Raw genomic sequence first — 144,179 nt, forward strand, 5'->3', positions numbered from 1 at the left:
GAACAGAGGGCACACAGGGGCAGGGCACCAACAGGAGGGGATAAAAGGCTGGGACAAAGAGCAAGAAAGGCAGTTTGCAGCCTCCTGAAGTGATCTGATGTTGCTCTGTATGGGCAAATGCCTGAAGCCTTCTGATGAGGTAAGGGTGTTACTCTGTAATGAGGTGAAGCTTTCTGAACTTGTTTGATGTTACTCTGTGTTTTGGCTGCCTGAACTGTGACATAGGCTCTGGTGTGTGCTGGGACACGTAACCATCCCATGCTGCAGGCGGTTGGTGATTGCTGGAGCTGCCAGCACTGTAACTGGCCTGGGCCTGGGCTCCAGCTGCATGTTTTCTGAGAACTGACGGCCAGTTCTCTGCCTGTTGTGTCCTTGAACTCAGTTTCTTCTGTTCCAGTTGTCAGCTCTTGCTATGACGTCCTATTGTGAGATGTATTCATGAGGCAGAAGGGGAGCACGGCTGTGTTCATCAGGAAAAGGTTTTAGATACTCTTTCAGGCCTTCTACTCTGGTCTGTTGTCACTGGCTGTGTTGAACATTTGGAAGGTTACTCTAGTTTAAGTACGAGAGTTTAATTCTGAACAAAAGTTTGCACCCAGAGGTTTTATTTGATTCTAACTAATCCACAGCAAATCTCTAGCTAATTCAGATAAACTGTCCTGAATTGTCTCTTGTGTGGCCAAGTCCCAAGCTTTCTCTTTTTTTCCCCAGAGTAGGTCTGCTGTTTTAGAATCTTCCCCTAGTGAGTACAGCCAGAACAGTGTGCAGCAGTCAGCTTCCTAAAGAATTACTGAATCCATCCTTTAAAATGGAGATGTACAAGCCCCAGTAAGAGCTTGGGTCCCCAAACCCAAATTCTTGGCATCAGTGATCTCATCTGACAATGTTCACAGCAAAATAAATAAACAAAAATAAGAAACCAAATCCTTTTTCTGACAAACTTCTTCCTACATACCAAAATTAAACCTAAATACATATGTTCTGCAAGTACAGGGAACTTGTAGTCTTGGTGGTAATCTTTAATGCTACCAAGCTGTAACTAACCTTAAGCTGTGAATTCCTAGGATTGCTCTGAAGTAGGCAAATAATCCTAAAAAAAGGGAGTGAACATGTCTACAACTGTAAAAGAAAGACTGGAGGGGATCATATTTCTATATTTTTGAAATATGTTTTCTTCACAGTAGAAGAAAAATGCTACTTTTTGTCTGCTGTTTCGGCTAAGAAATCATCTGCTGTTCATGTTCTTTTGCTACTGTTGCTTAAGGAAATGCAGCTACTGTTCCTTCCTTAGCAACCTCTATTTATAAAGTAGCAACTGACAAAGATATTCTAGTCAAATATTCTAAAAATAAGTCTGATGTGATGAGAATAAAGTGCTTATTTAGCAAAACAAAATAAAATGCCCATTTCTTCTTTAGCTAATCTTAGCAGACAACATAGGGAAGAAGATAGACCCTTGTCTTTTGGCTACAGTTTACAGTGTTACCAAGACAAGGTGATAGATCTTCTTTGACTTCTTTGATTAATACTTTTTTTTTGTCCTCTGAGAATTTAGAGAAAACATTTTTAGGATGTTGCCTTGAATCATATAATCTTACAAAGCAAAATGTAGAATGCCTTTGATTTTGTTTTATGTGTATTTTGTGGAGTCTGTCTCAAAGCCAGTGAACACCAGCCCAGTAGAGGAGGAATAGAAAGACTAAACAAACTATTTCTTGTCAGTTAGAGGGTGAGAGATTTCCCACGCTGTGTCTTTTCAGGAAAGAAACCAAACGAGTCGGGAGACTTGCTATCAGCTGATTATGTGACAGAATTCTGTCATCCTGGGTCTCCTGTGGGAACGCTGCCTGCTTATAGTGCATATGTTTCATTCAGTTAACATTTTGCTTAGAGGAACAGATAATTGTGAGATGTTTGAACCTTAGTTTTTTGTCAGATTAAGAGAAGTTGATATTCCCGTGGCATTGGACATTATGCTGCTGCCTTTTATTTTCTGCCTGGTGACCTGGCTTCCCTCCATATTGGGGGTAAAAAGCTGTATACTGCATTTTAATAAAATGAATAAAACAGAATTTTTCTTCAGGAATCTGGTTACCTGTATATAGATCTTAAGAAAATCTCTCTCATGGATGCAATTTCTTTTGAAATTTGGCATTGTAAACTCACTTCTACCTGTATGTTGCTATAGACATGACAGTAAAGGCTTTTTATAGTTGAGAGGAAGAGTCACCTCTGTGGGCTCAGTGGAAGAGCTACAGATCTTAAGCAGTGTGGTGGAAGAGATCACAGACATATGCTCACCTAGGAGTCTCTTTCTGGCTCTCTTGATCACAAGTGTTTTGATTTTCGGATGTCCCACTCTCTGCACTGTGGCTGTGGTTTCAATTGGAAGGAAGGTTGTTGAGAAGCATACACATTAACACAAAAGAGAACAGTACTGTGGCTTTCTTCTTCATCCTCATTAGCTTTTAACATACCTGCATTACTGCCTTTTGCTACATGGCTCTGTGCCCAGTGTTCACTTCCTGAGTCTGCTTCTGGCATTTTTATTTCTCAGTAGATGTCACATACTCCTGTGTCACATTGTGTAATAACCAACAAGCGTATTGGACTTAGGCCTTTGCCAACATAAAATTGCTTTTTCAGATGCAGGTATGAATATAAAAATAGAAAAATGTGGTGTGGTACCAATTATTTTAATGGGAGTAAAGCAACAGCAGAAAATGAGATGGTTTCAGAAGAAGAATAAAGGGTGGTGATGAAAATTTGATAATAAATGTGAGATAATTTCAGCTGAAGAGAACTCTGAATACAAGTGAGATTTCAAAGGATACAACTGGCAATGACTTTATAGACAGTGAATAAGAATTCCCTACACAGCTGCTAAAGCAAATAGATCATACTAAATTAATTCCTGACACTGCATATTCCAGCAGGAGTGGTCTGACAGTCATCTTGATAGGCAAAAATATGGCCTGAATTTGTGACTAGTCAAAAACTCATAGGAAAGCCAAGATGTTCAGGACTGTGTGAATCATATCTTCAGCTATATAACAGGAAAGAAAAGTGATCAAGAAAGAGCACTGTCTAGGCCTTGTTGATTCTGGTTTGTTTAACTCCAGGTGGGAGTTGGAGGTGGGGGATGCTGGTTTTGTATCTTTCTGTTGTGTGCAATTTGGACAGCCACATTGTATCGTCCTGCTTTGAAAAGCAACCCGTACCCCACCCTGATGTGGTTTGAATTGGACCTCAGGTGCCGGCCACCTGCTGCACATCCAGCTGTACCTCCTCTCCTGTGCACCTCTCCTGCACATCTCTGCTCTTGCCACAACTCCAGCCTGTGCTTACAGACCATCAGCAGATCTTTGACATTAGCTTTGAGGAGGACATGGGAGAGCTGCATCTTCCCCTCTCACTGCTGATCTGTATCCAGAGTTGAGATACACAGCCCTGCTTCCTCCTCCTGGGGTAAAAGGATAGAAGTGGCCTCAGCAGGACAGCGTGCTGTGGGAAGCCATGGCGTGGTGTCAGCCGCTGTTGAGTGTGCATTTGTATTATTACACTGGTATTCCTCTTCCTTACATGCTTGGTTATTGAAGAGGCTGCAAGCTCACATAGGGGTTAGCCCTGGAGTGTGGAAAGACTCTTTCACTTGCCAGATGGAGACTAGAATTATAATGAGAATTTATCAGCTGTAGCTCCCAGAAACTTCCAGATGTCCTGGCATAGCCCTTTTCCAGGACAGTATGTTATCAGAATAGGCTTTCAGTTTTCCTTACTTCTGGAGTATGAGATAGATGTGATTTCTATTCATTCTCTGTAACAGATGACATCTTGTTTTTCATATGCCAGTTTCTTGTTCTTGATTAGTTTTTGAACTTGCTCACTCTTCCATGTTGTGTTTTTATTGCTGTTATTTCCAGATGGCAGCAAACAATAACCTGACATAAAAAAATTTCCATTTCCTTTCAATGCCATTTCTCTCTGCTGAGCTTTACACTTCACCAGTGTTTAAGCATTTCATCTTTGTCATTTTTTGATGTTGGCTTGCAGTTTATAATTTCTTAAAATATATCAGAGACAAATACATATCTTTGTTTTGTGCTTTTCAATGCCTGGGCTCCCTGCAGCAGTGGTGGAACCGAAGTTCTGCCAGGTGCTGTGTTGTTGGTTGAAAGTGCTGGTTTCAGTGCAGAGGTACAGGCAAGGACAAATGTGACACTTCCCAGCCGCAGGGAGAGACCTTCTGGCCTGGGCAGCAGTGTCCTCTTGGGTCTCATTGCTGAGCACAGTATGTGCAACCTGGAACAGTGGCTGTAGCACAGGATGCTCCAGCGAGTGTGTGAACTTGAAGGAGCAGCCAGGATGTATGCATGTCTTTTATTCTGCTGAAGGCTTGAAATTGAGACTTCTGTGGAAGGGAGAAGGCATTAAAATTAAATTAATTAAATAAGTTAAAAAGGAGCAAGAAATTTATCTAAATATTTAAAGAGATATTTAGATATTAAGATTCTGAAGGGGGAAAGTTGCTTGCTGAATACTGGTTCCAGGTGGGAGAATGTTAATTTTCTGCCTACTAACTGTGTTTTAGATTTAGTATGAGAATACTGCTGCTGACACACTGGTGTTTAGTTAGTTGTGTTAGAAGCACAGCTGGTACAGCTGACCCCAGCTGGCCAGAGGGACATTCACTCCATGGAGTGTCATGGTCAGTAAATAAACTGGTGAGAGTTGGCCAAGAGCTGCTGATCACTGCCTGGGGATGGGCTGGGCATGTCACACAGTGGTAAACAGTTATATGTGCATCACTTGTGTTTCTTTTGGTTTAGTCCTCTCTTTTTTCATCTCCATTCTTCTTTTTGTTGTTATTATGTATTTGGGGTGTTTTGAGGTGGGGGATGTTTTTGGGCTTTTAATTAATTAAAATCAATTTTAATTATTAAGTTCTTATCTCAGCCCACAGTTTTTACCTTCTTCTGATTCCCCTCCCCAGCTCACTGGGGAAGACAGAGTGAATGAGTGGGTTGAGAGTACTCAGTTGATAGCTGGGTTAAACCATGATAAGCATAGCAGATGAAAAATTACCAAAAAAATCTCTGCCAAAAAGGGAGTTTTCCAACTGTTTTACTGATGAAACAATGTAAACTCAGAAAAATGCAAATAGGTTTCTGCCTTTTCTGTGAGACTGAGCTTTTTGCTGTGCCATCCTATGCAGGAAATTGCAGTATATGATCAGTACACAAAAGTATAAATTGACTGTATTTATAGATTATAGTTATGTAACAAGGGTTTGTTTTCTGACCCGCTGTTCCCTGAATGGAGCTCATCATGATCACTATGAGCAATCAAGTGGAGTTTTGCTGAATGTGGTTTTGCAGGCAGGACCTCCTGATGCCAGCTAGATAAAAACCAGCTTAGCAGCTGGGAGTGATGACTACTGAATCCATCATTCCCTGATTCCCTTATCATGTACCCATGCTCCTACAAAAAGTTATAACCAAATCACTCAGTTTATGACCTGACCAATAGGAATTTTGACTGTTGATAATAGCATTAGAGTTTCTAGTTACAGCAGTGGTTGGAGGCTACTAGACAATCGGACTGACAATTTGTGTGCAGTTTGACTTTAGCTGTCAGAGTCCTGATGCTTCTTGCTGCTCATTTATTTCTGGAGAGGTCTAGAAGAAAGATCTGTCAGGCAGAGAATAAGGGGACATCAGGAAAAAGTTCACCAGCCATGTGAGTGCATTTTAAGTAGTAACATAGGGCTCCATTTACTGGATAAGGTACTCAGCTTTAAGGGACTCTGTAGCTATGAGAAGGTTTCACAGGAGGATTCACACTCATCATCTGTTGAGGCATTTGTTCGCTGTGGAATGTAAAAGCAACATCATGGTTTTATTTTCATCCTAGCATAGTCATCTGCTTCTTGCCACACCTGCCCAGCCCACAGATACTTCTGAAGCACTTTGGAGACTCCAGGGAAGGAAAAGTTCTATTTGAAGGAACTGAGGAATTTTTTTCTCTCTGCAATAGTTGTCTTCTGCATCTTTTAGTAGCTGCCCTCAGTTAGCCTAATGAACCCAAGACTGAGAAGTGGGAATGAAAGATCCTGCCAATGGAAAATCTTGGCTTGAGTTGGCAGATAAGTAAACCATTAAGAGTTGGAGGCAGACAGTAAAATTACAGGATATACATTGAATTTTCCTGAAAATTTTAAAATAATGCATTTCACCTTTCTGTTGATATACTGGATACTCTTATGACAAAGACTAAACATAGAACACATAAAGCTGTATTTCCTCAAAACAAAAATACCATTTAAGAGTTGTTTTATTTTCCTGTGTTCTGATTTCTTTCACCTAACACAATCCTAAAGCAATTGAAAAAAACCTGAAATATGTGCTTGCTTATGATGCTTAAACAGATGTTTACAATGAACAGGGGATTTTGGTTAGTCAGATATGGACCCAGGTAAGCAGAACACATTACAGTTTGACTTGTTTCTCAACAAAACCAGCCAGTTTGATCCTTATGCATTAGTTCTGATAGCAAAGGACCTGGTCCTTTGGCTGGTCTTCCCTGACTCTCATTAAAACTGCTTGTTGCCTTGGGGACTATACTCTGTAAACTTGCCCTTTTCAGCAGCAAAGAAGCAGCTGTTAGAAATGAGCACTGCTCTTGTTTCTGTTTCTCTCTTCTGCTCTCCACGTCCCCCCAGCTAGTAACAAAGAAGCAGGATGCTGCAGACAACAGTGAAAAGGTCTGAGCCCATCTCTCTCCTCCCCTTTTTTTTCAAAAATTGTGTTTTAAAGGTCACCTTAGTTGCATATATGTTTGTAGCTGTCTTATTCCTTTGCTGAATGGAGATGAGCCTGATTTGTCATCCAAGATCTTAGTCATTTGGATGGGAAAATTTGTAGTACATTTTGTATTCTGGATAAGCTCCAGGTATATTCTGCCTGGCTTATTTACTCAGTGCCATCAACAGACTGATAGTTTTGGCTTCCTGTACTTCAGTTTGGTATGGTGGTGTTGTCCACCACTAAACCCACCAATTCTGGGTGGTCCCTGGGAGAATGGTAGTGGCTGGAAAGGCAGGCCCTTGGCCAGTCCCACAGCACCCAGCAGCACAGTGCTGCCTCGTGGTCTGGCCTCACTAGCTTAGGGGGGATAGTGTTGCCGAGGTCCCCAGCAAGCTTTCACAAGGATGACAGGTGCGTACAATGTGTCCAGACTGGTTTTTGAACGTGCAGTTTGCCTCATGTTTACCTTGTTTGGAAAGAGTTTCATAAAGCAGGAAGAAGAACTGTAAGAGAAATATTATAAGGAAAGCTCCGTCTATGGGCAGGAAAATATGGAAGCTAATTTTGAAAGGCATCAATATTCTACTAGGTTTCATGTTTGCATATTCTGTAGCCCATTCAGTGATGCTTCTCAGGGTTTGGCTGAAGTCTGTGGCAGAGATTCGTGGCTGAGATTTCTCACACCTTGGTATCTGTCTTACTGTAGAAAATAGAATGAACTGAAGAACAGTGAGGTGAATACATGAAATGTTATTATAAAGTGTGAAAGAACAAGGGGATAGATGGAGAATTCAGAGTTGGAAATACAGAAAATGTGTTTAAAGCAGGACATTTAGTCTGGAAAACAGTGCATATAAGAATGAGATGCCTTTGGATGATGTACTTTAAAAGTCCTTCACAGAAAAATCACGTTCTGATTGGTGTTTTGTATGGAGTTGTTTTTTATTATTTTGTAAACTCCAGAAGGTGCTCCAAGTGCTTATAAGAAGTTATGTTACTTCTAAAAGTGCTTTATTTTATTTCTATAGCTATTTTTGTACCGATAGATCTCTTTTTGATTACTGTAAGCTTGAATTTAGGCCTGAACAGATGGTAGTAGAGCTAGCTTAGGTGAGTTACAGCTGACTGTTGGTAACAATTTTCATTTTTTCTGTCTTTGGACCAAAGTTTTCAAATGCATTTTAACTTTCAAAAGTTAGTCTTTTTTTTGAAGGTATTAACTGCCTGTATCTACTTGAATGTGCTTATGTCTGGTTGAAGCAGTCTAATATTAGGCTAAAAACTTGGATTGGGGCTTAATGTGCTGGCAGTTATGAGGTGAGGCTTGAATGATCCTACAAAGGTCAGCTTGAAAAGCTTCATTTTTTTGGCTTTATGCAGTGAAGTATGATTGCATAGAATGCTAAGCTGTGGAAATACATTACTATGGGAGAGGCACAGTGAAGGGCTTCCAGACATGCTGAGGAGCTCAGCTTGAGGTTTTGGATTTCTCTCAAGCTCTTGATGAGCTCATTGGCCACAGCCAGCAGGAACTGAAAGCAGTGAGTGCCTCATCACTTAGCTAGGAGGGGAGAGGTGACCCAAACAATGCATGCAGAACAGATTAGCCTGGAAAGATTCCCAGGAATGGAAAGTATAAAAGCAGAGATTATACCTCCTTCCAGCAGGGTGGTGGAGAAGGCAGGCCTTGAATGCCCCTTTCTAGCATGTGCTCCAAGAACAGACATGGCAAGAAGTGCTCTCCTGCATGGAGTGGCCTTGCTTCTCCATCTAAGGGGTTTGTCCTGGCCAGTGTCAAGACTACCCAGCCAGCCCCTGCTAGGCCATAAAATTGTCTCTGTAGGGGGATGTTTCTTTAGGCCAGGAACAGGTGCTTATATACCATAGCTGAGGAATTTGCTAAAGAGGCTGTAAAAATCAAATGTCAAATGCTTTTGTTTGGGGAGTTCAGAAGATTTTGTGTGCCTATTGTGAAAGCACAGTCTGTGCTATTCATTTGAGAATTTGAAGTGACAGATTCACGGGTTCTGAAGAGCCCTTTCTTGAAGTCATAGTCCATGGATTTTTAAAAGCTCTTATATTCCATATTGGAATATTGCTTAAAGGAAAGAAATCTTTGTTTTGACTCTGGTGTGCATTAGGAGATTTCCCATGCTTACAGGAAAGAGCTTTGCAATGTTCTTTTTGGGAAACCTAGTTCTGCTGCACTTAGCACAAGCAATTTAGTAGTATTTCTGCCCCTGCTTGGCTTTGAATAAACCAGAATGAAGAAAACACAAGGGCTAATTTTTCAGTATCTCTGATGTTGACTTCAAACTTCCAGTTTAGATGAATATCTTCTGGAAGGAGAAGAGGAGAAGAAAAAGTTTGGGGAGCTGAGTTGTTTTTTGTTATGTAGGCTGGAGGTTGAAGGTTTGGAGTTTTTAACCTCTGGGCAAGTCACTGGGAAAACAGAAGGCTGTGACTTATTCCACAGCTACTGAGCAGGCATCTAAGAGGAGCTGCTGGAGGATGGCTGACCCATCAGGGGATAGAGAAACCTTTCTGCTTTGATTGCTCGCATGTCACAGCATGGATTTTCTCATTCACATTTTCCCAGTGTCAGTTGTTTCTCTTGGTGGTCACACAAAGCAATGGCTCCTACAGGCAGGCATGGTGATTTTCAGGGCCAGGTTGGTAACCCTTGTGAAGCTGCAGAAAAGGAAGTATTTAACCTGCTCTGTGGCTGTTGACCATCCCTATCAGTTTCCTTTGCATCCTCAGTGGTTATCACAAGCTATTAGGATCCAGTCACTGAAAATGTTTTTCCACTATTTAAAATATATATACTTAAATGTATTTTGTTAAATGAGGTCCATACCAGTGGTTCTTGAGAACCATGTTTTGGTCCAGGGCAAATTAATCAAAGTACCAACTACAGAATAAACGAATTTGAAATAAAAATGCAATGAAGTATTAACTTTGAAAGCACCAATGGTTCTGCTGTAATAAGTTTATCTTGTGCCTGCAAGCAGTCCTCTAATGGAAAAAAAGTATTAAATTGCATTTATGACATATTATGGCATTTCCAGCATTTCATTGCATAATAATATTCCCATGTTAGAGAAAAATCTGTGTCCTTGCATTTAAGCATGAGAATGTTTCTCTGATGTTCAAGAGTTCATTTTAAAATGAAATTTTACAGACCTTACCACCATTAATTTATAGAGCCTAGCAGGATTTTATTAAAAATACTTTCTAATGTATTTTTGATAATTTATGCTGCTTTGTCCAAACAATTGAACATGCAATTTAATTTAGAGAAGCCTGTGATGATTAAAATATAAAAAAAACCAAATCATGCAAAAGCTGAGTTTCTTCTGTAATGAAATTAATATAATGGAATTTGTTCTGAGATTAAGGGTAGATCCTGTATCTATATCTCATTTTTATAATTTTTTCAGGTAATGAGTTAAACTTGATAAACTTTATTAAAATATTTTAACTTCATAGAGTTTTTCTGGTTATAATTTTCTTGATTTTATGCAACCTCCCCACAGTGTTGTAATACAATGTTAATAATACATGATATTTTCATTTCATTTGGTAATGTGTACACATTTAAATTAATGGAAGAACAGTTCTCCAGGACTCATCTATGATTCACTGAAGTGCTGCACAGTGTACTTGCAATTCATTTCTAATATCATCTGCAGCTGTTAAAATGGTGCATTGTACATTTGCAGGCTGAGATCACTTGGAAATAAAAACAAGATTTAAAATATTTCCAAGTAGTAAATAAGCAAAGAATTATGTTTGTCATGCGCTTTACTGCAGATGCTTTTACAGTTACTTCAAAACACCTCAGGAGCTACCTGGTAGTTTATAGGTAATAATATCCAATTAAACTGTATAATTTTCCTCCACACATCACCTCCCTGAAATATTCTTGTGGATGGGGAACCAAACAGAGCATGCAGAGGTTTTTTGTTAATTCTGTGTGGTGCTGGATTGCTGCCAACTGAGTAATTTTTTTTTTCCTTTTTCTTCCTTTTCCCCTTCAGGAATTGGAAAAAAAAAAATTTTTAAGGGGACTGGGAGTACAAATAGCTCTATATGCTAGCAATGATATAGGAAAATTGCCCTTACTCAATCATGCAGCTTGCACAATTCTTACAGGTATTTCCAACATATTAGTGAGTATTTATTTTAATGGTGATTGCTGACACTTGCAAGAACTGTTCATAACCACTTGCAATTCTGTCCACAGTACACCTTCTGTGCGTGTGGGTGTTACCACAGCCTTATTTTTAATTCTACAAATGTCATTGTGGGCTTCTGAGAGCTAATTTTTCCACCCTGGTGATTTGCTGTGCCTCCTGTCTGCTCCTGCTGGGTTTGGAAGCAGACATGAGCCACGACTCAAGCTGTCACCCATCCGCTGTCCCCTTGTCCTGCCGCAGCAGTGCAGGGAGTGCCCGCCGTTCAAGGGACACCCTCCTGCTGCTCCTCGGGGCTTGGCGCGCTCCTGGCACTTCCCAAGGAGAAGTTATTGTTTCAGCAGCACCTTTGGCCCCCACAGTGTTCATTAGACATTGTATTGGGAAGATCTAAAATACTCTATTGCAGGAATCACCTGCTGTTGTGGGTAAGAATGGTTCAGAAAAGTTTCTGATTGCAAGTTAAGGTTTCTGGACTTGAAACTGGGCTCTTTGTAGCTGCCAATCTCTGATGTCCACATTTTGGGACAAAAGTCTTTGTGCTCTGAGGCTTTTCTCACTAGGGACTTACCTTGATGTTTAGCAGTATTTACAGTTTAAACTGTCCTGATTGGAAGTGAGAAAATCAGGAATGTGGCATTGTTTCTGCTTTCTGCCTGACTAAATATACAGACACTTTATTAAAGCAGACCTGTGGTGTAAACTGTTTTGTTAAAGTGGATTTTGTCAGTAATAAAATCCAAGGTGAAGTCACTTCAATAGAGGCAATAATACTGCAAGTTTGGCAAAGATGATTTGTGCAGACAGAAAACAGAGTGTGGATCATAAACAGCTAAGGAAAATAACATAAGTCAAGGTAGGGCATAATGTAATGCGCTGCAATTTCTTACATGTTGTTTTCTTCACCTGCCAGAATGCCTTCTAATATTAAAAGCTATGGGAAACCTTTTTTTCCAAGAGTAGTTTGAACAGCATGGAATAATAAAGACATGATAATACAGAGAAGACATTATTTATTGCAGTGCTAAATAAAGATAAATTAATCATTGTGCAGATTACGAGAACATGAATGACTGAAAAGCAGCATATAGAGACTGTGGTGCACTTATTGCAAGTGTGGTTTCAGGGCTAGAGCTGTTCAGCTGTAGCCAGAAATAAGGTATAATATTAAAGTTTTGGGGTGTTTTACTTTAAGTTGTATAGCATTTACATTTGCTTCATTTGCACTTGTGGAAAGAGCCTGGATTGATTTTTATATTGATTAGCAGTTTACTCAGGGGTTTTGACTGTACCAGGCTGATGTTTTTCCAATATTTCCTACATTAAAAGTAATAAACTGCAGTAAATCTGATTGCCTCCAAACTTAGCTCTCTGAGAATCAGTAGTATTTTAATAAATTAAATATATTTTTATCTCTTCCACTGGGGTTTTTTGTTTGAGAAGACACAGCTGTCTGAACACACTGTGAACTGAGCGGATCTGACTGTTAGATTTTAAGCTTATTGTATATCATATAGTTTGCCCCAGTATGTGATGATGTTTTGGGGCAGACTATTGAATTCCTGTGGGTTATCATTTGGATGTGGTTAATCACATACACAGTTGTAAGCTTAAGATATTCTGTTCCATTTGGCAAAGATTCATCAGTCCATGAAATTCCAGAGAGCACCCTGGATTTTCTTACATGAAATTTCCTTCCTTATTTACTGCATTTCAAAAAACCTTCTTCACTTGTATTTCCTTTTGTAATTCTCTTTGCCATAGGAATAGTAGTGTGTTCAGAGGCAGTCATTTAATTGTGATAACATGACAACTGTAATATTTTTTTCTTGGGAGCAGATCAGTCTGTTTCTCTTAGGTTTTCAAAGAAGTACCTTCCTGTAACAAATGCCACAGGCTGCAGAATCCTTAATGTTAGATGGTGCTTCAAGAGGTGGGCAGCCAGTGAATTTTAACAGTGATAACAATGTGAAAAAATCAGTAGTATTCTGAACAAAATATAAATTCACAAGAGGCCTATTTTACAGTTTGATTTTCATCCTTAACTGCTTGATTTACTGTCTATTTAATAGGAATTCCATCATGTTCTCAAAGAGCAAGGACTGTAAATTTTGTGACAGGATAAAAAAAGGAAACTACCTCATCCAGAGAAATAATGAACGTGAACCCCTGCTTTAAATTTGAAGCTTAATTCAGCTGAAACTATAGAGCTGCAGCTGGCACCTTGTAATGCTTAAGCAGTCAGTTCAGTTTATCCTCAGTGTCCACAATGCAGTTATAAACTTTCTTTAGAGCTTCATTTCTCTTCAGTGCCTGCCCCTGGGTTTAGCCCTTTTGCAGACTTCCCAGTACCCTGTTTCCCTGGGTGTGTGGAAAGTTCAGTAGCAAACCTGCAAACATCCCGTGTATTCAGCGCTCTGCAGCTGTGCAAACAGCACAATGAATTTCCAATACTCTGCTTTAAACATGCTCATGGATAATTGAACTTCAAAGCAACAGCTCTGCTAATTCTTTTATGAAGATGCAAATTACTAGTGTGACTTCTCACCAGACTGGGGACTTACTGGAACAATCAGTCTGATCTAAATCCTCCCCAAGGCATGAGAACAGTGGGGATATTTCTGCAAGTCTAAGCCATACTTTGCTCACTGGCAGGGTGCAAAACTAATAGTAGCCTGGAGAAAGCAAAGTTTTCATGTTTAAATCCCAATCCTTGAGTTACCTCCTCTAATAATCTACATTATTCAGCTATTATGTGCAGGGATCAGGCATCAAGATAAAAGTTTAAACACGAAAAAGAAACCAAGGTCTTTACAAAGATTTAGTATGGAAAGATGGAGTATTTAATAAATTCAATTTTTTCTTTCAGCAAAACTGTGCTTAATGGTTGCTAAAATATGTGACATATTTGGTTCCAGTATATGTATTTTCTGGTATATTTTTTAAAATTATCCTTAACTTGATAAATGCTTGGCATCTTCTTCTCTGACCATTACCATTGTACTGCCAGCTTTTAAAGGAAAGGCTGAAAAATACATTATGTTCCTCAAAGGCAGCCAGTGCAATTTACCATCTTGCTTTCCAGTTCACCAATATGAAAGTTTAACTTCTAGCAATTGGGAAGTCCAAGTCTAATTAATTTAATATAGAAAATTAGGTCCCAAGAGGAATAAATAGCTTTGGTTATGTCTTCACAATTATGCCTGTCTCCATACATGCACCTAAAAACAGCTGAAGTAATGCTTTTTTTCAAAGCAAGTTATTATGAATACTTGTAAATGAGTGTAAATTTTAACTTCAAAATGCAATTTGAATTTCTCTGGAAGATCACCTGAAAACTTATTGCCTAGATTTCCAAGTAGCTGCTTATTTGTGATATGAGAAGAGAATCTTTTCTTTCAGTCAATGGTAAGGATCTGTGGGCTGAAATTTTGCACCTTTCAAGGTCTTTCCATCTGAAATGCACATGCGTGTGTAGAGGGAGCTGTCTGTTCTCCAGTCTGAAACATGGCTGGGTTTTTTACATGCTTTGACAAGATGGGAATTTCTCAAAAGAATTACATACAGAACAGCTGTGCTGGTTTTGGGCAGGGTAGAGTTAGTGTCCTTCCCACTAACTGCTCTGGGGCTGTGTTTTGGATTTGTGCTGAAGACAGTGTTGATAACACAGGGATGTTTTAGCTATTGCTGAGCAGCACTTACTCAGCATTCAAGGCCATTTCTGTTCCTCACCGCACCCCACACCACCAGTGAGGAGACTGGGGGTACACAAGGAGTTGGGAGAGGACACAGTTGGGAGAGGACACAGCCTGGACAGGTGACTCCAGCTGACCCAAGGGATATCCCAGACCATATGGAGTCATGCTCAGCACATGAAGCTTGGGGAAAGAGAAGGAAGGAGGGGACATTCAGGGTCATGATGTTTTGTCTTCCCAACTCACCATTATGTGAGTGATGGAGCACTGCTTACCTGGAGATGGCTGTATACCTGCCTGCCCATGGGAAGTACTGAATGAATTCCTTGTTTTGCTTTGCTCGCCTGCATGTGTGGCTTTTAGTTTATTTATAAAGCTGTTTTTATCTCAACCCCATGAATTTTCTCACTTTTACTCTTCTGATCTTCTACCCCATCCACCAGGGAGTAGTGAGTGCCCGTCTGTGGAGTGCTTAGTTATCATCTAGGGTAAAACTACAGCAGCCCTTTTTGGTGCTCATTGTGGGGCTCAAAAGGTTTAAAATCATGGCAGGTTTGATTGGAATGTGCTAGATGGAATTTACAGCTGTTACTGCAGTTTGGCCAATAATTGACAGGCTGCTGTGCTTGCCATGGGGCTCACTGGCCTCACTGTGCATTAGAGTCGAGGGCTCATCAGCGGCTGCTCTGTGCTTGGGCTGCAGCTGCAGCCTGTGCTGCTGATCCCCTGACCCTGGGGCATTCTGATCCCAGCCCTGGCCATGGCCTGGGCTGGCACCTGAGGGACTGCAGGGTCTGGCTAAGTCTAGGCCAGAGCAGGGGGAAGGGGAGGAATTCATTGCAACATTAAACATGATGCTCTAGTCCAAAGGAACTGGGAGTGGACATTGTACTGGAAATACCTTTAACTTGTTGAATTGCATTTTATGGAACTACTGTAGCCACCTGAAGCAAAGGAGGACAAGCCTTACATGAAGCAGCCCAAGTGCTTAGTTGCCATCTGAGGTTAAGCCATGAAAATCTTGAAGGGTAAAGAATGGAATGCGAATTTTGTTTCATGAGGTGGATGTGGCAACAGAGGTACTGCTGGCACTTCATTGGTTTGTACATTATTTTCACTAATACTGGGGCAGTAACAGATTCTCCTGTATAGCACCGTTGTCCCCCTTGTAAGTCAGTCAGATTTTACCAAGGAGAAAAAACCTCTTCTCCCTGTGCAGTGCCAGTTCTGTGCATTAGAGCTGGAATGCCACTGAGCAGGCACAGAGAGCAGGAATTGGACAAGTAGTATGTACCATTTACTTATTTATTTGTTATCTTTTTTTTTTCCTCCTCAATACTCTGTGACTTGAGACTCTTTACATTTTTTATTTTGCCTCCTTGTGCTCCATTTCCCAATCTTTTTTTCTCTTAATGTTATTTCCTCTGGGAATTATTTTTCCTGTTCATTTTTTTTCACATTTTTGAAGCAAAAAATACATAGGAGATGCTTTGAGTTTGAAGAGAACTTTAAAACACAGTCTTTAAGGGACTTCTGGGGTGATGTGGATTTACTTCTTTCTTTGGTGAGGAGGATGGGATGGGCCCCGAGCATCTGGCTGACCAGACAACCTTGGCAAGCAGGGCAGGAGCTGTCCCCAGCAAAAATTAGAATGAAGTTAGAGCAGCCTGGTGGGAGCTGCTCACTGGAGCTAAAAAAGGCACCCCAACATCGTAACTAACCACTGCCACCATTCTTCTGCCTCACTGATGGAAACAGAAATACTTAAAACATAATCTGAAATTCTCCCAAGCCTGGATAGTTGGTAGGTGAACAAGAGAAATCTGAGTGATGGAAAGGCCAGTAAGAGACATGTTCTTGTAGATTCTTACTAGCAAGCAGCATGGAGGTGAGCGATGGTGACCTTCCAAAGCTGTATGGCAACCATGGTGCAGCTTCCCTGGTAAGGCAGTGCCATGGAAACCAGTCATGTGAGCTAGGGAGAGGGAAATCAAGATGTGGTGATTCCCAGTGCACTCCCCAGGAGCTGGCACAGGGGCAGGAACATGCAAACACACGTGTTCTTGCACCCGTCTAGGAGTTTGCCATGCCACCAAATTATCCTCTTAATAGAAGAGAAATGCTAAAAGTGAGTGCAGCCATGTGCAAGCATCCCTGAAAGACATGGCCTGCTGGCACTTCTTTAAATCTGGCATTTAAAATTGCTCAGACAGATGGAATGAAAGTATGTAATAAAATGTGACATTTTATTTTATCATCTACATTTGTTAAGTGAATACTTCTGATCTTTCCCACTTCCAGCAGCACTAACTGTGAGTCAGATTCTGACAATTTGCAGTTTGCAAAAACCAACCCCAGGGGTCAGACAGAAAAACAATAAGTAATAATCAATTAAAGGATTCACATTCATCCACAGAATCTGGGTTATGGTGTGTGACAGCTCAGCCTAACAGAAAAAAGACACGATTCCAAAAAGTCACAGCTTTTTAGGCAATGATTTCCAGAATACTTCTCAGTGCCATTTGTCTACTTTTTGGTCTTCCTTGTATATATATTTCTAAGTATCAAGGTTTTACTAGGAATTTAGAAGAAAAAAAATATTTGTTTTCCTCTGTCTTCTAAGTTATTTGTTTGCTTTGGTGTGTAACACAGTGCCTTCCCCTGCTCCTCTTCAAAGCACAGCTCCCTTAGATCCACGTTCTCTCTCTCTTGGTGCATCTCTCACTGCTGCCCTGGATGCACTCCCAGAGCCTCTGCAGAGCACAGGTACAGCTGGCAGCTCTCAGACTGCAGCAGATTGCCACACACATTTCACTTCCAATTTTGTTGCTCAAGAGGAGCAAACCCTGAGGGTCAGCACTTTCAGCTTAGCATTGCTAATGAAAGCAGGAGGTGGAAAACTGACATGAGCATAGACCGAGCGCTGATGCTTGGAAAGATTGCCCCCATCCCTCCTTTTATGATTTGGTCAGGGACCTCAGCTGCCATTAGGTCACTTAATGTTCGTTTACTGCTACATTGGGAATATTAAGCAGCAAATGATTGAAATTTAATTTGCGATTAAATTAAAAACAGCCTTCTTTCTCACTGCAAGAGAAATGTCATTTAGAACTAACTTAGTATCTGACAGTATTTTGCAAACAGCTTTACTGTAGCTTATAGGTAACACTTTTATAGGGCCTAACCCTGACTTTGCAAAGACTTGCTTCTGCTACAAATGCAAATAGCCTGCACCCTAGGACATAGCAAAAATACCTGTGCAGAGGTAAATATTAATTCCACTGTAGCACCAAGTAGGAGTTCCAACTTCAGGGCAGAAGCTGCTGTGTTCATGCTTTCTCAACAAAACTAAAACATATGTAGGTCATGAAAGGTGACAGTCTAAGGATTGCAGTATTTACATAGGTGCTTACACAAATGCCTGGAAACACCCATAAACTACTAAAACTTGTTGTCACTTTTTTATTTCTGGCACCAATTTTTCCATTAAGAAGCCAAGAAAATACTGTCACCTGCTTATGAGTTGTAGAAATGTGACCTCCTGATCCCACCAGGTTTCAAACTCCTGGAAGCTCAGCTCCTCACTCCCTCATCCATGTAAACAGAGAGAGGTCAGAACACCCAGGCTGCCACTGGTGGCTGAAAAGTACATGGCTGAATATAAAGGAAGCCTCTGGTGTGCATGTCTTCAGTCCAAGGACAGTGCTGCAAGGGAAGCCCCAGCGCTGTTGTTGCCCTTGGTATCAGTGCTGTCTCTGGCTATGCAGAATCATAGAGCCATAGAATGGTTTGGGTTGGAAGAAACCTTAGAGATCATCTAGTTCCAGTTCCCCTGCACAGACAGGGGCACCTTCCTCCAGACAATGGTTCACATCCAACCTGGCCTGGAACACTTCCAGGAATGGGGCATCCACAACTTCTTTGGGCAGCCTGTTCAGGGCCTCACCACCCTCACAGAGGAGACTGTAAATCGTATGTACTTTTAAGAAACTTGTAACTTGTGCTGTTGGATGGTGCTGAGGAGCAAAGGCAGTAAGTGAATGAAGCATGACAACCCACTGACTCTCATGTCCTTCCTTTCCAAGCAGTCTAAAAAATGTTCACTTATTTGGTGGGTATTTTATTCTGTATCAGAACTTGTGAAGTGAATGTTGAGGAGCATTTTCAAGAAGCCAGTTGTGAGTGGGGACATTTTCAGCAAGTGCACCAAACGCCACATAGGAAGGAGATCTTCCATCAGGGGATGGTTGGATGAAAGTTGAGATTTTGCTGCTTGGGTTTTTGGTTGCACCTCTGAACAATACACAAACCAAGAATTATTTGCAAAAATTATTCAGTGACACATTTCAAATAATGAATATTTCAAGTGAATTATTATGGGCCATACTTGAATAGGAAAAGAAGCAAAATAGTTTAAGAATTATTCATGCAGCTTTAGCACTGATGTAATAAATATTACATGGTGTCAGAGGGAAATGAAGAATGTTGAAATGAAGAAAGAAATTCACTATGAAGAAAAAGTACCTGAAAATTGGAGAAGGTGATTACAAAGATTTGAAATACGTGACTAATAATGAAGAGACTTAAGAGGGGGAAATAAAAAGGGTGACAACTCTGAGTCACTTCAAGAGGCAAAATACTCTTCCTCTTTAGTTGTTTACAGAGAACATACAAACTTCCCAAATCTCCTTAAACTCTGTCTAAAAACAAAATGAGGGAAACAAAAGAAGACCCCCTAGAGTCAGCCACGTGGGAACATATCTAGATCTGGCTAAGGGAGTTACATGATCAGAGGTACTGATTTACAAAAGGGCTGTAATGCAGAAAAATGCCATTTTTAATATCAAACAATGTCTTTTTTATTTTGCAAAGTGACTTCTCAACAGCTTAATACTGAAGTAGGAGAACAGCACTGTATGTTTCTTAAGGACAGAGTCCATAAGGCTTTTATTGTGCTTTGGGTACACATTCAGCAGCTTTAGCTGCTGTGCCACTGATCACGTCTGAATGGTCACTCAAATCTGCTTTGACATACTGTGTCAAGGAGCAACAGCGTTAATTCCAGGTCTGCTCTTCTGCTCAGATGTAGTGTGTACAGATTCTCATTAGTCTTATCAGTTGACTCTTCATTTCAATATTAAAAGAATCCCCATTTTTAAAATCCTACTTTTATGTGAGAGAGGAATTTAACCTTCTATTTCTTCCAAATGCGTTCCTATTGACCTCTCTTTTACAACAATAAATCGAACATAGGAGAGAAGAAAAGCTTTAAAAACCCATCATATTCCAAACAGATTTTGAAACAAACTTTCTCTCTAAAGTAGAAATGGGGACACATTACACATTTTTTCCCTATTGACAATGGACTTGGTCTTCTTTTAACCTCAGGAGTAACATATTAAGATGAAGTGTTTTACGTTCACCATTTCCGTAAATGTCTCATTTACAAAATCTGTCATGGGCACACCAGTCGCCTCCTCATTGGACATTTACCAGCCTTGGCATATCAATCCATCTCTTGCACATCTGCTCAGAAAATGTAATTAGTTATACCCATATGCTGCAGAAGTACATGATCAAACTTAGGAAACAGAAAAGGCCGAGAGACTTGACAGCCTTTCTCCTTCCTACTATGTGTATTTTGTTGAAGACTTAGGAAACTGAGGAGCTTTTCTTGCCCTCTGCCACAGGGTGGGGATATCACTCTGGAAGCAACTTCCAGAGTTAAGGCAAAGCAATGTTTTGTTTTTTTTTTTTTTTTCTAGTAGTGATCACTTTGAAACAATAATTTATGGTTTAAAAATACATAGTATTCTCCAAACAGGCACACCTTCTTTCCCTGGTCATTAAAATATTATGAACATATCCTTGCAAGGAAATGTTAGATAAGATGGACAGGGAGCTTCATCAGACGTTCTGACATGGGAGTCCAAGATGAGAGGCTTTTGCTACAGCAAATGACGCTCTTATGTAGCGAGTATGGGAACTCTCAGCTTGCTGATCAGCTTTTTGTCAGCTCTGCTCAAGCTTGCTGGCAAGTGCCAAAGGAGAGAGGGACTTAAAATCAAAAATGGAGCTCTGCCTCAGCAACCAAAAATTGATTCAATGGCAACTTTGTGCTACTGGCTTGTGGGTAGAACTATTCCATGTTCACCAGTGCTCAGCCCCTACATACACTGGACATGTCCCTGCAAAGGGGACGAGCAGAGGGCTGGTGTAACTCCCTTGGTCTCATTCAGGTTCCTTTTTTTCACTAGTCAATAGCAATTATCTTGCTACAGATACTGAACAGAGCTGTTACAACTGTGATTATCCATTTATCCATTGATCCCACCTTCTTTGAAGTTCACCTCAAAAAATGAAATATACTCTGGATAGTTCCATCTCCATGACATGTGATTTGCAGCTTTTCTCAAAATCTCTTGTAATGAAGCATTAGTTAAGTTTTTCACTGATGGTGCATTATCAGCCTTAGTTGGTGTCATGTTTAAAACCCAAGATTACACTTCAATTCTCAAGAGATCTGAGCTTTCAACAGGACCTCACAGTGTGGATCAGAAGCCACTGTCCACTAGTTAAATAATACAGAAAAAACCAAATTTTGTAAAGGTTGAATTCTGTAAACTCTGTTGTCATGTTTCTTACTGAAATCCAAAACAATGTCACTGTTCACTACATTAACAAAGTCATGGTGATGTGGCATTACAGAAACAACATTTTATGTTCATCTCTGACATACTATATTTAGCTGTGTGTATTGTTTCATGGCTCTACATTTTTCTTAAAAAAAAAACCAAAAAAAACACCCCACTTTCAAATTATTAGCATTCTTTTACTTCAGTAGGGGGTTCAAAACCAAAGCTGTTGCACCTCCAGCCTCCACCTTTTCTTTTAGGATTAACTGTGAAAAAAGAAAAGCTTTCATAATTACAGAGATTTAGCTTTCTTTATAAACTTGCTATTTTAAGATCTGTTTACAAGATGAAAATATGAAACATCATTCAAAAACAGTGTGAATTGATTACATTCTTCTGAAGAACATGTAGCAGTAGAATATGCATTTGTAGCTGTTTTGTACAGCCCTATAATTAAGATTTTATTGCTTGCTTTCTAAACATGTTGCCACTGCTGGAGAACAGCTGAGATAATTTAAATGAAACAATGGAAAATGCTGCCCCCTCCCCAAAAAAATCACCTTCCAACCTTTTAAAAAAAGGTGGCAGAAAGACTGTGATCATTGCCAAATATAGGAGTAAGTCAAGATAGTGATTCTAGTTTTCTGCTCCTGCTTCTTTTCAATGAGCAAATTCTCCCCAAATACTATTAATAATTTGAATGCCGATCAGTTGGGAGACAGTCTTTGGTCTCTTCATTAATTTCCATGTATCCTGGATCACAGCATGGTGATGGTGTGGTCAGCAATCATATTGGGAATGTTCAGGTATCTCAGAACGAATGAACAAACCCAAAACTCCAAGGAGCACCATATAAATACATTTGAATGCTTAGAATTACTCAAAGATTCATTTCTGCTCTGATCTTACATTTTTAAACTAAAATTAATACCAATAAATTTGTAAAATAGCTGTACTGCAAATAATGAATTAGAACAATCTAACATCTGGATCCGTGTTATTGGACAGGGACTCCAAAGAATAATCTTCAAAACCCTGCTGTGTATTTGTTCTGAATAAATACTTTTGATAAATGAGATGACATATTACGAAGCAAAGAAGAAAAAGTACTTTTGTCCATAAAGGTCTTTCAGAAGACAAATGTTTCTGAGGGCAAATGAACATATATAGCAATAGCATTGATGAGCTTTGTCAAATTGCAGATGATTTTCCAGGCATGGAAGCCAGAATTCCCATGGCAACCCTCACAAACTTCATATACACATTCAGTGTAGGTAGCAACCCATATATTGTAGGAACATTTCAAGTTAAGTGTTAAAAACTAAGCTAAATATAATTTAAACCTTGAAAGCAAATATCCTTCTAATTGTATCCAAGTTATTCTTTTCCTTCTGTCCTATTTTCTGATTTTCTGTATTCTGAAATCTGTGTCTAGATTGCAATCCAAGTGACTGCTGCCAGTTATCTTTGTACCACTCCCAGAATGTGAGTAAGAGACAAAGTGCAGTTCCTCCTTTTGCCCCTCAGCATCTCCTGGCAGTGGGGTGGCCTGGAGAAAGGGATTGTCCTGCCCAGTGTGTGCCTGGCTGCCAGCCCTGCACACCCCTCTCTGTGCCACCTCCTCAGTCTGGGTCCTGTGCACTCTGTCCTAGCATGGCTGTAAAAGTCATTATTAAACTGGGGCCAGAAGGGGCTTTATGGAAAAAGGGGAAAAGGGGATGTCTTCTATTGGCATCTCTGCATTTTAACCATAGGTCTTTTCAGTTTGGTTATAAGAACCTGGCTGAGACTGGCCAGGTTGACCCAGTACTGCCATTCTGTATTAGATATTCTGGATGGGGATGATGATCGTCTGTACTGAGAGTCTCTCTGCTTCAGCAGCAAGTCCCACATGAAGAAAAGGCTAATAGAAATAAAAGGTTCTAGGTGCAGCTTGTAGCAGGAGGGTATTTTTCATTTGCTGTAACTGTATGTGACAAAATGAGGCACAACTGTATTTGTATAATATTTTAAAATTCTTTTAACATTTATGTGTCACAGTGTACAGTCATCATCACAGATTAAAAATGAGTTGATTTTTCTGCTTTAGTGCCTCCCCTTTTATACTTCTCCATTTATTTTCTTTCCTACAACGAGATGGTAACAAAACAGGTGCAATCATAGGAATAAAGGAACATCTGCAATGCACCAATAAATATTGAACAACTTACTCTACAGTGTTAAGCTGTCACAATTAATTCATTTATAAAATTTGTCCTGTCCTGTCAGTGAATGAACACATACTCTCTGATGAGCTATTGTCATTTAGGTATTTTCTCTCAAACCAAATTACAAATCTTCTTTTGACCTTGCTTTAGATTTACTTTTACCTCAGCTGAGTATCTGCCAGGTTGTTTTGTTTATTGCAAAAGGTATTGCTGGTGGACAAAAGCAGGAGAGGATGTACTGAATTCTTGTAATAATTTTTCTCTTAATAATATAATTACTGTCAATTTCCACTCTATTTCATAGACTCTCATAATATTTTCTAGGTTCAAAAGGACTCTCACACATTTCCCTCTTTAACCTTTTATTAGATACAAATTTTGGACTCTTGTGTTATTGAGGAATCAAGCAGTGAAAGGAGATGAAAAAGGAGTGATTCTGAAACTTCAGTGAGCTGCTGGTCCTTTACAGGCCCTGCCAGCCTTAAGGGCTCAGGGCCAGCTTTGTGGGGCCCAAACAATTTTTATAGGCTCATGGGCAGGAGGTCCTGATGTTCACAGCAGCTCTGGGTTGTCTTCTAACCTGACAAATAATGCAGTGCCTGAGTGAAAAAACATTTCTCCACTTAGAAGTGAGGAGCTTTGTGACAGTTGTACATGTGCAGAGCAGATTGCTCAGCTCTTATTTTACATATTATTTCTTTACTTCCTGGTGAAAGCTTTATTTATTATTTAAATTAACAAACTCCAGAGTAAAAATTAAAAAAAAAATAAACATCTTATTTGTTTTCATTTGGAAAAAGAGCCTGGTGAGATGCTTCACTTAAAAAAAAAAAAAAAAAAAGAAAAAAGAAAAAATCATATTGTAACATTGCAACTACTTTCTTTTTTTTTTTTTTTTTTTTTTTAATTAAGGAAGTTAATTCAAAAAAGCAGTTCAGTTGCTCTTTAAGCTGCCATGGTGTTAAAAAATTATTTAAAGAACAGTCAATCTTCCCCACATCACATATTTACCGTTACTTTAATTCCAAAGAAACTTTTTAGTTTGGTTTTAAAAGTTAATGGCTTTCTGGTAACTCTTGGTTAAATATTAATGCAGACATAATAATGCTTATTCCTTAAGTAAACTTTTAAGCAATACAGCTTTCAAATTAATTATTCCTGCTGAACACTTACTGTCATGTCCCAATCTAGGTAAAAAATTTTAAACCTCACATATGACTTTCTGCCTGCAGGAAAATGAATACAATGATTTTGCTATATTTTTTCCAACTAGGTTTTGGACAAGGACATCCTCTTACTGTTCTTCATTTCTTCAGATGTGTGTGTACCTCACCTAAACCAGGATGTACCCTCATTTTCCAGGTCTCCAGAACCTCCCAAGTCTGCTGGAAGTTTGTGTCCATCCCTTTCAGGTTCAGATGAGTTGTTGCCTCTGTTCCTCCCAGTGAGGCAGTGGCACCAACACTGGGGGCTGCATCCAAACACTGGTGCAGCTTGAAAATTGTAGCACAGGGGGTTTTGTGAAGGAGTTCCTGGTTCATGCTGTTGGCCAGCACTTTCAATCACTCTGTATTCAATAAGGAGCCTCTGGGGATTGCATAGATAAGGCTTCTCTCTCTTCATGATGATTGCAGGACTACAGTAAAGATGCTGCCTGCATGACACACAGCAGTTAACAGCAGGTCCACACAGCAAGAGCTGCAGAGCTGGCAAGTGCTTTATGAATACTTTGCTGTCCAGGTGCTTTCTGCAAAGCTTTTACAATCTCATCCTCTTCTCACTCAAGTCAGTTGCACAGCTGGCAGGTAGGAGCTCCTCCATTTGTTAGAAACAGGGTTATTTAGCAATTTTCTTTGAGTAAATTTAAAACATATCAGAGTAGCTAATTTTACACACCTCTACCTTCATCTGTTCTTCATGAAGTTGTAAGGGACTGTTTGTCTAAAGTAGTGGGCAGTGCTGATGTGTGATATTAAAATATGATTTAGATATATGAAACAAAACCACTTGATACTCCTCATGGCCTTCAAAGCTCCTGCTCAAAGGTTGATTTCATGATTAATTTATGCCAGCATTATCCTAATTTTAGTGATACTAGAAGTGAAATCCTGTCCACAGCTATCAGGTAAATGAATAGAATTCAATACATATTGCACAAACCTTTTTGAATGATCATTATTTTAGGCATAGGCTGACAGCAGCAGGGGCCAGAAGAACCTGTATTTATTTCTTCTTTCTCCAGACATGCATGTTACCATAGATCAGTTGTGAAGAGTTGGTATCAGGCAACACTTTAAAATCATTCAGCTTAGGGCCGCTGATTTTTTACACACATCCTTGTTTCACCTTTACTGCCAGCAATTTGCTCTGGTGACAGGTCCCCTGTTAGGTACCAGAGAAGGCTTTTGTTCTTTTCTTTGTATGTGTTTTCAGTCTAATGAGAGGGAGGTGCATTGTTTACAGGTCCTAGATATGAACCACTGAAATACACAGAGCATGAAAATCCAGTAAGGGGCAGACTGATTTTCAGTAATCAAATAGCTTAAGCACTTTCCAATCATAAATCTAAGGAAGGCTCCACAAAAGAAGAATCTTTGGAAATAAGTCTAAATAGGCAATAGATTTTCTAAAATTCTAAGTTTCAGAAGTATTTCCATGACAAAAAGGACAATGTTTGATCTCAACAATAGACCTTATTATTACATGATGATAGAGCTACTAAAAAATCAGGAATTTATGGTCACAAGGCCTCTATAAAACTGACTGCTAAAGTCTTTCCCACATAAGTTACGGCCTAGCTAAGAGAAAAAGAAATGAAAAATACATCATGAACATAATGAACATTTTTACCTAGAATGCAAAATGTCCATTGGTGCTTCTGATTTCCAAATGTCTCAGGTAATAATGTTCTAGTCATATATATACAGATAAAATCAATGTAACACGCATTGGCACTCCCCATCTCAGCTAACCAGACATTGTATGTCCTTAGAGGTGCCTAAATTAGCAGCATGGTCGTAATTTTTGGTTACACTCAATAATTTCTAGCCTTCCACTAAGCCTCTTCAAGCTCAATTCCTTGAACCTCCGCTTATCTGGTATTCAGAGTGTTACTGCTGTCTGTCTTGTTGCAATCCTGTTTATAGAACTGCACATTACAGAGAAATTAGGAGCTAAAAACAGCAGGCTAAATTGAGTATTAATAAATGCAAATAAATGCTCACTGGGGAAAAGCCAATTCTCCTATATATACACACTGATGGATATTAAATTATTCAGTAACCTTCAGAATAGCTCTGTGGACAGTTCTGTGGAATGGCAGCTCAGCATTCAGTGGTACTTCAAAAAATAAATTAGGAATATGATGACAAAAATCAAAGCATAATTATGACAACATGTCCATTTCTGGTGTGTCTGCATTTTGATCACTGGTTGCAGCGGAACTAGAAAATACAGAGAAAAGCAGTAACAATGAGCACTGATGTGAAGTGCCTTTTGTACTATATGGTATTGAGCTATGGCTTTTCCTCTGGGAATACAGACAGTACTTGGAAAACATGCTAGAGCTCTGTAAATTCTTGAGTGGCACAGGGAAAACAAATAGGAAAGAGTTGTTCATCTCTTCTCACAATTAAACAGGCAGGAAGTGTTACCGAAAGTTGTTGGGCAACTGGTTTAGATCACAAAATTGATTGATTTTTCCTACATATTAAGTTGTGGAATTCATTGATATTCATCATGGTAAATCCTATGAATTTAGGAAAAAAAAAAAAAAGAAAGGGAAAGCCATTAAGCATATTGAAAGAAGCTCTGGTGTTAAAAAAATCCTCAGGAAGGTACAGTGGGTAAAGAGCACAGTCCAGCCATGTTGTTCTTCCCTTCCTCCTGCAAGGATCCACTGCCAGCATGGCTGGAGAAGAGCCTGTGAGGCACAGCCCTCCAGCACTGCACTGCCCTGAGCACAGGCTCACCTCTGCACAGCGAGTTGTCCACTTTGGGAGAGATTGATGCTCCCTGCAGGATTTCAGGAGCACCTTAACTGACACTTCATAGATGAAAAAAAAGAGCTGAGCTTTCACTACCACTTCATGGGGGGGCAGCATGAGAGCACTATTCCTAGCATTGCTGAAAAGGTCATGCTGGTAGTCAAGGTCTTACTTGCAATATGCATTTTTTAAGATGAAAGCCACAAAACCCTTGCTCAGCTTAGACAGCTCCACAGCCACCCAGGAGCAGCAGCCATGTGCTCTGGAATTGTCCCTTGCAGCCATTAGGAGACTGACCAGAGCAAGCTCACAAAATGCCACCACAAAAGGTGCAGGTGATGGCTGAAGCCCTGCTCTTCTGCAAGGCCAGAGCCCTGGTTAGGCTGTCTCTGATCCCTGGACCTCGTTCTTTCCATATAAAGCCTGTGGCTTGCTCAGACCTTAACCACCAGGGAGAACTGCAGAAACTACAGCTGCAGACTGGAGGACCTTCTGGGTGGAATAATTCAGTGACTGGAAGACTTTAATGCATATTGCATGAGTGAATCAGCTGATCATTTTAATGCAAACCTCTTATTTTCTTAACCCCTCCTCTTCCACACTGACTGTCTAAAGAGGAAAGAAGTTGATGATTACAGGAATGTGAGCCATGGGAGCAGGTTTCACCCTGCAAACTCCAAATGGAAGTTCTTGTGTTGGCAGGATCAGTGCTATGACTAATGGTATCACTGTACATACAGTGTTTCATGAACTGTCACTTTTTTCTTTATCCTTTAAAAATGTCAAATTGAAGATGTCTAACAAACATGTAAATAATGCAAACTGAAAACTAAATTATCAACACTTTAAAGCAGCATTAATCTCACAGGACATGTTTGGCATCTTTATGTCCTATGTTGCCATTGGGCAACTAGAAAGATCTATTAAAATAATACTAAAGTACTAGTCCTTGAGGACTACATAGCATAATTCTGTAAGTACAAGAAATTACTCAAGAAAGAGAATCTAAAGAAGCATGCTAAAATACCAAAATACTTCTAAAAAGACAAGGATACAGACTGATGACAAACTTTCCTTAGTCAACTTTTTATTAAAATGGAGCTATTTTTACATATTTAAAATACTTTATATCAAAATTACACAATATTTATGAAAAAAATTGTATGCAAATGCATAAAAATATGTAAAATCAGAGCTAAGCAATATAAAGCAATATATAGCATGTTTCAAAATGTATTTCAGGACTAGAATACCTGAGTGTACAATAAGCTGGTTTCTTGCATTTCACTGATTTTAACAGTTAAATTTAATAATATATCTGATCTCATATAAAGCACTTTGGTTGGGAGAAACTGCATGGAAAAGGCAGAGATCAAGCAGAAATATTTCTCAAGGCTTGTCTTCAGAATCTTCATCCACGTGAAGATCCACTGTTTGAGATGCTAGGAAGGACTCCCACGTAGCAAGGCACTGAAAAAACCAAAGACATACATGTGAGTGCAGCAGAGAGATTTCTGTGAACTGTTAGCCAAGGAGAAAGAGAATGAAAAAAATAGCAGAATACACACACATTGTCACAAGCTGCTTTTGCAGGATCATGGTAAGAGCAAAATACGGTTTCCTAGGCAGCTCAAAATGCAAAACGTTAGCTAACATGCTGAGTGAGCTGTAAAGGTCAATTTTACATAATGACAGGCACACACTGTGAGCACTGTAATTGTATGTTGTAGCATGGAAGATGCTATCATTAATTATGCTCTTCTTTAATCTCTTCCTTTAGTTACAGGCAAAGATCTCTTCCAAATAGAAAGCACATTGTCAGGCACTGTTCTCTTGTAATCTCTGTGGATTCCTAATGTATACCCAATTTTCCTTCCAAGTTAAATTAAACCATTTTTTTTTTCTAAATAAGGAGAGAATTCATTTTCCCCCAGAGTAATGGGAAAGAAATAGAACCAGAAAGACAGAGGCTGGGAGTAGGGAAATTGTTATCCTTAAGTGGTATTTCTCGGCTTATGGAAAAATGTATTTACAATTGTAAAAACTATTTTTTTTATCTGAAGCATCCTGCAGGCAGTAAAATGAAAAAACCAGAAAACCAACAAAACCCCCCAATTACTTTGGTTCAATTTAGCTTAAATGAGTCTTGGCAGCTTGGCATGCCATTCTAAATCAGAAATTATTGTTGAGAGCCATGGCAAGGCTGTCACAAGGTAACCTGCAGTGAGTTGATGCTTGTTACCCAAAGCACCAGGTTTCTACTATTTCAAGTCTGTCAGTAGAACAGGACAGGCAAATTGCTGCAGTAATTTCCTTGTTCTGATGCTATTGAAAAAAAGCCTTGAAATGGAAATGTTCTTAAAAAAATTTGACTTATACATTCATACCTATTGTTCTTGACAATGCAGCTGATTTACTACTTCCTCTACACAGTTTGTTTTCCATGAAGAATCTTTATTATGCACCATAAATAAGTCTATTGAAATTTCCCAGGAAATATATACTAAAACCTGGACAGCACACTCCATTTACCTGAACTTTGAATTAAATCAGTACCCTGAAAACAGTGTTATTTCCTAACTGAAATCTTTTGTCAACAACTATTCAAGCCACAGCAACCTGCTAAGCCCAGCTCATGGAAGCACCTTGTATCCATCTGTCATTGCTTAGGAGACATGAAAATGACCCTGCTTGAACTTGCAGCCACCTAACTCCATTAGACATTTCTTGTGAATGACTTCCAAACTCTGCCATGAAATATGGAGATTTAATCATTCTGCACTGAAGAGCCAGGTCCTGGTATAACTGCATGTCTGTGTGTAAGCAGATGAGTGGGAGGATCTGATAATGTTAAATATAAGCTTGAAGAGAAAAACAAAGAATACAAACAGGATGACTGGAGCTGGGGGAATCCATGATGATTCAAGGATACAGAACCAGGGATACCCAGAAAATTAAAGGTGACAAAAGTAATAAGAAAAAAAAAAAAAAAGCAGTAGCTTTGTCTCTAAAGACATAAGAAAGTAGAACAAGTGGGTCTTCAGGAAAAGGAGAGCAGTTAAAACCCCAAGCCAACTGAACTAAAAGATCACAAAGAATAAGCATGAGCTTACTATTGCACGGGTTTTTGGCTGTTATCAGGCACGAGATCATTCCTGCTATTCACATTTAAATTCATGGATACCATGAATTTACTGCCCCAGTCTTTCTCTTCAGATCTTGCTGACAAAAGCCCCAAGTAACTTCTGCTGCTCATGCACACAACAACATTATGCTACTGTTCAGAGTGTATCTAAGGTCTGAATTACTGTGAAAAGAGAGGACTAACAGGATAAGATTCATGTGGAGATCTACTTTCTTCATTGACTTTTTGGAGAAATGTTATTTAGAAATGGTACACCAGGGGGAAACAGTGACGATACTGCCAGCCTGAACAGTGAAATACAAGTGTTGAAAACTGACTTCTAAATTAGAAGGTCTTTTTGACCTTTTGTATAAAGCCTTAAAGTTTGATCATTAGATTCTCCCCTACTTCACTGTGGCATCTGAGTCTATCTGAGAGGCTTGAGCTGGAATGTGGCCTCTTGGTTTTGAAATGTCAGTGAGGCAGCTACTAGCAATGTGTCTTCACTGTGGCTCTCAAACTCCTCAATTTCTGTTTGTTAGAGCCCAGCCTGGATCACCATCCTAGAAAGCTGCAAGGCACGGCTGTTTTTCAAAGCTTTTTCTAGGTGTGGTACAAGAAAACATTACTTTTTCTTGAAGAGTCTTTCATTGGAAATGACAGATTTTTTTTCTGAACCACAGTTTAACTGAATTACCACGTAAGTCCAAGTTTTGTTATTCCATAATTTCAGTAATGTGAATTAAAATACATGTATTGTCATTGGCTGCAATGTAAAAATGGCTTTGTGTTATCTTTGCAACACTGAGCCAAGCTGCACATGTTAAAATGCAATAATAATACATTGCTTGACCAGATAGATATGATCTACTCAAGTCTGTCCAGACAAAGATGCAAAGCATTTTTTTCACACAAGTTATTCAGCTTATAATTTATCCCTCTTTATGGAACTAACACACATTTTTAAAAATGTAAGAGCAATGGTGGCTCATTTCACTGTCAGACATCACAGTGCTCCTACAGCTGACAAATTTTATAATTAACCACACCAAAACAAAACTAGATCCCTGTGCCTTAGGGCCAAGCTTTTCACATTGTGAAGCATGAACTTCATAAACAACATTTTGTTAGTGATGTATACTTCAACATTATTACCAAATGATTTTACTCCATTCTCCTGGGAGGTTGAAAATGGAGATCAAAATAGAGGATCAGCCAGTTTTCACAAAGGAGACAGAAATGAAAAAAACTCCAGAAAATCCAAACAGAGGAAATTAAATGTGTTTGCACAGGATTGAAATTCATAATCCAATTACTCGTAAAAGCCCAATGGAAAACATAAAAAAAAGCCTAAATACACAAAATGAAATAGGAAGAACTTAAATAAGGCTACTTTACCTGAAATATTCTGATTACTACTGGAGGACACATATCTATTCTGCAACATCATTCTTAGAAAAAGCAGCAAAAAGTTTTTCATATAGTACAATTGCATATATAATGAAAAAGGAGATATAAAATTTGAATATGTAGTAAGGATGCTAGCAGAAGCAGTGTGTCACATGCCATGTGTGTTTCTGTTCCAGTTCCCAGTTATCCATGGCTGATACCTTAAAACCAGCAATTATGATGGAGTTTTTTGGAGTAGAATCTGAAAATGAAGTCTTGTTTGTGTCTGAAGGTATTTTCATTATTTCTGTGTGCAGGGGAACAAAAACTAGACCACACAGAAATAGTAATTCTCACTCCAAAAAAATCTTCCTGAAATTATTTAAAAAAAAAAATTTAAAGGCTGAAGTGAATGAGGATTCGAAGATGGATCTGCCTTTGAAGCAACAGGGACAAAGAGGCTCAGATAGGGGAGCTTTGAAAATCTCATGAAGTTTGGTAGCTGAACTCCCAGGCATGGCTAAGGTAGGATGTGATCAACACACAGGAGCAGCCAACTTTCTGCTACACGACCAAATGACTGCTTAAATGCATCACTACATAGGCCTATAGGGCAAATAAAAAATCTCATCTATTTTTCTGTAGCTTTTACAAGACTGAGAGGTTCATAAGGGCTTTGGAGTTAGAGGGAAGTTGCTGTAATGGGGAACAAGTATTGCTCTGCCCTAATGAATCTTTTGGATCCATTTATGCCTGTACAACAAATTGTGCTTGAAACACTTAAGAAAATCAGGAAATTATTTATTTTTTTGAAAAATAGTAAGATGTGCCAATACTAACAAGAATCTGACTATATCAAAGGTAACTAATTATCTGATTAAGATGCGGGGATTAATTACCCATGCAATAACTAAAATCAAATTATATGCCTTAAAACAAAGGTTCATCCATGCTCAAGAGAAAACAAATTCTTTCAATGCCAAAACTATCATCCCATTTTAGGAAAAACCACCAATCTGTCTGCATTTCCTGGAGTACCCAACAAGCAGTGGAAACCCAAACTCTGGTATATTTGCTGGATTTGCAATCTATAACGAGTCTTTGGGTTGGACTGTAACCTAGCCACTTATTCTGGTGGTTTTCCTAAAAAAAATAGGTTGTCAAAATTCATTGGCTGCATATGTACTAGCTATACTAAACACATGAGAAAAAAAAAGAAAAATTTAGCACATGTTGAATTGCTTCTATTTTTTGAAGCCAGAGTTCAACAGGGCCTGGTTTGGTTCTGCTAGTCTGCAGCAGCAACACTTCAAACCTGCCAGCTAAGTAACACTGCCAGCACCACCACTAACTCTGCATCCTGCTTTGGATTTAGTGATGCTCCATCTTTAGAATATCTATTTCTAAATTTAACAAAATATTCATGGTGACACTCAGTTTCTCAGATGAAAGCTCCACCCTGTGGACAGTTTGTGATTCCAGCTGCTTGGCAGATACCTCTTCTGGACTAAGCTGTCAGACCATGGTGTCATGCCTAAGACCTCATGAAAAGGAACAAAATAAATGGTGTGGTGTTAACACATGCTGAATCAATGCCATTTATTTCAGAAATAGAAGTAAATTGATGAACTTTTAAAACCTAAAACCTTTTCATTTTGTTTCAGAAAATCCTCCTTATTCTAGCAACGCATTTACTGTCATTGTAAGTACAATATTATTTTGGATTTAAGACTTTGTGGAATACAGAGAGACTTAAGGATGTTTTCAACTCTTTTCCAGAGCAAAGAAAGTACAGAACTGTATGAAGCACTGAGACCAGCTACAGGAATACCAAATGATTGGTCAGTCATGGTAATTCTTGTCTCCTAAATGATTTTAAATATATTATAACAAACCTTGCACATTATCAATTGAAAGCTTTCATTTTCACAGTCCTGCACAGGAGCACCCTGTAAATCTGCAACACTGGGATTTTATTCATGTCTTTGTTACCACAGTATTGAGAGACACAAAACTGTAGAAACAAAGGAACACTTCCTATTCAAGTTTAATAAATGCAGATAGCCAGTGAACTGGAAGACTACAGGAATAACTTCTAAATTGTAAATCTGGAGAAACATAATTACAGGTAACACTTTGGAGTAACATTTAATTAATGTGAACATTAATTCAGCTTAAGGAAGAGATACTCTTTTGTGCTAGCTAAGTGATCCTTGACAAGTTGACAGCAGAATCCTTAGGAGGCAACTACAATTAAGCCAAAACCCAAACAAATGTAAGGTCATATTCTTTGCCCATTGTGACAAAGATGAAATAATATTTTGGAAATTCTTTGACACGCTGCTGTGTTGTGTTTGACCACACTGGCTTGGGTTTATAGTTTTGAAGGGCTGCATTCAGCCATCAGAAAGTACAAGATGCCTGTCTCTCAGTACTTTGTGGTTCCCAAAATCTAAGGGCTGCAGAGAATCACTGTGAACAGAAATGTCTCCTTCTTTAGTTGTGTGCCTGGTAAATGCACTCAGCAAGGGAAGTAATGAGAAGCACAGTGAAATGCTGCTGTAGAGAAGAGAATGGGACACTGCTCGTGGAGAGGCACAGACAGTTTAACTGAGGGTAGGGGGAAGTTGTGGAAAGGATGAGAAGCAGGTAGTGACTAAGTTAGAAAGCAGGAGATGATTTCTTATAGGAGCTGGACAGAAGAACTGGGTGACTGAATCACATTCATAGCATCCATGGTGCCTGGGAAAATGCACAGATCATGCTTTGGGGAAGAGAAAAGGCAGGAAATAACATGTGGGATGTTACAGCAAGAAAAGGCTTAGTAAGCATCAAATGGTGCATCAAAAGTCTGAATGAGTAACTTCAGACATGTGAAAGAATGCTAATGAAGCAAGTAATAACTGAACAAGTGAAAAACACTGTAACAGACACTGTGTTTGTGCACATGAGTTTAATGAGTCAGACTCTAACTATTACATTTAAGGCTGGATTCTCTTTCCTACTGAAAGCATAAAAACAATATTCCCCTTCTCAGGTTTCTGAGATTCCTGTCCTGAAGTTTCAGTCTCAAACAGCAGGAGCAGATGCCAGAACTGCTTTTCCTGCTGCTTTCTGAAGTATACACTCTTGTAGTTTAAATACACAGGCCTCTGACAGTAATCAGTAATCACTTCTCTAATAATTAACCACCACTGTTAACCATGGGTCTCAAATAAACAAATTTTAGGTGAAAACTCCCAATCAAAATATTAACTTCATCAAGTTCTTTTGAATATCATGATTGTGATGGTGATTTTCTGATAAAACAAGAAAGAGATTGGTAAGCTCTTACTTTGCAAACAAGGAGTGATAGAGTTAGCACAATTGTTACTTATTATTGCAACTGCTGTAGTAAGATAAGGTGCTTTTTCTAAAATGTAGATCTACAAAGATGTAACAGCAAAACCACTCAATGAAGATTTCATTATTCAAGAAAAGCACCAATAAAAGATTGTGCCTCAGTATAAACCAACTTGTCTGGTATTTCAGAGGCTATTTAAGAACCTCTGGCAGTTACAGAGAGAGCTGAATAATTTTCTACAGTTTGTGGCTTAAGAACAGTAATTTAATGTGCAATATGTGCTTTAGTGCTCTGGATTAAACTTCTAATTCAGCAAAACAACATTTCTAGACAGGAAAAAGAGCCAAATAATTATTTTTATATTTTAGTTAATCATTCACAAAGAAAATATTCTAATATATTCAGCATTGTTTTAACATACATATTGCTGCTATAGAAGTCAGAGACCATCAATAAACGAAGACAATGTAAGAGGATGCCAAAAGCTTGCTGCCCGATTTCTGAAAATATTTTGATCTTAATATGTAACAACAGATTGTCAATGTCCATGCATCTCACAGACTGCATGTTAATTAATTAGACTTGATAATCAAGAGCTCTGTCTTTTCAATTATGTTTTAACAAAATGATTTGTAAAATCAGAGCACTGCCATTGGCTAATGTGCAATCCATAAAAGGCTCAGACTACAGGACTGAAGTTACACATACCAAAATATATCTGTGAAAATGACTAATTTATGATTAATATATAGCTCAGTGCATTCCATTTTTTCCCCCAAAAGTAAGGAGAAATTATTTTAAAACCTTCAAGACATGTGGGATATTTTCAAAATGCGCATTTCAATCAACATGGTGTTCCCCATGAGGAAACTTCACAGAATGCTTAATGTATTTTGTTATATGTTTTCAAATTCTCCTTCCTAGCATATATTCTTGGAAATTCTTACCAAGAATATTACCTGAGGCGTTTGAGCTGAAAATAAAAATCTGATGGAATCACACTTAAATGTTTTCCTCATACAGGTCTGAGCCTTTCAGAGGGCTTCTTCTGAAATGCAGCAAAATGTTTCCAAACTGAAATATAGCAGCTGACACTGAACCAAAAATCATGTTCCAAGTTGTTGTGGTTAGTAAAACAAGAGTGCCCTCTGTCGATGATGAACTCAGGATCAACGACTTGGGCACAATAAAATATATTCTGCTTGAAATCTGTCAAATTAAGCATAACTGCCCCACTATTCCCACAGAAACTGATTCCAAAGTTATCAAATATTTGAACTAAAATGGAAAAATTCCTCTTTACCATGGACTTCTTCACTGAAATAATAAAAAAATAACATTTTTGTGAGAAAGAGTTTTACCTCTTCATAGTAACGGAGATTATTCTCAGCCACATTTGTGAATGTTGATCTCATATCCCACTGCATGTTCTGCTTCCATCTGTCCCAATCCGCTTTCAGAGCATTATTGGCACGTTCAACTTTGTCTTCAAGTTTCCCAATCTCTTCTGAGAACTAAATATTAATTTTAAACATTAAAAAATATTAGGAAAATCACCATTTCCAAAATTATTTAAACCAATTGACTGTAGTGGAGATGAAGAGAACTGCAGAACCAAGGCTAGTATTTAACTTAGCAAAAAAAGTCTTTTCCCAGGGATAAATTTAAAATTAATTCTTAATTAATAACTCACTACAATTTTTGAAATATTAATAAGAGAAAATATAGATCAGAATGAAAGTATTACTGGAGATATATATTTTATTACTGAGAGAATTACAGACTCTGGCACCTCTTTACTAGCACTTGACATTAATGCATTAAAACAGAAATATATAGAGGGCTTTACTGAAGCAGAATCAATTGTACAAATTAGATTTGGCGAGGAAAACTGAGAAAATCCTGTCAGAATCTTTGATAACAGGAGAAAACAGAATGGGGAGAAGACAGCAGAAATCAAAATCACAAGCTTTCTGATTTCTTGCCTGTCACATTACCATCTTTTCTTGTGGAACGGTGTGTGACCATATGAGGGAAAATGAATACAGAAGCAGAGAAAGAAATTAAATGAAAGGACATCTACAGAGAAGAAACTCTTTCACAGCAATTCAGGACCCAAAACTTTGAGGGCTACTCTTCAGACATTACTTGCTTCTCATTACTGTAGATGCACAAGCTGACTTGCCAGCTAATGGGAGTAAGTGGACAGCAGCCCTGTCTTTAATGAGTTTTTCTGGTCTTCTCAGTAATTTGGTTACCTATTGTCATTTACTCATCAGCTGCGTCTGTTCTGGCTGGCACCAGGTCACAGAACATCTCCTGTCACATCTCCTGTGGCTACAGTGCAAAATCCCCTGCTGGGACTGCAGAGCCACTGTCTGCAGCAGGAGGGAAGGCAGGCACAAACACCACCAAAATAAGGAACATCAAGCAGGAAAACTCAATTCCTTGGATTGCTTCCATTGCAACTCAGGTTCATACATTTCTTCTTCATCCTTATATTCTGCCATAAAGCAAATTGTTTCCTCCTCATACCACACCCGTGTGAAGTTGGATAGCTACTTTTACTTTCTGCAGAGCTAGTGTTTTCATTGATAGGAAGTTCAGGATTCCAGGACTAACTTCCAGGATTTTAAAAGAATGCTTATGCTCCTGGTAGAACACAGAAACCTCAGAACTCAGAGCAAGACATGGAAAGCCTGGGTGCAGAGCCTCAGCTTGGACCATGCAGGGGAGAACAGTGATCGAGCGCAACAGCAGTGATGCTGCCATCAGACACAAACTGAATCATCAAACACTGCCTGAAAGGGTCACAGAACCTGGATCCCATTCTGCTCTTAAAGAAGCCAAGAACTCCTTAGGTAGTAAAACTGAAAATTTCACCTGAATCAATGTTATCCACAGTCAATAACAAACATTTTTAGTTAGATTTGATTTCCACACTGATTTTCTTTGCCACACTTCTAGGTTAATGACATACTGGTTATTAATGAGGAAGAAAATGAAAAAAAAAAAAATTTCTACTTTACTGAAAAGCCCAAGTTTAGTTATCTGGCCAAACCACTAATCAAGCTACAGACTATTAACACTGCATTCAAAATGAAAAGGCTAATCCAAAGCTTAAATGTGGGGGGATTACCTTTAAAGGAATTACAGACAACTGGATTTGGTATTTTGACCGTGTTCCATGCTAACTGCCTTTCCTTCAAATACCAAAAAATGAATGTGCACAGAATACTGAAAATGATGACATTTTAAAGATGATTTAGAGCAGGAAAGGCAGTTGAATCCATTCTCTGCTTTTGCAAAAAAAAAGTTCCTATGTAGGAATACACTACTCTACACACATAAAGAACTTCTCTGACTTAGAAGTCCTGGCTGCAGCTTCCCCTTACCTTGGTCTTTACCACTTTACAACTTTAAGTTATTTTACAGTTTGTTTTTGTCTAACCTTTTCTAGGAACTACAAACTTCTTCCATACTGCAGTCAGAACATGATATGGACAGGCAGACTGTTACACAACTCTGCCTGGATATGCAGTTTAAACATCCCACTCCAAAGCCCCAAAGAAATCACATGTTGTATTAAGCAGGGGTTGGACTTATGGTCTAAAGGCAGTATTATGCCACATGTCACCATGTCAAGTAGACACGTTCAAGGTCTACTTCTTCAAATCTGAAAAAACCCAGCAATGCTACTCTCTTTAGCTGCCATGACAGCAGAAATTGAAGAAGAATGGTTTGGAGTTAACTAAAACATCTAGTTTTTGTTAAGTCCAAACCGAACCACACCTGGAGTGTTCCTCATTTACAAGGTGTAAATTGTTACAATTTATCCTGCAAATTAAACAGGATTCTGAATCCATTTTCTTACAAGGATCTCACTGAGGCAGCCAGTGTGAGAAATGAAATCTCCCACCACAGCACTAATCAGCCGGGGGACCAGAGCTCAGGAAGGTGGGAGCCAGGCATTGCTACAGCAGAGTGCTGCAGACATGGACTGTGTGACTGTAGCTAAGGAGACATGGCCCAATGGACAGATTACATGGTGACAGTATATTACACCATCTCACTAAGCAAAATAGCACAAATTTCTAGCTGCTATGTGAATTAATCCTACAGCTTGGTGATACTAACCCCTTTTTAGCCTGGAGTTAAAACACAAAATATATTCAGAATGTAATAGATTCAGCATTTCATCTCTTTACTACTCAGTTTCAAGCCTGAACACTAGAATCCTTAAGTTGGCATTTAATGCTTATCTTGCTTTGTCAGAGCACATTAATACCAGCCTTTTTTTCAGAATTATTATCAGCCCTAGTGGCAAGACTAAAACCATTAAAAATGCCCAAACCATAGAGGGATACACCAGCATTGCTGTGTAACCTTCAGGATGGAGTGAGGGAATCATGGAGCAGCACATTCCACTATCTGTTCAGCCACAGCTCTGGAGGTAAGAAATGTCTGGTTAAGCAGGAGGGTACCGAAGTTGGGCACACTCTCTCTGTCAGAACCTGCATCCAAAATCACAATCTTCAAACCACCCATACCCTGAATAACAGCCTCCTTTTTGGACCAAATTTGGGAGTAGAAACCAAGGTTCTGGCTTTTGTAGCAGCACCAGCAGCAGCTGGTTTCTAACACAGCTAAAGAAAACATTTTTTTCCCAGCTGATTAGACTAATGTCCCATAAGGTTTAATTTGCAATTTCAGCCTATTTCATCTGCAATGACCTTAGGGATGTTTTACATTCTTCTGCTGTACAACCTTGTATTTGTTAAATCATTTAATGTTTGCCACGACCAATGCTAAATATCTCACAGCCTTTTATCTGCTCTAATGACAGTCTGAGACTTCTTATCTGTAGTGGAAATGTACTTCAAATGAGATTAGGGTTCATGCCACTCATTGTCAGCAAAATTTCTGGCTACTAGATTGCACTGACAAGTTCAATCTGACATCTATGAGATCATTAGAAGCTACAGGAGGTCTGCATAGGAAGAGATATGTACAAATATACCCAAACTTGGTGTCTGAGACCTGTTCCACAACATACTTGTGTTATGACCACCTTTATAAGAAATAAGTCCGATTAGAAGTGGTAGAAAATATTTCAACACATAATAAAAATGAAAACATATTAAAAAAATGACCAAGAAAATAGTTAAGTCACTTGAATAGTTAAAAATAGCAGTACACCATTCTCTGTTGCCAAACTATTCTTACTAGAAAAAGGCTTCAGCTTCTAATTAAGAAAAAGTCTTCAGGATACAGCTGCCACTCAATTAGAGAACACAGGATTTTATTATCAGATTAGACTAACAGACATCTGTTTTACTGCTCTTCTGAGACTGCAAGAAGAACCAGACTCTCAAAAACAGGATTTTCTGAAATTAGTAAGAAATAGAGGGGTTGGAAAGATGAAGCAAAGATCTGAACACCTGGGGAATCAGAGTGTCCAAAGCCTTTACCAAACTGTAAATGCAGATATGGAAACATACACACAGTGAAAAAAAAATAAGTTTGGGCAGACTGATTTCAAAATCCTCCTGGAAGCAAGTACAACCATCTCATGATGGAGTAAACCATTGTCAATATCAAATCAACATGGTATGATCAGTACTATGCTAAAATAAAGATATCCCTTTTTTATTTGTAACAGTTCAGGAAAAGGGAGTGCATGCACACTGTCTGAGAGGTCCATCAGATTATAACAGGAAATGCATCCTGAAAAGAGAGCACATCCTGCCAGGCTATGGTGTCTTTTCTGCAGTAAACAACAACGAGTCTGGCTGCTAAACAAGCTGTATTCATCTCTGAGTGCACCTGCCATGGCTATCCAACTCCCAGCCTAGGGGGCTTCTCCAGCTCACCATCCTCTGAGCATTTTATAAGAGCTTCAGGCTTTAAACTAAGAAAAAAGGACAGGAGAAATAGCAAAAAAAGTAGAAAAACAAAAGCAAATTACAGAACACAAAATTTCTGCTTCAGGAAAAAAAAAAAAAAACCCAAACCAGAGATATTTACTTAATGTCCCACTGCATTACACAGAGGCAAATTGTTGTATAATATACCACAGCCATTGCAGATATCAGAGTTCAGCAATATATTCTTATTTATTCATCTCAGTGCCAAAAAAATCAAATGAAAATATGCATTTAAAGTGCCAAAAAGTATCTAAGCAGCTCATCTTTACATGGAAACTAATTAGAACAAGCCCAGTAAAAAGTATCTGGAATGTTTAAGATTTTCTCCTTTGATGTACTGAAACGGTATTAGTAATTCTTACATATTATTTACACTGTATAACACTTGGTGTTAATACTGTGCTAAAAGGACATTATTTAGACTGGAGAGTTTAACTATCAAAAATTTTTAAAATGCCAATTCTCATCCCAGAGGTTGTTTTTATTTGGCTGCTGAGCCTTGCTGGTGGTTTTGGGGATGCCTGCCCAGTTGGAGTCTGACTACACTGGAATGAATGAAAGTTTCATATTGGAAGAAAAAAAATATCCCTGGGCCCAACTAGAAAAACCAGAAACCTGTAAGAACAGAACATTTTACTTTAAATAAGTTTAATGAACAGTTTTGCTGATTCTAATCTCCTCCTCTACCTCTCCTACATCAATGAAGCAGCAGCTATGAGAGCACTGCAGCTACTGTTACTTTCTTTTAACTGCAAAAATGAGCCGTGGTCAGGCCTGTGTTGACAAAGGCCAGTGGCTGCCCACCATGACCAGCAGCCCAGCTACTCAGTGCTGCTTCTTGCTGGTGATGGCCTTTGCCTGGCACGAGAGCTGCCAGAGTGGGGACAGCCCCCAGTGCCAGCCCCTGGCCTCAGAGGACAGCGTCCTTCTGCGCCTCCCTGCTGCTACAACACGGCCTGGAAGAGGCCAGCCTTCTGAAAACACTTACCAGATCCTTCTCTGTCTTTTTATTGGCTAAAGCATCAACTTTGGAATCCAGCTCGCCTTGAATTTGGTCTCTCCTTTTCAAAACACCCTTAGTAGGGAAGGAAAAAAAAAATAAAGAAGTAAACTGCACCAAATTTTAGCTCTTTCAGGAAACAATCAAACAAGTTGGCTATTTGATAAACAAGACCACAGAATGATACCATTTAATAATTTAGAAATGATATAAGTTTTATCAAAAAAAAAAAAGCCAAACTTAAAATAATGAAGACTTATTTTTCCATACCTGTATTTTATCTTACAGGTTTTTCAATAATCTTACTAAATCCAAAATCAGTGCCACAAGAATCTGCCATACACAATATCACTGCCAGTTGTATAAGCAGAACTGCTACAGGAGTTTACTTGGTATCAACTTAACTTACAATATATTCATTTAAAAACAGCAACATGAGTTTACCAAATCTCATGAACAGAAGTATCTTCTTTGAGTAAAATTTACAAAATAAAGCAGAATGACTAGAAATAGTATACAAGGCATTATTGAAATTGTGACTTTAACCTTTAATATTATTTTGTAAGTGCCAAATATGGATCTGGCAAATCAGAAAAAAATATCAGAAAAATCAGTTAAAATTATCACAGGAATGAAAGCTTTTCTACCATTAATATATGTGCTTATTTTCAGAATACATAATTTTTACCTTTTTTGAAACTATCTTATCAGGTATTGGGTTTTTAGCATAATGTCAAAAAATAATTAGAAAGGGGAAGCAATATTACTCATTAAGCTACAAAACATGAACAGCATTTCCAATGCTCATTTGCTCTGAGACCTTGATGAAGCCTTACAAATGTCTCTTTCCCTTAGCTTCCTCATCTGTAAAAGCACACTCAGGTATGCTTTTCTTGCAGAAGTGTTGCAAGGCCTTAGTATTTTTGAAAAAATCAGAAGCAGGACATATATAATTACAAATCTCAAAACCTTCTTTTACATTACCTTGCCACAACTGGTTTTACTGCTTCTTCTGTAGAGATGTTCAGTATTCACCTCTAGCATAGGGCATGTTGAAACAGCACAGGGCACAAGCAGCTCTACCTTCTCTAGCTCTCTTTTTGACTGAGTTCTCTCTGAAATTTTGGCACTTTATCAAACATGATAGAATAATTTAAGAGCTTAATTTTCAAGTAATTTTGCAATGTTTCTTTTTGAACAGGTAATCACTATAAAAACCTGGTAAATCTGACTTTGGGTTTTTCTGAGCAATAGATCAGCAATATAGATGAATACTCATCAATACCTTGGAATCTTTTGGTTAGATAAAGACAGAAAATGTTTATCTGGAAGCACAGAAGCAAAAAAAACCCAAACTGTCTGGAATAGCTTTTCTTCATAAAGAAAAGCTATTTCTCTTTTTTCCTATTTCTTTTGCCTCTTTTAAAGCTTTTAATGATAGCTTGGCAACATTTATCACACATACACTTTAAATTACAAGACAAAACCAATTAACATTAAGGTGCTACATCAATAAGTGCCAAGTTCTAATTGCAAACAAAGGCACTATCCTTTTAAAACATATTATTATACTTCTGCAGGGTTTTTGTACAATACTTAATGGTATCTTGGCACAAAACACACAAATAATTTTATGTGGACCCATAACTAATTAACGCTGTAATCTGTACCCTGAGGGACATCAGATTTGTTCTGTGGGTCAGTTAGGAAGGGGTTGGTCCAGATGTAAATATTTTAGTTATGAATCCAACTCTTTTCCTAGTTACAGGCTGGACTTTCAACACTGGAAAATACAAGGATTGTATTGTATTGATCACACCTTGTTCTGCACATTTGCAAGTGATCTTGGCAGCACTGCACCAAGGTCCCTGTGATGAGGGGTTAAACACACCTCTGAACAGCTTACTAGTGGGTGACTTCCATAGAGTATTTTGGGTATTTTATTTTAGTGGCTAGCATTTCCCTGGGGAAGTAAGCAGTAAGTAAAATAAAATTCCATGGTGAATGAAGGGAAAGGAACAGTTGTGGAATAGGAATGAGCTACTGAAGGAAGACTTCTCCCCTCGACAGGACCTCATGGCGGCCTAATGCTATGTTGCAAGTGCTGCATCAAGAAAGCTACAAGCAGAAAAATTATGCAGTGGGCAACAGTAAGGTGTGCAGGAAGAGCTAGGTAATCATCCTGGGGCTTGCCCCCAGAAATCTTTCTGTGCTCTGCACAAAGCAGAACGCCTGAGAAAGGGTGAGGGTGAGCCAGGCTGCAAAATAGAAGGCAATGGGTAGGCAGCATCTCCTCAGTAGCATAAAGACTACAATTGCTTTTGGGTAACATAGAAATTCTGAAAAATAAGATTGGAAGTGGGGGAGAAGATGACCTGCTAGGACAGTAATCTCTTCAGATCTTTAAGCAAAGCAGTACCTACCTCCATCTACCAGAAAAAAATGAGGACTGTGAGATACAGGACATTTTTGTATGGCCCCTTTTTCTGTGAAGCTTGTTTTAAAGACAGCAGTCATTGCAGTAGGAATTCCTAACTCTCAGTAGCTAAGCCTTACTGAGAAATTGGCAATACCCTGCAGAGAGCCACCAAAGGCTCAGTTAACTTGGGTCTTGCTCTATCTATGGACTGTAAGACTCATGCAGCCCCTACCCAGAAACCACTACAGCAGGAGCTGGGTTCCCAGCAGTAACACAACAGATTCTGCAGCTGGCATTGCTCAAAACCTAGACAAAGAGGGGTTTGTACACATGCTCTGCTTTCTGTAGGCAGCAAAGTGGGAATTATGACACACTGAATTCAGTTGCTTTATTATGCTGATTATCCACCAGCACTGACTGTATCAACTCTGGAGTCTGATTTTTTACATCCTCTCCAAGTGTAAGCAAAATACATACATAAAGGGAACTGAGAGCAGTAGCTTATGGCAAAGACTAACACATGCTTATATAATGGTGCAGGGACTGGAAGATCCCAGCTGTTCAGGAAAAAGAAAACATACTTAGGAAGAGCTCCTAGAAAGGGAAAAACCTCTCCACTCCTTTTCCCACACACAATCTGTTACTCAATGAGTTCATATTTTGGCAGTGTCAGGGAAGGTCTTTCTCAACTGCTGTTCCCAAACCCTCACTGCTACAATGCAGAGCTCACTGAAGATGACAAAACTAGATACCCTAGCACAGTTACCCATGGCTGCCTGCCAGGCAAAACTATCAGACTCTTCTTATTTGGAAGGAGCACCTCTTGCCTGATTAGCAAGAGAAACAGGACCAATCGGATTCCCAATAATGGACAGGTATCATATGCCGTGTATGCTTTGTACCGAGTAAATACAGGGACATTTTCATCAGCTACAAATTCTCTCCTGGACGTGGTCACTGGCCTAAGTCAAATTTTATACTGAGCCATCAGGAGTCCTTCAGGAAAGCTTACCATGAGAATGTCACTGTAGAGGACGTACTCATGCAGCATGGGCAGCAGGTGCTCTGAGAGCCCTGCCATCCTCCTCTCCGTGGCCCTGCAGCAGCGCTCGATGCAGCCGGCCAGGCCCTTCAGGGAGTCGCCTATGGCCTCCTCCGACGCCGACCACAGCGTGTGGATGGGGCCGTACTCCTTCATCTCACTGCAGTAGTCTTAAAAGGAACAGATACACCTATTACTCTTCATTCATAGAGATCTAAGGGGTACTAAGTGCAACTTCATATTTGCTGTGAACCAAGCAAGAGACTGACACTAATTTTCAATTTGCTCAAATGACCAAGATAAGTAAACTCCAGTTCACTGTTAATGAATAAACTAATCAATTAATGTATTGTATTTAAGTAGCTTTGAGAAATTTATCAGCCAAAGTGCCCCACACATTTCACAATGACACACATACTCAGGCAGACCTGAAGAGCTGCATTCAGACACCAATGACCTGCATTACCTTAGACTGTCTTCAAAAAGAGCAACAGGAGCCACGGCAGCTGGTCTGACTTGATGACTTCTACTGCCATGAATTCCTCTGCTTCTTGGTAACAGTAATGTTCCAAATACAGTCTCAGTTATTGAAACTAGAAGCTTTGTTATGTCCCAAAAGCTTCAGAAGAAGCATTGAAGTTCACTCCTGCTCAACAGGTATCTCCTTCAGTAGTTTTTATTAATTTAAATACAGAGATATCTTAATAATTACTTCTCTTATGTAGAAGACATAAGAGAAGTAATTTTCTAGACCAAGTGATAATCCATAAACAGAGAAGGCCCACAAATCACTGTGCCATTTGGTAGAGCTAAACATGGGCAAGTTGCAGTTCACAGGAGGAGAGACTGTGAACACATTGGTCATGCACTGAAAATGCAATTTTGTCACTACTAGATTTATAATGAAGAAATGCCCTAAGAGACAAGAAAGCAGTTGTGTGGCATAAAGAGTGTAATGTTTATTTTGAGATTATTTGGACAAAAAAAACCCTCTATGGAAGATGTAATCAGGAACCCCATGTTAAGGTACTGCAAGCAGGAATTCTCTGTATCACAGCTATCAACAATTCCTATTCACAACAGTATAGCCCCGCACACAAGTGTTCTGACAAGTGTTGTTTGGAAAATCTAGAAAGAAGATATAACCTACCACATTTGGGAGCATGTCAAAATTCTTAAGCTTTCCCAAGAAATATTTTGGCACTGATACCTTGAACCTACAGAGCTCGGACAGCTACTTTCACTGGAGGAACAATGTCAATTGTTCCCTCCAGTGAAAGAGTTCCTACTCTTTTCACCGACGTGTATTTTTCTTTTATAACACCCTTTCACTGAGGACACACTGAGATCTTCAGTGAGGACACACTGAGATCTGGTATTGCACAAGAAAGCTATAGGACTCAGTTATTAAAACAATGCAGCTCTTCAATTTATATTATATAGACAAGTAAATACTTTAAGTGCTGCCCAGTGGAAATTCTACTGAGCAGGCATTGTCTGAGATCAGGATCATCTCAGAATCTCGGGAAAGTCAGTAACTTAGCATTCCAACTAGATGTGTGAACTGCTCTTACTTTAGGAAAAAATTCAGATTAACCCATCCTTCTTGAGAAAACTCTAGTAGGCACAGCTTACCATGACAGAAATTATCACCAACAGCAAAGCTATTAAAAAATTAAAATCTACTTTGTCAATGGAAAAAAGGTGCAGAACAAAACTAAACAAAGTTTAGAGACCTAGAATCAAGACAGCCTCATGTCACCATAAGATTGCACAGAAAACTGTACATTGCCTTGAAAGTTAAAAACCAAAGGTCATGCAGCTTTCCAAAAGCACATCTTAAAATATTCTTCTAAGTAGCTGAATGACATGTTAAAACTCTTCATATTAAAAAATTATTCAAACTTGAATGTCTGTCAAAAACATGACCAGAAAGAAAAAAACAATATAAACATCTCCCTTTTTCCCGGAAAGAGTATTTTGCCTGCCACAATGAAAACTAATTTACTTTTAAATGTCTTAAATCAGTAAAACAGATACATGTTTTCTACTTACCCCTTTCTTCCTTGTAAATCCTATGAGCTATTTTATCTAGTAAGTTTATTTTCTGACTAAATGTTTCCATGTAATTGTTCATTTCTGTAAACATTTCAGGACGATTTTTAACTGCTCCTCTTACTGAGGATGCTACAGCTCTGACAGTCTGTCCCATCCTGCTCAGCAAACCAGGACCTTGCTTCTTGTGGGAGGAGAGTTCCTAAAGACAGAACAAGCTCTCTTTACTCCAGGTACTTTTGTTAATTCTCTGAAAATTATAAATAAAAGCGTGCTTTTTCTTTTTTAAAATAAACCAAAACTACATACATAAAGCTATGTCTTTTTAGTGTATAAATCTTATCATTACTAGACTAGTGTCAGAACCATCCCTGTCTTGTGCATGTATTATTAGCTAAGCCTTTCTGAGCAAACACAAGCATGCCATGTGTGACAGTGTCACAAGAATGGCTGAAGATGGCAGAGAACCTTCACCCCTGTGCTCCTCAGGGTGAGTTAGCCAGTTTGCAATTTAGCTTTTTGAACAGGAAAGCAGAGGTAATGATTGAAGAAATAAGTCTTTGAGAAAAGCAGACAATGCTCCTACTGGAGGAAGTAATCCATCTATTTTTTTAACTTTTTAAATACATTGCTAGAATAACATTTGCTGAAATTCAGAAGCAGGCTTTTCTGAGTACAAAACTCCTATTTGCAACTGGACACAATTTTGCAACAATGCAACAGGAAAATCCTGTATTTTTCTTTTATGAGATTAGTAAAATTTAAAAAAAAGAAAGAAAAGACATTGCCATGCCAAAACAACAATTAATTAATACCACTGTTTTACTCATAATCTTGGAAACTTATTTGTGTACCAAAAAATATGCAGAGTTGAAATACTATGAATTTTCTACAAAAATCCAAAATGCAAAAACCGACTTTGGATGGTACAGCACCATTTATGGTCACGATTATCAAAACCACAGAACCACATGATTACCAAAACCAACAGAAAAGGTTATCTGAGGTTATGAATATTCTGCCACTTCTGTAAAAAGCCATGGGATGACACTGCTGAATACTGAACCAGGGAGGCTCCTGATATACCCTACTAACATAACATGTGGCTTCACGTAACTGTAAATAACAACAAAGTCATTTTACCCAGGCTTGAGCAGTAAGAAAAATTTTGAAGTCCTCATTAAAAGTTAAAGTTGGATGATCCGCAATACGGTTCAAAAATTTATGTAAAGCTTTTCTTCGAGTCTCAATGAATTCATCACTAAATCGTTCCACCATTCCCCTCATTATGAATTTTTCAGGCAATGGCTAAGGAAACAAAAAGAAGAAATATATTGTATAAATTGCATAATGTTTGGAGTATTATAACAGGTCTTCTGCTTACTAAAAAACATAGGCATACCTTGTAAAATCCACTATGCAACAATCCAAAAGCTATATAAAGTTATTGTATTCAACTAATGTATATACCATTTTTTCTTGTAATATACAGTGCAGAAGAACACAAGTACAGCTAGGAAAGGACATAAATTACTGCAAATTAACCTAAGAAATACCTTTATGTGATTTTTGTCACATATATATAAAGCTAAGGAAAATAGGTTGGCTTAATATATGTGAAATTTCAGAAGCTGAAGAAAGACCTCAAACATCTCTATATAAAACTGGAGCCATCTTATAAACAAAGAAAAATAACTTAAGTTTTAGCAAACAAACAGGAATGATCAGTGTTGGATGTGCTTCTTCAAGTTTGCTCTTCAACCAAAGGAAATCCTGGTATCGTCTTCGGACTTCATATTCACTGGAGTCAAATTCACCACGGGTTGTCTGAAAACCAAAGGCAGAAAAAACAGGCTTAGGTTAGAATACCAGAAAAAAAAAGTTTTAGATTTTGGAGAAAACTGAGTACTTGAGGGAATGCATACATTCTATTTGGTCTCTGCTACTGGTTTGCTGTTATGTTAAAGAACAATGATCAACTCCTTGAAGAGTTAACACACCATATTTCAGCAAGAAATCAAAGTTCTATTGGGGGAAAAAAAAAAGCACTAAGCTGCACTTTGGGCAGTGACACATAATGGTTATCTTACCACAATGTTTCCAAATTATTGCAATAATTACTTTAGTGTGGCATTTTTCTTTCAGCAATCACAGTTATGTTTGTTACTCTGGGCACTTCTCTTAAAGTGATTAGTAATCTACAAGTGAGGAAAGTCCATTTTATAGCACTCTGAACAAAGCCCAAAGAGCTGACACACCTCCTTGTGACATTACTCAATAATCCCCACATTCAAAACATGAAAACTTCAGCATATCACAGCAATAACTCTTCCTGCATTGCTTAATGGATTCTGCAGCCTATCATTGATTCCAGTTTTGAAGCCCCCTGTTAGAATTTGCCATCAAACATTTAATGCCTACAAAAAATGCTTATTACAGATTAAAAAATTGTCAGATCCTGAGATTGATTTTACCACTGCTCTGTTTTCTGGAGGCAAGCCACAAAGAGCCCATGTTTTCATTTACATGTGCTTTTCAGCATTCTTTGTTGCACAGAAATTTATAACGCGATGCAAGTAAATTCTAAAAACCTCAGAAGATGCTTGATAATCCAAACATTTTTGAGGGCTGAATAAAAATTTTTCAAGGTGTGTGGGAGGAATGCTATTACTTTTATCATCAACAACCAGCACTCCAAATTAAATATGATAAGAAAGGATAGAAGAGATAAAAAAAGCAAGACCAATGCAACTTACAGCCCTTTCATACTTGCCTGAAGAAAAAAATGTTCTTTCGTCTACAGAAAGAGGCATAAAGTGAAAATTATTGCTAGCAACATAACAAAGATAGCTCTCTTCCTACTCATTAAATATTTTATGAGGAATTGATATATCTTATTTAAAGATGAATAATTTCCATTTGAAAATACGTTTTTAAATGAATATTTTAAAAAGAACTCAAAGTAAAATAAATTAACAGTGCAGTTCTCAAAATGGAGCCAGCAGAATATTTACTGGTAATCTCAGAAGATCTGTCTGGTCTCACAAGGCTGACTTTCTTCCTTATTTTCTGTACATAAGTTGCATTCAGGACAACTAAAAATACACTTAATTGTTTCCTAACACTACTTTTTCATTAGAGAATTGTGGCAGTTCCCTCAGAAATCACGTGCAACTGCACATGGGAAGCAAACACCATGTGTTAATGGATGCAATTAGAAAGAATGGAACTGAAAGACTGTTGGAGGTAATGTTTATGCAAAATGTAAGACTGGTAGCCTGTAAGTTATCCAAAAGTCATCAATACTTGTGCTAATACAGTGTCTTCAAAGTGGGTCAGTCCTTTGGCTGTTTCCTGCTCCTGCTGAAATCACAACAGAAAATGTTATTGCCTCACAGCACTCATTTTGCCATTGAAGAATTATTAACTACTTTCTCAACATAAAGAATCTAAGTACGTGTGTATACAGACTCACACTGAATTTTTCCATTACATAGCACAGGTTTCATGCAGTTTTAGTTGTCTATAACTCCTGGCAAAATTAAAGTTTAAATTTAGCAATAGGCCAGAGAATGGTGTGCAAGAAGAGTGAAAATGCCAGTTGTTATCAAAGCAAGCCATTAAACCACAAATAGATACTCACCTTTGTGACTACTCTGTATGTGATAAATGTTTCAATGGCTGTAATGTGGCTTTCGGGATCATCCACTGTAATGAAGAGATCTCTTAATTCTGGCCCATCTTCAAATTTATACTGGTTTATCATTGATGAGGGGGATATTGGCACTGAAGGACTGAATGAGTTTACCTCAGTCAGAGATGTATCCTACAGATAAGACATGAGGACATCCATATCAGTAATCTTTGTATACAAACACGTCTCTGATGCTAAAATGGCAAGCTTTAAAATAATCTGATAGAACAGATACAACTCAGAGCAAACGAATTATGTAGTACATAGCAAATCTGGTATCCTTTTCAGTATTTGCTTTGGTGAGGATGTAAGAAATGAGATTTATTCTAAAATGGATGAAAGATCAAAATACTACCATTTGAGAAAATGTTACGCATAGGTAGAAAGAGTACTTGCCTATGAATAGTAAAATTAGTTATGAACCAAGCACCCATTAATTGTGTAGGGTACTTACCAGTTTTATTAAAATTGTTAGAAGCCAATTATTGAGGACTTATGATGTTTGAATTATCTCTTATTACCTGAACAGGATGGATAAAAAAATTATGATTCAAAAAAACAAGGCAAAATCCAAATCAGAATTTTTACTGGAAGTGGATATTTCAGTTGCATTTATTTAAAATAATATTTGAAATGGAAAACAATTAAAATACATAAATTAATTTTTTTTCTTGAGGAAAACAGTAAGTAAGGATGCAGTACAAATTTGCTGCTTAATTGCTAAAAAAAAAGTCAAACCACTGTTTTGCTGAAGTGAAAAACCTCTTTTTGATACCATTGACCACTTCCACACAACTCAATAAGAATATGTCCCCATAGCAGCTGCTTCTGCTAGTGCATTCAGTGGTGTTCACTCAACTGCTGAGAAACAAGGTGGAAACTGGAAATGGGCCAGAAATCTCATTTTCTTCCTCAGATACAAGTCTGGGTGAAATCTACTAATCTAGAGTCTTGAGGGATACAGTCACCATGAAAAGAAATTGAATTCTTCATAAAAGAGTATAACAAATTCATAAATCATTAGAGATAATAACAGAAATTGAAACAAATCATATTTTAAATATCAAATACTGTATATGGCTTTTTTAATATATGCAATACAAAGAATTCTCTTTGTAACAAACTTTAATCTATTTCCTAGAAGTTTTCTAAAAGGGCTGTTAGACTACACAAACTATGAGCAACAGAGTTCCCGTCTCCAATGCCTTGTTAATTATGGAGGAAGGAGAGCAGGGATGCAGTTAAAGAGAAAACTGCTCAAATGCCAAGAGTGGAATAGTTGAATCCACACAAACTGGAGTCACAGCATCATCCCAAGGCTGATTTCACAGGAATGAAGGGAACCCCGCTTTAGAGCTGCTGAACTGTGTCAGAGTTGCTTTTTGCCCTTTGAATTCAACTGGATCAAAACTTTCGAAACACCTTATCTTGTTCTTTTGCTTTGGATTTATCAATGTCCTCCTACAAATATGGAAGAGACATTTATACCAGGAATTATGCCCAGAAAGTGCTTATGTACTAGCTCTCCTCCCCTCCCTTACATGCAGCTCTTTGAACAGGGAGACAAAAGCAACACAGAAGACTGAAGACAATACTTTAAATATTACACAGTGGCCTCCTTCTATGCCTGTCAGTCATTTTACTTTTTCTCAGTGTGTTTCTACACAACTTCTATGCAGCCAGCACTATCCTGACTCGTGCAGAATAAACAGAGCTGTTCCCAGAGCCTGCTAGCACTGGCTGCCCGTGGTCTAGATGAAGAATGAGGACTGCTAGCTCAGAGCAGCCCATGCAATTCAAACTGCTGAGGCAATGGGAAATTTCTATGGAAAGAAAAATGGATGTGAGCAAGTAAGGGACTTGAATGGCCATATAATTTGAGCAGTAATGACTCTGCAAAGCCTAAACTGGATTAAGGTAAATGTGTTTCATATTTTGTCATTTTACATAGAGCATTAATGTCATAATGCTTCCTTCTTCTAGGTTGCTACTAAAAATTGTTCTGTTAATGCAGGTATGAAAGTATATGTTTATGTGGAAGAGCTTATGAATATGTGATTTGAGAAACAAAATATGGGTAACAAAAATCCATAGAATAAGCAAGTCTCTGGTTTTGTTTAATATAGCTCTAGTATTCACATGCACAGGAATGAATACACCTCAGTTTTAAAGAAGCATCTGTCTCTTTATCCTCATGATAGTTCAGGTTTACTTCCAGTAATTCTTGAAGTTCATGTGACCTAAGCCTGATGTCATCACAGAAACACAGTTTAAAAACCTCATGATAATTTTCTGTACAGCTGTAATTTTGTGGCTGGAACTATATTTTTGTGTGCATACAGATGAGGGCAGGAGTTTTGTAGCACAGGAAAAACAGACAGCTCTCGGGTCGTGTAACCTTCTTCCTCCTCATCCATGCCAAGAACATCAAGGCCCTGTCCCAGAAAATGACGTCCTTTCCCACACGTCCCCCAGCCCCACCTACCTGCAGTACCCCTTCTCTTTCCAAGCCCCTTCCCTCCTGACAGAGCAAGTGGCAGAGCTGTGTGTGTGCCAGTCCACAAACAGGTTCATGCCTTTGGATTTACTGGCCAAGAGACCAAAGCCATGGAAAATCAATGAGCTCCTCGCAGCATGAGGGCCTTTTTCTGTGTCTCCTTTCTCTGACACTTGCAGTTACCTATCTCAGTCTCACATTTGATTGCAGTCCAGAATACATAAGGGAAGAGAACACTCCTGCAGCCAGAGCAGCCTCACAACAGGCTACACCCAGAGCTGAGACTGCAGCTCTTTGGAGACAACACAAAGCCTGGGGGTTTGTCTAAACAATGTTCTCTCCCACAGCATAGGTCCTTGACCCAAGGTTACCTCTGTGCTCCATCCATCCATCCATCCATCCATCCATCCATCCATCCATCCATCCATCCATCCATCCATCCATCCATCCATCCATCCATCCATCCATCCCAGCAAGGATCCAGTTCTTGAGATAAAGGACATGGGGCAGAGTTTATCTTGTAAGTGAATAGCTTGGTTGTTGGAGAATTCTTCAAAGAGCAAAGAGATTCAGGAGGACTGATTTATAAGTGCATTTTTTGGCCAAGAAACTATTCTGTCTCAAATCCTTGATGAGCTTGAAGAAAAATCTTGAAGAAAAATTTGTTTCTATGCAATTCTGAAGTGGTATATACAAGTTTTTCAGAAATATCATTAGGTTTTCTGTAATTATGAAATGCAGATAACCACTGCAAAACAGAGTTTGAAAGCAGAGGTGCTAAAGATTTTAAATATTAACCAAACTGCTGACAGCTTTGTCAATGCTACATATCAGTAATCAAAGAATGCAAAAGATAACTGAATGGGTATTTGTGATACAGGCAGTACTTTATACTTTGAAGCTGAGGGAAGGAAGCAGGTTGAAAACATTCAATCTGTCTGACTCATAACTCAGCTTCCAGAATTTGTCTCTGCTGAAAAGAATTACACACTTTTTCAGTGGCAGTGGAAACTAGGACAAAGTGAAATGCATATCACATCATGAAATGCTTTATCAGAGCTGCTGAAGATGCTGGTCTGTAATATTTGAGATATGTCAGAGGATACCGGGTCAATGGTTTATAGCACTATCAGGTTAAATGTCTATGGATTTTCATAAAATAAAAGCCCAGTGTTTACATTCTGAGTAATAACTCAGGGTATTGAGGTTGACAATTTTTAAGAATCTCATTTTTCACCATTTTGTTAGCTGGCACATTGCACTGCCTCAACTGAGAAAGATGAAGCTGACGAGAGTGGCAGGCAGCGAGCTCTGCACGGCTGCCTTGGCCTGCAAAGGCTGCACCACTGCCTTACAGACACTGCATGAGGAACCCCATTAAGGTGCAATTTAAAACAGGGCAGTCCTGGAACACTATGTTATGGAAAAATTGGTTTTACAAAACTTAGCTGTAAGCTACATTTAGCCTGTCAGATTTCTCCAAATATATGGAACATGAATAAATAGGGTGGAAAGCCCAACCACCATCACAGATTTTCATCAGCTCAAAAGATCAGATCTCAAATTGCACTTGAAAATAAACCATGAATTTCTGGTTGATATATACAACCACTACATGCAGGTATCCAAGCTTTGGACGGAAAGCTGTATTTTCATATAATATGACAAATTTTCTTGTTTGCAGGAATAACTTATCATGTAGTATGCATTAACAGTAGTTAAGATTTCATATATGTAAAAAGTATTTGGCATGAATCCAGGGAGAAATGTAAAGATCTCAATATCTGCTATAAAGCAGGAGTAACTTGTATCAACTCCACTTGGTTTTATTTCTTATTCCCAAGGAGAATTGCTCTTGATAAGGAAGCAGCATAAGCATCAATACACTGTGTTGATAAGCAGATACCTTCATGCAGAAATGCCTGAACTTCACTCGTAAAAGGAAATGGATGCAAAGTGAGCACCAACAACTAAAATGATATTTTAGCACTATTTCTGCATGCAAGTTCAGTGAATCATTCATCTTTTTAAGTAAAATCAGGACTGGTGCTTTCCAAGAAAATATAATTCAGCTCGGCCCTAGTTATGCTTCAGAAAAACACAGGTAAACTTGGGTGAAATTTAGTCTAATCTCTTGCATGTTACAGACTATTAAATCACCTAAGAGTCCTTTCTGGCCTTAAAAGCCATGAGTTTCAAGAATTCTATTACAGTTTAAATACATAGCAATACATACATAAATTCTATTACAGAGTTTAAATACACAGCTCCTAAGAAGGAAGTCCTTATCCCAATGGTAGTATTCATTCATACCACAACAGTGTTTCTCACCTACAGAAATATAAAAACTACACATTTACTGTCTTTGACAATCTGTCCTATTGAATAGATATACACTGTCACTTTTTCAAATTGTAAATGTAACTGCTATTTCTCTCCCATGGCACACCACACATCCTATAACAGCAGTTCACAAGTCTCAGATGGTGAATGACACCCTAGCCCCATAGACATTTTCTCCATCCCACTTCTCTGTATGCATTTATATTTTAGATGCTGCCTTGATAAGGCAAATAAACCCATGGCATGGCCTCTTCTTTAACTACAGAGGAGACAGAGGTAAGTCTGTCAGCAACAGACTTCACTTGTACTAAATCAGTACTAAATGAGAATGATACACGTGGAAGCCATACCCCCCTCCGCTGGTTTAATTAAAACCAGCACTATCAGCCAGACGGGCACGCATCTACCTGGCTGTGTGCTCTCTGAAGGTGGACACTGATACATTGTCAGTTAGGTTCATTTTATTCCCTTCATCAAAATTCAGGTATTATCTTCTCAAATCTCCCATCTGAAGGTACGATACTTCATCTTTTAAAAGAAAACTCAAACTGAAACTTGGAAACATGTATTTACACTCAAACACAAGTGCAATTACTAAACACGATTGTTTATTTAATTTACAGATACTTATATGGCACCTGACGAGCCTAAGTGATGGTAAGGGTACAGCGAGTCCAGATTAGATGGCACATGCAAGGTAAGCGCAGTGATGACTCACGCTACTGGTCCAAAGCAGCGACTCCGCGTTTCGTGCCCGAGAAGTCACCCGGGACCGCCGATCGCTGCCCGCGCCGCGCCCTGGGGCAGCCCGGCCCGTCACGGAGCCCCGGCGGCACCGGGGAGCGCCGCGCGTGCGAGCGGCGGGCGGGCAGAGGCCGCGATCGCCGCCCGGGGCGGAGCCGTCCCGTCCCGTCCCGTCGCGCCACCCCGGCTCGCCTGGCGCCCGCTGGGGCAAAGGACCGGCGAGCCCGCCCGGCCGCCCCCGGCGCGGAGGGTGCTGCCGTACCTTGCTGAACACCTCCAGGTCGTCTTCCTCATCATCCAGGGCCAGCACCTCGGCGGCGGCGAGCAGCGGCCCCCGGGCCGTGCCGAGGGCACCCGCAGCGAGATGCGAGTCGGCTCCGGGCCCTTCCCCGCCGGCGGGGAGCGCCGGTTCCGGTACCCGGCCCTCCGTCTCCATCCTGCCCTGTGAGCGCGGGCGGCGGCCCCGCCACAGCCGCTCCCCGCGGGACCGCAATTGGCGGCTCCCCGCCCGCCCCTAGCCGCGGCCGGCCCGGGGGGCGCGCCCAGTGCGCAGGAGTGGAAGCGGCGGCAGGAGGGCCACGCTGCCGGGCAGGGCTGGGAAGGAGCGGGGCCGGGGGGTGTCAAGCCTGCCGGCAGGCCCGGACAGCGGGGACTGCGGCTGCGGCCTCTGCGGAGGCGGGACGGGGCGGCTCAACGCCCACAGGCGTGTTCGTGGCGGCGCGGGGGACGCCGCCCTGGCCGCCCCCGGGGCTGCCAGGGGACCGGGCGAGCCGCCCACGGGGTGCCGCTGGTCGCAGCCGCTGGAAAGAGTGTGCAGGGTCTCGGTCGGGAGAGCTCCGTGCGCTCCCAGGCAGCCGCCCGCTCTGCCCTCGGCAGCCCCCGGGCCCGGCAGGGGCGTACCCAGGCTTGCTTTTCTGCGCTCTCCGGGTTGGACTTTATTCCCTCTTGGCTGGCACTCAGGTGCCGCCACCGGGGCAGCAGGCAAAACCCACGCTTTGCTGCTTTGTCTCTTGCCTCTCGTACAGCTTCTCTTGAGCAGCCGCTCTGTCGCTCGTAGCTGGACCCCTTCGCCGTGAGGTCAGGCGTATGTCCTGATGCTGGGACCAGGGACTCATTGGTGTCAGAAATGTGAGAACAAAGTGACGGCACATTACATCAGAAAAGCAGAGGGGAGAGAAACACCAAACATTTAAAAGCGCAAAGCCGTCCTTTTTTGTAAAGTAAAACCATCGGAATTGTGGGATTTCGAAGTTGGCAGTGTTGAACTGGAAGTAATGGCCGGCGCCGTTCGTTGCCGGAGCCAGGGCCGAGCAGGGAGGCGGCGGGCGGGGAAGGCAGCCCTGACCTGCCCTGGGCTCCAGCGCTTCCCTGGCACCGACCCTGGGCCGGGCAGGGAGCGCCGCTGCGGGGCCGGGCCCGCGTTTGCTCAGTGTGGAACAGGGCACATCTCTCCAGGCGCCGCCTGAAATAGCTGAAGTCAACTTTGTTGTTAATGTAAATTTCAGGAGTCGTGGGCGGGTTCTTAAACAGGCAGATACAACATTGTCTTTGTGTATCTTGATCCCCTTGCTGTCAAATTAGAAAAGGCAAACCCCGTAATCAAATGAAAGTATTTTGAAAAGTATTCCTTCGTGAAGCGCTGCCGGCAGCTGATGAGGAAATACATTTGATATTTCACGGTTTTCGGCGAAGTGTTGAACCACAACTTGAAATAAAGGGATTAAAATAAAAACCACCAAATATTCACTGAACTGTGAAAAGAGACAAAGACTACGTCTGCCTAATTAGAGAGTGTTTACTGAGACATTTTAATTTTTGTTTGAAAATACCCTAAAATTCGCGAGGAGCCGGGGGCAGTGGCACGCCTCGGGCGCCAGCAGCGTTTGCTGCGGGGGTCTCGCTCGGAGCCGCCGGCAGAGGGAGGCGGGATGCGCCCGTCCTGGAGCCTCGCACGCCCGCCGATGCCTGAGGAGCTTCCAGTAAGTGCAGATAAACAGTTCCTGTAGCATTAAAATAACAACTGCCCCTGGTACGAGATGCCCAGGCTTCTTTTCTTTCCCACCCTGTGTAGACTGTGCCTGCCCTACAGCTCTTTGCTGTGCCTCAGCTCTGCGCCCCTGAGGGGCCCGGGGCTCTTTGGGGCGCTGCGTTCCTCGCAGCCTGCCAGGGGCCCTGGCCTGAGCGCTGCTCCCCTCCCGGTGGGTGCTGCTCCCCTCCAGGTGCTGCCAGGGCCCTGCTGGGGCTCCTTGTGGTGCAGGTGCTTCTCGTCTGGTGTCAAATCTCCGGCTCTTCCTACCTCTGTCTTACGGCTCCTTTCCAGTGTCGTCGCTGCTCCTGTCCCCTCTGATTACCTTCAGGTACCAAAGACTGATGAAAAGTGACTATTACAATATAAATTTTCTACTCTGTCTTTTGTCCATCAGTGAGAAGTGTAGCTAGTTTCTGACTTTATCTATAGTATACAGTTTCCAGTGGCTTTGCCCTTATTTCCGCATGTTCTGCTATAGGCCTGCAGGTTTTCTGAATAGAATAAGTACCTACAACCTAATGCCCAAGTTTTTAATATGTCTGTATTTAAATTTAGATTATATACTTGTGAGGCAATAACAAAACTAACTCAAGGAACACAATTTCAGACAATGCACATCAGAGATGATAAAGAAGCCAGTCAAAGAAAGGATAAAATTGATGTACTGTAGGCTTGCATATTAAGGCTGTTGTCTGAGTCATACTAATTTTCCAAAGTTTTACCATGCTCTTGGAGTTTTTTATTTCTGTTTGAGAGAAATATTGCAAGATGCTTTAATTGGATTTTTTTCTTATTATAGCTTTTTATTAGCTCATTAATCAAGCTTAAGAATATTTTTAGATTCCTTGCTGGCAGTGCTTATCTTTCTGTGCTTTTTATTTGAAGTATCAATCTGTAAGGAAAAGGTATTCATTGTCCTTCACTCTAGAAAAAATATGCATTGCATTTAACAGTCAGTTGGAGGTTTAATCGTGAAAAGGACCCCTGCTAAAACAAAATAGGAGACTGCTCTGTGATTACTTTCAGCTGCCCACCCCACCCTCTCCACAAGTTGTCCCTAATTTCTGTTAAAAGGGCTGAGTAAGCAAATGCATCTTCAGGGCACCTTCCCACCCATGCTGAGTCCCAGGGGCTTGTCAGCACCTCTCCCCTGCATTGTTTAGCAAAAAGAGCATTTTACAGACTCAAGGATTTTGAGCTCATTTCCTGACCAGAGATGAGTTAAAATAGTTGAATAGTTGTTCAACTCAAAGATATTGCAGATAGTGTAAATACAGACTGCACTTAGCAAAGGGGATTTGCAGGTTTCTCTTGAACTTTTATTTAAGAATTACATTGCTGTAGATCCTATTTTTTCTTCATTTCCATGTGTGTATATTCACAGGCTGCATGTTTCCTGGGCACCAGGGATTTACACATTTTACTGCAGATAACCTTTACTGAACCTGTGGAATGAGATCTTGGCAATAATTAAGTCAATATATTAGATGTTGTACCATGAATATTGTCGCCGCACTTATTTAAAGGAATAGGCATTGCACTGAAACAATACTTGACAATATTTTGCTAAAGAAATTGTAACATTTTGCAAAATAGGGTTTTTTTTTCTAAATTCCTATGCAGTTTTCATGAAATACTGTAGCTTTCCAGGCTCTCCTACTCAAGAACACTAAGTGGAATATTCTCATATGCTGGGGTTGAGCTGCAATCGCCTCCAAATTTTATTTATTCACTTAAATCCAAAAAGCTATTTTGTATTACAAAAACGTCAGTATTATTCCTACTTGCATTTTCTCTTTTTCTTTGGTAAGAGTGTTGATCTTAGCTAGTAATCCCTTCCAGAGTTGCTTTTCCTTGAACAAATTAAATTTACAAACACCGAAGCAGAACCAAGCTATTCCTTTGCTCTTATGTGCAGGCTGCATGTGATCCCTTTAGGCCACAATACCACGTTGAATACTTAATGTTGACTTGTCAAGTTTCACCAACTGCACAGTGATATGGACAGGATTAAATCTTGTTTTATTTCACCATCTCCCTAGCCAGGCAGCAGCAGGGCATGGAGGGCTCCTGGTGTTTTACTCTGTTCCACCACTGCAGTGCAAATAAGCGTGTTAGTGAATCTGCTGACATTCAGCACCTTGACGCAAATGAGAACGTTTCTCTAGCTCTGAAATGGATTGTCAAGTAGCATTCTTGTCAGGGTTGTGTAGTGCATAAGCAGAAGTCATTATGTTTACACCCAGAAGATATTTTGATGGTGAATTAAGGGCTGACCTTCATATCATACCATTTATTAGAGCAAGCTTTATAGTAAGCTCCATTTAATGGCTTAGAATAAGGTTAACTATTTATGTTCCATGCCTGGACTCACAAGGAAGTTGGAACATTAAAACTCTCTACATTGTGAGCTGCTTAGCTTTTCAGCTGCCTTTTGATTTGTGGTTGAAAGGTAATTGTTAAGTTATTGTGTTATTTTTGTTGTTGTTAATTTAAATTTAGAAGATTCTTTAATTGGAATATTGTAAAATGATTCATCTGTCAGATGGTGGATATCCTGCAAGCTTATTTGTTTCAGAGACTATCAGACTGTTTTTCCTTTCTGACTGCCCAAAGGAAATTACGATGTAGTGTACTCATAATCATGTTATCTCTTTTATAGCTGCAGATGATTTTTATGGCATTGCAGCTGTACAAACCCCTGATCAATATCTGGAGATGTGCTATCCTTTTAAGTTATGTTACTGTCAAATTTTAGACAAGAAAATATTCCAGGTGAAGCACTATTTGGTCTCATATATTTTACAATATCTAAAACCAGTCAAGCTTCATTAGATATGAAAGCATCATTTTTTGGGGAGGGTGGGGTGAGGGGGTGTAATACTTTGCATTGTTGTGAAATAGAGTCTATCTGTTCTAATATAGCATTGTCTTTTCTGCTGAAAAAATGGTTTCCTGTTTTCAAATAAATGCTGCTGTCCTAGTTTTTTGAGGAACTGTATATTTAGCAATCTGTACTGTATGGCATGAAATACTAGAGTATCTCCTAGTCAGAAAGTATGCAAAAATATTCATACATTAAATACATATCAAGGTTTATTGAAGTAATTTGATACAGGAGTTGGAATTCTCTCTGGTTTTAATTTTTCTCATGCCTACTTTGGAACTCTAGGTAAAGAGAAACAGATTAATAGTGGACTTCAATTTTTCCATTTATCAATGACCAGATGTAATCCTGCTTGTTAATAAATCCAAAACAATTGACAATGGTTGATATGAATGTTATTTCTTTACAAGTGTCTGTTTATAATCCATTTCACTTGAAGAATTGTGTATTTCAGCTGGTGCAGTGTAATGGCTCTCAAAACACTGTGCAAACTGGTGATCATTTTTTGACCTTTAGGCACAGGTTTTGCCACCATTTCAAGGTTAATTAGCCCTTACAGAATTGCTTGGTATGGATTTAGCAATCTTTAATGTTTGCACATGCTTTCAGTGACCCTCAAAACTTTTTAGTAGGTGAGCCTAAGTATGTTTGTGGTAGGTGAGAGTACTTATATCAATACAGATGATGCACCGTGGTTGAATTAACACTCCATATTTGTGATGTTTTAATAGATTTATTTTTTAGATAGCAAATTTTTGGGCCTTTTGCCTTAGTTTATTACTACCAGGATGACTACTAAGAAAGTTTTATATAAGAGATTTTTTTTTAGTCCTCAAATACACATCTGAACTATTTACATAAAATTTCGAACAGCACACAACCTAATTAACAATTTTGTGCTAATTGATAGAAAGTGACATGTATATTGGTATTCATAAAACATGTAGAAAATTCATATTGCAGCTATACTGCTGGAGAATCTCTCCATTTTATCTGAGCTCTTTCCATAAAATGCTATAGTATAATACTAATTGTAAAGGACAGTGACTCAAGGTCATTCTTGCTAAAAGCTTCCACTTTTTGTTCTACAAAGATCAGAAATTTTTTTAAAAGCCCCATCATCATAATGCAGAAATAAAAGTATGATCATGTTACTAGATTATGACCCAGAGGAAAGAATGTGAACAGCATGGCTGCAGAGAGGAATTCCAAGTGATGTATGTGAAACTGCCAAAATGAGAATTGCAGCTGAAGGAAGTGAGCCAGCAGTCTAACTACAATCAATATCCAGGTTAAGTAAACAATTACACTCTGCCAGAGCTGGAAGAAAATCCACACAGCCTGACAGGGTACCTGAAGTGTCTTCAGGTGTAAATTCTGAATTTACTTCTTGGATAGCTTTCTTGTCATTTGCACAGACTGTAACTGTTGGTTTTTTGGTTTTTATTTTTTGTAATCTATAAGGGAAAAACTGCTCTCACTGTATGAAGAGCTGTTCTTAGGTCCTGGCAAACAAATGATACATTTCAGTTGATAGTGGAGGTTGTTTAAAAGGCTGGAAACTGGTGCGGCTCTGAAGTGACCAAAGAACAACGTATCTTATCAGACAATTTGATTGGTCAGGAAAGCAGGCACTTGAATAATTAAACAATACAAAGGAGTAATATTGGGGTCCTTTGTGAGCACTGAGCTTACCCAGCATAGATGTCAAGTTTAAAATGGGAACAGCTGTGTTCACACTATTTGAGGACAGTTTTTTTATCAAAGATTAATGTGGAAAAGCCCTTGTGGGAAAACTTGGCAGTTGGTCTAAGATTCTTCTTCCCTTTGACATCCTCTTCCTCTCCTAACTTTATTTATTATGAAGTTGCTAAATAGCTCAAAATAGTTTCAACATCATTAAAAGAGCTGCCTAAATCTCAAAAAGAGCTAAGATAGACTTATAGAAGAATTAATGTTTTTTATACTGTGCCTTAAGTAAATCTCTTACCCCTTAGGTAAAACTTCACAGGAAACCTCAAAATTTTCCTGCCAGGATACATATATATAAAACTAGCAGTATAGTAGACAATTGTTCTACTCATGTGCCCTAATTTTATATTTAATCCCCCCAAATGTCTTCATGATTTAAAAATAATCTGTTGCTTCTAGTGGACAGTCAAATGACAGAGTATTTGCCATTGCTCAGAACACATAAAAAGGAACAAACCAGCTACTGTCTGCTCCCTCACCACTGCATGACATGCTTGGGATTAGCTAAGGTGTGTCTGGTGGGAATGCTATAGAGCAAATGTGTGCATGAGCACAAGTGCACAGGGAGCAGACTTCAGTAATTTTGTAGATTGGAGTTTTTAAGTTTCCTCTTAGCATATCTTAGTGTGCTTGCATTGTGTACAATTTTGGAGGCTCCGTGTCTTGAAAACTGAGAAGTATTTGTCTTCAGATACTAAGAACTATTGCCAAATTCTAGAAAAGAATAACAGGGGAAACAAATTTCAAGACTTTATACCATGATGTAGTCCAAGAATAGAGTGACTTTGGACAGTATGGTCAGACTGCAGCTGCAAGAGCTCTAAATCAGATGGGAAGGAAGTATTCCAGCAGATGCGATTTACAGTGGCAACACAAGCAGTCATTTGCTTCCTGCAGTTTTCTCTTTTGTGAGAAAATGAAAGAGACCAGATTGGTCTGTGTCTTAGAGGGAAAACAATGGGATTAATTAGGTCATTATTACATCCAGCAGATTTTCCACTTAGGGATGATGTGATAGCAAGGCACTGATGATGTTGACCCTGTGGATTTGCAAGAGAACTTCTGTTTAAAATGAGGTTGGTGGATAGACTGTGACATTGAAATATTGTGTTCTGGCGAGCTGCAGTGAGCTCTGTAGCTATCATTGATACTTGTTTACCACAGAGAGAAAGAGAAAAGCTGTTAGGCAAGATGAAACTGCAGGGGAGAGTAGGTGTACCTCCCCAGCTCCTAGGAATTAATCCCTATCATATTACATGAAAGCTTAAATACATCAAATTTCTCTTCTTTATTCATCTTTCTGATAAGCAATTGCTAGAAGGATGCTGTAGACTTCAAAAAGGAAGACTATAGGAAAGAATTTATGAGAACTTAAGAGGCATTTACCACAATATTTACACTTTACCTACTCCATACTCTGAAAAAGTTCAGAAATCAGAGGTCAGTTCCTTCTGCCATAAGTATGTAATTGTGCTTTTTTTCTTAATCCATGAAGCCAGGTTGCATACTATTTTTGGCTTTGTTGAGCTTCTGATGCATTAGCAGAATAATATTTTCTTTTCTATATGCCCTATCACTTAAGACAGCAAATGACCATCTGCTAGATTGCATTTCTCAGCCTGTGGCCACATATACTATAATAGTTGTTTTGGTGGTCTGCAAAAATTTCTCTTCAAACTGACTTAATGATTTGCGCTACCAAATTGTTCACATTTCTAAACTGTATATGAAACTATTGAAACAGACTAGAATTTGAGATTTTTCTGTTCTCATGTGATACACATGAGGAAAAAAAGCAATGAACAGGGCACAACTATCGGAAAGGGTACATTTTCCATGTGCAACATCTCTGAAAGCACCTTTGGTTTTGCTCAAGAGATATTCTAGTTAAACCATTCTAGCACCTTTGCGACTATATCTTAGCTGGGCAAACTCTGTTGAGGCCAAACTCAGTAGCTGAATGTAGGGGGAAGGGTCTCAGTGATAAACTCATCTGTTTTGAACCAGCTGGGAATTACTCCAGCTCTTCAGAAGGCTGGAATACTTTAGGGGTGCCTTCATGTGAATTTGTATCTCTGTGTTTCAGAAAGCCCTCCAAGCCACCAGGAGGAGCGATACAAGGCTTGGGAGACTTACATTTGGCTCCCATTCCACCAAAAATATCTCATATAATTTCCTGTAAGATGTATGGATTGTGTTTGAAGCCCCATGCTGATAAGGCAATACAGAAGTGTTTTGTATATAATCCTGCAGCCATTCTTCCCTCTAGCTATTCCCTCTGCTAAAAAGAGTCATTGAGTAGATTGGAGCAAATCTCCTTCAATATCTCTGTGCCTTTTGAGGGCCTTAGGAGCATCCCCCAAGAAGATTCCTAATTCCTGGGCTTTAGCAGAACCAATTCAGATTATTCATGAGACAACAAATTAGCTGAAGGTTTCCATGAAAAGATGCTGCTGCTTTTAGGATGCTTTAATTTTACATGCACACTGGAACACAGAAACATGCCTAGGAGTAAGAAAAGGAGGTGAAAGGCAACAATAAAAGCAAACATGGAAGTTATGAACTTAAACCCAGATGAAAAAAGGTTTCAACAATCCCACGTTTATGAAATTTACTTAAAGGTGTAATCTAATCAATTAATCATTTTTTGCTCATTATTTTAAGTAGAAAAAAGCCAGGTAGTGTAGTAACATGCAGATTAGCATGTTACTGGAGGAATGAGTCTCCAGTAATAGTATGGCCTGAAATCAAATTATTTTTAAACAAAATTATGTCTATTTAAAAAATGAATCAGTTTTTAGGTAACCACAATGCAGAGCAGAATGGATACAAATTCTCTGGTAGATAATGATATGAACTGCTGCATACTGAAGAAGCTGGAAATAGGAAATAGCTTTGGTAATCTGCCTCTGGGGGCTGAAGTTGGCTTGATGGACATAATGGGTCTGAAGCCAAGAAACGGGGTAAGACAGATTTTTGGACTGCCCAACTTACCTTCTGTTAAAGCAAAAGTCAGTTCAAGTGTTTTCCAATGATGATGGAGCTGACAATGAGCAGAAACAGTTCAGAAAGTGAGGGGATGTGTCCCTGAGATAGGCTTTAGTGGGTGTGGTGCATTAGGGCAAAGGCTGGACTTGATGATCTTGGAGGTTTTTTCCAACCTTAATGAGTCTATGTTAGACGGATTGCAGGTGTGTAGTGGAACCACAGGTGAGAAATCTGATGTGCTCATCACAAAAGGTAGAATTGCACGAATTCTTGTCAATAGCTCTAGTGTAGCTATGTCTTTTGAAACAAAAAACCTCAAAATCAGAGAATGATGGCAGAAGTCTATTAGTTTGGTGAGTCTGTAGGATATTGTAGGGTTGAATTTGCATATTAAAAGGGATCTTTTTAAAGCATTTTATGTTTTAACATTCTGTGCGTGGTTAAAGCTTTTAAGTACTACTAGGAGTTGTGACCAGATGGGTGGGCAGCCCTACATATGGAAGTATTTAACTTCTTCAGAATAGCTTGGAGAACAAATGCTGATAGTACTGGTTATTTCTGCTGATAATAGCTGACAGTTTTTTCACTTCATCAATAAGGTTTCATTTAAGTAATGAAGATATTCTAGATGAGCTGATTAAAGAATGTGTGATGTGTGATTTGGATAAAATTAAATGACAAGAGGAAAAAAATCTGTATGTAACTGAGGATTTCAAAGCTCAATACTCTACAGATGTGAATCAATCTACCAAAGAAGCCCTGAATCTTAAACATGGAAAAGGTCTGGAATTTCCTTATTCAAAAGCTTTAACACTCTATGGTATTAATACCTGGAAAAAAGAAAGAAGCATTGTAGAAATAATGTAACTGGATCAATAGCCAGATAATCAAAGGTAAATTAGCAGAATGTAAAAAGATTGCAGAAGGGACTGACAGGCATAGAAATGTATGCAAAAGAGTTAGAGAAAGATAGGAGTAAGGTGAATTAAAGTCAAGCAGAGCTAGACCTTGCACTGGATATTAAACACAATAAAATTAATTAGCCTTAAGCAGTTTTAGAAACAAACTCCTAAGAACAACATGTAGTCACTGTTCAGGGATTAAATGTATTGCCCTAAAAAAAAAGGAAATATTTTATTCTGTCTTCATTGGAGGCATTGATGCTGATTGTGGTGAGAAAGGGAGGTTACATAGTAGGAATAAGTCCACAATCTTAATAAAAACGATTGCAACTGAGATCCAAGGAGTTTGGTGGACTGAAGGGTGGTGACCAACAGTGCCTTGGCCAGAAAGATACTGGCTCATGAAGTCTCATACCTGACCATATGGCAGCAAATACACTGTGATTAGGGAGCAGGAATAATGACCCAATTGGTTATGGGTGCATTAGTCCTACCTTGAGGCTTGAGAACAACTTGTAAAGGAAATCCTTCCTGTAGCTGCAAATAAATGCTTGACTGATTGCAGCTTTGGTTCTGAGCATGGGCTATCAGAGGATGGCAGTGCACCCACACACCTCCTCAGACACCACGGGTTCTTAAGGGCCACTTTACCCCAGCTTTGGGCTGGAACACTTCTGTACAATTTGGATCTTTAAGTAGTATTAGACTTTTTTTTTTGTGTGTCTGAACATGGCTCAGTCTAGAAATTATTCTTAATTCCTTGCCTGTAACTTAATTTTCATGCATACTGGGCAGATCTAGATTTGCATAAACATGAATTTCAGTTGTAGGCTAAAATTGTCTCATACAATGCACCAAAACTTAATATAGGTGCAGAACAGAGATTGTGGAGTTTTTGTGAGATTCCCCTCCCACTGACTTATGAGTGCAGTGAACTCTGTGAAATGATCTTGACTTTCTTCTTGAGGATGAGAGAGATCGTGAAGAACACACTTGAGTCTACAAATATTTTTCCATAAGATTCAAGTCCACTAGAAGAATTTCAAATTTTGTCCTGTAAGGTAAGGGCTTTGGACCTCTTACTAGCACTAGGCATAAATTGTGAATTGTAATCGTTTCAGAAAAATTAAATTTATTTCTAAATTGTATTTAAGAGGTGAACAGACCCACAGATCTTTTACCAATAGGTTTCCTGACAAAGGAATTTTCTTATTGACCATCAGAACCAACAGCTTGACAAAAAGCATCCTAAATACCACATTTGTTCCACCGTATCTACAGAGACTGTAAGAAAAATAGGCTTAACCCAAATATCAGGGATAAAGTCACATTTTGTGACCTGTGGTCTTCCCCACAGTTTAGGACTGCCTGTTGAACTGAAGTTTGAGAAGTTCTTTCCAGAACTGAGATGAGATGAGATAGTGGTGGGCATTTTTACATTAGGTAATTTTAGTATTAAAATTATTACTTAGAGTGCTTATTCTCTCTGAAGAGGGCTGGAAGAGGACTGTGTGATGAATAAAAAGCTTAGGCAATGCTGATAAATTAAAAATAAAACCTGGCTTTAGAATTTGCTCAGAGGAGCTTGTTAATCTTTAAAATTTGCCAAAATTAAATATGAAATTATTGGTAATGTCTGGCATCCTTTATAGGAATGTAATTCAGATACACTCACCAAAAGAGCTCACATCATTAGCGGGGTGATTGTGTCACCTTCTGTTGAAATATTCCACACCATTGGTGTTTCTTGGCAGACTGACATGTTTTTACTTGACATTGCTGTAACCTCTGGGAAAGAAAGCCCTACCTTTCTGTGAATAATTCATTAGTGAGCCATCATACTGAAGTATTCCCTTCTTTTGAGGGAGCAGGGGAGGGTTACCAAAGCTACTTACTTTTGGTTTGGGTTTTTTTTGTTTTTTGCTTTTTTAAATGCTACCTTGCAGTCTTAACACTTCTGAAGTATTCTTCCATAGGCACCTTCTCTCCTAACATAGAGCTAACTCTCAGTTCTGATCCTTTGGTTTGTGAATTAATCCATATAATTTTTCCAAGGGTTCTGGCTCAGAGCAGTGGAAGGCTGCTGATGCAGTATAACCTTTCTGATAGTGCTGGGTGGTCTGGAACTGGACAATAATGCCAGTAAATCAAACTGCCAGAAATTCAGCTAAGAAGCATGGCTGGCTGTTTAGTCAAATGTGCTAAAATGTGTTTGAAGTGACTGTGTAGGCTTCCATTGCCAGCAGTGAGCATGCAGGACACACAGTGCGCTCCTGGCAGAGCCAGGGGAAGGAGCCCTTTTGTGTTTGACCAGAGAATGGAGGGTTCAGTGTCCACAGGCATGTTTGAAGCACTGGGGAAAATGTTTACATGGAGTTGGTTTGTCTGACTTTTGAAGTGTAAAAAGTCTGTATCTTCACTTCACCTGGATAAATGGTCCTGTTGCTAGCAATGATTTTAAGAAACAAGGTGAAACAGAAGACCCAGTACAGCTTTTTTAAAAATTTATGTTAGATAAGCCTTTTTTTAGGTAGCCTGTTTGAAGGTTCTACCAATGACTTTTTTCCCTAAAATTGTATCAGTAGCAAGTGTTCACTTTGTTCTTTACTTTTTCACTTGTAGTATGTATTTTTTCATGTCTGCTGGAAAAGCTTGACTCTTAGTTTAAAGCATGTTCTTGATAACAGACAGGCAAAGGCTGGATGAGCTGTTCTTCTATTCTTATGTACAATATCTTGGGTATTTGAAGGGCTCTTTAGTGATCCCTTCCTCTAAGAAGCTCAAATAATTCCTGGTCTTTTATTAATCTGTCAGAGCAGGGGTTGCTTCTGAATTTATCTTAGTATTTCTGTCTGAAACAGCTGTGCAGCCTATGCTTCAAATTGCCAGCATTAAATCAACATAGTTTTCCTCCTCATTCTTCATCAATTTGTCATATAGATAAGCCCACTACCTGCACTAGCAATCTTCCATTATCCACTGTTCTTGCTGGTTTCTTCCACATGCTCCCATCAACACCCACAGAGGCTTTTTACCCTCAGATATATTCTGTCTTTCTCTCTCTAGGTTTTTTAATTCCACTGCATAAGACAGTGTCTACAGATAGCTAATGACTCTAAAATTGAGCATGACATATGACTTATTTTGCCAGTGATATAGCTAGGTGATTTGGACTTTAATATCTTGAGATAGTATAAAGGAAATTAAAAAATTATAGAGCTGATAAAAAGAAAAAATATCACAAGAAAAAGGCATGTTGATGGTTTTTGTTATTTATGTAAACTCTAACATCCAAATTTCTTTTCTAATTGCTGAAACTGTATGCACTGAAAATGTATACATTTGAGGAATATAAAAAGAATATACTGTACCCTCCATTATGCACTGTGCAGAAAGTGTCCTTCATGATCAGATTTCTACCCCCTGAAATTTAATCTTCATTCAGATTCTTCTTTTTTCATTTATTTGCCTGTCTTTAAGTGTGCTTTTGTGACATCTGTATATGTAACCTCCATAACTAAGATGTGCTTATTTGCATTGTAAAAGAGTAAAGTGCCAGTTTTATAATGAATACTATATTTAAAAGATCATGCCTCATTTTTCTGTGTGCTATGTCGGCAGCAGTGTTGTAGTCTGTCCTGATATTTCACTGTATAAATTAGACAGCTAAGGAAGGGAGAAGGAGAGCAGCAGATACAGATTGAGTGACCTGTTCCATATCACAACACACGAGTTTGACAGCATGAGCAGCAGATTCCTAGCCCAGCCTACTAAATAAGGTGTCATCAGAAATGTAGTCCTGATTATTAGAAGGAGGTGAGGAGTTTGGAATTGTCTTGAATTTTATTTTTGTCCTTTTTGTGCCTCTCTACCAAAATAGTTATAACTATATACAATTATAACTGTTATAACTATATACTACTTATTACAGTGGCTGTTGTAAACCTCTTTGAAATATTTTCAGAAGCTACTGCTTCCAATTGTCATTCTGTAATGTTTTTTTAAATTAAAAAAATTACTTTTTTCATAGAAAGAAAGAAAGACATTTCAATGGTTTCTGGTTTTCCTCCATTAGAGCTCAAGAACAAGTTGAAAAGGGGCATATGTTTTTCAATGTGTAACTTCCATGTATAAACATACTGGATGCTAAAAAAAGAACTGATAGACTTTATAAAAAGGAATAGATCTATTTGCATGGAGAAGGATTAGCAAAATAATCTAAGCACCTGAAGAAATAAACAATTAAGAATAGAAAAAATGGAGACTCCTCTAAAAATTTTGGCAAGGTGTTTGCAAATAAATACTTTAAAGGAGGTGAATCCTGTTTCAAATCAGAGCAAAGCTGCTGGTTCCCTTTGCTTCCCTGTGGCTGCTGCAGGTGCTCCAGGCTTTTTCCTCCAGAGCAGCTGTGTTCCACTGACACAAATGGCACTTCCTGGGGACTACATCTTTAGTTACTGGTGCATCACAATGTGCAATAGGATATTTCAGTCATGCTTTCAAATGGCTGCTAAAACACAGCACTGCATAAGCAAATCACAACTGCATGCTTGCAGATAGAGGTGCCAGTGACACAGCTACCTATGTGTAATTCCCTTCAAAGAGGAGCTACTAGAAAAATTGCAGGGCAGCAAGGAAACGTGTGAAAAAACCAGATGCTTAGTGATGTAGTCTTACTGCTGCCTGTCTTCCCATCTCCCTCCCAGCTTTCTCTTTCAGCTCATGATCTCCAAAATACTGAGTTTTCATAGCTCAACTTATTTTTTGCCTCACATCACAGAGAATGCCTAACGATGTCAAATATGGAAAAGCTGATTCAAAGTATGCCTTCAGAAAGGTCCCAGTTTTTACCTGCACAAAGCAAACATTTTGCTTAGGAGAGTGCAATATGATGTGCATTAACAGGATGCTTTGCCTATTCCCTAACAAAGATCTCTTAATTTAGAATTTGTGCATTAAAGCAGGGGTAAACCCAAATAAAGATTGTAAAGTTCACAGCCTGTTCTGCAGGATAGACATTAATAGGATAAAGAAAAAAGTTAATCAGTGTTGAGGAATTGTAGCATAATATTCCTTTCTCTTTCCTAGTATCCCACAGTAAATACTAAAAAGGAATCACATTTAAGTTGACTTTGATGCAGCATGTGTTCCTGGCTTCTCAGAACCTCATCCAGGACATGCAAAATTTATCTGCCAAGGAGTTTGCAGCTGTGGAGGTTCTTGATCTCAAAAGTGGTGCAGGAATCTTCACCTTGCTCTAAGGGCTTGTGTGTCATGGTGGGATGCTGTTGAGTGAAGGTATTGAGATAACCAGTAAAGAATAATGTACACTTGGGGCAAGTAAAGAGGGATTTAAAAGTTCTTCTGAGTGCTTAGAAACTGAGCCCCACCATAGCCAGCAGCATCTGGTCCCAGGCTTTTTTATTTTCATAGCTTCATGCTTTGGTCATTAGCTTGTTCTGCCCTTAAATACAGTTTGCAGCTTGTCAGGTTTTTCATTTGAGGAGGTAAGCTTGTCATCCTGGATCCATGAAGTTGTATCTATAATATGAACAGGAGACTAGTAACACTTCAAACACCAGCATGTATTTCAGGCAGACCCTGTATACTCATAAAATGTTAGAATTTAGGGTCTTTCCAATGACAGCCATGACTGCTTTGTTTAATGTCAGGCTTCTGAAAGATCCTTTCCTAGCCAATGCTGTTTACCTCTCTGTCCCTTAAAGAGAAAGGAGACACAGATCTTGAATTTGAGTTACTCTCTCCAGCTGGGAATGTTGTGTAGTACATTCTTTGCTGTATTTATTACAGAATATGTGGTACCTGCTTGAGTATCCCAAAACCACATACTTGAATTGCTTTTTTAGAAAATTGTTAATGATATTTCCCCAATGATTTACACTCAAAGCTTATTATTGCAACAGAATTTCAGTCCCATCTTGCATCTACTATTTATTTTGTCATCAGAACTGTTAAAATTTATAATAAGTGATTTGGCACTCTATTTGTTAGGCAGTTTATTTGGGAGCAATTATGGTTATCTCCTAGATATTTCTAATATGTTTTTTTGAAACACAGCATTTGGCTCTACAGTATTTGAAAAAAACAGTGATTGAAATCTGAACTGTATGCTACCATGATAGACACTATATCCTGGTTTTGTTTTCTGCTTGGGGAGGAATCAGATTTCAGCTCAAATGGTCATGGCTGTCCCTCTGTGTTTTGTTTCTGATAGGTTGTTCTACAAACCTGCAGATTAATGATACAGAACAAAAGCCTCCTGAATACATCCTAAATGTTTTCACATGTATATATTTTATAGACATGTAGATTTGCCAGCATAGAATATTTGTAATTTCAGGGTTTTTAGTTGCCTTATAGTTTGGATAGGATTTTTGTGTGTCAGAAAAGAAATGTCTGTCTTTATCATCAGCTGATTTTTTGCAGTAGTGTAAGGCAATTATAAATATGTCTGGTAAAAATAGTCTCCTTTGATTCTTCAGTAGGTGTTGCTTAAATTCATCAGTCTCTTTATATATGTATGTGAATTCAAAGACAAGATCAATATGTTTGGGAAACTTAAGAGCTGCTGGAAAGGGGACAGTGGACAGTTACTCAGATTCAGCATAAGTGAGACTGGAGATGCAAACAACTGCATTTAATATTGATAGCCGTACCTAATTTTCTTCTGATGATTTGTGTCATTTCAAAAACATGATTTTAAGGGTGAAGCTTTCTGTGGAGCTTTCAAAATTTTATATTTCACATTTCTGAAATAATCAAATTACATCTTCTTATACATAACTAGAGAGACTGAGGTGCTTTTCACATGCAGTATTGCACTTAGCACAAAAACAAATGCTAATGTGACTATCAGTACAGGACCAAACTTTATCTGAGATCTGGGGTGTTGCCATGGCAATTCCAATTGTTGGAAAAAAATTCTCTTTTGTGCTTCATTCTGACATTAGATTGCAAAATGATGATTATGAAGAAACATACAACCCAAAATGAGGGTGTGGGGGGGAAATCTCTTCTTGAAGATATAAAACATACTTTCTATCACATTTACTTTTTCTGAAACACTGAGTGTATGCCCAGATTGTTACAAGCTGTATTTTTTGCAGATTCAGATATATTGTTATTTCTCAAGCTGCCATAATAATACTCAATGTTATTTCTCCCAAATGTAATAATCAGCATAATAAGGAACTCAGAGACATATATCCCATTTCCTATGCAAAATATCAGCTTCTAGTTATGTTATACTGCTGCTGTGGCCCTTTTGCTTTTAACAATACTGCCTATGTTAGTTGAAGCATATCTAAAATACAGACCTTGCTTAAGTTATTTATATAAATCAGCTCTATAATCTATTTATAATAGAATAGCTCATACTAGCCAATAGATCAGTCATTTCTGTTTAGTTATAAAATTGTTTTTCTACCAATACATCTCACTGTGAGAAAATTGATATGGCTATTACCTGTTCCTTGCTAAATCAATACACAACAAGCTTTAAATAAATCAATAAATAAATAAATACACACTCCTACGCCATCCCCCAAAAAACCCACCAGCCAAACAACAAAACCACACAATACTTCCTAAAAAGAAGCAAATGAAGGAGTGCAGTTAAAATGTGGTTTGCAGTGCAATTCATGCTGAAGTTTATTGTGCATTCTTTTATGTAGGAAATGTGCAAAATGGGAAACGTTTCCAGAAGAGAACTAATTCTTGCAGTGCTGCATTGCTGCTTTATAAATAAATCATTGTCCTTTCTCTATTGATCACTGGAACAATCCAGTCAAAGAATGCTGACTTAGTGCAGCCCTTCGCAGGATGGCTGGATTGAGAGGAAAAGCCGGGTAAGTGGGACCCAGCAGCAGGGAATTGGGAAAATCCCAGACTGGTTAGAGATCAGGTTTGGTGCATGAAATCCTTGACTTGTCTTTTACCTCCAAAAAAACTGGACAAAGCAGCTGATTTCTACAAGATATTCTGACTTTCCATAATGTCATTGATCAGGAGAAATTAAATATAAGATGATACTAGTTGTAATAAGTGGATGATGCTGAAAATCCGTGTTTAATGTATTGTGATATATATTTTTTTGAGAACACACAAAAAAAAAGACACTCCAAATTTATTTAATGATCTCAATTATGATGTTTATTTGTTAAGAAATAAGGGCTCAAATCTGCCAGAAATATGTTTGAGTTTATAGACTCTCAAAAATAGTACTGCATTCCTGTGAGTTGAGGTGGAATCTGAATTTTATTTGGTTATCACAGATAACCAAGATCACAGCTTGCCAGTCTGACAATTGTATGATGTCTCATGTTTCAGGACTTCTGGTATCAAGCCCCAAGGCTTTTCTGGGAATAGGAGTAGCCTGTTACAATGAGGAGTGAGAAATACTATTTGGGTTTGCATGTCTGACCAATAAGATCAGTATTGGATCTCAGAGGCATATACTTTTTAAAACACGGCTTTCACTGATGCCTGTGGTTGTCATCTATAGCAAGAGTGTATACTCACAATGTTTTTATCCAGAACATACAGCTAGTTCTAGAATATAAAGTTCCTATTTTTCATAAAATGAGATTTACTGGTAAATGCAGCGCTCAGCTGATGGCAAGTTAGTCAGGGTCGTGGTGATGCATTGCTTTTAGAACACGTTGTCATCACATCATTTTTTTCTGTTTCTCATTAATTACAGATACTTCCAGGATGCAGGTCTGTAAAATGTAATTATTTATTCCACTGGGTGTTTTATCCCTAGTGCTGCAATCAGAGGCAGCACATGCTGCTGTTGGGTGGCTCAGGGGAAGCAGAGGGGCTTGCAGACGCTTTCCCGGCTGCAGCCGAGGCGCTGGCAGGAGCAGAGCAGCTCCATGCGGGGATGGATGCGGGGCCGGCTCGGGGCTGCGCTGCTGCCGGGGCTGCTGCGGGGCCGCCGCACCCGCTCCCTGCTCAACGCCCAGTTGACGGCAACAATTCTCCAACTTGAATGATAAACCTGGACCAAATGGGCTACAGGGAACAATTCTGGAGGTACAGGAAGAGACTACATGTGTCGGTGTTGCTAGCATGGCAGAAAGCACCTGGCACAGCCCTAGTGTCCATTGGACGGGCAGTGGACGGGCTTTCCCTTTCCTCTCCCAATGTCCAAGTATCAATCGGTTCGTGCCTTCTGCTAGGATGCTAAAGGGCCTGTAATTAACATGAGCATAATAATCCATATAGTATTTCGTTATCTGAAATAATGCGATCTATTAAACAAACAAAACCCCCGGCGGTGTTTATCATTACTCCTGCGTTTGACCGTCTCCCTCTTGCAGCTGGAGCAGAGCCTGGCCGCTGGCCACTAGATGCCACTGTTGTATAAGGACATGTTGGGCGTAATGCCTCAGACAATGAGTAATTTACTTAGAGAACATGTATGTGTATAATTAGGAGTCATCAATGTCTTTCTTTTAAAATAAAATAAGTTTACCATATCTAATTAGATATTTCTTATAAGATGGATTTCATTCTAATTGGGTAAAGCTATGCTGCTGGTTTAAAATACAGCAAAGGATGTATTTGTATTCACTTTCACAGTTTCCATATTTTTTTAGTCCTTGCAATAAATGTATCTGATTACACCTTTTAAATCGATGTTCTCTCAAACTGGTATGACATAAATGATTGTTCTGTCATTGTGATTTTACTGCCATTGTTTTCAGCATGTGAGGTTTTCTAGTGATATCTCTCTTAATCTCATTCCGTCTTTCCCTGTCCTCCTGATTGTGATCTTAGATCTGCATATTCTTTCCATCCAAACTCAAGTAATCTATTTAAAGAGCCAACAGTGGCCACCACGGATGACTCTGGCTTGACCATGACAGCACAGGCTTTCCAGCAGCAGTGAGCTCAGTAATCCACAGCTAATGAGCCAGAGCTCCAAAATGTCCGTTGTGCAAGGAGCTTCTTTAAAAGCTCAAATTTCCTGTAGCTGAGTGTTAACAATGGAAGTCTAGATTTTTCAGATGTTGGACTGTATCCAGCCTAGGTAAAATTCAAATTCAATGCTTTTTTTTTGCAGGGAAAATACATGCCTTAAAGCTTCAATATGAATTCAGAAGGCAGTGGCTAGTCAGTGTGACACCCAGTGTGGGTAAGGCTTGCACCCCTTCCCAAAGCAGTTTCATTAATGCCTGAATTCTCTTCACCAACCTGAACTTTGGATTTTCCCACCAAAATTCTGTGTTGCATGCTGACGTCAGAACTTTGCTGGTTTTACAGTTCTTTCAGAAGTGTGGGAGTTTTGGTGTGGGTGATCTTCCTCAGATCAGCTCTAGTGGCCCAAGGCTGCAACACTGACCACTTCCACCTTATGAGTGCTCCCATCAGCCTAGTCCTGCCTGTCTGGCACGTGAGCCACTCCTGTGTTTCCCAATTATGACTCGAACTTGTCTATTCAATCTTGATGGCATCTTTCAAATTACTTTGAATTATCTCCTGAAAGAAGCTACGCCTGCAACAAAACAGTGGCAAAGTGATTATAGAGTAATTTTCAGATTGTGGTTTATAACTGTGTTGTACCTCAGAAATAGCTTGTCCCAGTGGGCATGGCTTTCTCTGCTATCCCTATCTCTCATATATCAAATTATGGATTATTATACACAAGTTGTATCTCTGTCTTATTTATTGGAGTGTTGGTTCACTAAATAAAGGATCTCAACAATGATTTGAGCTGGCTGAAAACATGCTTGAAATTTATGTATTTCAGTGAAAGCTTTTCAACAAGCTCTATTTCTGAAGCTAAAGTACTTCAGTTCCCAATGACCAAATTCATTAAAATATAAATTAGCCTAAAGAAACATATGAATCACAATAGTATATTTGCATATCATCTATTTGGTGTGCCTATAACAGTTTCTTCATGTAGACTAACAGCTACTGCAATCTTTACAACCACAGAGTTGAATAAATGACTGTGGGGTGAATAAGAAAGCAAAGAGAGCAAGGAAGAAAATTCTTTCTGCTGAATGGGGAAGAATACTGCAGAATTCTGCAATTGAAATTAAAACCTGTGTTAAACCAGTTTCCTCCACTAAGACATATCTTAGCTAATCAATTAGCATTGACCGTCTCAGTATTCTAATAATAGGAAAGGATTTAAGGAAATGTCATGTTTTGTTTGTATTTTCAGAACTGTAGAAAATTACTGATAATTGCAGAAGAGTGAATATTCTCTAAGAAATAAAGGTGAAGAGGATGGAACGAGAATGTCTTGTCTAAGGGGAGTTAGATGATCCTCCTGCAGTAAGACATTTGCATCCTCAAAAGGCAGCACCAGAAATTTCTCATAAGGTTTGACCTGTTGTTCTGTAAGTAATATATCCGAGACTCCAATACAGAGTATCTTGTCAGTTCCTTTGAATAAATGAAGCTGAACTGATGCAGCAGCTTGGCTAGTTTCTCTGATCTGTACCAGTTCTCTGCTCTATGCCTTCACATGTATTTCCATGAATTGTTGATACACTTGGCCAGTGAATTTTCTGTGACTTCAAAGCTAAGCCTTTCACTTTGCCTTGTATAAAACATGCCCAGAAGCTGGATTCGGAAGAAAATAAGTAGAAGGAAAAATATTGATTTTAGATGTTAGGATAATATAAGAAAAATGGTTCAAAAATAAAAGGGGAGGGGAAGCCTGTTTTCTTTTTCTTTTTCTTTTTTTTTAGATTTGTCGTTTGTTGCAAATACTTCCCAGAAAATTATTTTGTAGTGAAGTAATTATCTCCATATAAATGCAAACAATAACTGCAAATATTGCATTTGTGACATCCAGAAAGTGCCATAACATTCTTAAGAGATGTTGTTCTACATCTGTTCTTCATCTTTCCAGGAGAAAGGAGGAAGAAAGGATTGGTTAGTCTTCAAGAATGATGGGCATCAGGTTCATTGTTGGATTTTCTGCAAAGGCTTATGTTTGATATCATAGAGCACAAACTCAATTAGCTCTAATGTAATTTGTTAGCTGTTGTGATGCAACTCAGTGTGTGTCATTGTGCATTGCTCTGATCAAGGAACGTTAGGGAGACGGTCAAAAGAACCAAATAGTCACAGATTTATGCCCTTTCTAGAAGAGACTAGGACATTTTGAATCTTAAAGGACAATAGACCTTTACACTTCTAACTTACCTAGAATATCTTTGAAAATATGACCTTTAATATAGTCCCATCTTTCTAAACAGCTGCAGGGTCATCCCAGCATTTCGAGATAAAATTGAAGACATATAAAATAAGGAATTGCTGAGTTTTAATCAAACTGAGAAAGAATAAATCATAAGATGTGAAAAAAAAAAAAGTTTCATGACTAAAGCTTTTCAAACAATGCAATTTTACTGTATTATCATATCCCATTAGTTCTTCAGTCACATGAGAACACAAAGCATGTAGGTAACCTAAGCATGACTATTGCTGCTCTCTAGGAAAATTGTTCAATAATTCATTGACCTCCCATTGCTTAGGTTTTCTGCCTAAAATATAATCCTCTGTTTTCTTGATATTGTCAATTTTTTTTTTAAGTGGAAGAATTTTTAATATTCAACTTGGTAGCATTTGAAATCAGCTTGAAATAGAAAATTTTATGAGAGTTTTATAAACTTCATTTAAACTGAATCCTAGGAAAGGTGGAAAAAAAAGTATTGCAGATGACTAATTTTTAAGGAATTGGGAGGAAGAGACACCATTATGTAAAGGAATGTTTAGTATCAAAGCATATAAATAGCTTTAGCTGACAGCAGAACAATAACTTCAAAAGTTAACAAATCATTCTCAAATTTTGATAGAAAAGGAAGCTAGAAAAAGAAAGCTAGATTTATACCATTCTGAAGATAAGAAAGGCTGATTTAATTGTGATTTTAAAGGATTTTTCAGACATGCTCAACTTTTGATTTCAGTGTTTTTAATCCTGATTTGCACTAATAAAAACTAGGTGCAAATGAGTGCTGATGAGTCTGTATTGAAGTTAAACGAATAGTTGAAAATGTCTATGAATATTCATTTAAATTCAAAAATTAACTCCAAATTGATCGTGCCTATGACTTTGTGAATTTGCTTTCTACGAGCATACTTGCACTTGAAATTACCTTTCATGAATATTTGAAAAAGCAAATTTTCAATTAGATATTTCATATACTTGCAGAAAATAATTTTTTAGTGATATATTTAATTGTGAGATTTGGATTTTACATCATGCTGCCTGATATTTGTGATCTGTTCTGTGGGACTGCGTATTTGAAGGAAGGTTTTAGCTGGATGGAACACTTTGGAAAACCTTTACCTTGTGAGTTACAGGATTTATCAAGAAGCAGAAACAAATGAGAATAAACAATAAAATAAGAAATTCTGCAGATTTCCAATTTCCATTTGAGGATTTTTAAAAAAATATATTGAACTTTGTACTTCAGCATGAAGTGAATCTTAGAGGCCAGTTTCTCCTCATTTGTGCTGTCAGGCCATGATCACGGCCAAGTTCAGTGACTATGTCCAAGCAGAATAACTTTAAGGAAGTGGTTGTTTGGATTTTTAACCATTGAAGACGAGAGTCATGATAAATTGCAATGGCTGATAGTTTGGGGTAGCTTAGAAAAAGTGGTATACATGCAATGACTGTCACTGGAGCTCCAACATGGGATGTGTGGTTTCAATTAGAAGCTGACTTCACAAAAGAAGTCCTAGATCTAATAAGGTGTTTATTGTATAGAACTGTTCTCATTGTGTATCCAGTTTAAACATTATCTAGAGCCCGGTGACTTGCAGGAAGAACTGAAGGTGAAAATAATATTCTTACTAAGGGGCACAAGAGAAATTATTGTTTGGCAAGCCTTCCATATCAGGAGGAGAAACCAACACCAGCAAGTGAGAGGAGAGAATGGGGTGTGGGCCTGCTTGGCACAGGTATTTTTGTGTTCCTAGGAAGAAGGAGAAGCAGGAAGGATGCTTGACCCCTCCATGGATGCAGTAGGATCAGTTCTGGCCAGAGCTGTGACGTGTGGGGAGGCTCAGAGGAGACGCTGCTGGCAGCCTGCAGGTGACCATGGGACCCCAGGAAGGTGAGCTCACCCAGCTCAAACAAGGGCAAGGGGTGCTCAAGGGGAGCAGCCTGAGCAAGGCTTGCACTGGCCTCAGCACCCCCTGTGCTGCCAATCTCACTGGGGGGAGAGGTCCTCATCGATAACGGCAGTCTAAGAACGCAATTTTAAATTTCAGTTTAGTTTTTATTTTGTGGCTTCATCCATTGTTGTGCACAGGAGTGTAAACACTTATTTTGCTGGGCTAAACGTATCCTGATTTCATCTTTCACCTTGGCAGCTGAACAGAGTATTCCCTATGGCTGATTCAAGGCACTTTCTTACTGGTGGAGCAAGGAAATAGACACACACAAGTGTTCCCTCGGAGCAGGAGAGTGGCTTCCCACCTAGTTACTGGAGCCAGCTTGGGGCAGGTAAGGCAGTGCTGAGTCAGTCTCCCTCATCAGGCACAGCCAGTGCCTCCAACAAGCAGCAGGGGAGGGAGGGATTGTTTATGATGCATAAGGTACCATAAGAGATACCATACAACTCAAAAGAAATTGAATCAGGTTCTGAAACTGAGACAACCAAATTTTTCAGCATGATCAGCCTTGGCTTGCCAGGATATTGAGTACCTTGAATTCCATGTTCAAATATTTTGCAAGCTAAAATACTGTTTATTGGAAGAAATTTGTGAGTACTTTAAAGCCAGGAATTATTTGGTGAAATTTCTCAGTGATTTTTAGATAATTTAAAAAGAAGAAATGTAGGATGAATAAATTATTTTGTTATATTGCGTCTTCATCTGTAGTTTGAATAGTGAGAGAGAAATCTGGCCCCAGTGCCTAGAAGTCATACTCAAGGATTGGATTTCCTGTGTAAAAGCTATACAGTGTGATAACACAGTTGTACTGCATATTCAGTTTTGATATGTAACCTTTTAAATAAATTGGAATACTCTTTGTGCCTATACTGGCACACACACAGAGATCATAAACAATAATTTTGTAAAGGTCACTTCCTCACTAAGCGCTTGAGCTCATGGCAAGAGCAGCATACGGCTATTAAAGGACCTTTATGCTTCTATTTTTTGGTGTCTGTTAATATTTTTGCAGCTTTGAAGCTCTCTTTAATATAAAGGCTGTGTCCCATGCCACGGGTCTGTCTGTGCAGGCCTGTGCAGTCAGACCCTGGGTTTCCTCCCTGTGCATTTTAGTAGCAAATGCCTGGTGGCCCTAGGATCTGGGGTTACTCACAGCCTGGAGCAGCATGCCTGAGGCTGGCAGCATCCTTCCTGCTGGGAATGAGGGGGAACACAGCAAGATCCAAATGGTGGAGGCTTTTGTGTCAGTAGCACCTCAAGACAGCCAGGTATCAGGAACCTGGGCAATACATGAGTGCCAGCAGTGGCTGAGGGACCTGCACAAGGTGAGAGTTACCAGATGCTTGCCAAGTTCAGCTACATAGCATGTTGCTCAGATTTTCCTGCTGTTGCCCTTCTAAGGTGCTAATGAAGTTGTTAGTTGAATAATTTTTTTTGGTCCAGTGGAAATTCTCCTTGTCTTGCTTGTCTCCAGCAAAATACTTTGTCTCAGAGGAAATGCTTGGAAATTTATAGTCCATCCAACCAACATTAAAACCACATATATCTGCTGGTCTTCAGAAACAAAAGCACATTTTGTTACAAACTCCCTTTATGCTATACCTGTTGGACTGTTCTTTCCTGTGATTGACAACATGGCCTAAATCAATATTCTTTTATTTTCAGATCTCTATTATTTTGAAGAAATCCTCCTGACAATGTAGGGAGAGGTTATTCTTCACTATAGTGGCATCAGAGGAAACTCTTAGGAGGGTAAGTGGAGTCTATCAGATGTCATTAAAACAGCCCCAAGTGTGTTGTATTTTCTGGGGGGCAGTGGAGCAGGAGGCTGAGATGGTGCATTTTAACTCTGAGTTGTTTTCTTTCCACTGCTGCCTGCTGGTGTAAAGCCACTATGACTCACAGTAGGAACAGGATGTTTGTAAGGATATTTGCCATACACAGAGGGGTTGTAGCTGGAAAACACCACAGTGTGCCTGGAGAAAGGATGCTTGACGTTGCAGGCATGGCCTCTCCAGTGGGCAGAGGTTGGTGCTGCTCACACAGGAGGTGGCTTATCCATCTGCTTGTGGGGACACTCCCACACCTGCTCTGGCACAGCTGGAATTGCCCCAATCCCAGACACAGCACTATGCAAAGCCAAGGCCAGAGCTGTGAACAGCCCAGGTACCCTTCCAGCTTCTGCTGCCACCATCCGTGCTGCTGTGGTGTTTATTCAATATCCCGAATTTTGTTTAAAATTATTTCACTTGTGTCTCAGTGAGAAACCCTTGAATGTATGATTCAAAGCTTTGATTTTCTCTTCTGTGGAAGACCTGTGCCTAGCACCTGTCTGTGATCTTGGGGAGGTTACATGCACTCAACAACAGAGTTATGTCAGCCTTAAAGTTTAAATCACTCAGATGTCTCTTATCCTGGAAAATTTCTTCACTCATTCTGAGGGCAAGCTGATAAAAATCCATATTTCCTAGATTTAAAGTATCAATGTTGCTAGCTCCTTCTGCATTAATAGATTGTCTGTTTTATGGGGTTCTTAATAACTCACTTAAATTTTAACCAATTTGTATTAATGAATTTTAAGGAAGGTCATAACAATATAAAATTATGTATTTGTACTTGTTCCACGTCACTCTACAAACTGTAACTGTTTTTTTCTCAAGCTGATAATTGTAGCTAGCCTTTGGCAGCATTTGTCTGACCTTCCCTACCTTCCCCCACTCCCTGAATCGAAAATTTTTGGTAAGATACTACAAAATCTTCACCAAAAAGGGATGGAACTTCAATCTCGTAATAAGAAATAAAAAAGGTAATTTCCCTTATGATTGATAAGCATAATTTGTAAATGAACCTGTTTTATGGAATGGTGACAAATGGTTGGAGCAGTTAAAAATGAATTGAATATGCAGAAAATAGATTCCCTATAAGAAATAGTATAAATTTGTAAACGCAGAATACAAAATTATTTATAGACGTTGAATGAACGAATTAATTTGGCTGACATTACCTTGCATTTACATAGAAACCAGCTTTCACATTTTCCGTGTAGACCATTTTCTGTGTTCTGCTGTGACTGAGGGAAAAACAAAGCACATGAGTCCTTTAAGGCAAGAGGAAAATATCCCAAAAGTCATTTTAACTGATTCCAAGAGTTGTGCAGTGGGCAGAGATTCAGGGAATGACAAAGGCACATGCAGAGAGGGAGGCAGCAATGCCAGGGAAACAGCTGGTGTCTGAAAAGCCCAGTTTGCTATTCCCCTTACTGCTCTGCCTGGAGGCTGGGGTGGAGCCCTTTGCTGATCAGGCCAGGCTCCAGCCAGGATGCTGGGGGGATGCTGGTCTGGAGCTCGTGGCTTGGGAGGCCCCAGCCAGCTGGGATCGTGTATGGCAAAACCAGGTCCTAACTCCACACTGCCACAGAGAACTGTAAAACCAGCTTCTTGCTTGACCCCATGGGCTCAGTGGGAGTGACTGTACTCCCACTGAGGAGGAAAGGTCTCTGGGGTGGGCTTGTTTCAGTTCTGCTAGCATGGTAGACATTGCTCCCACACTACATGGATACATGTGGGCATGTCTGAGTACTTCTGGTTTTCTATCATAAGACTCGGAAGCAAAGTTTTAATCCATAGGCCTTTGTTTCTCTAATTCTTTCTGATCATCCCAGTGCTGTACAGCTGGTGAAGGCCAAAGATATGTGTTTAGTGCACCAGTGCTGCAAACAAACCATGGCATGGTTCTGTCATGTCATGTCATGTCATAACAGCATCCAGCACATTTCTTGTGCAGGAGGATCTAGATGAACATCTCAGAGGATGCAGCTAAATTGCACAAGCAAAGTCCAGCTCCTGAGCCCCACGGAATGTCTTGGAACAGCCACAGGCTGGTACAGAGGCCAGGAATGGTGAGAGTCTGATTCCTCCTCTTCCCTCTGCATCCTTTCCCATCTTCTTGGTGAGAAGTACATGAAACACCCATTTATTCTTCCTAGATCAAACCGTAGCTAATCCATAATGAGACATGCTGGTATCCTTTCTTGCTACCCAGGCACATAAAACACTCAGCAAGTTTTTCCAGGCTTAAAAACTCGCTGAGTTGAGCCTTGCATAGTGACATTGTGTGACCAAAAGCAAAGTGCAAAAATGCCTAAAATTCAGGACCTCAATTTAACTCACTTTTGTTGGGACATTTCAGACAGGATAATGACATATGAATCCAAAAGACAATTTTTGTATAAAAAGAATAATAAATGTTTCCAATTTCTTCCACAGGCATTTAAGAAAAAAAATTAACAACTATGCTGTCCTGTTCTGTTTCAACATTGAAAGTAGTAGCAAACTATTTGAAATTGGCCCTTCACAGTAACTGTGGCCACAGGAAGGAAACTATAATGTCAAGGTATTAGGAAGAGAGAAGCAAAAAAATAGGTTGCCCGTTCTCTTTTCTTTCATCTCTTGCACAGTTTGGCAGAGAGTTCGGGAAGGGGCTTTTCGCCTCTTCAGGGAGAGACATAAACTTGGACCACACATTCTCAAACACTGCCAGCTTGTCATTCAGCTCATGCATTCAAGATGTTGCATATTAATAGCACTCCCTGATGACTGGTGGGTAGGGGTCTCTCCACCTATACAAAATAAGCCTCTTGGCACAACAAAGTACAAAAGAGGCCCATACAGGGAAAAAAATGCACTTGAGAACTGGTTTGGAGAAACTCTGCACAGATGCTCATGTGCAGATGCATATTTCAGATGGTTTTTTCTTGATTAGCATGCAGCAAACTCACCTGTTTTGCTGCCTGAAGGAGTCACAGCAGACATGGAGGAACACCTGCGTGAGTTCAGTTCTGTCTCCCTGTGAATATGATTTCCACCCTTATTCCGTTGCTGTTCTGCGTAGCCACTGAGACCCTTTTCACTGCCCCTCTTGGACATGCCTAAGCCAGCAAACACAGGGAGGTACTTTGGGATGGAGACAAAGCACGAACAGTGCAGGGTGCTGCATGTTGAGAAGGGAAGCAGGAATGAGTGGGTGGATTGGTCACACAGGTGCATTGGGGGTGCACTGGGGATGCTCAGACCAGATGGGCTCTGGTGTGGCTGAGATAGGAGGATGAGCTCCCAGGACCTGCGCAAGAGCCTTGTGTTTGTCATCTGCAAATGATCTGACACTTGGCACATCCAGAGTTTCACCTGAGGTCTGGTCATGAGATTGAAGAGAATGAAGCAGGCTGTCTCCCCCCTCCCCTGCAGTGTGTTGGTTACACGTGTCTGCCTTAATTTTCACACTGCGCTCTACAGACAGATCCTACACACGCATGGGGAATGAATTTCCTTTGTGCTCTGCTCCATTGTAGTTTACTCCAATGGCAGAAAGCACAGCTTAGTTCTAACCATGTGTTTTGTAAAAATGAGCCTCAGGAGGAGAAAGTGGGGAGAGAGCTGCTTATACATGTGTCGGTATCTGATGCAATCCGCAGTGTGAGCCACGTTTTTCTGGATATTTCAGCATACACTGAGAATGACACATGAGTAGTCCAAGCTATTTTCAGAACTGACAGTTTTCCTTTTCACTCCAACAATTGCTTCTTCAATACACTAGAGTATGCAAAGTGCTTCAATAAACTTTTAATTGGGAGTAGGAGTAACAGTGAAACTAAGGGAAAACTTTAGGCAAAATGAGCTGACCTCAGCTCATACCTGTTTTGTGGGCTTGTTATTAACTTTTTAAAAGAGGCTGCACACCTTGGCATTTGTTGGTTTCTGGCAAGGCTTTTCAGAAGAAATCCTTTTCAGGAGTCTTGCAATAGCCTATGAATGGTTTTATGGTGTTCTTGACCTAGGAAAGATCCAGCAGAAATCTGCGCTGGTGGGAGCCATGGGCTAAAGGTGCCTGGATGTATTTTGAAATACCAAAGCTCTTAGGTATTTCTCTAAAACAAAATATTCAAAATGTTTGGGACTTTCAGAAAATCTCCTCAGATTCTTACAACAGAAAAGAGATTACAAGCAAAACTCTTCAGATAAATGTGAAATGGATTTTGCTCTAATGGCTCTTTCATACTCTTTGCCTGAAGTTCGCTGGCTGACACCAAGAACGCAAATATGCCAGGGACAGGGTCTCTACTTCTTCTTAAGCTGTCAAAATCAGTGAGGGATCTGAGGCATGGTGGAGTATTTCCTAGGAACCTAATTTCTTTCTATTACCCTCCGACAAAATTAACCAATCTCTTTGGAGCTTGCAAAGTAAGGGGCATCCCACAGAGCTAATGCTGTGTGCACTACTTGTAGAAAGGTATTCTTAAAAAAAGCTGCATTCTGGATGCACTCCAAATATCATTACTATTGTTTAATTTCAGTTCCAGTTCAGCATCTGTTTAAGATAGTTTCAAAGATAATAATCTCATCAGACAAATACAAAATACAAAACTGAAATTGCGTTGCTCAATTATTTTGTTTACTAGTGGTGTTAAACCACTGTTTTTGTCTGAATCATGCAAAAGAGCGGTGATTTTTTTTTACCTTTAAGCTCCTCTGAAAATACAGCTTTAGCATCAGTACCTATTTCTTTCCAGATTACGTTATATGAATGAGTTTGATAGGAGTCACCATGGTGAGGAAAGGATAATGGAATTTCAGGTAAGAGTTCTCCATAATGAATTCATTCCTTACAGCATGTTAACACCCACCCATGGAATTAGGGACCTTTGTAACACAATGCAACAATTTACTAGACATCACAAAACACCAATTATAGAATTGGACTGAAATGAGCTGCCAAATCCTCTGTTCCTGATAAAAGAAGGATAGGTATAGTCATGCCAGCACATTTTAACTCCTTCCTAAAAATTCACTTGGGTCCATTGTGAACATTCTCGGTGATACAGTAGATTGACTGCAGTGCTATGTGTATGACATGAAAGTAAAATAAAATAAAAATGAATGGGTCATGAACAGCAGTGAATATGAACTCAATTTGGATCATATTTATTTAAATAATTACAGCAGATTGTTAACTTTGAGAATCTCCTGATTTATGCAAGGGAAAATGAAAGAGAGTTGGCTTCTATATTGTATATTTAGCTTGATAAAAGGAAGCCAGTCTGCATGGAAGAAGTGTGCAATTGAAGTTCCTCAGCAGATATTTTATAAGAGCACAATTAAATGTCAGTACTTTACAAAGAACTCTTAAATCCTAAGACTGAATCTCGTCTGTTTTTACTGGTAGCAGAGTACCAAACTGTAAGCAGAACTGAGCAGGATCTGACTTTCCATCACAGACAGTTAATAATTAAATCAAACATTATATTCAACAATAGAACATATGCATCAGCTTCTTTCAAATTGCATTTCCTTCCTGTTAGATCCATTAGTGTAAACCAGACTGCCTTTAGAAAACCCCTTATTGCTGCTGTCTTTCAGCACAGTTCCTGAAATGGATAATGTGGTGCATATTATGGGCAATTACACAGAACTCCCTAGTGACAGGGTTTTAGAGTTTCAGAATAAAACAGCTGGAACTACAGGGCTGTAAACTAATCGGAAAAAGAGACAATAGTAGCACATTTAATGCACATTGTTAGAACATGGACAAAGACTAGATGTGAAATACTACATATCACTATACCTTCTGTATTGCACAGCATCTTCACTGCAAATCCTGTTTAACTCTTGAAAGACCAGGTAGTCAAAAGCCAAAGATTTTGTCATGAACAAGTGCATGCACAGCTCTATAACCTGAGCTAATTGGAAACATTAGAGGAAGAAGCCTTGATCCAAAGCTGTGGTTTTCTCTTAATGTCAGTGTAGTTTGAATCAAATCCAGAACTCTATTCAAAAATTATAATTTATTAATGAATGCATAATGAATGTATACCTACATATGCTAAAAAACTATGTCTCCACCCCTCTTTTACTGTTTCAATATACTGAGAATTTAGCATTTGTGTTGCAAAAAATGCATTTGCTCTTCAGTATATCTTGGATATTGCCACAATGCATAGCATTTGATCCTCCATCAGTTTAAATTGATGGCAAAGCTCCCATTAATTTTAGTAATACAGCAGTGGATTTTTAGAATAGCACATGCATCATTTAAAAGCACAATGACCATGATTACATGTGTAATCACAGTAATTGTGCACACAATTAGTGGTTGGGTATCTAACTGCCTTTCAAAAATCAGTTGCTCTACTTGCGTGTATACTCACAGTAGTCACTTGTGAAAATGCAGGGCAGCCCAGAGCATCCTCACCTCTGTGCTTGCCCCTGAAATACTGCAGGTGAGGGCTTGTCTCTAGCAGTAGGAATGTAGGATAGAGAAGTATATGTTTACATTGCAGTGACTTGAACCATAAACAAGAAAGGGAGAGAAATAGCTGCAGGGTCTCTTTGGGAAAGTAAAAATGTAAAATTACTTCAACTAATTTTTCAAAAGGACAGAGACTGATTTGAACCAGCTCCTGTCTTGTGAGCCTCCTTATCAGCAGTGTCCAGCAGGCATGGGCATGTTAATGTTTTATAATGGTATGGCAAAATGATAAAATAATATATCAAATAACAGCACCATACTACAATATAACAACAACAAAAAAACCCCAAAACAAACAAACAAAAAAAAACCCCAAAAACCAAACAAATAAAATCACACTGAATAAAATTTTGCAGCTTAAAAAATTCAGCAAACAAAGTTTCAACATAGTGCAGTGAGTTTCTTAGAATGCAGAACCCAAGAACCAACTGCTGTGGCTCCTTCTAGTTTACAGGGTGTCTCCTTTTGCTTAGAAGGTTGGTTCCTATAGCTGCAGAGGTATAGGAAAACACATCCTCCCTAGACAGGGATAAGACTTCCAGATCCATCCTTTTGCTCAGTAAAATGGTAGCTGGAGAAAATTTTACACAAACCATTTTATCCAGTTGTGCCCCACAGTCCTGGCTTCCCTCCTGCCCTGGGCCATGGCGAGTGTGCTTTGCTTTCCCAGTTACAGCTTTGTGACCCCACAGCGGAGGGGAGGGATGGGGGAGCTGGCCAGGCTGGGCCTGTGCTTCTCCCAGGGGAAGGCTGGGCCATGAGCCCCATGAGGGAAAGCACGTGTCATTAGCAGCCAGAAAGCACCCTCTTCCTGGGGAGGAATGGGTGTGATTCCAGGGGATGGGAGCACTGGAGTTGTGTTGAATGAGAAGTATCTCAGCCTCTCCAGGAGCTCCCCTTGCTGTGCAGTGACAGGCTACAGCACTCACTCTGAGGGACTGGGCAGGACAAGATCCCATGGCTTGTGACAACAGGTCCCCCAGCAGCACTGACCCTATGGGAGAGGCAACTGTCTTTCCAGATTAAAGACTCAAAAATTGGCAATGAATGAAAAATTAACTCTTTCTGAGGCTTCCAGTGCCTGGAGGAGGGTGGCTGGACTGAGAGGCCTTCAGCAGACTACATGTTGTATGTTTACCAAGGAGGAAACCTTGTAAAATGTGCTGGGGCAGATGTAGTGGTTGCAAATCACGTGCTGTCTAAATAAGATCTGAATATCAAATGTTGTAATGTTTGACAATATCTGGTTCTCGACTTACCTTGTTTTAGAGGTGGCAATTTTGAGGCTTATCCTCATATGTGGGATTTTAGTCCCATCAGAGTTTGGGAAATTTTGTCCTGGGCTCTGGTGTGCTGAGAAGACAACAAATGTATTCTGTCAGGAAGAAGAGGGAACAGTGGTCAGATGCTTAAAAAATGTTTCTTCTGCTACTGGAAAACTTCACCATGTTTTCCTTCAACAGCATCAGCTTGCAGCTGAGCTCACTGCATGCATGGCTGTGCTCCCTGGATTCTCAGAGCCCAAGGCCACAGTGACTTGGCATGTTTTCAGAATAGCTTTATGTAAGTTAATCCACATGGCATGTTCTGTTGCCTCTGCACAAATACCTGCTAAATAGTTTTTTAAAACTTTATTGAAGCACCTGATTCCCTTCTTGATTCTCTACAACCATCCCGCTGATCATTGTAGCAGATTCTGTTCTTATTTTCATTACAATAAACGTGAAGTAACCTCATTGACATCCAGTCAGAGGGAATTTCAGCTCTCTGCATTGCCTTGGGTCTACAGTCTTGTACACAGGAGCTGTTCAAGTAGATTGAATTCAGCACAGAGCATTAAACGCCGTCACTTTTGTTATTAACATTAGAGAGCTATATGAAGCCTTGAAGCTATGAAATCCCTTAAGTCCTGCAGAAAACATTTCTTTATACAGATCTGAAGTGTTATTCGAACAAATTCACCCTAAAAGATGGAGAATTGCTGGGACATGAAGAACATAAGGCTCTAAGACTGTATATTGGAGAAAAATTCCCTCAGAAGTGTGCATTTAGTCACCTTTGGTGACACATGCTGCCTTGCCTGCCACCTCTGCAAGTGTGGCCTCACTTTCACTTTTATTGCAACATGTGTCAAATGAAATGAAAACAGAGATTTGGGAAAGGATATAATTAACCTACTTGTAAGCATTAACCTTAAATATCTTGCTAATTATCTCACTAATTTAATCACTGTAGATCTCAAACTTGTTTGTTAAATATTTAATTCTACAAATTGTTTTTGATACAGAGGTGTGGGGAGCTTTCTGTGAATGTAAGTTACTTTGTAAAACTCTGTAAAACCATTGTTATGTTCACACTTCATTGAACAAACCCTGCTGTCAACAAGACTTTTAATGGAAATCACAAGCAACTGTGCCCTGAGGCAAAGAGATATAGTGCCCTATTATTTTAAAATCCAATGAACACATTGTGTGGAGTATAGACCAGAAATTTCTTCCTGCACATCTTTGGGTTTGATTCCATGGGAGTCTAGACTAGAAAGCTCTGGGTTTCCTTGTTCCTTCGGTTGCAGTGAAGCAATCCAGCTATTCCTTACCTATTCACCTCTTTATTACTTGAATAACTCAGCAAGATTATGCCATTGATTTTCAGCCCTTTTTATCAAGTCACTACCTTGTGCTACAGGGAACCTAAAAGGTGTTTAGATGCTCCAGTTACAATGCCACCCAAAGTGCCTCTAATTATTCCTGAGAGGAAGCTCTTGAATTTGGTAGTGTTTGTTGAGAAGCTGAAAGCTCTGTTTTTGTTCCTTCCTCCCTGATGGGAAGGGGGCCATGCTTCTGCTGCCTCCTGCAAACACCCACGGCACAGCCAAGCACTGCAAGGCAGGGTATGGGTGCTGGGGACATCCTGGGTGGAGCGGATGGCTAAGGCAGGACACACTGAGGAACATCCCGTGTGGAGCAGTTGGCTAAGCCAGGACACGCTGGGAACATCCAGGATGGAGCGGATGGCTGAGCCAGGACACACTGGGGAACATCCCGTGTGGAGCGGTTGGCTAAGCCAGCACACGCTCTGGAGGCTGGAGGCACCCCAATCCTCTGTCCCATGGGAAGGCAGGGGCCCTCAGCTGTGCAGTGCCTCCCCTCAGACAGGAGCTTCAGCCAGCCCTGTGTTTCAGGCTGTACCCCCATGGCAGCTCTTTGTCAGTGTTCTCTCCATTTTTGTTATATTTGTCTTCTTAATTGAGGAAGCTGGTGGAAGATTGGGACTCACATTGTGTTTTTGCACAGTAATTCTTACAATCAGAGAAGGTGCGAAGGTATGCTAAATTCAGGTGACAGCTCACAGCAGACCTGTGACAAGAGCCATTTGAAAAGTTAGGTGTCCATATAAATACCTATTTGGGACTATATTACTACCTTATCATATATTATTTACAATTCCATCCTGATTGTCTGTGGTTATTTATTACACACTTATATACTGGTTAGTTCAATAAAAAAACAAATTTCTGTGAATTTAGCTTAAAAAAGCTCTCTTTGTTCCTGTTAGTTATATGAAGTCTCATTCTTTCTATGCATTATCTCAATTTCTGGGCATTTTTCCCTTCATTTACTCCAAAAATTACTTCAGTACTAATGAATACTGAAAGACAGCCAAGACAGTATGAACTTTTGGACAATTTATGCAAACATGACAGATGATAATAGATTTACTGTAAATATGTCAGGCACAAAAGATTTGACTGCTTTTTAAATACAGTGATAATGGAAGAGATTTATAGATATTTTCAACTGTTCATTAAAGAGAAAAATATTTTGAAACTATAGGCTCTATCCTTTTATCCATTTTTGCCTTCCAGGCTGAGTTTGCAAACCTTTGATGTTTTCTTCACCAAAAAATAAAATTAGTTATGAATTTATTTCTTCCAAGTACTTTCATTTTTGTGTCATTTTACAGTTTTTATTACATTCCTGGCAGCCCAAATTATGGTGTTTAGAGAGCATCTAGAGTCCACAGCTCTAAGTTTTCTAAAAGTAAGGACTGAGTTCACTTAATGATACTTTCTGGCTACTGTCTTTTTTCTTCTCTAGTAATAAAAGGTTAATAAAATCACTGAATACTATAACTGCCTGTTAGACCAACCAACCAATTAAAGGTTATTCTATTCTAAATGACTGGAAGCTACTTGAATTGATAAAAGTTAACATGAAATAGCTAGTACCTGTTGGATCAGGTTAATAAAAAGCAAAGTCCTAGACATGAAAATCATGTATAAATATGGTTCCTGTAGTTGACCCAGGTATCAATTCTTACAGCCAGACAGGCGAATTCTGAACTGTTTATTGTCAGAGTCTGCTTCTGTGCCTTTACAAATCAATAGTAAGCTTTGCTTTCAACTTCAGTGCAGCTGATGTTGTTGGCAGTCAATGATTTTGCAAGATCAGTTCAAGATACTGGAATGGTTTCAGGGAATTATTGGATTCTTTCTTTCTAAAATAGTGTTAAACTCGTAAGTAGGAATTTAAGGAATTTAAACGTGAAAATATATGCACTTGCACTGCTTCTTAAAACTAGTGTATCTTGCCAAATCTCCTATCAAGTCAAAGCAGTGCACCAAAATGATAGCAGGAAGGATTGTGCAGTGCTCAAACATCTAATCCTGCATACTCACAGTGCTGAGCATGCCCTCATTTTTTGAATAGATGGAGAAAGATGGAGAAAGATGGAGAAAGAGCAGATTTGAATGGAAAATAGCAGTTTTCATTGCAACCTTAGAAGAATACTGGCAATTTTGTAACAGAATGATTTGAGTGTTCTGAGACCCTTCAAAGGAAGGCGCGAATCTTAATAAAGGCTTCATTTTGGAAAAACATATAGCTGAAAGTAGTATTTTACTAATTCTTATTGGAGAAGCATTTCTGGCTTTTGGAAATTAGTTTAAGAGCCACAAACCGACACACATTTATGAATAACATAATGCTGTTGGAGATAATGCAAATGTCTTTATAAATAACATATTATAGCTTAAATCATTATTTTTAATGCCTCTTTTTTTTTTTTTCTTTCCCAGGTCTGTGCTGGTCTGCATTAATTAAATGTAGGTAGGTTTGTGAGGCCAGATCATCATTACTTCTGTGTCCCTGATTTAAATCTGCAGTAAAACATTTCTCCATTTAGTTTGGTGCTTTTGTGTCATATTTCATACACTAGTTGTCTCTTAATTAAATCCATGATAGCCCACCAACACAGACTATTAAAATAACTATACTTTGCACTTGACATATTTATGAGACAGATTCATAAGAGTATAGACTGATACTTGAACTACTCACTGAGAAATGCTAATAAGATTATGATGAAGGTAAGATTAGAACATTCGTCTCCTTTTCACTTCTCTCTTCTTTATAGGAATTTATTTTTATAACTGCAATTCACTATTTCTATTCCAGGCTCTTTGATGTTGTTGTATATACCAACAGTTCTTTCTGAGTCGATTTATTGTAGCAATGAAGAGTGGGAAACTGCTAATTTATATCACACCAGCAAAGTGCATAACTGTTGTGTTCCTTGAAGTATGAATGTTTGCAGATGTGTGTAAACCTTCGCATGGGACTGACACGTTCAAGATAATACCACTGGATATTACCTTTGGATTTGGGTGATGAACAACATGGATGATGGCGAAGTGCCACGTTGTTTTACTTTTATTGTCTTACTCCTTCAACCCTCCTGGTGGTGTAGAGCTGGCTGAGTCTGCTCCTGGACGAGGGAGGAGACAGTGGCATTGTGCCTGTGACCCCTCAGTGCCTGTGACCCCTCAGTGCCTGTGCCTGTGACCCCTCAGTACCTGTCTCAGTGCCTGTGACCCCTCAATGCCTGTGCCTGTGACCCCTCAATGCCTGTCTCTGTGCCCGAGACCCCTCAGTGCCTGTCTCTGTGCCTGTGACCCCTCAGTGCCTGTGACCCCTTAGTGCCTGTGCCTGTGACCCCTCAGTGCCTGTGACCCCTTAGTGCCTGTGCCTGTGACCCCTCAGTGCCTGTCTCTGTGCCTGTGACCCCTCAGTGCCTGTTCCTGTGCCCACCCCTCAGCTGTGGCAGATGCAGTGGAGTGTCCTGAGCTGTGCAAGCTGCTCTGGGCAGCTGGACTGTCACTGCAGCGTTGGAAATGGCCTGGCTGTGTGGCCTCAGTGGGTAAGGAAAACACAAACGCAAGCAAACCCACAAATTATATCACTTGAAAGGCTGTTAGACATGCTAAGATTTTATCATTCACCTGTATGGATATCTTGAATACCTTCTTAGCATTATTTACAGACAGAGTTGCTGATATAATTTGTTTATTTTCTTAGTAATTTGGATGGGAAAGTTCAAGGAACTCCATGTTTGAGAAAAATATTGCTAGAAGTGAAAGTGCTGCTAAATGAAAATCATTGAGGATTTATATAATTTTTTTAGGACTGTAATATTCCCATCTTAGGGACCTTTTCTCTCTCTTTTTTTTCACATTCTTTCATGGAAGAGCTTCCGCACATCATTGTGCTGGGGTCCGGGTGTGGGTACAAATGGAAAAGGCTCTAAATAATGCAGCTTGAAAGGAATGTATTTTACAAGTGGAGTCTATAGAATGCCATGTCTACATGATGTTCAGATGTTAAGGAGGATAAATACATTGCTGTGTTTCATCCTGGTATTCTCTGTGAATGCAAAGAAAGCATCAAATGCTGGGATTTCATTCAGAAATAAATACAATATCAGAAAGTAAGAATAATAAAGTTATATTAAATATTTCATCCTCTACAGAAATAAACCAGCTACAGTTCAGGGAGCTTCACTAAACACATTAAATCTAATAAAATTGCCTACACGTACTCCTGACACTAGTAGTAATTAAAATAACTTGTTTCAAAAAACTGGTCCTATACATGAATACTTATTGGCAATTATTTCCAAGTTCTTCAAACCAAAGATAAAGTAATTTGATTCACACACAATGTTCTTGTAAACGTGGTTCATACTGGTTTTTATATGCAGCTTAGGACTGTTAATTGCCATTTTGAGCCTCACAGTAAAATAGAGTTCAATATGTCGCTTTTTCTGAAGTATTGAGAAATGTTTGAGAAATGCTTGTCTTAGTCTAATCAACTGTGAATAATTTATTTCTGAGTCCTACTTTTCAGTATAAATGGATCTGACTTTTCTCAGAGCTTCTCAAGTCTAATCAACTTGTTACATTCATTTAATTAAGGAAATCTGTAGCGAACTGTGAAGTCTAAGTACCAATAGGCTTTTTTGTTGTGCAAAATCGGTGTATTTTCATTGTGAATGCAATTGTGATTGTTTACACTGACAGGTAGCCTCTACTAAAGAAATAATTTTTTTTTTTCTACATATATGGGTCAATATGAATAGCATATAAATTGTTTTCTGACCTGTCTCTCTTGTAGTGGACCCACTACCCAAATTCACACAGCAGTAGCTTCCCAAATTCACACAGCAGTAGCTTACAGGCAATTCTCATTTCTGGAAGGGTTATGAGTGTTCTTCCATGCCTCAAAAGGGAGGAAGATATAACAGAGGTATAACCGACAAGAGTGGGGATAAGAGACTGACTTTTTAGTCACACGTAAGGATTAAAGCACTGGCACAAGTTTATGGTCAGGATCTGCATGCCAGAGAGTCACCCACAAAAGGATGAGCTAAGATGCTGATTCAAAGTCCTGTTTGCGTTTCCCAGCTTTACGTAATTTGTTCTCATTTCTCTGAGAAATCAGCACTCTAGGAAAGGAACAGCTCATACAATAAAGGGCTTTGACATCATATATGCATTTGTTTTAAAAAAGGCCCTATATTTATTTGCTAATAAATGTTCAGAATTCCATCATTCCTTTCATATTTATGTGATATGAGGAATATTTTTATTAGAAATATAGAGAGATGCTGTGGAGATTGACATATTATTTTTTTCTCCTTATCCTCAGACAAACTCTTCAGACTCAAACAAAAAGCTCCTCAACCCAGGTCTAAAATACTGTCCAGTGCTTATGGGTTATAAAATGAAAATCATCAAAGCTGTCCTTGACAGGATGTTTCTTTCCATTAGTTGATTAAAATGGTTTATTGTTGCCTACAGCATTGTTACTTTAAGTGTATTTTTTAACAAAGAGCAGATGTGGCCATGTCTTGCGCTGTTTCTCTTTCTGTGGTTTCTGATACAGAAGTGAATCACTATCTGGGCAGATCCTCCTGTGGAGAGGGAGAGGGAAAGGTGAGGGGCTCAGCAATGGGCTGGGGTACCAGCTGGGGGGGGTTGTGCAACAGTACTGCAGAAAGTTGGAGGCAAAACATGCAAACCTTAAGCAGCAGGTGCTCAGAGTAGAAGAAAACCCCAAAATCTGGAATTATCTGCCTGCCATCTCTGTATGTTTGCTCTGACAAAGCAAGAAGTGGGTTTTGGCATTTTTTCAGTCTGACAACTCTGATATTTCAGATAGAGTGTGGAAGTGGAGAGTAGCTGATCCTAAAACATTAAACAAGGTTGTACCCCTGTGAAATCTCATCTATCCACTGCTGTTACAAAGAGAACTGAAAAAGTCCGTCTTTGAGATGTATGTTAAATTTCTTTGTTTCTTGCCCCCTCCATATTTGATGGGGGAGCTGAAATCTCAATACAAATCCTATTTCCAAATCAAGGGGTCACTTCAAGCAATAGTTATAGAACAGGTACCTTTCCACTCCCTAGCAAAATTTTTCTAAGGCATGTTGTCATCTGATGATAATAGGGTCTTTCACTAGCAAATCTCAAATTATTGGCCATGTGACCTTATATTCAATAAATATTTATTTGAGAATCATAGGTTAATTAATTTCCATTGTTTCTGTTTTAATTCTATACATGCTTATACCATACAATTAGAGAAAAACACGGACAGCCAGGAGTAAATGTTGCTCATACAAAATGTTTCTATTACCCTTTACTTTTAAAACCATTAATAGATTATTAGGAGATATAAACATTGGAGACCATGGATCATATTTGCATGTTAATCAAATCCATGAATTATACATTATTTGCTATGGAGAGTACTAGAAACAATATTCCTCCTTTCTAATAGCTATAAAAGCTGGGGGTTTCCTGGAGCACACATCACATCCCCTCTGCAATACCTTCTAATAGAAAGAAAGAAATCCAGCTTTTCAAAGCAATCTCTCGCTAAATGAAATAGATTTGTTTGTGTTGCTTTGCAACACACAAGTGTGACAGTTCATTTTAAACAAAATAGTTTTAATAATGTCATTACTAATATCTCTTTGGTCATCTCTCTGAAAAATTGTGTTTTAATAGGAATGTTTCATTTTAATAAATGGCAGAAGAGGCAAGCTGCCCTGAGTCAGCAGGAAGTGGATATACACCAGAGAACAGGCTGATTGTGTTAGATTCATCCAGAACATTGAACAGCACACAGACAGTCCAAGAAAAAGCAACTGGCTGTATTCAAATGATTAGTCTTACTGCTATGCTGTAGCACAGATTCACACATTCTTCTATTATTCCTTGACCTTCTGCCAAAAACTCCCACTTCAAGTAATAATTAGAATTAGTGTTTCCAGTGCATGCTTCCATCTTCCTAACAAACAGTAATGAAATGTGGCTTTTACAAAATATGCAGTTAATTAAACTTTTTTTTTTTTTAACATTGTTTGATTAATACAGTTCCCCTTGTGCTAGCCCCTCATTATGCCTCCCTACCTGGGATTGGTGAATTGAAGAAAAGCACCATCAATAGGATGAGTGAGATTTCAGAATTTTGCACTTTAAAATTGCTTGAGCCTTTAATTTTTTTTTCTTTTTGTCTTGCTTAGATCTTGGAATAAACTGAAAGGACAGCCTTTATTTGTAATCCTGTTTTTTTAAGTTGAGGACAGTATGTGTATTATATAACAACTCTACAAATACCCTCAGTGTGAATTTGAAGAACACATATATCAAGTGCTGCAAGATAACAAGTGGATTTCTAGGCAAGCTTTTTGAAAAGGTGTCTCAGCACTGTATTGCTTAATAACACTATGTAAATAGATATTCTGATTTCATTTTAAAAAATATTATTTCATGTTTTTTAACTGTCTGCCTTAATTATCCAAATGCTGAACAAGTATAGTCTTTTGATTGATGAGAGTTCCACCCCTTTACCCACACCCCTGCAGATATCAGGCTACATAGTTTAGTACCATAAATCACTGTGATTGTAAAACTTAACTACTGTATGATCAGAGATCACATGCAGTGGTAGCCTGGATATGCATTCATCCTTCGTTATGAATGTTTTAGGGCTAAATTTATTCTGGATGTTTGGAGAAATATCTGTTTCTTCACTTAAGAAAGCAATGCATTTTAAATAAGCAATTCTTGCAACAATTGGAAATAATCACAGAAGTCTTCTATTTGCAATCTTCATTAATGTGAGTTATTTCATCACTTTAGGAGAAATCTTTTCAGAGGAAAACAACAATTAAACCCCTCCCCCCAGGCTCTGACAGCTAAGGATCTATGGATCAGCCATTTTAGTAATTAACCACAATTCCTCTGATTTGTGAATTTCCAGATGATGAGGCAGGAAGCAAGCTACATCTTGGAGAAATTGCCCTCAGGAGAGAGGAAAAACTATTGCAAGGTTGACAGCACAACCTTGTACCGGCACAGTTTCCCTTCCCCAGTGGTTCAAGGAGTTCCAAGCACCCTCCTGTAAATCATCAGCTCACATCTATTTATTATCTTCCAGCCCAGTGCACAACACTATCTGTTACACACGGATACCAACAATATTGCAAGGTGGACTCAAGGGATAAAAGACAGCAAACCCTGCACACCTCCTATGCCTGAGTCACACCCACTATAAAGCCAGGCTCTGTTCATAAAGTGCATGCTGTTGTCAGAAATGAAACAATATGAACTGTTCCAGTACAGAGTAGAGGTTTTGTAGTGTTTCTCCAATATGCTTGATCTTATCATCTTGATAGCTTTGTGTTATTATACAGAGACAAAATTTATCTGCATAGTAATGGACAAAATGTCTATGAAAATACTGCTATTCATTTAGTGATTGTTGTTATATTTGGACTAGGCGCCAGCCTCACTCTGTGATGCTTGTCCTGGAATATCAATAAATAAATCATAAAAGCCAATGCTTCAAATATTGAAAAATTCACACTTCAAACTGTGTTTTGAACTATACTGAGAGCAATGCCTCAGATTGTCCTTTTGCTTTATATGAACAGAGGAAATTCAAAGTAGGAGGAAGTCTCTCCCGGGATTTGGCATAGGGGAGTGCCACAAACCATCAGCCTTCCTGTCTCTGCTGTGCCAACGAAGCCTCTCCTGGGATGTACCACGAGAAGCAGACAGTGTGTCTGGGGAGTTAATGTGGCTTCAGATGAAATTATCTCCTGCAGAATCCATCTTGCATGCAAAGGAGCCGGGCAGTGGTGAGGAGCCAGGCCACAGCCGGGCAGGTGAAGCCTCAGAGAAAAGTAAAAGCATCTTCCTACGACTCTGTGAAGTTCTTTGCACCACAGACTTGTGCTGCTGGTGAAAATGGGACATCACGCCTCTTTTTTCTCCTTCTGTCTGGAGCCCAGATTTGGTAAGAGCAAACTCACTGAAGTCCCCACTCTGTTGCCCATTTCACTCCTCACTAGTAACAGATATCTAAATTCTGTGGTGTGATTGACAGCATTAAGAGGAGAAATGAGGGCAAATGTCCTTCTGAAAAGTACACTCTAGTTCAAGCACGAGTGTTTGGGCTGATGCCCAAGTTGCAGAATGACTTTCCATGGTTTGCATTGTGCGGGGGACCACTAGGCAGTTCTAATGGTTCTTTTTCTTTTGCTTTAAAAGCACTGAAATTAGCTGAAAGCTAGAAGTAGGAATGGTATTTTGTAGTAATTGTAAATGCAAAGCTAGACAAGCACTGGAAGTCACTCAGGTACATCTATTCAAAGGCCAGAAGAAAAAGCACTGCAGGTATTCAGTGCTTTATCTGATTAGAAAACAGCCTGGCACAGATGTGATTTCTGCTCCATATATCAAGCTATGGCAGGCTTTTGCTGCTTCATTATGAAAGCATGTGAAGTAAAATAGGTTTTGGAACATAAAAAATGACAAATTTGGAAAAATATCTATATGCCAGATGGGTGTAGGAAGAATCCTTGTGACAAATATATTATTAAGGGAATATGCATAAGAAACTGTGCCCAGTTCTTCCAGGGATGGACAGGCAGGAAGGTAGCGTCTCACTGTGTCTAATGTATTCTCATCTAATCTAAATCTAATTAATTATGTTGCATCGCTGACATACAATCCAGGCACTGCACACAACAATGGAAGGCTGCACCGGGGCTTCGGGAGGGCTGGCGGCGGCTTCGCCCTTGCTGCTTTTGTTCTCCCCGCTCGGGAGCGCAGGTCGGGGTGACGCCATCTCCGCCGGGGCCGGCGAGCGCCGCGGCCGAGCAGGGTGAGCTCATGCCGGCCCCGCCGCCCGGCCTGCGCCCAGGCTGCTCTCGGAGCGCTCCCGCACAGCTTCTCCTCGTGTTCCGTGAGGAAACAGGAGCATTTTGGAGGGGCTGTCTCGCTGCACTTTGCTCTGGGAGCCGCGTTGGGTGTCTCGGAGCTGGGTCCTGCGGCGCCCGGGAAGAACGCCGTGCGTGGCTCCCGGTGCAGGAAGGGCTGCCCCAGCGGGAGCTCGCCCACCTCAGCTTGGGGCTCGCGGCGTGTGTGGGACAGCTCACCGCTGCGAGGGCTGGGGACACACGGCGCGGAGAAAAGAGGCTGAGCTGCGGTGCCAGGAGCCTCCCGGGCAGGCAGCAGCGCTGGGGCCGTGCCACAGGCCGGCCATGGGGCAGGACTGATGAACGGGATCCCTGCAAACTCCAGCTTTGCACTGCGGGGCCAGCAGGGGCCTCCAGCCCAGACGGGTGGGGCCAGGCGCCGGCCTGTAGACCCTGGAGGAAACATCGCTGCCTGTTCTTGAAAGAGGGCAAGTCAGTGTTTCAGCTTCAGTGTAAATAACACAGACAGACACGCACACTCTGACCGGCCACTCCCATGTGGGCACTGACCGGCTCTGGTGAGGTCCTAACAGCAGCGGAGGAGCTGCGAGGAGGCGCTGCACGCACTGAGGGGGGTTCGGCCTTGGGTTATTCCCTAAGATGGGACACCTGGTCTGGGTGCAAGGTGCGAATGATCTGGCCATGATTAATGCGTTCAGAACTGAAACAGAAATGGAGGTAGGGAGGGTGGTACGGCAATTGTATCATTTGGCTTCACATAATTTGATTTTACTGATGCCTCATCCACTATCTGATTACTCTTTTCCTATTTAATCCCAGCCAAACCAGGAGGCTTTTGCTCACAGGCTTTTAGTACTATTTTATTTGGCAGTTATGGAATAAAAGAATTTTAGTATTGCCTTAGAATTTCTCCTGACATCTATCACAACCAATCCAGCTCATATGTGGGTGAACTGTGTTTTGATCCAATTATAAAATTCTATTGGAGTCTTGTTACATTCTTATCCCATGTGCGTGTTGAAAAATTCAAGAGCAAAAGAAAATTCTACAAAATGTTTCTCATTTACTGTAGGCTTGGATACACAAAACTGCATCGCACAGTCATTTGTGGAGGCTAATAGCAAACTAGAAAAACAACGTATTCTTGAGGAAAAAAACCCACCCTGTTAATCAGCAGCAAGACTCAGAGGGAGAATAGTACAATCTGTGTATAGATATTACTGGCAATTGTCTTTTGGAGACACAGCCTCCCTTTTCTTAATTGTAGCAATGAGAACTTTGTTGATGCTCATCCCAGAAGTTACAATGAAAAAAGATCTGCCAGTCTGAAGACATTTTGGAGGGTGCATAAAAATGACAAATTTGAAAGAACCCAGACACAAAATGACCCAGGTAACACATAGCTAATGTCCCAATGGATTGCAATGAAGATACTTTACATACTCTTAGCATCTCTATAGCAAAAATGTATTATTAAATCAACAGCCCATGCACTATTTGATTACCATGATGGAGAAGTTGATCTAGGATATTTCTGTCTCAACACTTTCACTGTCTTCAGGCGACAAAATATAATAAAAGGAATTAGGTGTCTTCTTGCTCATGGGCTATAGAAAGCCATGCAGAGGCGTAGCTTCACAGACAGAGTGCTGCTCCCAGGAGAGGAAATGCACTTGCTCCAAACCTTTCTGGCTCCATCCTGGTGGAGTCTCTCACACACCTACAATCTGAATCCCCATCCTAAAGCTGGAAGGTGCCAGGAGCAAGCCAGCAGCCTGAGCCAAGCAACAGTGGCAGGGCCAGGGCCAAGTCTGGAGCTCAGACTTCAGCTGGGAGCTGTTCAGCCACATGGAAAGCCAACAGCTCTTTGACTTTCCCAAATGCTGCTTTGAATTCACCCCTTTCGGGATCCTGTGGCTGCCCCCAGGAGCCGAGGCTGGGATGGGCCTCTGTGCCTTGCCCAGCTGAGCTGTGCCCTCTGTGTGAACCCCAGGCTGCTGTGCTCCAAGGCTGGGCAGGACACGGGACCCTGCAGGGTGCTGGCCACAGGCACCAGCAGTGGTCACCAAAGCTGAGCCCAAAGCTGAGCTACATGCAAGGATGAGGGGTGCATGTGTGCCCACAAACCATGTTAGGTCGTTCCAAAGGCTGTCTGCTCTTGGCTACATCAGTTTGGCCTCTCTGTGATTCCAGTAGCTTGATAGCCCCCTTTTCCTGATTTCTAGGTTGTCGGCCCCCGTTCTGGAATGCTGTCTGTGTTTCTGTACCCCATGGGAGGCTGATAAATGTGGTGCCTCTCCCCATGGCTTCCCCTGGTCACTCTGAGCCCCATCATTAAGCTCTGACACAAAAATCTGTTTAGTCACAGTGGCAGATTGCTTCCATGAAGCGCAGAAATGTAATTTGCCAGTACTTAAGCTACAATATTAAATACTAACATGAAGTTCCTTCCCCTTTTCAGTTCTTTATAGCAAAAAATACTTGGTGTGAAATCTTGTTTCTACAAGGGTCAGTGATAAAATCTGCATCAGTGACAGAGCAGCTTCTGCCCTTCCTATGGTGAGTGGTTTTATTGGTTTTGCATTTAAAGCTGTTCCAATGCATCAGTGCTTTCATTGCCAGTCCAGAGCACTCTTACACTTGCAGAGCTGGTGAAGAGGTCATCTCCATATTCCCCTTTCCCTGGTCGTGTCCCAGGCAGCAGGACAGCCCTGCTGGGGTTTGTTCTGCAGTGGCAATGGCCGGTGGTTCAGCTCTGAGGCAGAGCACACTCCGAGAGCAGCCGTAAGCCAATGCCTCACCTCCGGCTCCAGCCCACTGTAGTTAATCATTAAATAATTCTCCTGGTGATGTTATCCAGTGCTGATAAATTACAGATTTCATTGTTTTGCCTGGAGCAGCTTTAAATTGTGTTAATTTCACTGAAGATTGACACTGGCTTTTGTTTCCTTTTGCTACTGTTTTGTCCTGTAAAGCGACACATACTACAGACTCCAGATCGCTTGTATAATTGGTACAATAGATTTTTTTTCTTATGTTTGGAGAAAATTTTAATGAGAGCCTTTGAAATACCAAGAACTTTGAGATCAATAAAATACTAATGATAGTGTATTAGAAGAAGAATATTATCACAAATCAAATAGCTTTTAAAGCAACCTTATTGTTGACCATGTTTGTTTTACATGTGATCTCAGAATGATTTCTAATTTTATACAGCAGTGAATTTATTCCACCTACAATACACGTTTCTGACACAGGGTTTTCTCAAAAACTGAAGATAAAATACATTATACATCTTCCTGATGAGCAAACTCTCATCGGTCTGATTCTCTCCTTTGGCAAAGGAAAAAAATATCCCCAGGTAGTCCTACTCTTTTCAGGCAGAAGATAAAGGCTGTTTTAAGTTAGTGGGATCTTGATCTGTTCTTTGATGACAAATTCCACCTATTTTGGAACAATTAACATAACAGTTCAATGGGTATTGAATAAAGCATATGGAAAATTTTGGAGCTGTAATTTACAACTAAAAAAATGATATTAAATAACTTCTCTACCAGCAACAATGTGACACAATACAGTAGACTGTTGTGGTAAATAAGACAAGGTTTTGATTGTGCACTATTGTAGCTCCCCAAGCAGAGTGTTGAGTTCAGCTGGGAAATATTGAATATAACCTCATATCCTCTGAGGCTTCATATCACAGCTGGTGTTTCTAATAGAGGTCTCTCTCAATATTTTCAGTAGGGTACCTGGTGTTTGCTTCGGTGGGGTTTTGTTTCTGTTTTTAAGCACATGGTATATTGCAGTCTAGTTCCCCACTTTGCTGTAAATGTGCACAGAAATTAATTGGACAATAAATTAGGTGTCAGGTGCCTCAAGGCACTGATAGGTATTAATGCCCCTGACCAGCCTCACCTGGGGCATCCCACCCCCTCCAGGGACTCAGGATTTAAGCTCAGCCCTTTACAGCTCCTATTTCTCAGCAGCACTGTGGGGCTGCTGGCCCCCAGCTCCTGGTCTGTGCATCCTGCTGCTGTGGCCTCTGACCTGTGAGTGGGCCTCCAGGCTTGGTGACAGAGCTGTCCTGTCAGGATGGACCTGGCTGGCATTCTGCAGAGCATATCTGGCTTTGACCCTGACCTGCAGAATGTCCCCTAAGCTTGGCCCCAGGTGATTGCTGTGAAGGTGTCTGATGTTGGGACTTGTGGTTGAAGCTGCCCTGCTCTCCCCACCAGCTGCTTTGGGGCTGGTCCTGATCCTGTCCCACTGGGAGAAGACATGGTTAGGTGAGGTAAGTAAATACTTTAATGGAGTTCACTTAAACTAGAGGAGCCTATCCTGTCCCATGTCTTTATAACCTATTTCTTATTAGAAAGGCAAGATTTCTTAGGAGAATAAAAAAGTAGCCAGATTTAATATCTTGGAGCAATTGTTCTGCGATAGCTTTTCAGCTCTAGTGTTCCAGACTTTTCCTCAGAGACATGGGAACAGGGGATGCAGCTGGTGGAAGCTGAGCTGCCACTGCTGCAGCTGAGGTTGTGCTCTCCTCTGAGCTCCTGTGCAGCCAAAGGGTTTCTGTGCTTGCTCACCTGCCTCATCTTGTGTCAGCCTATTCTGTGCAAACCCAAGCTATTGTTCAAGAATTTTGTAAATCAAAACATAAACCCCCTGGAATCCAGTGTTTTGTGGCCATGGTAAAAGATTTGGGGTGGTGACAGTTGGGAGCTGAGAAGGAGCTGGAGGGTTTGTCTTAGCTTGCCTTTTTTGGGACAGAGTGTTAGACAATGAGATGATCCAAATTGCATGCATTGTTTCAAGAGGAGGACTACAGTTATTTGCAGCAGAATGAATCAAAATTCTCCAAAATACCTCCTCAAGAAACATCCAGCTCTTAAGAAATCTGGGACACTGTTTCATACATTTAGCAGAATAACTTACTTACACATGTAAGCCATTTAAAGAAATGGGATAAATAAAGCACCTTATGTTGCATTTCTCCACCATTTAGAAAAAAAGTATGAGAAAGAGTGTCACTTTGCCTGCATTCTTGTCCAACTCCATACAAGGCTTATCTGGCCTCCAGGAGGACGTAGGATAACTAACTACAGAATTCAAGCTTTACATTCAGTTAAGCTACTGCTCAGTTTTCCTTAAAAAAAAAATGAAACATTCTCTGTTTATTTTGACAGATTCTGATAGGGCAAGTTTGAAGGAGAAGCAAGAGTGTGCTTCTCTGGGATAAGTGCAGGATTCTCCTCCAGGATATCTACCAGTGTATTTGGATGTGTGTCTGTTTAAATGTAGTATTAGTGTGAAGGTACTAGAAGAATATGGGCTTCATCCCACAAAGCCCTAGACTGGAGCACCTGCCAAATCAGATCCTTTACATGTGGGGTTTGATTGGCATAATCTCTGAATGTTTTTTGTTTCCAACTGCTCTACATAGATTAGCCTAGAAGATGAAAAAAACCTGTGGGTCCCTCCAAGTACTTGGGATAATATATTCTCATTTTAAAACTATGGTTGAATATATTGAGTAAGGGAAAGAAAGGCATGAAATCAAGACTTCAGAAGCAAAGCAAAAAGTCACAATGTTTGTTTCATGATATATCTGGGATTTTAGCACCTGGAGAGGTTTGAGAAGCAGACCTTCCAAATAAAAATAGCAGAATAATAAAACAATAATAGTAAAAAGCAGTGGTGAGATACTTCAAAAATCTACATTTTACAGAAGTGTAATCATGATTTAAAAATACAAAAACACTGTGACTCAAAAGAGGGAGAGCGTGGGTGTTTGCTGGGGATGAGTCAAAAGAGAAAAAATTTCAATTCCAGAAAGCAAATGCAAAAGATGAGGCTCTGTAAGTAGAGCCTGCAAAAAGGCAGACCAAATTTATGCATTTGTTCTGCATCCAGGGTTCACCTCCATGCTATGCAGAAGTCATTGATTAACTGACATTAGATTGAAATGGGGCAATTAGACAGAGTAAAATGTCTACAGCATAAATTATACAAGAAAAGTGTCTGAAGAGAGCCTCCCCTTTGTCTTTAAGACTTGCCAGCTGTTCCTTTTCTGCCTTGTGATTTTTACCTTTCCAGATAAGCATATTCCTTTCTGTAAATCAATCTGACGGAACAGAGCTCACTGTATATCACAGGCTACAGCTGGATGTCCAGATACATTTTTAATAGGTCAGCCAGTCCAGTGGCAAGACAGCACTGATTCATGTTAGCAGATGAGGAGGAAAATGATGCTGTGGAAGCACCTACAGCAGATACTGCTGCACACTTCCTTGGCCCTGGTTACTTGAAACAGTTTGTCACATGCTTAAACTGAAACATGTGCTTTGGTCCCCTTTGTAGTCAGTGAATCAGGTGCTCAGTCTTCTATAGTATTGAAAATTAATTACAGGAGATGGAAATCCTGCTGTTTTCCAGTATAAATAATGGAAGTAAATCACTGATTCATTGAAAAAAGAAAGCTGAGGCAGTTCTGTGGCTATGCTGGCTCAGTGCTCTTTGCTTGTAACAGTGTGAAAATGAACTTAAATGCTTTTTTGCAGCAGGAACAATGAAAAATGGGTGAGTTTTTTAGAAACAGATTGCTTTAAGACTCTTCTTGTGGTTGTGGCTCACACAGTGTGATCCAAAAACACCTTAGTAGTGAGTTCAGCTTGTTTGTAAAGGAAGCCTACTCTTTGCCATGGCCCTGGGGTTGTGTGAGTCTCCATGCCATGAGTGTGCTTTTGCTCTTGCTCTCTTCCCACTGCCTGAAGAGACATGGGCTGTTAATGGGGCTACCTGAGCAAACCCCTCTACAGAAGCACAGAGTAGCTGGAGATGTATCCAAGCTGCCATTTTCAGCAGTTTTACAGCCTGTATCCATTTACCAAGTCCAGACCTGACTGAATAGGAATGGTCACAGCTGTGGCAGCAGAGCTGCATTTGTATCTTTCATATCAGCACTGAACAGGGTCTAAGAGTGGGAGATGGGCACAGGCCCATCTGTTTGATTTGTTCTCAGAGTTGTATTTTGCTTCCTAAGGGCTGCTCTGAGCTCTGACAGAAACGGGAAAGGCAGCCTGCCCTGATACCCTGGGGACTGAGCTGGGCATCTTGACAGTGCAGTGTGCGCTGAAAGCCTCTGAAGGACTACAGCAGGTTTGGCTTTTGTCCAGTATAAGGAAGGCAAGCCTTAACATCCACCTGTTTGAACAACACAAGGCAAGACCCCCTGGCTGTGCTATACAGTGTCATGGACTGGGCTGTTGTAAATAAACTGGGCATTGAGCATTTCCTGGTCTTCCCTTTACTCATGATAACAAGATTAATGTATGAGCTTTTCCACTGCAGAATAATGTGCAATTTGTAGCGTGGCCACGTGAAATGAAGACTTGATCTTTTGTAAAGCTCAGGTTACTGTTTGGAAAATGGGGAAGGGGGAAATGGATGTTTAAAATTGCTGTTGGCCTGTGCAAAGTGCTTCAGTAAGTAGTCAGTCCTGTGCTGTGTGCAAGATTTGACAGTGAGTTGGCCTCAACTGGTGGTACCTGCTGGATGACCTCTTCAGTTTTGCATTTAACTTTCAACATATTGTCCATGTAATTCAAGTGGTATTTTCATCCATTCCTTTTCAGGCCTTTGTATAGAAAGGCAGACTTGCTATTTCTGTGTGGTTCCAGCATGGCACTGTTCAGAGCCACACAAACCTGATGGTATCTCCCTACTTACCTGCAGCAGTCAGTACCTGATTCCAGTTTTATCAGGACTGCCTCAAGCATAGGAATTCAATGAAATTCAGATATTTATCCTATTTGTTCAAGTTTAATGTGCCCAGCCAAGCAAAAAGGAAACCAGGTAAACATTTGGCTAAGTGGCATTTACATTATTTTTATGCTGGGCTTTATCTGACATGTCAGACACACACTTAGTATTTTATAAACACGTTTCCCAGCCTTCAAAAATGCAGATTTATGATTTTGAAAATATTTTACTGAAGCTGAAAGCATTTACCTTTTCATAATTGGGTTGAGGGGTTGTACATATCTCATCCAGTTCAATCTGAAAAAAAGTGAAATGTTTCCATTTTTCATGTATGGACCATGAAAAGGTTAAGGTTGACTCTAATGACAATATATAAAATGAGAGAGAAATGTAAACCAAGCCAGTCTCATGTGTGCTTGTTCGGTAATTTCTTGGTGGTAAGGAGTATTTATACAGCACTGAAGTTAAAATATCTGAATATCACAAAGCATGATGATTTTGTACAGTGAACTTTTATAACTCATATGAAATGAACCTGTCAGTCATCATTAATGGTCTGTGAAACCCTATCCCAAGCTGGTGCCAAGTCTTTCCCACAGAAACATTGTGATAAGCTCTGCAGTGTTCACAGTAAATCAGGGAGTTTCACAATGAGTTACATGATAAGCTTTGCAGGATTGCACAGTAAATCATTGTGTTGAACAATTACACAGTAAACCTCCTTAGTTTTTTCTTTATGGGAGCATCTGTCAGCAATGGATAAAAGTCAATATTCATATTTTTATGCCACTTCTACTGCCTATCTCAAATAAAATTTATGGACACTTCTTAAGGTTGGTGGTAGGACCACTCTGTTAGCCTTGTATGCCTGCACATATGTGATGTAGTTAATAGAGTCCTGGGGGACAGTGCACAAGGAGCCTAGAGAAGTCTAAAGGCATCACAGGCTGACTTGATGCTGGGAAAAGAACCCTTGGCTTTCGGTGGATCTGTGCCAGTTTACACTAGCTGAGCTGGCTTTTGTCTCAGCTCTCCAAGAAGGTGTGTACTAGCATTTCCAATTTATGCAGGCATTCACATTTACTTTGCTCTACCTCGGTTTTCATTGTCTCATTCAATTTTTTTTCAGTCAGCATTGCTATAAGCAGCATCTTTCCTCCTAAACTCTGTTTTATTGATTCTTGTGGTTCACAAGAAAATGGTCATTTCTCTCCCTACCAGCTCCTCTTATGTGATTTAACCTCTGCACCTATTTGGTAGGTCCTATCCCAGTTTATTTTTTACCCCCAAATTTCAGCACTTCAGCTGTCTCCAAGACATCTCCCACTGATGCTCCCTTGTCCTTCAACACTGCAGGCTGGAGCTTAGCTTCTTGCCTTTCCTCCCAGGCTAATACCTGGTGCCCCTCCCTGCCTGTCTTCAGGGTTCAGGCTTGTCTTGTTTGCTTGGCTTTCATCTCCTCCTCCCTCCCTATGTCTCACTGCTTCCTAGAGACTTGCAGGGCCTAGTGCCAAGTGCTCCAAACATGCAGTTTGCATTCTTCTTTCTTGGCAGAGCCTCCTAAACTCCCACTACTCCACCCTATGTGTGCCTCTTTACAAATGCAAACCTTCTAATCTTCCAATCTTGACAAGATGAAACAATAATAAATGAATTTCCTGGTGCCATTTCAGCATGGTTCCTTCAGGCGTACAAATTGTTGGTGTCAGATTGTAGGAGATGTCTGTGTTTCAGAGAACAAGGAGTTGTGTTTGCATTCATGCTGTCTCAGTAAAGCATCATGTACCCCAGAACCACAGGAGCCAAATCCCATCTGCAGCACAGCAGAAAAGCTCCAGTGACATCAGGAGCTGCAGCTCAGGTTTGTGCTGGCTGAAGGATTGGCCTTGAGTGTGGACTGTGGAGTGCAAGCCAGGAGATAATTACTGAGGCCTTTTTACCTCTTTTGGAAACCCACTGCAGACACAGAAAACCACAGGAGAGGATCTCACTGAAAAATAATAAGAAATCTTGATACAATGCTTTGTGGTTTTAGAATGGCCCTTCACATTTGTTTTATTCATGAATATATTGTTAGAGAAGTGTAAGATTTTGGTTCATGAGCTTAGAGCTGCTGCTGTCTTCTGAAGTCCTGGCATGAGGCATTGCCCTGTAAGCGTACATGAGACTTGCTAGTGGTAATCTGTCCTATATGGTGGTGAAGTCAGGAAGGAGCTCAAGTCTCTGCAAGCCAAGGTTTGTTGCAATCACTGAGAATCAAGTTTGTGATTTCTTTTGTCTGTTTGAAGTAACTTTATTGTTCTCTATAGATGTTCAGTTGAGGTGGTTGTGAGGTTAGGAAGAGGGAAGGAGAGGTGAGAAATATGGAACCCCTTCTAGTCTGTTTGCAAGGCAGATCATGTACAGCATACATTGCTAGTTTAAAAGCCCTCAAGAGGATGTCACAGGGCTCTGATGTAGTAAGATATGTGCAATATCAACACTTGCTGCACTTATTTGAAATGTCATAAAATGGGATGTGTACACTTGGTGTAGAAGGCTGTGCAGCCTCAAAGCAGCATGTGTAGGTAGAATATTACAGCTTTTTCTGTGTGGTGTGCATCTGTTGTGGCCAAACTACAGATTAAATCCTGTCTTGGAGCTAGTGAAAATACTGACACATGCTGTTGCATGAGCAGCCTCCAAACATGGCACAGACCATGGGTGCTCCTCTGTGTAGGGGAGCTGCCTTGTGCTGGGATGCAGGGAGCCTGCAGTTCAGGTTTGGGATGGGGGTGTCTCTCTTTGTGAAACGTGATGGGGGGAGACTCTGGGAAAGCTGGAATGGGGTGAGGCTGTCAGGACAACAGTGACCTATATGTGACCCTCATATGTACAAGTGTAATGTATGTGTTGGCACCAGCTTATTAAAGCAGATATTTAGGAGCCAAGATATAAATTTACAAAAGGATTTCATACTTGGGAGCTGGGCCTTTGAAGCTGTTGTTCCTCTCTTTTATAAAAATCAGGAGGCATGCTGAAATTGCAAACTGCCTTGTCATCCCTGGAATCAAATCTTCAAATGAAGAGGAAATCTTTTCTTTTTCCTAGAAAAGATGCACTCACTGGGTCTTTTCAGATACCATTTCTATTTGTGACAGGAACTTTTTCAAGGAAATGAGCAGAAGGTAGAACAGCATGCTGCTTCTGATTGTACATTTCTTAATATGCTTTAGAAATACACACACTGGCAACATTTTTACAAGAAAATGCCTCATCTTTCATTAAAGAATGACTTATAAAAAAGCCTTGACTTTTGTATGGCTGTGTATTTCATTAGGTATATTTCATACTTCTCTAACAACTCCTAAATGGCAAATAGTCCTGAGTAGTACCGGGAAAGCAATTTGCTTTAAATGGTTCATTTAGATGAATTTAGCAATTTTATTTTGTATATAAACTGAACAGCTTTTCTTAGCTCAGCTTTTGCACTTACCAGAATACAGGTGTTTAGTTATTGACAGAGATTATGCAAAATCTCTGTAAAATAGCTTAACAAAACGAAAAATTCTTGCTGTTCAAATGTTATTTTTAATTACTCCAGGTACAATACTTGGACATTACCATGAGCAGGTAGAATTAGATTGTTTAACACTAATGGGGAACACTTCTGATTTAATCAGATTTCTTTTAAGCCTTAGGAACTGTGTGTGCCAAAAAGCAACTCAGTAAACACTAACTCCAAGATAGCACCAGAAGTCAAGTTCTGAGTGTTTTATATAAATGTTTTTCCCAAAAGTCATCTTGTAACTTTGATCTTCCTAACATGCTACTTCTAGCACAAATTCCTTTGAAGCAAAACAAAAGCACAGAGCAAACAGAAAAGCCAAGCCCAAAAAGATACACATCAGCAGGCTTTGCAGTGAAATCATAGTGTATTCTCAAGCAATGATTTCTCTTGCTTCCTCCTTATTACCCTTATTTACCCTTCCTTTATCCTGATGCTTGAATTAAATCAGTATACAAGTGCTTTTCTTCTCTGAATGTCCTTTAATTTGACAGCCTCATGGCCTCAGTGCCCTTCTTTGCCAAATATTGCCTTTTTGTAGACACAAGTTAATTCCTATCATATTGTGAGACAGACTTGTGCACAGTGAAAGCCCAGCTTGCAAACTGCCTCGTTTCTTTCCAGCCCCTGAGGAATTCTGAATGTGTCAGTAAGAGCAGATAAAACTATCAGCATGTTCCTTCTGCTTTCTTCTGAAATTTTTTCTCAGCCGTATCCCAAAACATGGGATGTTTGTTTTCTTTCTTTTTATTTTGCCCACTACTTGCCCCATCCACTTTGTTTCCATCTCCCCCATTTCCCACCTCCCCTGTAGGAATGCAGTGGCAATATATCTTCACTAAATCTCCTTGCTGGAAGGAAGTGCACTGTCACTCATGAGCCTTTACACCTGCCAGAGCTAATGAGCTACGTTTGACCCTCATCCTGATGGATTATTTAGAACTTCACACTCCTGGGAGAGTTGTAGTGTCCCAAAGGAGCAGCTGAGTGCTACTACAAATATTTCTAGTAACAAAAGATTTAATATACTTTATGTATCATAGATATTGTTCAATAGATCCTATTTCAGATCTAAAATGCATTTTTTTCATTGAATATCATAATTCAAGAAAATCATAATAGCAGAAATATGATAATGGTATTTTTATTGATAGCTGATGCTTCAAAAGTTTATTTGGACCACTGGAGGTGATGTAGAAATGGCAGTTTTTAGCATAGGTCCTTCTGTCTGGCCTGACCTGTGGTCCTGTACTTTGTTTGTGATGTATGTCTACCCTCCTTGTTTTTGGTGTATGTCTTGTCCTCCTAATCAGTGATGGCAGTGACTACTCCTGAGTGATGGATACTCAGCTGGGATCAGAACTGGGTCCTAAAACTCATTGTTTTGGTGACATAACTCAAAATTATGGCAAATAGGAAAAGGAGATGGGTAGTTGCTCTAAAGACATTAAGTGATTAGTGATGGGTGAACATGATGTTTGTGGTTTGATGAGAAAAGCACTCAGAAAACTAACCACACATTTTCCAAAGCTTGTCTGGTGGGGAAGGGGGTGATGAAAGGCTGGTGATGCACCCTTGAGACTTTCTCCATGTCCATCTGGATGTGTAGCAGAGAGGGGCAGTGCTGCCAGTGGCACTCTGCTGATGTGGGGCAGGTGTCCCCAAAGAGAGGGCAGGCTGGTACTCACTGAATTGTTGGGGACTTTTCTTTTACCTCTGTGGAGAGACTGTTATTTTTTGAGGAATTTTCAGATTAATGTCTAGACAACCTAGAGAGCCTTTCCAAAGATCCACAAACCCTCTGAGCCAGTGTGTTGTATTTATCTCTTAAGGAACCTTGTCATTAGGCTCAAATTAAAAATGAGCTGTCAGTTTCTATTAATAATTAATGCCGAAATGTTAGCACTTTGAAAGACTGTTTCAAGTGTAACACATTCCATTTAATGCTGAACAGTTTTATATTTACAGTAATTCCACCTTTCATCCCTTAATGTCAACCTCTAAATCTTTAATGCTTTAATCACACTTCTTATTTTGATATCCCAAGTGAGCTGTTCTAACCTGTGTCCGCTCCCTTTCGATAAGGTGCACATTTTATACTGGAAGGTTAGTCAGCAGCACTTGTTAATTATTAAGGAAAACAAAATGCTATTGCTGGAAAATTGTTTGTTCCCAGCTGTATGCGTTACCTTTAATCTGTACTGACAAGAAGCAAGAGGAATCATAAAATAATCAGAGGAGCCAGGAGAGAGGATTGTTTGTGAACAATATTACCCAGCAGAAATGTAGACAGCCTTGATTTGATTCCATAAATGAACCTAATTACTGGGTAATGTATTTTTCTATGGAAATAACATATCTGTAAAACACATAGTTAAAGGAAGGCTCTGAATTTGAAAGCAGACAATTTTTGCTTTTGAGCTGTGATTCCTATAGCATATTCCTGGACAGCACTAATTCACTGAGAGCTTTGGCCTTGTGCATAGGCAACACAAACATTGCCCATCCAGCAGCATCTGTCTCTGAGCCAAGTTCTTTATTTGTAGCCTTCCAGTTGTGAATTAGGGAAAATTCTGTAGAGAAACAGGCCACCTAAATGCGCTATGAAGTTTTCTTTTTAGAATGCTTGTCTCCTGTAAATATCCAAGACATAATAAAATAAATACTTGTAATTTTCTTAACTGCAAAGCAAATAAGGAATATTCGAGAGAACTAGAAAAGGCACTTACATTACTTCCAAAGAAAGGAGACATTTTTGAACTTGTAGCTGTGCAATATGTTGCTCCAATTTGTTTCCCTTGCTCTTTCAGAATAACTTCTTGAAGTGAGATGTAGCTATACAGTGAAGGATATTTGTGACCAAGTTTGCATAATATTAACAGGTTATAGAACAATATTAAACTAATCACCTACTCCTTGATTGCTGGGATCAGTAGAATGAGATTCCACCTTGCATCTGGCAGATTCATGTGCCATGTGTAACATATTTTGCTACCAATTTGTTAGCAATTTGTTATTGTGTTTTCTGAGATAGATAGTTAAGATTATTATCTATATCTTTTTCCACAAGTGCTATTACAGGAAGGTGCTTCACTGTAACAGAAACCTCAGCTCAGCCTTTCCTCTGCAGAGACTGAAAACAAAACCCGGTGCTGGGGAGGGACCTGCTCTGGCCTTTGGGAGCCCCTATGAGACTGTCCTTGTGTGGACCATGTTTTAATCATGTGTATCTATCTCTGGGAAGACACTCATCCTCTGAATTTGAATGCTAATAATTTTTCTGTAATAATGTGTTATTTCTTTTATTCCCCTGCGTCATGTGCTCCTTTTCCTTACCTTGTTCGTAGCCATATTTCTCATATAGGTGTACATGAAAATCTCTTCATTGGCTTTGTGTTGGTAGCTGAGAGTTCAGACACATGTGCAACTGACAGCAAATACTATCTCAGTGCATGACAATTCATTTGAAATCAGGGGACTGTTAGACTGAGACTCAAAAAAATCTCTTATCCTGTTTGGCCTGGCCGTTCCCACACAGGCAAGCAGAGTGCTGTGTCAGTCAAGTGGTATTTTGCACCCATTTCACCTAAGTGCTAGTGAAAGCATCATGTGCAAAGTAAAGTTTTGATACTGTATTATGATCCATTCTAGCAGCATTTCCACCACAGATGGTGGAAATGTGAGACCAAAGTAGAGTAAAAGAAAGTAGGATATTCTCAGCCTGTGAACTTATGCTTGTAGTATCAGCTCTCTGCAATATTATCTGCTTCTTTTATCAGATTCTCATTGTCTGGGCTTTTTTATAATTATATGAAGAGTGGATGAAGTCCTATTAAGTTGTCTGTGACTAGAAAAAGAATTACTGCACTGATACTTGCAATCCTCACTGACATGTAAAAAAGGCATTCAGAGTTTACTGAACCTCTGCCTCACACATCAAAAAAGAAATAGAAAAATTCCTGCTGATACATTATCATGCAAGCATCCAATTCAGTCTTGTCTTGCTGTGGAGACATGCACAACATACAGGAAAGACTTAATATTTATAAGATGCCCAACAGGACTAAACAAATGGACACGTGTAGAATGTGTACGTTATTCATTACAAACATGATTAGTGTTTCTATATAATAGATGTGCTGTTAAAGCACAGTGGATTCTTCGAAGTTTACAAGTTTGTTATGAATTGATTTATTCATGAAATGCTTTGTTTCTATGACAACTTTATTGGTTTGCCTGTGGTCTAAATACATATAGGCATGGCAGGAATTCTACAGTACAAAACAAATTACATGCTCCCACCTGAATGGCTTGATGCCTTTAGGGAATGTACAGAAATAGTTCACAATGAGGGCTGAAATCACCTTAGACTGTGCCAGTATGAGAGGGCTTACTTAATAAAGAAAAATGCTTAAAGGTCTTCCACAGGTTCCAACTCTGCAATAAAAGCAAAAGATGGAAGCGAAGAAAGGAATCTGGTAGGAAAACATAAAAGGGGCCCAAAACCCAATTGCAGAGATGCTAGTGTATTCAAGAAAAAGCCACAGATCAAAGACCAGCACTCTCCCACAAATAGAGCTTGCAAGAAGCTATTAATATTCATAACAGATCTAGACCTACAAAAGAAACTGGAGAGCTATTTTTTAGTAAAAATTAGTGTGAAAGGATAGGACATTAGTTGATGAAAGGATAGGAAGGCTTGCTAGGGCAACACAAAATGGCATTCAGAGAAAAAAGTCAATAAGTGGATCAAATAACAGAAATGAAAATACAAGAGCAATAATTAGGACAGGGACTTGTAAGAGAGGTCAGAGACCTAAAGAGAGTAACAGTTTTCAAAGCATGCAAGACAAAAGTTATGTAGCAGTGCTTCTATGAGTGACCCCATGACACAGGGGTCTCTCCAAGACAGTGTTGTAAACTATGGTAGAACAAGGATGCTTTGGCTCCTTCTGTCCTGTATGATGCAAAGCCTTTTGGGAAGTGATAAGCAAGAGCAGTGGAAACTGAAAGTTTTCAAAGCAGGAGCAGTAGAGAGTGCACTTCCATGCAAAAGCAAGTTTTCCAGCAATATTTTTTAATCTAAACAAAGATGCATAGTGTTCTGGATCATTTTTAGAAAATTGGTATGAGAATTTCAAAGGGAAGAAGGGGCACTGATAATCCTCTGCATAGCCTGAAAGCCAGTGTGAAAATGCCTTAAATTAGAGCAAACCAGTGCAAATGCAAATTCTACATTGTTAGACCACAAACTACACCTCTGGCTCTTCTGCCTCTCTTGGGAAGCTAGGCAGTGGTTTATGTGTTCCATGCTCACTTGGCTCAGACCAGGTTTTTGCCTTGCAGTTTGGCTATTGGGCTGTCATTCATTCAAGTATTTCACTGATTTTGTCTCTTATCATAGAATGTTCAGAGGGCAGGCAGATTTTGCAGCGCTCTGGATTCAAGGATGCATTGCCTCCCTTGCAATGCAGTGAAGCCAGACTGTAAAGCCAGTGGGGTTCAGTACCTAAGATTGGGCTCAGGGAGTGCCTTAGTCAAGTCTAGTTTTGCATTTGTGAACCAGGTCATCTGCTTTGGAAGGTGACCAGGCTGATGCAGGCAGGCACTGCACGAGAGGCAGAGTCCTGAGGCCAGAAAGCAGAGAAGAGAAAATGCAGGGAGTGAGGTGGGAGGCTGCACATGGCTTTGTGCTGGGCACACAGCATTCATAGCTCACCCACTCAGTAAGTGCTTAAGACAATTGACTAATTTGACATGGAAGCACTAATAAAACAAAAATCTTCTCCAATTAGTGCGTGCTCTCTATTATTTCTGACTTGTGTTCTGACCCAGTCCCTTCCATATTCCTAATTGCCCACGCTGCACTAAGTGATATCACCTTCCTGACATTTTTATGAGTTGTGGTCTCCTGTAAAAGGAGAGATTGGTGAGTTGCAGCCTCCATGACTGAGTTGAAGTGACACTGTTGCTTCAACTGGTCAAACTGAATATTTAAAAACTATGGGATATCTACAGAGATAGACAAGGATGACCAGCTGAGAATTAGGCTCACAGTTCTAGGAGGTGATCACTCCCTCCCTCTAAAGTCTGTCTATTATGCTTGCTTCAAAGCCCTTCATAGTAGCAATGGACTTTATTTGGGTTTTTTGTTTTGCTTTTCTTCAGGCTAGGTATAAGCCTTGGCAGAGAAAGGAGTGTTGACATCAACCAAATAGTTCCTTATTTCACCATGCCTTTGGGACTGAGAAAATGCTGAAGTAAAACTACTGGACATACTGAAACAAAATGCAGGGGTTTTTTTGTTTCTTTAGTTCTGTATTTCTAGATTCCAAGTCTTTTGTCTCTGGAAGGTGTAGTTGCCCTTTCAGGGTTCAGTCTGGATGTGAAATGTGTAGTGAAGATCTCTTTTCTTTATCAAGAATAAGAATAACCACAAAATCTGTTTCCATTATATTCCTTTCTTGCTGGTTTAACCCCTGTGTGGTGCAAATAATGCATTTTCAATTTAGCTTTTAGTTTAAGGAAGTACATAGGCTGAGCAGTGGAACAGGCTATCCCTCAATAAGGCACAGAGCCAAAAGTAATTCTAAATCTCCCTGAATGAACTGGTAGAGGTTCTGCTTTGCACTCCTGAAATATCTGCTGGCTTTTCAGCACTGTTCCCAAGAGACCTAACAAAGAAGGGCTTCTGGTGGAGCCCAGCAGGGCACCAGATGCACCAGAGGTTTGATGGAAAAAACAACCCCAGAACCCAAGGCAGCTGGTCAGGAGCCAGTGGTGCAGGCATTGCAGAGATGGGCAGCCTGCATGTGCCTACAGCTCAACTGTTTTGTGACAGTTCTTTGTGCATCCTCTTCTCATTTGGAGAAATTGGGAGATATTTGGAACACGCATCACAGGGTGTGCTGCATCTCCAGCATCCCAGTAAGACTGTGGTACACACATGGCACCATCAGATAATGCTGCTTGCAATAGATCACCACAGCTCGTGCTACCTAGTGCAGGGGTTTCAGTAAAGAGTGGCTTTTGACAACCTGCTTGGCAGTGAATTTAAAAACTATTTTTAAAGTCTCATAAATGCTTTTATGGGCTCTTTTAAATGTTGTCTGAGCTATATAGGAAAATGTCATCATTTATCCCATAACTAACAACAATATTTAGTTTAATGACGCTATAAAAGAAGTGCAACAAAAAGAAAACTGTTCTGAACTTTCTTGACACTGTATTCAGCAAATACTTGCTTTTTACCTGACATGCCATCATTTACTCCCTCAGCCCTCTGAGAACAGCATGATAGCTGAACTATCGACACAGAAGAAATCATAGACAAGGAAAGTAAACTGTGATATTTTGAAATTAATGATGTAGTTCACTTGATACACTGCATGCCTAATAACGAAAAATCTAGAGGGAAGAGCTTGCTTAATGAAATTGTGAAAATCTCTGCATTTCAGTCACAGGCTGGGATGCAATTTGTGTGTATTTAAGGATATGCCTTATATGATCTGAGTGGTAAGTTTATGCAGACAGTACTATACACACACATCAAATGCTTAACTCAATAGAAATGTCCCTTTTCGTACCTCTCTGGGCAGTGTATGTTTGTGTGTGCATATACATGCATTCAGAGGGGCTGGGAACAGGTACCCTTTTTCATTAAGTAAGTGACATTTTCATGCTGGTACAGCATCTATCTATCTATCTTCTTTCTGGCAAAGCTGTATGCCTTTCAGTCAGCATCTGACTAAAGATCAATGAGAGAAAGCTTTTTGAAGGTGCTTTCAGGTCCTGCGGCAAGGGAGATGATCAGAAAGCTGCCATAAGCTTCGGACCCACTTGACAAATGAGGAACTATTTTGGTGCTCTGTAAACTGCTGTCACATCAGTTAGAAACACTAATTAGAACTACTTTGCTGTTGAAAGTGTCCAGTGCATTAAATACCACTTCTGCTTATTGCAATTAGCTTATCCATTGACTTACACTTTATACCACAAGACTGTCAAAGATGGAAATGCATAAGGGATTGTTTAATAATTTATGAGGGAAATTAGAACTGAATGGCAAATAGCTTTTGCCTGCTACCCTTTGACCTTTCATTCCTTGCAGAGCATGAAACTCACATGTGAAATGTGCTCATCCTTGGTTTTTTCTAGCTAGAGGAGAGTCAAGAAACCAGGATGCACAAATAAGCAAATATCAGATTGTCTTTTTCTAGATGATGTGGAGACTCAATGATGTGCGTAGCTTCTGAAAAGCAACAGGACATCGTGGTACCACACAGTCTGTAAAGAGAGAATTTTGTACACTTCCTGTACTGTTCTTCAAACTGGTTCTTGTTTTTGATCAAGCGGGGAGATTTTGTTCAATAATTTGTACCATGTGGAATTGGTGATTATTTTTAATGCCATTTTGTCTTTTACAAGGCAAATTTTCAAATTAAACAATCTAGTAAAGAAATGAAGTTTTAAGGACTGAGACAACTTTGTATTTTTGTTTTAAAGTTAAATTTTGAGTCCATAATATTTAAGCATGCCATAGGAATAAGAACAAGGAAGTAGAATTTTCTCATACTGTAAAAGCCAGAAGTCGTCCAGCCATTAGGAATGCCATGACTCTACATTACACACAGAAGTTTTTAGCGGAGAGGGGAAAAAGAAAATATCATTCCAAATAGCTGACTTGCAATCTAGCACCCAACATAAAATCACAAGGCTTCATTCCTCATTCTGCTTTTTTTACCTTGGTCTAAGCACTTACTCTTTCTGCTTGGATTCCCACTGATGATATTAGTTCTTACTTTGGCTGCCAGGGTGTTAAAGACCAGGATTTGTAATTTGTTATTTTAAATATAAGATGGCAATCACTCATAAGATTACCACCACTCATACTTTTCAAGAGATGGAATTATTTTCTCCTGATTTGTTTTTTAGGGTTTTGTTCTCAAATTTTTGTTGTTCTCTGGGACCAGTCCAAAGAGCACCCATGTTCTCTTCCTTAAAAATTAGTAAGGTGTAACTGTAATGCACATTTTTTTCCTAAAATGCTCTTTTAAAGATGCAGACAGAAAACAAAGCAGCAATAGGCAGTTCCATCTAAAAGCTCCTGAGAGGAGTCACCTTCAATTATCTGATTCCAAATATGTGGAATTCTTCTTGTCTTGAAATTTCTTCATGATCGATGCAGAATATCTGTCCGAAGCCCAGTATTTTATCAGACTGCTCCATACAGAAATGTTTCTGAAAAAAGTAATTCCTATTTCATTTTCAAAAATTTTAAATGATAAAAGATAAAATACTGTTAACAAAGGAATAGGCTTGCATGCACTTACCAAAATACAAGTAAAAATTACAGTTTAAACTGTTTTGTTCTTTGAAGCTATTTACAAGTTTGGGATTTTTTGTTGATTTAGGAAGGAAAAGTGTCTGGAAGAGCAGAAGAGAATTGCAAGATCTCAAGCCATAACTGAGCCTCCTCTGCCTGCTAACACCAGGGACCAAAGCAGTGATCTCATTTGTGCCCTTCACTTTTGCTGCCTGTAGCTGGGAGAAGGGAGAGAATTGGTTTTGCTTTTTAAATTGGATTAACTTGAAAACCATACCCAAAGATGATGCAACAGACCATAACTTAGTGTCACATGCAGGACTGTCTGAGGCCTGCTTTGGTTTGGAGCACTTCAGCTCTTTGGACCCTTGGGCAAGCTGCACTTCCTTCAAGGGGCTCTGCTCTTCTGGCTGCCGTAGCAGGAGCACAATGCAGACATTAATTTTTATTTTATTGTTTTTCCAGAAATTCACTGCTTTATTGAGAGTTTCTGGGTGTTAGGGAGGTCCAGATCCATATGGGAATTATGGAAAACTTTTGAGGTTCAGCTGTGAATCCGCCCTTGCCACCAGCCAAGAAGCAATGTCTGGGCAGGAGGAGAGGAGTGTGTATGTAAGTCCCAGCCTGAAGCTTTGCTTCCCTTCATTTCTAATTGTCTGCTGCCTTCTTTTAAGACTGGTAACCTTAGATCAGAGGGAAAAAGAGGATTATTTTTAAGCATGATGAAATTTAACTTGTAATTGCTGTTTCCACAGCAGCCAATTGAGAGGTAAGAGCCTAGCTTTACCAGGCAGCTCATAATCTCTAGGATTTGCAGATGCTGAAAATGAGCAGGAAATCAGGGCAGCAGTGACCTACCTGGAGTGCAACATACACTCACAGATCTCCATGCTAAAGACACAACTTTCTTAGCAAATTTTGTCTCTCCTGTGTGACTTTGAAAAATCTCATGGTTTGATGTTTGTGCTATGTTGTACCTAGTATTCATCACTAAGTGAAATAACACCTGCATTGTATTTAATGTCAGTTTTGGTATCCCTGTGCTTGAGACAGGAACAATATATTCCATTGCTGGCAAATTCAACAGGGAAAGCAATAACTTACTCATTGACTGCTTCCCATGATGTTTCATGTTCCTGTAAAATCAGCTACTGAGAAAAAAAGCCCAGCATTAATTTTAGCTTGCTCTTTTCCAGGACTCTGCTAAAACAGCCCATGTAAAAAGCAGCACTCCTTCAGATGCCCAGTGTCTGGTATGTGCTGCAATGCACATTTCGAGAGCCAGCACTGATTTGTGTTTGTCCTTCATTTAAAGCCCCTCTGTGGTGGCTGACTAAATTCTGCAATTCTAAGGAGCAATTTGGTTTTCCTACACCACAGAAGGTAAGCAGAAAGTGTGCTGTCATGTATATAGTGCCTATTGAAAGGGTGCAAGTGTAAGGCTTTCTGTCCCAAAGCATTGGTAGTGTTAATCAAATTCATATGTATTTCTCAGAGTGATCACTGAGGAAGTCTTAAAATCCATACCCCACATAGAATGTTCTGAAAAAATGTTTGTTATTGTCATTCTGTTCACCAACTGCTTTTCTGGATTTGTGTAATCAACAAATATCTAAATGAAGTATTGGCAATCTTTTTTGTGTAATCTCAAGGAAAACATGAAAGAGGAAGTTATACAAGATAATGCCTCTTTCATGATATCAGGGATTTTTTTTTTCCCTGCTTTAGATATTTTCTGTTACTTTGTTTGTTTGGTATAGAAGACTCCTAGCCCACTAGGGAGAGTTTGGCCTTTTCTCTAGAAAAAAGTTTTATCTGTCAAATATCTCAGTTTGTTTCCTTCCCCACCTGCTACTAATTTTAACCTACCCCTCACTTGAGCAGCAATAAAGCTTTTTAAAGTGACTGTGGGCTGTGTGAGTGTGGCCATGTCCAAGCTCTCTGTGCAGGGGCAGGGAGCTTGGCCATTCAGGTTTGTGCCTGGTGGGGGTGCCTAGGGGCTCTTGGCCCCTTTTTCCCTGCTAGAGGGCAGGATGTTCTGTGGGGAACCTCTCCAGTGCAAGGTCCCCTCCTGACAATTCCCAGGTATTCTTCCATGGAGTGGTGCTGGAGCTCCAACTCTCCTTGTGCCCCTGTGGCTGGTATTACCCAGCTGCTCTTGGTGTTGAGGAGTTGTTATTGCACAATAAGGTTATTTTTCTAATTGATAGAAATAGTTGATACATTAATTCTGTGTATTTTAACCAGTGTATGCATTAAAAACTCCCAACAGAAGCAGGCGTGTCTAGGACAGCTCAGTTGAATGCTGTTGTCTTGGGAGGAAAAGGCTGTTTGTAAATTAGAATTGGTCCAGAGATGTCATTTTGTGCTCTGAATTAGTGGGACAGCAAAACTCTTTGTATCATCTTTCATTGCCTGAGAAATGCTCCTGTGAACTGTCATAGTCTGTTACAACTTCTGTAGATGGAAAAATTCCAGTGAGAATTTTAAAATGGTATTTGAAAATAAATATAGGGTGTATAAAAATACTGAATAAGCAGCTGAGCAGTAGAAAACTCCAAGAAAAATTGCTATTGTGTAAAGATATATAGTTGCAACAGTAGACTGATATCCAATAATTTACTACTAAGTTCTAAAAACCAGATGACTGCAAAGTGTTTGCTAAACCATTCTTTTTCATCTGACATGTGGTTGGATTATGTGAACTGATTCACCATTTAAATGGGGCTACTGAGATTGGTGTGTTATTGATTCAGACAATCCTTGACCCCAGGGATAACACTTGCTGTAGCAGAGGAAACTGGCTTTTAGAATCCTCTGTCTCTCTCTGCATCTATGTTATTTGGCAATACTGAAAACAAAAAGATTAGGGAAGCAAAGAATGAGTTAATACTGGCAAATTCAAGCAGCTTGTTTGATGAAATAGTGCTGGGGCTCTCTAGTAGAAAATTGAGAGGTGCTGAGACTTTAGTCCTTTGGATTTAAATACTTTTCAAGAAAGCTGTCAGTGGGCACTTGCCTGAGTGCCTTTTTATTTCTAGAGAAACCTTAAAATAATGGATAAGTAATGCAGCAGACTGATAATCACAGTCTTAATTAACTGAAAACTTGCACGTTTTTATTTTAAGGATATCATCCCTAGGCCTGTTTGTCTACTTTCAATCTGTCAGTCATCAAATTCTGAACAGTTATCAATCTCCAGACATTGAGCAGGTAGCCTGGCACTTGCCCAATAGGTGCTGGATGATGCTGCAGCTGTTGAACAAGTACTTCATCAAAAATTATTCTTTGGCTTTTTATCAGCTTTTTCAAATCCTAGGTTGCAAATCAGTTCCTTCCTTTTTAGTTACACAGAAACAAAATGAGATGCACCTGAATACTTTTAAAAATAATTACTTCTAATACTATTTACCAAGGCAAACATTCATCCATCCTCCTGTCTTCCTCTGTAGACTATAGCCCTCAGTCCTTTATTACTCTTTCATATGGAAAAACTATGTCTGTGTTATAATCACTGAGCATAAGTCAGATAAAAGCAAAATCTGATGTATTAACAATGAAAATGTTCTTCTGAATAAAAACATGGATTACTGTGGAATTTTTGCTAGGATTATGCTAAGAGTCTTAGAACTTTTCTCTGAAAGACTTATTCTTCTAATCAAAGAGAACATCCCATTTTTCTATGCCTTTTTCCCAAGCAGGTTGACAAATGATCTCTTTATACCTATAGCTTTTCCTAGGCACAAAATTTCACTAAAATCATCTGGGGAGCGGGCAATGGGAAATGTCTTATGGGTGATCTTCCTTTAGTCTCTCCAGTGTTATTGAAACAATATGCAGACTGGGTTGGTCTTTGGGAGCCTGAAATCTCCCACTCTGAATGGTGTTGTGAAAACAAATCTCATTTTGTGTGGGAGTATGTGCACAGAACAGCTGATGTGGGCTCTCCTTGCCGAGCACCGGCTGCCGTGTTCACACTACGGGCTGTAGGTTCCGTGGTGGGAGGGAGTCAAATGTGGATCCCGGTGGGATGTGTGTGTGCTAGGCTTTGGAGATATTTCTCTTGGAGTTTCAGACAGCCCTGAGCCATTTGCTGACCTTTTGAAGGATTCCTAAAGCTGTTAGTCAGAAAGCATTAGTGTTAGATACTGACAGTTCTGAATGGGTTACATACAATATGTTTCCTTTGCTTTTACATGCTTAGATGATGCTTTACCAGTGCCAACTGGTGGCAGACAAAAAGTTATCAAAAATGGGTATGGACATGGAAGGAAATGCTTTGTGTGCAGCAATCTTGCTTTCCTCTCAGGACACAGGACTACTGTTCAGTGTTACTGAAGTGCTGGTAATGTGTAAAACAACAGCCCTGCCCGTGCCCACAAAATGCAATGGCAGTGTCCTACTGCCATCTGTGACTCAAGTCAAAGCACAGTCAGCACAGGTTCAGTGCATTTTTCCTAGTAGTAAAAAAATCTGGTCAAGTCTTCACAATTATTCCTAGCTGGATCAATGTGTAGCATAACGTAGTAGTGCACAGATCAGATGAGTCATATTGAAGCTGACTCCATGCTGACAGTGAATTGCTTTCACTTCAGCAAATTCTTGAAGCACCTCATTTCCTATGAGCTAGATTATTTTTTCATAAATTGTGGACAACAAATAAGATGAGTTTTAGCCCTTGCCTTTGTTGCAGAATGTGGCAAGCTGATCTGTGAGTAATGGAGCCAAAAAGAGCAATCTGTTCCAGAGCCTCCACAAAGTTTTCCATTGTTTGGGGAACGAATCAGTCCATTCTCTATGTGAAAGGGAAAGTCACGCTTAGGAACTTGATTTGTTGCAATGATCTTCTTTAATGTATTGCACTGCTGGTGACATTCTCACTGATATTGGGGTCCTTTGTGTGCTTTGTATCAGTTTTATTTTCTTGCCAGGAAATTGGCTTCCTTACATGTGTAGGTGTTTCAGTCTTGGATCCCTTTGAGCCCAGAAGTGTGCCTGCTAACATGCTCCAGACCTGAATGCTTCACAGAGGCACAGAACCAAAATATGAGAAGCTGGCATTAAGGATATTTTACCCCATCTTCCTATTGCAGAGTTAAGTTTCTTCTTAAAATTAACTCCAGTTCTATGGGGCATAAAGAGTCATTTGGGAGCTTAGAGTGGCATTTGGAAGGGCATGCTCAGGTGGTTGTTAGACTGGAGCTTGCTGAGTGTTTCTTCTGTACTGAGACATGACTAAGAGAAAATGTAACTTGAATTCATGTGATTTGGTGAGTGCTAGCCTGGATGTCCATGCCTCCCCAACTAGAAAGAACTGGTTTTACAGGGAATTCCTACCTGGACCATCTAAATCTAAAATAAGGAATAGGTGTCAGTATTAAGAAACCTTTAACAAGAAGAAAGAGGGAAAGGGAGTGAAGAGGAGCAAAAGTTAACCTGTAAGGGCAGCTTTATCTGCAAAGATGAAGAAATGGAGAATGCTGGAATTTCCTTTCTGATGAAGATGAAGAACAGGTTTTTCTTTTCCCTTAAAAGGATTATATAATGTATATAAAAAGTCATCCACCATTGTCAGGTGTTACTGTAGCTGCTGGATAGGTGGTGAGCAAGAGCTCATTCTTCCAAATGCCTCAGGGACTTGAATAGGGTGTGTGAAGACTGACTAAGGAAAAGGTGGGTAGCCACCATTCTTCATTGTCTAGCATGTGGATTGCTATAGGGACAGAGTGGAAGGCCCTGTTGGGTTCAGGGGTAGGCACTGAGACTGCATTTTTGCCTTCTTCTGTAGGACTGTTGACATACTGATCCCTTCTCAGCTCAGAAAAAACCTAATTAAAGAGCTCCTTGGACAAGGCTCATGCCATTATCCTGAGCTCCCTCTGGAGTCAGCAGAGCTGCAGCCAGTGGTGCTCAGCTCAAAGCTTTCATCACCTCCTCCAGGATCTTGCCATTCTAGTGTTCTTGTGTGGTCAGATTAGCTGGGTACAAGTGAATCCAAGAGGTCACAGACTTCCCACAGCACTGTCCGGTGACTTGGGGAGGAAAGTCTGAAGTCTCAGCTAACTGGCTTAGAAATGACAGTGTAAAGAAAATAATCTTTTAAGATTTTAAGATAAGTCTTAGCAGTTTTAGGGCAAACTCACTATGGTCTAAGACAAGCCCCAATAAGTTTGGGATCCCAGATGTTTGCAGTGCAGGGCCCCTGTTGACTCCTCCTGTGCTGAGGTGGGGTGTCCCTGTCCCTGCTCCTGCTTGCCAGGACATCTGTGACTCTCACCAGCTCTCCTGTTGCACCTTTTATGCTTCATTGAGCATCTCTGTTTGCTGTATCCTAGAGAAGTGCCCTGGTGTTCCAGTGACCAGAGCCCTGCCCCTCCCTACGCCTTGCTTACTAATAGCCCAGCATGTGCCTCATTTGGCAGGGGGAAAAGGGACTTACCCAAGCCTTCCCAGCATCTCAGAGGCTCTGTAAAATCTGTGCAGGGTCACTGGTGGAAATCCCAGATGTCCTCTGGAGGCTGGAAATGCCTTCCTGAGCCACTTCAGCTGAGATGCAGCTGAGTCTGATCCATCAGCTTAACAGGAGACTGGAAATGCTTGTGAGAAGTTGCTGCTGCTGATAAAGGAGTTAATATTTTTCAGTTTTGTTTTTTTTTTTTTTTTTTTTGTTTGTTTTACTCTTCAGTTTTTCTCTTTGCTCCTCAGAGAGGAATGTGGGCTCAGCTTACAATAAGTTAGGACTAGACCAGACTCTTTTTAAAGAAAAGCCTGAGGTTCCAGGGAAGGATTTTGTTCCTTTTGTCTGCTTTTCCGTAGAAGATGCTCATTAAAAGGAGAGTCTGAATTTCAAGAGCAGGCCTATTAGAGAGGTAGAAAGCAGCTCTAAAGCTTGACTTTGGATCCTGATTTCTTCCAAAGTCTGCTGAAATTCAGATTTAAGCTGGTGTGATATGTGCTGCTCAGAAATATGCCCTGCAGAGTATTTCTGGGCTATACCAGGCTCAATTAACTCCTGGCAGCTTCTGGTGGTCGTTTTGAAGCACATTCTGTGGGGTGTGTTTTCAGGGGACATTCAGCAATGTCTCGCTGCAGAGAAGAGCACTATTGAACTCCTTGGAAAAGCTATGAAATTTCATACACTGGCTGCAACCCCAGGAGACTAATCCAGCCCCAAACACTATCACTCTTAGATTTGTGTTTCATTCAAGAAGTCATGAAGCAATCTATTTTTCTAGGGAGAAAAAAAAAAGAAACCATTATTTTATCATCATTCCGAGTACTTTCCATAGGAACAAAATTTATCAAAAATGCCTGAGATCTTTGAGAAATATCTCAGATGTGCAGAAAAGCATTACATTGATTGTGAACTTAGCCTTTCTTTGGGTTTTTCTGCTTGTCATTTTTACTTAAATACAAATATTAATGAAGACCTAAATGTGCCCTTTTGCTATTGCCCTTTATTTTGCTTTTCTATAAAGATTGCTCATAATCCTACAGCTATCTTTTTGCACTTTAAAAGGTTCTTGCTTCTTATTGCTGTCAGGATAATAATGCTGCATCATTCCACCTAACTACCAATAAATAGAAATGCAGAGCCATGACTTCTATTCAAAAGCATGCAGGCTTCTTTGTATGTTTTGGTATATATAAATATATCTTTCAACTTGTAGCTGTAGTACAACATCTGAATTAAATCATGACTTATTCTTTCTATTAAAGCCGTATTGTCCTTGCCATTATCCCTTTTTCCAGTAAATGAGTACAATGAAAAATTGATTCTAGCTGTATTGGACTGCAGCAAAGTAAAAAAAGATGATTGTTACATTATCAAAGTCCTCACTGCATCCATAATATAAGAATTGAAAACACCTGTCTTTATCTTCTCAATCAATATTGCACCTGAGCCACATTTTCCTGGAAAACGCTTTAAAAGGTGTCCACTGTATGTTATTTAGATTTAACAAATGCATTATTCAGGCTGTCTTCATCTATTTTGATTACCTGAGATTGCTCTGCCATCCCTGTGAGTTATAAAAAGCCTAATATTAAAAGCCACACTAGAACTAGTATGTCAGTAACAATATCAGATGGCTTCTCTTATGTGAAGCTGTGTGACAGCTGAACAAGTACACTTTGTAAAATGTGTGTGGAAAACTGGTGTTCAAGGGGGACATTTCATGTCATGGCACTCTCTTTCTATAAAGTGGGGCAGGGCAGAGGGCTTCAGTCAAGGGTAGCTTGACCAGTGTGACCCATTTGGAAGCAGATTTGGGGGAAGTGACAGTGGACATTAGTCTGCATTTCTAGAAAGGATAAGCCAGAGCTGGTTGCCTGAGACTGTCAGCTGTGCTTTACAGAAATGCTTTCTAATATTTTTAACATGCAATGCTTAAGAGGAGCTAATTTACTGCATGTCTCAATAGCAGTCTGAAACTGTTGAGCATCCAGTAAGAACAGAGAAATAAGTGAGCAGCTCTAGAGACATGGCCATCATTTCAACATGTGCATTTGCATATTCCATCTAATGCCTCAAGTCAGATGCCTAAAATTAGTAGATTTATTTGGATGTGTGGAAATAATTGTAATTTGTTTCACAGCAATCAATTTGTGATGCTTTGATTTCCCTTTCTGCAGAATTAAATTATTAAGGGGCAAATATGATTTTCAAGATACTTTTTATCATTCTCTCTGCTTGAAGTTTTGTCAAGTTTGACACACTATAACCCAACATTCTGCCATGAGTAATAAGTACTAAAAAAAAAAAAACCCAATCAAATAAAAAAAAAATTAAGTATGAGACATGCAAAGAAATGAGGGGCAGCAGGCTATAGTAGCTATAGTACCTTGCCAGGAAATGTGACCGTAACAGGGGTCCCTTTTCCATATCCACCAATTATCTGCAGCCATGAGAGGCAGCAGCAGTGCTCTGAGTGAGGAGACTGTGCCCCTCAGCTTCTGTGTGGGGCAGTGTTGGGGCTGCAGGGAGTCAGTGAAGGGTTGAGCTGTGTTCAGAGGTGCCTCCAGACACAGCCCTCCTCTCTGGCAAGTCCCATAGGGCACAGGCTGATGGGAATTGCTGCTGCTCCATCCCAGCAGACACGGGGCTGCTGCAGTGGTGCTCAGCAAGGGCTATCTGCTCCAGGGTCTGAGGCTGGCAACAGGGAGAGATGGTGGTCATCTGAGTCCTGCTGCAGCTCCTCAGCTCCCTGAACAGAGCTGGGGCAGGACTCAGGGCAGAAAGAATGTCCTTGCTCCCCAGGAGATGTCTGGAACTCCACCTTAGTGCTGTTTGTAGTGCCCCCACGATGCCTGGTGGTGACCCACAGTGACATGACACACATTTGGGAAGTAGGAGGAAGCAAGCTGGAGTGTTCAGATTTTGGTCAGTACCTGAGGCTAATGCATGCCAACTCATTCCCCTAGCCCTGAAGAGCAAGAGCCCTCTCTGTTCCAGCAGTGAAACCATCAAAGCCCCTGCCTACACTTCTCTTGCATTTGGCAGGAGTACTCATATTTTTTTCCATCCTCTGCACTCATTTTGTTTCTGTTTAAAATCCTTGTTTTTTGTTTTAGCAGAGGAGTAAAAAGATCTGCTTAAAAATTAACTTCAAAGCCCTTAGTCATTGCACAGCTACAAGCACAGAAATATTCCCTCTCAATCTTTTTTAATCTTGATTTTGGTATTTTGCTTGTTTCAGGGTTTTTGTTTGGATTTTTTGTTTTTGTTGATTTGTTTTAGTTTTTACAGCTGGGCACAGAAAGGCTGGACTGGTAAGTCAGAGCCCCAGCTTCACCATGCCTGCACAGAGCCAGTGCGGCAACCTGGCCCTGCTGCTGCAGCATCCCTGGGAGCACCCCATTCATGCCCCATCAGTAGTGTTTTTCCAGGATCCAGTAAAGCTGTGAGATTCCCTCACTTGTTTGTGCCAGTTCCTCAAGTCCCAGAGGGGTCAGACCTTGCTGTGGCTCTGTACAGGGGGGCACCAAAATGAGAGGGGAGCAGAACAGCCCAGGCAAGGGCAAAGCCTTGTCTTCAGCTGGCCTGGATATTTCAAGGGGAAATTCAGCAACATCTGAATTTGCCTTGGCTCAGGGAGACCCTGAGTGCCAGGATGCCTCTGGCAAACATTTTTAACCTTCAACTGGCAATTTCACAGCGATACCTTGATGGGAACAGACTCTCTCAGGAGCTGTGCACCCCTCTGCTGCCAGCACGGCCTTACTGGTGGCATTTTGGAGCTTCTACTTCTGATCCCAGCCAGACCAAAGGTAAGGAGGAGAACAAGATATAAGATATTACAGGGAAAAAATGTCTGGCTCTGGTTAAAGGTTACTCCTATTGGAACTTGACTTCTGTGCATCTGTCTGGCCCCCTTTCACATGCCTGTCCCCTGCACAGAGAATATCTCAGCTGAATTTCTTCCTCTGCTCAGACCAGGAGTGTTCAGGAGGCTCTGCCTGCACCACTGGGGGTGATGGGAGGGGGCTGCACACCTGGATCCATGGGAACCTGCAGTCCTGCTATCTGCAGAAATGAGCTGCAAAGCTGCTGCTTAGCTCTAACCCTTAATATATTCACATTCTCTCATCAGTGCAGCTAGCAAGTGAACTAAAAACTGAGTTTATGATGCGATTCTGGCTTTCATTAAGGAATTTTGTACCTATTTAAAAAATATATGCAAGAGCATGTTGCTGATTATTTTGAGAACCTATGCAAATGTATTGATTTGCAGTAGGAAAGGCTTGCTGTGAAGTGTAAATTAAGCCATTTAAATCATCTTGCATGGTAACTGGAGCATCAGCTCTGTTTGTTCACTGAGTTAATACCCTATTTCCCACCATAGTTTTATAGTTGCACTTGTGGTCATTGCTGGCCTAAAAGAGCTAGCTGCTGTCCTCCTGTTTGTCAGCAGATAACCCTCCTGCTCTCTGGGCTGGGCTTTGTTTGTTGCTATTTGATGGTGTCCCAAGGTATGCTGGCTGCTGCTCTAGCCAGGCAGGACTGGCTCCTCTCAGCAAAACAGGACATGGGGGCAGTCTGCAGAGCCAGGACATCAGTGGCTGTGTCAAGCTCTGCTTTTGATTGCTACAGATTACTTAAAAAATATCTCTCTGTGGGCAGAGTTTCCACCTAAATACTTCTGCCAAACACCATCAGGGATATATTCAGTTTCATCTCCATTCCAAGTCACCAGCGGGTCAGATGTAATTGAAAATTAGACAGACCCTAAATTTTTTTCATGTCCCTGCATATGAACATATGGAGGCTGTTTTAAAGATAGACCAAGGGATGTATTAACACATAAATCCTGTGGATAGTTGTATTGGTTCTCAGGCAAACATACACATGAGTATGTTTTCAGAAACATGGAGCTGAAGACTGAGGTAGAAAAGATTCTCTGGAATCCCTAAGTGAATCTCTGCCCTCAAAGTGGGGGATTGCACAAAGTCACCAGACAGGTGAGGGCTCCTTTAGCAGGTGCTCTTCACTAATTAAAAAGAGGTGATGGAAATTTTCTGTGGTGGAATAACTTTCCCCTTTGCCTATGTTTTATGTTACATCACAGTTTAGGCTTTTAATGAGTTGCTCTCAAATCTGCTTCTTCCTGACAATTGAACTAGAGTCATTCAGTAATTGAGGGGCTATTTGATACGGGAATAATGCACATATCTGTCAAGGCAAAACCACCCTGATTTTTGAAGGCCTTGCATGTGATGCACACAGCATTTGCCTGTTTAGAAAAGCACAGACTTTTAGGATAACAGACCATTGGCTGAGTCAAGTGATATTGAGTGGCTCAAAACTGTAACTCAGTCCTGATATGCAATGCTGCATCCATTCAGGGAAAAAAACAATGTTCTAAAACTTCCAGATGAAACAGAGAGAAAAAATTAAATGCAAATGTTAAAATGCATGTTTTAGTTCTCACATTTTACAAATTTAAGAGGTGCTGAATTTTACTGACAGTTTTCTTGGCAGCAAGTGAATTCCAAAGATGCACATGCAAATATTTGTCAAAACTGAATTTTCAATTTTGCATGCATAAGGATTACTCCAGAAGTGCTGGCATACTCACTTGCTCCCAGAAGAAAAGTAATGTCATGTGGTATGTCTGGCCAATCACAGAAAAACTGTGTATTTTTAATTTTAAATATTCTGATTAATCCATAGAGTAAAAAAATATAGTGAAAAGAAAGCCACTGAATATATTTGAATAATAAATTCAAGATGGTGTGATTGGCTTATATATATTCCCCAAGCAAGGAGAAACAAAATTAATCAAATAAATTATTCATTTTGGATTATTTGTTCAGGTCTGTTTTTACAAGTAATGCCTACTACTGATGTCTGAATTTTGCAGTTTGCTACAGAAGCTCTCGTGTCCTATTGTCTTGATACACACTGCTTTGTTTGGGTCTGATGTGAAGACACAGGTGAGCTCTGCATTTGCTGTGCTGGTGTATCTTCTGTGAAAGAGCTGCTAAAAGCAATCAGGTCTTCATAGCAGGCACTGAAAGTCCAAGGTGCTCATTGACCAAAAGTCATTAGAAATATAATGGTGCCCATTTCTACTAAATCATTACAGCACAAATAGCATCGCTCTGCCTTGGCCTTTGAGCAGAATTAGATTCAGGTTAGAGTGCATCTGTACACTTACCCAGAGAAGCACTCAGTGCTGCTGTCCTAATTGCACCCCAGATATCCAGACCTTATTTACAGGGAGGATTTAATGGTTCTGCCACCAAAAGTCTGTTAGTCTTTCATTGCATTTATTTTCATCAGAGAATCCAATCACTGTGTTCTCTGAGATAAAAACAGTAATTAAAATATAATTCTTCTTTCTTTGATAGCTACGTCATGTATGGTACTTGTCTACAGTCTTGTTCCAAGCTCATAGAGAGGGAGAGCACAAAGTTGAACTATTTAAGCATTTATCAGTCTCCTGACATTGATAAAGCCCTGCACTGAGAAGGGGATAGCAAGTTTGTGAGCAGAACTGTGCCTCCTTGGCAGCACAGTGCTTGGCCAGGAGCAGCAAACCACCCCTCGTGGTGGATGGGTGCTGAGTGTGTGCAGGGGGACTGGGGGCTCTGAAGGGCAGTGTCTGCAGCTTGCCTGAAGCCCCAGGTCTCCCACTTTTGTGAAGCAAAGCAATAAGATGCTAGAGCATGGTTTTCCTCCATCCACTAAAGGTGAGTGATGGAATGACAATTGATGCTGCAGCACAGTCCTGCTGAGGGAATTTAAAGTGCTAAACAATGTGTGTCTGCTTCCAACCCCACATGTGAAGCTGGGGGTTTGATGAAGAGCCTGCCAGCCACATCCTGCTGCCCAGGCAGCAGCCAGGGCTGGTGCACAGGGGGTTTGTGACAAGGCTGGCAAAACCTGGAGCAGTATGGTCAGCTTTTTTTTTTGTAAGAATTGCCAGATGATTGTGAATTTCGTTGCCAAACATGACTCTATTTGAAACAAAAAAGTGCACAAATGTAAGTGGCACTGTCAGCTCCCTAAAAATCACATTTTTGGAAGTCTGTAATAGTTGTTCTGTTCCATATGTGGAGGGATTTTTATGAAATGTTCCAGGCAGAAAGTGAAAAACTCTGTGGTGTACTGGCACGATAAAGCTATCTTGCATGAATGCAGTGCTTTCCACTTAAAGTGACTTGCATAAGTGGAAATATTATCCCCTTTTTGCTGATGAAGAAACTGAAGCCCAGCATTTCCTTTGAGTCACATCCAGTGAGCAAGGATAAAGCCAAGAATGAATGTGCTGACATGCAGGGTTTCCCATTGCCACCAGACAGGTTGTCACCACTGAAAATATTTCATTCTGACTTTAGAGTTGTCTTCTCCCTGATTAAAGCACCATCTTACTAACCACTTTATTTCAACATGATAGAAAAAAAGGAATTGTCTGTATTTGCTCCAATCTGTTCTCCAAGGCATCTCGTGATGTGGCAGGAGACTTTGCAAGCTGCACTTGCCGTGACTGGGCACACCAGAGAAGAGGCAGTGTCCTAAATTAGCTGATGCAACTGGTGCCTGCACTAAATCTGTATCTATGCAGGTCTACAATATATGGAAAGCAGAAAATGTGACTCCTAGAAGACTTATGTTGCCTGTAAGGAATCATTATAACTTTGCTTGGAATTGTTAACCATTCAGCAAAACGATACGAGACGTAATTATGTGAGTTATTGATCGATGCATATTAAGAAAGACCTTCATTTGTAGGTCATTATGAAGCATTATTGGGGCCTCCAAGTGCATCAATAAAATCATTTATTTCTTCACATGGATACTAAAGAAGACTTAGAAAGATGCCATTTGCAGAAAGCTGCTTGTGCCAGTAAATTATATTTACATCTGCTGCATATGGATAGGCGGGATACAGGCCAAGTATGTGATGGTGGGAAGCAGCTTGCTGCTTCTGTTTTGGGAAAGTTCATCACGGTTGAAATTTTGGACAAATTAGATTCTGAATCAAGCTAGAGAGAGAGCAGCAGATGAGCTCAAAACTTTAGTTGCTCCAGAAACTCCATTCAGAATGATATACTATCTCACGTGTCTTGTCTTTCCATCAGAGTTCTGAGGATATTTTCTGGTTACTGATGGGAGCAGAGAAGAAGAGAGGATCTTGCACTGAAAGGGAGAAAAAAACCCACATAATCTGCTTCACTTGAGTTTTGTGTTTGGAAAATGAGGACATGGAAGAGGTCCATCTTTGCTGCCATTTGGATACAACTGCAAGAAAAATTAAAAAGGTATGAAAGTCAAACTATGCCAGTAGCAAATCTGGTCTTCTGCACTGGTTTGTGCCCAAACACAATATAGGTGAAAAATAAATTCAACTACAGTTTTTAGGCAAATGTTAATGTTTGGAAATGAAGGATACAGATACAGGCATTTTGTTCTCAGAGGCAAATGAGTGCAGTAGTTTCCCTGGTACAAGACCAGAGCTGAACCAACACCTTCCACAAGGTCCTCTGGCCTGACTTTGCACCTTTTTAGGTTCCTGTTCTGCTGCCACCTCCCTCCATTGGGCAGTAACTGGGGGCTGGTAGGGAATAACCTGGAGTGTTATAATCATGGTCCAAGGCTTCCCCCTGGGTAGGAGCTTCCCCTTGGACAGGAGGATTCCAGCTGCTGAGGCCTGAGGGCAAGCAGCTTTTGCCTTTGCTGGTTGTGCATTTTGTCCCTCTGGACGAGCAAGAAGCTGGATCTGCCTCCCAGTGCTGTGCCCAAGGCAGGAGGAAAGCACTCTGTGTGGACAATCCATCCAGCAATGCAGCCTGCACCTCGCTGTTGCAAATCAGGAACACAGTGCACACCCTGACGTTGTTTTGTAGTGCAGAAAAAGCAGCTTTTTTTTTTTTTTAGAGAATGTGATAAAAATGGGCTCTGGGTTAATTGCCACACCTGAGGCTGGATTAGTGACTGAGGCAAGCAGAGCTACTGCTCTGTAACCCAAATATTTTCTGAAATGCAGCTCGGTGGAAATGGCTGCACTGCGTGTTTGGGGACACATAACCACAGAAGGAGAGGGAGGAGGAAGGGCTTTGCAGTCACTGTGCTGATGGTTTGTTGGCTTGTTCCATGTGGAGAGCTGGCTGAAAGGTCATCAGGTGCTGTCAGGGCTGGCTGCTGGCAGGTGAGATGTGTGTCAGAGTGGGTGAGCAGGCTGTGCACAGCTGTCCCTCCCTTGCTGGGGATGAAAGCCCCACGTGCTGGCAGAGGGGCTCAGGGGCTCCTCAGCATTGCTGCTGCTGCTGGAGTGCACAACAGGGCCCTTCTGCAGCACTCTGCACCTTAGCTGTGGGCAGCAGCACACAGAGCCCATGGCTTTGTCCAGAGTCATGGACACTGACTGATCCCTGTGCATTGCCTGGCCAGGGAGCCTCTGATATCAGCATGGAGCACCCTGCAGGGATGGCACTGCCAGCCTTTGCTGCCCAGGGCATCCCCATGGATTGTCTCACAGCACCTACCTCTGTTCATCTGGCAACTATTTCACTTTAATCCATGTTCTGAGTCACACCCAGACAGTGACAGCTCACCATAGGAGATCACAAACTGAATATTTTGCAAATCTAAAATAAAATTTTCCTGCCATGGATATGGGATGGGGACCAAAGGAGACTGAGGACCCTTTCCCAACCCTTGCAGGACAAGTGCTGCTGAGGCTGGGGCAAACCTGACTGCTGCAGCAGACTTCTGCCTTAAACTCAGTGGCTCCTGGCAAGTAAAATTACAGCAGGTACCACGGTGATTTCCAGAAGTAAATGTTTATTTCACCAATAAAACACAAATGTCTGGTGTAGTCCCACAAAGTGTATACTCCTGCTGATGGCACTTTTTTGTGGCTATCCAATTTTGGATTATGTTTGCCTCTCAAATTTAATAATTTTGACAAGTTAATTTCAGCCTGTTCTTGATGAGGAAAGTAACTGTGAGGACTAGTTTTGATGTGTGTCAGTGCCAGCCCTGGGCTCTGCCACTTGCCTCCAAGGCTGTTTCTTTCAATAAGGGGCACACCCCTCTCCCTCATGGGCTGCCGTGACCAGTCCTTTCTCTTTAGCTGGAGGGAGTAGCTAAGACTGTGACTAAAATCCACCACACCAGAGACAGAGCAGCTCCCAGGGGAGCTGGGGTGGTTCTGGGGCTCCCTGGCAAGCCCTGCTCCTGCTGCCCTGTGGCCAGGACCCCAGGCATGCCCCTGCCTTGAGCATCTCTGGCTGCCCTTACTCCACCCAGCCCCCTCCTCTACAGGTGATGAATACTTGGGTGCGTAAATTCAGAGAAAATTTAAGAAAAATTGGCTAGAGAAATTAAAACTGCCTCAGGCAGCTTAACTTGTACAGCGACACATACAGTACTTAGCACCCTAGATTTCATTATTCTTAACAGCATAACTGGAGTCCTATTTTCACACATTAAATATTCTTGGATTTTTTTTCCCCAATGAGCAGACATATGATTTTTTTTCTCTGCCATCAACATGCGTGTTTTGTCCTTTCAGAGACTTTTTTCAAATTGGAATACAGATTAGTTTTACCTACGGTTTAAAGAACTCCAGTGCTTGGTAAGGCCTCAATTCCTGTTTTTTATGGAAATGCATAGCTGTGGGGCTATGGGGAGCTGCTCACTGCTTAGCACTTCTGAGAGCAGAGCCGTGCAAGAATGCACTATTTTCACATCTAGGCTTTCACAATGTGGAATTTGACTGTTTGCCATGAAAAAACCAGTCTGCTTAAGCAGGAATAGGCATGCTCTTGTGCTCTCCCAGGCCAGACCTGCAAAATCCTGAGAGCATCAAGGGAGAGGAAGTGTCAAAGACTATAATAGAGAGGGACCAAATGACCAAGGCCCATTGTATGTACCTGAGGTAGAGGCTGAGGGTGTATAATGAGGAGCCTGGCAATATCTGAGATTTCTACTTGCCACTGGAAACAGTGAAGGGAAAGGATCTCCCCACCAAGCCCTGTGGCAGGCAGACTCCCAGTAGGATACCCATGGTGTGGTGGGAATACACCAGAAGGTGTTTGCTGAAGCACACTGGGGGTGGCAGCCTGGTGGGGAGGTTGGGTGAGTCCTGTCATGGGCTTTGGGAGGGTTGCTAGCATTGGTGTCAGTATTACTTTTGCATTTCCACTTCCTGGGTTAAGTCAGTGTGTGCAATGAAAACTTGTGTGTCAGGGCTTCAGTCAAAGGCAGTTTTTGTGTGCACACATCCCTGCCTAGACCTTGCTGGGCTGTTTCCTCACATCCTTCTAAAGCCCTTGAACCCTTCAGGGTGAGATTTGTGCAACAGAGAGCTATGCATCAGAGAGCCCAGGGAGTCTGCCAGCTCACTAAACATGAGTGTCTGTGTTTGGAGGTGCTGAGCAGCTAGCTAGGCTCCTCTGCTGTCTAGTGTAAAGCCCTATAGACTGAAAAAAAAGTCTGGGGCTGCCTGTGGAACCGAATCCCATCCTTGGGACTCTGTGCTGTGAGACAGAGAGCCCCCTTGTCTCTCTCACATATCATACCCTCCCCTGGCACTCCTGGGCTCTGGGTCCCTGCTGGTGCAATGCTGTCCTGCTTTCAGGCATACCAGGCTACCTCATGTGAAGTGTCAAGTGGCACTAGACATTCATGATTAGGAACTCAAATCCTTCTGTAATTGTCCTGGGACCAGAGTGAGTGAGTGCTCTGGCACAGAGTATCATCTTTCCTAAGATGATCTTCAGGTGTTTCCTTCCTACTGCTCATTAAACTTAAGCCTCACCTGCTGGGATGATCCAGGCATAGCTCATCTAAATAATTCTTTGCTATTCCAGGGGGCTCAGATATTCCTGGCAGCTTTGTCTGTCTTGTTCTCAACCAGTGAAGCACAATTTAATCTTAGGACTTGAAATGTTTTACTCTAATGAAGTCTCTGAGTTTAGAGCACGGGTGAAATGTAGTAATTTATATGGTGCAAGAGGTCAAACTAAATGAACTGATAGTCCATTTTGGCCCTAAATTATGAAGTTCACAGAATGATTTCTAATAATGAATGCATTTGTAAAACTTGGATGCCTTCTCAGGGATAATCTGCAAACAGAAAAACAACTTGTTTTGTTAAGCAGACTGTGACAAACAGTTCTTCCAACTTTGTGCTATGCAGACATGTATTTTTGGATATTCTTTGGGGGAAAAAATCTACTGCAGTCAAATCTACATAACCTGCAAGAAAAGAATCTGAAACAAAACAAAAGATATATGTAGATTATGAAAGGTAGAGAATCAGGTTGGAATTCTAATGTAAATGTATGTCACTATCAGTAGAGATCACTTGTAAAGCACTATTTTAACTTGAAAAGCCAAGAACTAGAATTTTAAACTGAAAGTCTTTTACATGTGCGTTTAGAACAAAAGGTACCCTGTCATTAGAAATGATAGGTAACAGGCAGATGAGGGTTGTTGTTTTCAGTGTTTGGTTTAAATGCAGTAAAGATGAACAAAATTAAAATATGTTCATTGATGCATGAGGATGAAGTCAAGATCAGAAGTACAATTTCCTAATTTTTAGATTTATTCAAAGACTCTTCCTTTGTATTAACTGCTACAGATGTTTAATGAATACTTAAAACCAAACATCGCTTCCCACCTCCCCCCCCACTGTGTTCAATGTGTTTTGTACAGGCAACCTGATAAAAAGAATATCTAGGAGGAGGGGAAGGCAAAATCAAAGTTGATGTATCAGAACATCTATTGCATGTCTAAATACAATGAAATTTGAACTGTGTGGGTGTATTCACTCATTTTAAAGAGCATTCATTGATTTTAGTTTTATTATGTTTGGAATTGTGGTATGTAACACAAAGACCATTTTACTGATCTTTATGATTCCATAAAAGCCTATAACAATTTGGATAAAACTGGCTGCTCTGTATTTTTTCTTTGTTTCTGCTGTTAGACTTTATGCTTAGCTCCAGGTATAATGAGAACACAGAGCTTTCTCCTCATCTTACTGAAAACTATAGAAACATTGCTACAGACTCTGGGGCATCCAGGCACAGGATCCATCAACAAAGACATCTGGTTTGGCCATGTGTGGAGTTGGGACAGTATAAGGCTGACATGAACTGAACCTGTAGTAACAACAGTGTTGGAAAGGTACCAGTATGACCAAATTTCCATGAGATTTCAGAGGTGCAATGCCCTCTTCTGATGAGATTCTCTCCTCCAGCCACCTGTCTGAAAGTTCACTTCCCAATGTGAACATGGAAAGAAGGATAAGCTTGATGAAAAGGTGAGTCAGTGTCCAAGCAAAACTCTGAATTTTTCCTTTTTCTGTGCAAACAGGAGGAGGGAATTGTAATCTGAGGAAAAGTAAGACACAATATCCAGGAGTGTCAGATATAACCAGGGAATGGTAAGAGGACTTAGAGCAAGGGAGTGGGAGTCCTGAGAGTTGGGGAATATTTATAACTCTGCAGAGATCCCACTGTGTGGACTTGGACAAAGTGCTCCAGATTGATGTGAATATCAGTAGCAATACATAAGACCCCTGTTGGCTTCCACAAGCTTTGAAGTATGTTTGAACCAGACTTCAGTGGCTCAGTATGCACTGCACTACCTGCTCCTCTTCTCCCAGGCTGAAGCACAGACCTCCTGTGTGCAGCTGCCAGGCCAAAGCTTTTTTTCTCCAAGACCTGGAGGAGACAGAACAACGATGCAAGGGATTGGAAAGAAAGGCTTTTGTGTGGAGAGACTGGACAGTGAAGGACTGGAAGGTGTCACTTTTATGGAAAAAGGCCCCACCTGGCTGGGCACTCCTTCCCTTGGGTGCCCAGGGCAGTTTTCTCTGAACACAGCAGAGTCTGTTGGACACACTAAGACATGGGAATTAACCCTTCTGTACCCGCTGGCTAATGCTTGCAAGGAAGTCTGATAGGACAGGGTTGCTGTGCAGCTGTCCCCAGAGGGGACAAAAGGCCAGCTGCTGCCAGGCACAGGTGAACCATTAGTGTCACCTGCACCTCCCAACCTGGGGTTGGCAGCTGTAAAGCTGCAATTGCTTTTCTGTTCCATGAGTGAGGTTTGCACTATGGTTTCATTTCATCTGTTGGGTGAGACTTATTTCCTATAGTGAAGTTGGACAGACAGCACGTCATCCTGGCTACATTTTATAAGGGTGTTTTTAAGTTCGTGCACAGAGGTTTGCCATAAGGACCCACTTTTTACTCACCCTCTCCCTTTGCTAAGTGATAGCAACCAAACCATGCTACATTCAAACTCCTAAGCTTTGAGATAAGAAAAAGATTTTCTGAGGAAGGGAGCTTACAGTCTAATTAGTTGATGGTGTTTCTCC

General features: G+C 40.2%; 1 protein-coding gene and 1 long non-coding RNA gene across 3 annotated transcripts; one reads left to right on the forward strand and one right to left on the reverse strand.

Annotated features, from left to right (window-relative positions):
- Nucleotides 1–28,598: 28,598 nt before the first annotated feature.
- On the reverse strand, nucleotides 28,599–84,857 carry SNX7 (sorting nexin 7). 2 transcript variants are annotated; one of them, XM_058029903.1, is made up of 9 exons: nucleotides 84,837–84,857; nucleotides 51,471–51,653; nucleotides 49,544–49,654; nucleotides 48,971–49,135; nucleotides 47,828–48,029; nucleotides 45,743–45,942; nucleotides 42,300–42,386; nucleotides 36,746–36,898; nucleotides 28,599–28,998 (listed from the first exon to the last, which is right to left on the reverse strand). In XM_058029903.1, the coding sequence occupies exons 2-9, from the start codon at nucleotides 51,591–51,593 to the stop codon at nucleotides 28,918–28,920; spliced, it is 1,122 nt and encodes a 373-aa protein (XP_057885886.1). In that variant the 5' UTR covers nucleotides 51,594–51,653; nucleotides 84,837–84,857; the 3' UTR covers nucleotides 28,599–28,917. The 2 variants fall into 2 exon arrangements, with proteins under 2 accessions (XP_057885886.1, XP_057885885.1); XM_058029902.1 differs by lacking the exon at nucleotides 84,837–84,857 and adding an exon at nucleotides 57,368–57,577.
- On the forward strand, nucleotides 82,059–88,461 carry LOC131086736 (uncharacterized). Its single transcript, XR_009114797.1, has 3 exons — nucleotides 82,059–82,163; nucleotides 83,498–83,584; nucleotides 88,398–88,461. It is a non-coding gene; the product is annotated as an uncharacterized LOC131086736 (long non-coding RNA).
- Nucleotides 88,462–144,179: the final 55,718 nt, after the last annotated feature.

The sequence above is a fragment of the Melospiza georgiana genome, chromosome 9 (assembly GCF_028018845.1).
Source record: "Melospiza georgiana isolate bMelGeo1 chromosome 9, bMelGeo1.pri, whole genome shotgun sequence".
Classification (NCBI taxonomy): Eukaryota; Metazoa; Chordata; class Aves; order Passeriformes; family Passerellidae; genus Melospiza; species Melospiza georgiana.

What these genes read in the sequence shown, in the direction of transcription:
- SNX7 (XM_058029902.1), bottom strand. Translation starts at nt 57,541, where the DNA reads ATGGAGACGGAGGGCCGGGTACCGGAACCGGCGCTCCCCGCCGGCGGG. An exon ending in GATTTACAAGGAAGAAAGGG is followed by an intron (nt 45,943 to 47,827) that starts GTAAGTAGAAAA and finishes GTTCCTTTTAAG; the next exon opens with ACTACTGCAGTGAGATGAAG. An exon ending in TCTACAGTGACATTCTCATG is followed by an intron (nt 42,387 to 45,742) that starts GTAAGCTTTCCT and finishes TTCCCTACTAAG; the next exon opens with GGTGTTTTGAAAAGGAGAGA.